Source organism: Dama dama, chromosome 33 (assembly GCF_033118175.1).
Source record: "Dama dama isolate Ldn47 chromosome 33, ASM3311817v1, whole genome shotgun sequence".
Classification (NCBI taxonomy): Eukaryota; Metazoa; Chordata; class Mammalia; order Artiodactyla; family Cervidae; genus Dama; species Dama dama.
In genome coordinates, this window is record NC_083713.1 from 9,308,521 (window position 1) to 9,450,705 (window position 142,185).

At 49.9% G+C, this 142,185-nt stretch overlaps 2 protein-coding genes across 14 annotated transcripts; both read left to right on the top strand.

The window, feature by feature from the left end:
• Nucleotides 1-344: 344 nt before the first annotated feature.
• Nucleotides 345-56,054, top strand: BIN1 (bridging integrator 1). 13 transcript variants are annotated; one of them, XM_061135760.1, is made up of 19 exons: nucleotides 345-544; nucleotides 28,663-28,743; nucleotides 35,017-35,071; nucleotides 35,295-35,389; nucleotides 36,084-36,179; nucleotides 37,051-37,158; nucleotides 37,917-38,009; nucleotides 41,518-41,603; nucleotides 41,791-41,866; nucleotides 43,254-43,336; nucleotides 46,302-46,449; nucleotides 47,622-47,750; nucleotides 50,720-50,827; nucleotides 51,321-51,344; nucleotides 52,149-52,256; nucleotides 53,038-53,106; nucleotides 53,340-53,450; nucleotides 53,654-53,755; nucleotides 55,410-56,054. In XM_061135760.1, exons 1-19 carry the CDS (start codon nucleotides 461-463, stop codon nucleotides 55,515-55,517), a joined length of 1,764 nt encoding a protein of 587 aa, XP_060991743.1. In that variant the 5' UTR covers nucleotides 345-460; the 3' UTR covers nucleotides 55,518-56,054. The 13 variants fall into 13 exon arrangements, with proteins under 13 accessions (XP_060991743.1, XP_060991748.1, XP_060991747.1 ...); XM_061135761.1 differs by lacking the exon at nucleotides 345-544 and adding an exon at nucleotides 23,342-23,456; XM_061135763.1 differs by lacking the exon at nucleotides 345-544 and adding an exon at nucleotides 23,342-23,423.
• A 67,991-nt stretch (nucleotides 56,055-124,045) lies between these two features.
• On the top strand, nucleotides 124,046-125,015 carry LOC133051241 (serine/threonine-protein kinase PAK 1-like). Its single transcript, XM_061135753.1, has one exon. The coding sequence runs from the start codon at nucleotides 124,071-124,073 to the stop codon at nucleotides 124,812-124,814; it is 744 nt and encodes a 247-aa protein (XP_060991736.1). The 5' UTR covers nucleotides 124,046-124,070; the 3' UTR covers nucleotides 124,815-125,015.
• Nucleotides 125,016-142,185: the final 17,170 nt, after the last annotated feature.

Below are 142,185 nucleotides of genomic sequence, written 5' to 3' on the forward strand. Positions count from 1 at the left end.
GGAGGGATCTATCTGGGTTGAAAGAAGGGCTCGCGGCGGCGTCGGACCCGGGGCGGTCGTACTAGTTCCCGCCCCGGGGCGGTGTCAGCGAAGTGTCCTGGGAGTCTGGCCAGCCACTGTAGCCGCGGCGACGGTGGGCGCCGCTCCCTCCCCGCCGGATGACCGGTTCTGGCCTCCGGGGAGGCCCTTTAAAAGGCGGTGTCTTGTCCGGAGGGGGCGGGCGGGGGGCGCTGACCGCCACCCGAGGCCCGGCCCCTCCTCTCTCCCTCCCCCTCCCTCCCTCCCTCCCTCCGTCCGTCCCTCCCTCGGTCCCCGCGTCGCTCGCTCGCTCGCTCGCCGGGCGCACGCTCCGCCTCCGCCAGTCGGCTCGGCGGTCTAGTGCGCGGCGTGGAGCGGGAGCCCGGGGCCGGGGCTGGGGGCTGGGAGATCCGCGCCCGCCACCGGGCAAGCCTGAGCCGCAATGGCTGAGATGGGCAGCAAGGGGGTGACGGCGGGGAAGATCGCCAGCAACGTGCAGAAGAAGCTCACTCGGGCGCAGGAGAAGGTGAGCGAGCCCGAGCCCCTGCCCCCGCGCCGCCTGGACACCTGTCCCCTGCCCCCGCGCCGGGGGCTGGTCCTCGTCCGCGGCCGGGCGCTGTCACCTCCAGACGAGGGCTGCCGAGGACCTTCGGGGGTCCACAGGCTGCGCGCCGCGGCGCTCTGGGTGTCCTCCCGCGCCCGCGTCCTCCGTCTCTTCCCCCCGGCGGGGGCAGGAGAGGGCGCAGCTGTCTCTACCCCCTCCCCCTCCCCCTCCCCCGTAGCTCCAGCCGCTTTGCATCGTCGCTGCTTCTCTGCAGCGGAGAGGCGGCCCCGGCTCTCGGGGCGCGAGGTCCCGGCTAACCCGGCCTGGAGGCCGAGGCCGGGAGGCCGGGAGGCGAGGTGGCGCTCCGAGCCCTCCCCGCGGGCGGGGCCGGCGCCAGCCGGGAGGGCGTCTGCCCCTTGTCCCCAGGGTCGCTTAGATCCGGGATTCCCGAGGCTGTCCCTCTGCTAGCGAGTGCCGGCGCGTCGGCTCCAGGCCTCCGAGCGTTTCCTGCGCCCGCCGTGCCCTCCTCTCCACCCGCCTCTCCACCTTCTGTCCCCGCGGGCTGAGGGAGCGGTCAGGTTTCCTTTCACCAGGGGTGCCCGCGGCCTGGAAGCTCCGGTCCGGCTTCCGCGGGAGGGGAGGGCTGCGGGCCCCTCGGGAAGTGCCCTCGCTCGAGAAGGGGCTTCGCATTTCCGGCGGCCGAGGTGAGGGTGGCGGCTCTGGCTTGGGGAGCCCGCGGCCGGGTGGGGAGCCAGCCGGAGCGGAGAAGGCGCGGCAGGCCGCCGCAGGAAACGCGACCCCTCGGCCGGGAGAGCCCCTGGCCGTAGGCTGGGGGATGGAGCGGGGCTTCCCGTGGCAACCTGGCGGTGCAGGAAATGCAGGGCTTGGGGGCGGGGGTCCGCGCGCCGCCGGCCTTCCATCCCCAGCCACCTCTGGTTTATTGAATCGGATCGCGCCAGTTGCTGACGCCACTTCCCCTGCCGACTCCGACTCTGAAATCTGAGATCGCAGAATCTGTGATCTTACCAGGGTGGCCCCCCTCAGCGCCCCCCGGCCGGGTCTGTCCCCTCTCTCGCCCGACGCACGGCCGGGTGGGAACCGGGAGACCGGCCGGCCTTCCCCCGCCTGGCTGTGGCTGTTTATAAACAATGACTTTTGCAGCTGAGACCTGCGGGCTCCCTAAGGATGCAGCCACGTGATCGTCGTGGGTGGGGGGCGGCGGCGGCCGCTGGAGCTTCCCCGGCGCTTCCCTCAGAGTCTGCAGCTCATTCCCGTGGTCCCGGGCTAAGGAGGTGATGGGTCGTGTGGAGGGAAGGGCCCTCAACCAGACTCCAGATCTGGCCTGCCCCAGCTGTCCTCCTCCCCTCCCCAGGGCGGGAGGAGGGATTAGAGCCCCACAGATAGCTGGCTGGAGGCTGGGACGGCTTCAGTTGCCCAGATTGGGGGTGGGGGGCAGATGCTGCTGCTCTGACTCCCTCCTTCCCACCCCCCTCCCCCCATGACTGGCTAATCCGTTTAGGTGCCTGGGTCTAAGCCTGCTTCCTGCACCTAAGGGGCTGAGGAGGATGGACGGGAAGCTGAGGGAGGCTGAGACAATTTCCTTGCCCCCATTCCAGTGATGTCCGGGCCTTCCCTTTGGTCTTGCTGTGTCCCCTTTGCCCTACTTGTCTTGTTTCTGCAGCAGCATCTTTCAGTGATTTCAGGGGGGCAGGCCTGGGCCATATCCCCTCTGGGTGTGTGGCGACATGTTTCCACTAACCCCCCTGAGCTGCCTCCCCTCCCTCATTAGCCTCTGTCCTGTGGCCTTGGGCGGTTGGCTGACAGCTGCTCAGCTGTAGATACTGGCCTTGGCCAAGGGCTGGCCCTGCCCGAGCCTGGGCCTCGTGGGACTGGACTTGCTTAGCGCTGTGGCTGTTCTCTGCCTGGTGGGCTCTGGCTGGGGACACCCTCCCCTCCAGAAGCCAGAGCAGCAGCACAGGCATCCTGGCTGAGTCTGGAAAAGTAGCCTCCCCTGTTGGTCCAGGAAGCCGGGTGCCTCGACCCCCCCACCGGTCTCTCCCCTCTGCCCTTCAGAGGCTCAGTCTGTGTGGAAGCCTGGCTGCTGCTGGCCTGGCTGCCTCCTCGGCGCCTTCTGGTGGTCTTCAGGGCCAAATCTAACTTGCATGGTCAGTGGTCTCATGGGCACCCCGCCCCCACCTTGCCTTGGTCAAATCTATGAGTAATGGGGCAATTCCAGTTGTCCCGTTGCCATGGCAGGGTATTTCCTGACCAGGGACGAACAGGAGCTTGGGTGGAGGGCCTAGGCAACATCCGCGTAGGAAGAAGGGCCCCATCTCTCCTTTTCCTCACCCTTGATTTCCCCCATCTCCTCTCAGCCCAATCCGCCAGGATTCAGAGGGGGACTTTGTGGGGGAGGAAAGCTTGCTTGCTGGCGCCTTTGGAACCAGCTATCCTTTCCCCCAGTTCAGTGAGTCCCTCAGGGGGCCTGCTGTTGCTCCTCCACCTGCCAGCCTCCAGCACTGGTCCAGGTGCTCCCTGGGGGCTGGGCAGATCCGTGTATGCACCCCACGTTCACCTGGCCCCAGCCAGTGCTGAGCGATGATTAGGAACAAACAGGGGAGTTTGGGGGCTTGGTGTGGGAGTCCTGATGCAGGCTCTGGGTGGGTGATTTGACCAGAGTGCTCCTCAGCCTTCCCTCATTCAGCAAATCCCACTAGGACTTGTGTGGAGCACCTGGGCCTGGCCGGGCCCGGGGTGCTGAGGGGAGCAGGGTGCACGTGGCTCTGGCCAGCAGGGAGCTAATTGTTGCTGTGAGGGCCTGTGGCCTCTGGCCCTGGTGTGACCACACTGGAGGGCTCCCTGGGGTCTGCCAGCCCAGCATGGCTCTGTCACAGCTGACCTCCCAGCCCCCAGCCACCCACAGGGTGCTCAGTACCCTGAGGTCATCTTCCCATCGCGCATTTGGCTTGTCGGACCCTCTATAAATGACTCTCTCCATTTTTGGGCCTCAGTAGGTGGCTGGGCAGAGTCAAGTTGGGGTGGAGCCTGGGTCAGATGACAGAGAGGATTAGGGATTGGCGGGCTGGGTCCTTGGTGGGGGGGGATGGGACAGTTGGGGAGAAGGGACAGCTGGGGTGGGGGTAGAATCTGGCCCGCTTGCCCCTGAGTTCCACTGCTCAGAAGTCCTCATGGGGCGTGTGCAAGGGAGGCCAGCCTATGCCGGAGGAGCCGGACCCATGAAGGGCGCAGGAAAGGAAGCTCCGCACCCCACCACCCCTCACTGCAGGCCCTGAGCTGCTGGGAGTGGGGAGGCCCGGCTTGGAGGCACAGGGCCCAGGGCTGTCTGTGGACCGGACAGCACTGGCGGGTCACAGCTGATTCTCCCTAGAGGGCAGGTGCAGTGGCAGTTATTTATAGGAACCCACACATGGCCATGATGGTGCCATTCTCATCTGGATGGTCAAGGTCTCCCACGCTGTAGCCACGGACCTCCTAGTAGGAGCCAGGCCTTTGCAACCAGTTCTTATGCTCAGAGTGGCCTTGAGAGGGGCCGGGCCACCCCGAAGGGCGGGGGGCAGGGAGCCCGCCCAGGTCTGAGGCTCCAGGCTGCAGTCAGTGACTCTTCCGCTCAGACCCTCCTGCGCTCCCCATCGGGGTGCCTCTCTCTCACCCCTGAGTGTCCTCTCCCGTGTCTACCCCCACGTCGGCTTTGCCTCCATCTCTCTGCCTTGATGCTCTTGTCTCTCTCCTCTGATCCTGTGTACGCTTTTCTGCACCTCTCCAGGCTCAGATCAGCTTCTCTCTGAACCCGAGTTATTTATGTAGTTGGTTCATCTTGCCAGTGCTGGAGGGAAGGCTCTCCAGCCAGGCGTCATCTCTGGGTGGAGTGTTTCTGGGGGCTCCGTGGACATTTGGCTGAGGTCCGTGGGTGTGGGGAAGTTGCAGGCATGGCCTCCAGACTTCCTGGGCCCCAACAGGCTGGGCTGGGCTGAGCCCAGGCGTGAGCTGAGGCTCTCCTCTGTCAAGGCTGTTGGTTCATGCAGGGCCCAAAGCAGACAGAGGCTGTTTTGCCCAGGTCGGCTGATGGGGCTGCCTGGGGCCCAGGGGGAGGGGGAGGGTGTTGGGGGTGGGGTGGGGGACAGCTGTGGGCCAGGGAGTGTGTGTGGACTGGGAGAGTGAGCTGCTGGTCACTGATGGAAGGTGTGGGGTATATCAGGAGGTGGCTGGGGGGTAGATTTGGGCTGGGTTTGATTGAATCTTGAACGCCGGTGGGATCTGTGAATCCCATTGCTTCTCAGAGAGACTGAGGCCTCAACTCTTCACGTCCTTCTTCTCAGATGACCCCTCTGGGTCCCCCTCTCAGCTTCCCTCTCTGGCATCACCCAGGCTCTTGCCCCTCCGCCCAGCTTGCCCCTGCCTTAGTCTGGCCTTGCCTGTACTTTTCCCCTGAGGCTCTAGAATCCCTGTGTCCTTCCCCACTGGGTCTTGGGGTGGGTATGTCAGGGACAGAGCCCAGGCATGGGCCGGGTAGGCAGGCAGCAGTGGCGGAGGGCTCCTAGCTCCTCCGAGCAGCCGGGACCTTGGGCAAGTTTCAGGACCCTCCTCAGTGTGGTTTCTTCGGTGTGAGATGGGGTAACAATGGTCCCCTTCCCACGCCTGTTGTGGAGAGGAGGGCCCTGGACAACAGTCAGCCACAGACCAAGTCTCAGTGGGTAGAGCCGCAGCATGGCCCAGAGGCCTCCCTTCCCCCGGCCCTCCTCCCGGCTCTTCTCCCTGCAGTGTCCATTACAGGCCCCTGCAGACAGCTAATCCCTGCTGGGCCCTGGATGGATCAGCCCAGGGTGATGTGTGTGCATGTGTGGGTGCCCATGTCTGTCTGTGTGTGTGCAGAGGGGCAGCATGTGATGGGGAAGGGAATCGCGCAGTTTTCCGGGTCAGGGTGGGAGTGGGCGTCTGGACTCATGTACATATAAATCCTGTGGCTCTGGGTAAGTGTCGCCCCCGTCCGCAGGCTTCCCTCTGACCATCAGGAAAATGATCACGGGGTTTACTTCTTCATTTACTTGGAAAACAAACACTGAACACCCACCGTGTACTGGGCACTGTGCAGCAGGGGGAGACAGGGCTAAACAAAGCCAAGTCCTCGCCTCCTGGAGCTGGTGCTCTCCCCTTCTCCCAGGGGGTAGGCAGTCAAGAAACGAAGCATGTGGTGGCAGGTAGATACAGGGCAGGGCAGCCTTTCCACAGTGGAATTTGATGGTTTAGAACGGTCTTTCCTGGGCACCCCAGGGCCAGTGTTCACACGGTGCAAGGGGTTGGTGGGAGTGTGTGTGCGTGCATGTGTGTGGGTGTGCGCTAAGCTGCTTCACTAGTGTCTGACTCTGTGTGACCCCATGGACTGTAGCACTAGGCTTTTCTGTTCATGGGTTTCTCCAGGCAAGAATACTGGAATGGGTTGCAATGCCCTCCTCCAGGGAATCTTCCTGACCCAGGATTTGAACCTGCGTCTCCTGCAGCTTCTGCATTGCAGGCAGATTCTTTACCGCTGAGCCACCAGGGAAGCCCCTGGTCAGGGGGGGGCTGAGCCAAAGCTTCTGGTCTCCAGGTGAGAGGGCACGTGGGGGACCAGGGCTTCCTGTTGGATGTCACCCTGGTAGGTCACCCACACGTAAGCTCCTTTTTTGGCAAGTCTCCCTTTGGGATTAAAAGTGCAAAGAAAAGGTCACTCGTGCTGAAACCACCCGGCAGGGCATTGACAATACAGGCCAGGGCAGCTTGGTGGTTGTAAGAGGGGAGATAGGAGGGGACAATAAAAGAGAAGGGGGAGGCCCCAAAGATGGCCCAGGCTGTGGAGGACCACTTAGAAAATTTTCACATCAAGCAGCAACTCAAGGTAGTAACAACTATTCAGTTTCTAGAGAGCGGGGCTTGAATCCCTCCCCACAAGCTACTACACTTGGGCAGGTTGCGCTGACCTCTCTGAGCCTCACTTTCCTCACCTGAAGTCAGTGGTGTGAACCACAGAGGATACTGTGAGATTAAATAGACCCAAGCAAAGGGCAGGGCTGGTGGTTCCTGTGCCGGGAACTGGCTTGCACCCTGGGCTTCTGGGGCCTCCCCAAAGGTGTTGCCAGCTCACAGAGAGGCCACATGGTTCTGGCCTGGGCAGCGAAGCTGGCTTAGTGCCAAGGGCTGGCAGGGGTCAGGGCTGGGGAATTGAGAAGAGAAAGACAGGCTCTTCCTGCTCTGAGGGAAGCCTTTATCAAATATTGACTTTCAAATAGCCTGATTTTCTTGCAGACCTGCTGAGTGCCAGATGCTTGGTGAGAATTCTCATCCCCACTGCAGCCTGGGATGTCATCTTGATTCCCATTTGGCAGATGAAGAGGCTGAGGCTCAGAGCAGTGGTGTCACTTGCCCATGGGCTGCTCTTGTCCACTGTCTAGGAAGTTACGTCTCCCTTGGTGACTAGGCCCTCAGGCTGGGGGAAAGCCCGGAGACATGCACTGCAACTAAGACGTGGATCTCCACCCAGGAGGCGGGGTGAGGAGTGTCAGCTGATAGATTTGGGTCCCAAGACCTTCTCCCCCATTAAATGAGGTCTGAGGCTGCTTGTCTGTCCCTGGGTCCCCACCTGGCGTCAAAGTTTATACTTTAGAATGTGCTCTTTCTGTTTGGACGTATTTGGTAGGCCTTGGGTGCTAGCGGTGGAGAATCTGCCTGCCAGACATAAGAGACACAGGTTCGATCCCTGACTCAGGAAGATCCCCTGGAGAAGGAAATGGTAACCCACTCCTGTTTTCTTGCCTGGAGAATCCCATGGACAGAGGAGCCTGACCGGCTATGGTCCATAGGGTCACAGAGTCGGACATGACTAAATTGACTTAGGACAGATGGACGAGGTGAGGGGACAGCCTGGGGTTTCGTGAGGCAAGTCTAGGGATGGGAGTTCCTGCAATGAGGACAAATGGTGGTGTGTGTCTGTGTGTTTTCCCAGATATGAAGGCTGTGTCTACTCAATATAAAGGAACACACTTTATCCTGAGATTGTATCTACTTTTGTTTATATTTTTGCAACAGTGTTTCTCTCATGAAATGATGGTACTACTGTTTCCTATGTTCTTGGGGAGGAAATAGTCTCCATGTTGATCCCTGTCCTGGCCCAGCTGAGATTTTCCTGGTGTGGAATCTAAATGTCTGGGGCCCCCTGCCCTGGGGCAGTTTGCTGCCTCCCCTGTTGCCAGGAGTCGGGGTGGGTTGGCTGTTCTCGTCCACGCTTGAAGCTCGGCAGTGGTGGCCTGGGGCAAGCCCCTGGAATATCTGCTCCACGTGGCTGGGTGCTGTCTGCTGCAGTCACTACGGTGCCCCCAGCTGGGCACACAGTAGGTGCTCCGTGCATCCGTGTGCCTGGATGCCTGGATTCTTCAGGGGGATGGAGACAGGCTGATGGCTGGCAGAGGTCCTGGAGGCCGTGGGTTCAGGGGTAGGGTGGGAGGGGTAGGGGCGATGTGGCTGGAGGATTTCACGCCTCCAGCGAGCGCAAGGGTATCAGAGCCCTGGTCTTAAGGTCAGGTGTGGGGGGGCATATGATGGCCCCAGCACAGGCCATCCCCAGGGGCCTGGGCATCAAACCCAGAACTTTTTCCCGCATTAAAGTCTCAGGGCTGCGATGGTGCTGACCTGAGTCACGGGTTGCAGGGCTTGGGCCTAGATGCTGGCCTTCTCAGGAGTGGGCTGGGGCCCTGCTGGGGAGTCCTCCTTGACTTTAGGCCAGTTGCCAAAGAGAGGTTGGCCTGGGTCATCTCTTCCGATATGAGAAAACTCTGAGGTGACCGGGGTCCCAGAGCTCACTGACCTGAGGGTCTCTGTGATTTGCTGGCCCCAAGACTCACGGCCGTGCTCAGACCCCCTCGGCCTCTTGGACCTCGCCTTCGGGCCCAGGCTGTGACCCAGGTCCCAGGGCCACCATAGATGGGGTAGGAGCGAGCCCACAGCTTGGATGGAAGGTGGGGGTTGGAGCCTGGTGATGGGGTGTGGCCTCGTGCTGTCCTTGGGCAGGGGCATGCGTGTCCCCCTATGCTGTGCCCAGGGGCGCAGACAGCAACGAATCTGCCTGCAATGCAGGAGACCCAGGTTCGATCCCTGAGTTGGGACAGTCCCCTGGAGAAGGGCGTGGCAACTCACTCAAGTATTTCTGCCTGGAGAATCCAATGGACAGAGGAGCCTGGTGGGCTACAGTCCACGGGCTGCAAAGAGTTGGACACGGCTGAGTGACTACCACATGCTGTGTGTGCCCAAGCCTGCGGTGACGGGCTGGGCCCCTGCTGCTGGCCCCGCTCAGTGGATGGGGGGCTCGGCGGGTGGGTGGCGAGTTGTAGACACCCCTGCCTGTGCAGTGTGAAGGCTGCTGCAGGGTGGGAGCTGAGCCCCGGCGGCTGAGGAGTGAGTGGGTGGCAGCCGGGCAGGCAGCAACCACCAGCCGCCGATGCAGTGCTGGGGGCGGGACTCGCCACTGTTGTCACTGCCGGCTGGGCTGGGGCTCTCAGGGCCCCTGCAAGGCCTGCCTGCCCCATCCTGGAGCCCCCAGGGCACCTTCCTGGGGATACTTATGCTGCTCCTTGCTTCAGCTCCTGGTGTGGAAGCCGCTTCTCTCCCCTTGTCATTCTCTGGTTCACGGCCTGCCCGCTGTGGGCCAGGATGTGAGGTCTGAGGGCACTCAGAGAGGAGAACCAGCCGTGCCCTCAGGGAGCGCCCAGTCCCACTCTCCGTGCCCATCGCAGCCCTGGGGAGAGGTGGGGGAAGGGCACCACAGCCTCCCATAAGGCATGGGCAGTCAGGAAAGACTGCTCGGAGGAAGTGGCCTGCCCTCCTGAGGCAGCCAGAATCCAGCTGTGCCTGGGAAGGCATGGGGGCTCCGGGGCAGGGCTGGCGTCCTGGAGTCCTCTACGTCGGGGCTGGGGTCGTGGCCTTCCCCGAAGGCTGCTCTGCATCCTGTGTTCCCTCCCGTGGCGTGCAGACCTGCCCGTCTGTGTTTCAGGGCCCCAAGGTGGCACCATGGAGGGGATGATACTGCTAAGCTTGCGGAGCTCGACAGCTGCGAGGGGCCAGTGGGTCAGCGCACCCCCGGTGCCAGGCACCCCACTGCATTCACCTTTCGAGACCAGACCAGGTGGCCAAGTGGAGGCCCCCTTGGTCCTGGATCAGAGCCGGGGTGGGTCCTCAGGGGGTGAGGGGTCATGCCCGCTGGTTGGGATCCTGGCTGTGAGTGCAGATGGCCAGGTGAGGAGTGGACGACAGTAATGTCGCATTGTGTGGATGAGGCTCAGGACGAGCGGCTGGCTGGTGAGGGGTCCGGGTTTCCACCCAGGCCTGTGCCTGTGGAGCCGGAAGGGGGCTGGAGTGAGCCGAGAGCCTCGCCAGCCCTTTTTCCAACAGCTGCTGCTGCTTTCTTTGGACCCTCGCTCAGCTCAGCCTCTCCCCGGGACTACAGCCAACGTGCTGGAGCCCTGGGCGGGCCTGGGCTCGGCAGTGGGCACTGGGGACAGACCCGGCCCCGGGAGGGCGGGGCCGGCAGAGACCCTCTAGGGGACCCCTGTTGCTCCCTCTCCGGCCCCATGTGGCCACCCCCCACCCCCCGACATTTTCTGCTCTGAGACAGAGTCACCTCTCTCAAGACATGCCCTCCAGCTTGTCAACAACTACCTTGGGACCAGACGTGGGTGATAAAGTGGACGAAGACGCTGACCTGAGTTGGGCCTCTGGGAGGTGGGCAAGAGTCGAGGAGAGAGATTGAACACGGGAAGGGGAAGAAGGAGGTTGATCCCAGTGACTACCCACCCGCTCTGGGGTCCTGGGCAAGTCATGCCTTCTCTGAGCCCACCTTTCTTCCTCTGTAAACGGGAACGGGGGTTCCTGCCCTTGGACTTGTGCTGAGAGTCCAGGAGGATGTGATATGATCAGGACCTGCTGGGGTGGACACACAGGTTCTGTTCCAGGGAGCCTCTTGGGGAGCCCCTGGGAGCCCACAAGTAGGGACTGTTCTGGCTTTTGTGTTCTGAGCTGTCTCTCTCTGCTGATGCCCAGATTCTCGAAGTTGAACTGCAGGGCGGGTTTTGTTCCCTTTTTCCCTGTAGAGTCTGGAAACGCTAAATTGGGAGGGCTGGTGTCGTCTCCCACAGGAGGGAGGCCAAAGTGTCCCCTGATCCAGAGCTTGATTGAATGGGTTAGGGCAGGAGGAGGGCAGCAGTTCCAGGTGGGCTGGGTTGAGGGGTCTCCCATCCCTCATTCATTCATTCATTTGAGGAACCAGATGTGCAGCTAAAAGAGACCTGGGTTGAAGCCTGGCTTGGCCGCCGAGCCTCAGTTGCTCATTTAGGAACTGGGAAGCATGAGATTCCCCTGGCAGAACAGAGTTCTACTGGGTCCAGCTGGGTCTGGGTGATTCTGGAAGGGAGGACAGGCAAGCATCTCTGCGGCCTTTCATTAGTTTACTCAGAACCCTCCCACCTGCCATTTTTCGTTTGTTCTTCTCCGTGACCAGTGCGATCGGCAGGACTGGATTATGGTCCCACTTGGGAGGTGAGAACACTGGAGCTCAAGGAAGCCCTGAGATTTTTTCCCCCCTTCTGTTCTCCGAGGGCCCCAGGCTGGCCTTTCCTGGGAGCTACCACCCCCATCCCTGAATGGGGGAGAAGGTGGTTGGAGGATGCTGGAAATAGACTATTGTAGTGCATATATAAATGCCGAAGTGTTTTCAAATGAAAGCCAATGTGTGGGGGCTGCCTTTGTGGGGCAAACACCTGGGGGAAGGGGTGTGTGTGTAGTTGGGGAGGAGGCTGACACAATGGAGCAGAAGGTGACCCTGAAGAAAAGCCACCTTGGAGCTTTTCACAGGGCCCCTGGTTCCCCTGTGACTCCACCATGGTGGTGGGGGAACCTGGTTTCACAGAGCAGTCACGGGGATCCCAGAAGGTGAGCCTCAGATGTGGACAGGGCTGGCCTGACACAGCGCGCCTTACGGGGCCTCAGTAGGAAGAGTCCTGGGCACAGATGCCAGTGATGTACCGGGCACACATTTGGGCAGGGTGCGTCAGTGGGCGTGGGCACCCAGGCCGGGGGAAGGAGGGGACACCTGAGGAGGAATTAAGGGTCAGGAATACAAGTTGAATCTTGATCTGAACTGAGAAACAGAATCCGCAATTAATCGGCTGCATTTGCTGAACCTGGGGCGAGATGGCAATGTTCTCCTGAAATATAATTTCAGCCAGGAGGGTGTGTGTGTGTGTGTGTGTGTGTGTGTGTCCACCATGGACAGCCAGGAGGGTGTGTGTGTGTGTGTCTGTGTGTGTGTGTGTCCACCATGGGGCAGACTGTGGGGCAGTCTGATCTGGAAGTGGGCCTGGCTGAGCTGGACTGTCACCATCTGCCCGAGTTTACCAGCCCAGGCCTCCTGGTGGAGTGGACCGTGGACCACTGCTGAGAGGGGTCAGGGCCCTTCCTGTGGGCCGGGGGTGGTGCTGCCCTGGATCTGGTGGGCCAGGTGGGGGCCGGCCTGGTGCCACAGCAGGGACGCTGGCCCGAGGTGTGAGTGCTGGGCTGCCTGGCCTGCGGGAGAGCTGAGTCAGCCCCGCGGGAAGCCCGTGGTCAGCAGCGGGACAGAAGCCGGTGCCTGCGTCCCGACTTGAGTCACTGCACTCTCGGGTCACCCTGTCCTGCTGCGTGCGCAGAGGGACCAGGGGAGGCCTCCCCACATCCTGCAGCCGGCGCAGGGCTCTTCTGAGCCAGGTGGTTGGTGAGGGGGGCTAGGGGTGTGGGGCAGCTCTCAGCGCCCTGGAGACCCAGGATCGTTGCTTCTGATCCCCTCCCCTCCCTTCTGCTGGGGACTTGGGTCACTTGCTTGACCTTCTCATTTCAATTTGCTCCTCCGTAAAACGGGGGTGAGTGCCCCCTGCTAGGCCCAAGTCTCGGATGGTGGATCCTGCACCTAAGTGCACACAGTGGGCCCTAGTGCAGCATCAGTTGGGGTGTGGGGCTTCTGTGCCCCAGGGATGGGAAAGCCTTGGCAGAGTATCTCGCAGTGTGGCAAGGTGGAAAGCCCCTGTTCAGATCCCAGCTCTGCTCCTTCCAAGGCCTTGACTTTGGGCAAGTTACTTGTCCCCTCTGAGCCTCAGTGTTCTTGTATGTGAGGGTTTAATGGGGGGCCAGGTGCCTCCATTTCACACCTTAGGACACTGAAGTTTGGGATGGGGTATAAGGCGCCTTAGCGGGCATGGGGCTCTCTGCTTGTGGGTCCTGTTAGACCTTCCTGCCCAAGTCTGGACCAGCTTTGGCCCGGCAGTGGCGGAGGTGTGCTGGCTCAGCTTGGGATCCAGATGGTGAGGCCATGGGGGAAGAGGAACGTGGGAGGGCCCGAGAGGGCCTGGCAGGGGCCAAGTGACACCGGGGACCCCTTCCCATCACACTCGGTGCCTGCCCCACCTGGCCCGACCTCCTCGTAGGCAGGAGGGGTCCCTCCCAGCTTTCAGATGCTCCATCAGTGTCCAGAGTCACACCTGGGCTGGCCAGGGACTGCCTCCTGGGACCTAGCCCTGGACACTCACCCCAAGCCACGCCCTGCTCCACTCTGCTCTGTTCTTTGGCACTTCCCTGTGATTTTGTCTTTTTTTTTAAAATTGGTAACTCTGGCACTTCAGCTTCCCCTTACTGTTGAACTGCGTTTCTTTTGGGAAAGAGGGCCCTGGGGAGGAAAGGGCCAGGTAAGTGGGAGCCCCTCGGCAGTAGGCCCAGAGGGTGAACTGGTGTTTGCTGTGATTTTGGGGGCCAGTGCTCTCTGGTGGGTGTGTGTGTGTGTGTGTGTGTGGGTGGGGGGTGGCCTCTGCTACCCCTCCCCATTCATGCTGCCTCATCTCTTCTCAGGGAGGGATGTGGTCTCACCCTGAGGACCTCTATAGATTGCAAGATAGACTCCAGGGCTGATGCTCGGCCTGTGTCCTGATAAGTCAGAGATAGGGGCCTTTTGTGTCCACCTGATCCTCACCTCCCCACTGTGAGGGTAGAGATGGGACCCTGAGTGGGGACTTGCCCAGGCTTCTGGCAGCCCCCTCATCATACTCCTGTCCACTGTGTGCTGATTTCCTGCGTCTGCTGGGCTGGGAGGACCAGGGCCTTCCCCTCAGGCCTCTCCTTGCCCACCATGTTTCTCTGCTCCACCCCAGCCCAAGAACAGTGGTGCAGGCTTAGCAGGAGAGAGCCCGGGAAAGCCCCCCTGGTCCCCTGCAGTCATTGCATCTGCCAGGGGCGGGGGCACCGCCCAGCTTCCCATCCCTTCTTGGCCTCTCTGGTTCCCTGTGCTCATCTTCACCCTTGCTTGGTCTATGCTCCCTCCCAGCCCCCTCCCAGCCTTCCTCCAGCTCCCCTGCCCCCAACCAGGGGAAAGCATTGGGATTGGCCTTGGGCTGGGAGAGGACCACCCTGTTCGGAACTGGTGAGAACTAGTGAGTCCCCACCCTTTGATCCACCAAATCTGCAAAGTGGAGCATCCTCACAGGTGCCGGGAACTTGGAATCAGCCCAGGGGCAGAGGTAGGGGAGCCCTGGGGCCGCCCCCTGGGCAGCCAAGGGCCTGGGAGTGACCACAGGACTGAGGGTGGGGAGGTGTGGGTGGGGTGCGTGACTGCACTCTCGCTTGGCAGGACTGGGTGGAACTATTTAAAGCTGACTCTGGGCATCAGCTCCTGTGAATGACACAAATAACAACAAAAACCAAAATAATAGCAATAATGTGTTGGGGGAAAAAATACCATGGGTTATGTTCTTTAGGTACTTGTTAATCATTCCAGGTTCACAGATGTGGCTATGGACGATTCCAAGTGACAAAATGAAGGAACAGCCTGGTTGCACATTAGGTCGAACAGACATAGGCAAAGGGCTGAGGGCATTTAGAGGACTGAGTGAGTTCATGTACCTGAGGTGACGTCAGGAAAGGCTGCCTGGAGGAGGTGACATGAGGGAGGTGACTTGGCCTGGCACCAGTAGGGAAGAGATTTCTTAATGAATATTGTGTGGGTGCCCGTGGTCCCTCCTGGGTCAGACTCGGCCCCAGGCTGGTGCGTGGAGGCAGGCCCTTCACCTCCTACCCGGGCTCTGGCCCATGCTCTGTTGAGCTGGGGGTGGGCTCCTGCTTCGCTGCTGCTCCACAAGGGCTGTCCCCTCACCCAGCCCAGGAAGCAGCTGATGAGGGGCTGGTGGGAGGTGGCCGGGTGAGAGGGGCGGATTCCACCCCTCTGCTGATGGCCGGCGTCCCGGCGCCTGCCTGGGGCTGAGAATAGCACCCACACTTGCATGGAGGGGACAGGTGGGCGGGCGGTGGCTCTCGGGGGGGGGGCGCGGTGCTGACATCTCTGAACAGGTGGCCTGGAGGGCTGGGCCGAGGGCAGGGCTGCGGTGTCCTCAGCCAGCCGCAGCCAGCCCCTCCTCAAGGGGCCAGCAGGTGGGCTTGTGGTGCTCCCATCCGGGGCGCCCTGTCTGGGAGCCCTCCCGGCCCCTCTGTAGAGTGGGCTGTGTCCTGGGCTCAGGGCTGGGAGGTTAGGGATCAAGGCGGCCCAGGGCCACTCATGGCGGCTGCTGCAGGGCATCAGAGGCCAGAACTTCCAGCTGCTGTTTGGGCTCAGGAGCAGGGTAATGGTGGTGGGGCTGCTGGCAGGGTCTCTGCAGAGCCGGCGGGGGGAGTCTGCCGAGGGAGGTGGGGCACGGTGGGGCAGGCTGTCTCCTATGTAAGCCTGGGTGAGTCATGGGGAGCAGGCGCTCGGGGCACCAGGCACCAGCCTGGAAAGGCATGTGTGGGCTGGGCTGGGGTGGGACGGGGGTTAGGGAGAGCGTACTGGCTTGGGTGGGCAGAATCCTAGGTCAACAGGGGTCAAGGAACGGCGGGTGCGGGGGAGGCCAGCCCCTGCTCTGTGTTAGACCTGCTAACCTACACAGCCCGAGCTCATCCTCACACTTCCTTGAGGGAGAGGTCTTGGCTCAGTTTTCCCAATGGGACTCAGGCCTCCGAAAGATGAAATTGCTTGCCCAGGGGTACACAGCCTGGGCCTGCTCCTTATGTCTCCTGCTACCCCTTCGACTCTCCCCATCAGAACGGGTCCAGAGGGCCCTCCTTTCCTCCCTTTCTCTTAGTCACCATCCAGACCAGACATGGAGCGGATCACCACCCTGAGCTGGTTGCCGGGGTGGGAACCACTGAGGGGCAGTGGGTGAGGAGGGGGAGCCTCAGGAGCCCAGTGGTGGGCCTGCGGGCTGCCTGTCCCCACGTCCTGGCTGACCCCACCTCCCTCCCCAACATCTCTGGACATCAAGCTCACAGTGACCCCCAGGCGTTCCCAACTCGGGTGATTCAGGTGCCTTTCCTCTTGTTGCTCACACCTGGGGTCGCCCTCACTCTTCTCCCTGTCACTCTATCCTTGACCCCTCCTCACCATTCCCTGTCCCGGACATAAACCACTATTGCCTCACCTGGGTCATCACAGTCACCTAAGTGGGCTCCTTGCTCCAACCTGCTCTGTAGTCTGTCCGCACATAGCAGTGTGGGACTTTAAAACTGCGAGTCAGATCACAGTTCTCCAGACTTCCTCCTCCCTGCTGGAGTCTCATAGCCCCGTGGCCCTGCCTGGCTGCCAAGGCAGTTCCTACAGTGGTTACATCCTCTGGAGCCAGGCTCACTGGCTGTGTGACCCTGTGGAGTTTTTAAGGCAGTGCCTCAGTTTCCACATCTGGAAAGTGGGGTAATAGTAGTACTTCCTTTGTGAGTTATAGAGGGGATTGCTTGAGGACTCACGCAAAGGCCTCAACTCCTGTGTTGCAGGGCATCTTCCTCCTCCGCCCACCCTCCTGTCCTCTTTCACACTCTAACCTCGCTCTTCCCACCCCAGGGCCTTTGCACGTGCTGTGCCCCCGCCTGGCGTGCTCTCTCTCCGTCATCAGGTCACAGAGGTCACTTTCCTGAGCCCCACCCTTTCTGCGCCCTGCGGTGTTTTTGTTCGAATGCCACTGGACATGCGTCCCTTGGAGCACCGAACCCTCCAGGGCAGAGACCTTGCTCTGCTCACCCAGCTGTGAGGGTCAAAACCATGGGGGATGGTGGGGGGCAAGGGGGCAGTGAGGAGGGGGCAGTGAGGAGGGGGCAGCTTGGGCCCAGCCTGAGAAGTTGGTGCAAAGTTCCTTTGTTCCCCTGGAGTGTGGGTCTGATGGGGTGAAGGCTGTAAGGGTGGGGTCTGGACGGCTGGGTGGTCCCTGAGTGCTGAAGGAGGTGGCTTTCCCCTCTGGGTGGCCCTGGCCTTTCCAGAAGCCTGCCTATCCTCATAGAGGCCTCTCTTGGAGGTTCTGGATCTGTTGACATCCAGGAATGAACTCAGCCTGATGGGTGGTCCCCGAGAGGAGGAAGCCAGTCACGACCAAGCCTGGGCCCCCTCCTGCACCCCTTTGGGGCTCTAGGGCACCCCTTTTGGCCTGATCCCCACTCCCCAGGCTCCCACGCATGGAAGGGGGCTCCTTTGCACCATTGGGTTTGGGAACCGATGGCCGTGTTCAGATTCTAGATCCTGTTTACTTACCCCGGGACCAGGGATGTTAGGCCTCAAGTTTCCTCATCTGAACACCTCCCTCTCTTAGAGAATGTTTGGCAGCCTCTTGGAATGCCTGTGGATTAGCGACTACTTCTGCTTTGTGGGTGCCACCTCACCCCACTGGCCCGGCCCAGCCCCCTCCCAGAACTCCCAACCCTTCCACACCCCCACTGTGGCCCCTGCCACCTCTGCTCCCCTGCCTCTGTTTTAGGCCGTTCCAGCCTCCCCCACCCACCGCAGCCCACCCTAGCTTCCGCTGGGGTCTGGGTGGCCCTGCTGTGGCTGCTGGCCACTGGCTTATCTGCTGAACAGGTTGGAATTTCAGGCTTCCTGGGAGGGGGAGTGGGGAGAAAGGAGAGAAGGGCAGGGTTTCTCAGCTGGAATCATCTGGAAACTTCCTACCTGGGGTCAGAGCCCTTCCCTTCCACTGGCAGTGGGTGTGCACAAGGAGACTCCCCACCCTGCCCCCAGTCCCTACCTCTCCCAGGGGCCTGGCTGGGAGGCTGGGAGAGGCTGGTTTTGACCAGACAGTTGTATTGCAAGGCATTGTTGTGGGACGGACATAGATGGCAGCCAAGTGTTTATGTACCAGTTAAGGACGTAAAAAAAGAAAACCAAACATCACTTTTTACTCTCACCAGTATTTCAAAAGGAAAGGGAAAATCACTAAAAGAGGAAGGAGATAATTTTAGAGTGACAGGTTCCCAAGAAAGGCCCTTTGGCTTCCTCAATAGGTCAGCCGTTCTTAACCAGGGGCCCACGGGAAAGGATGATGAATCTCTGTGGACTGGTGTCAGGCGACAGTGACTTCCAGAACCCGAGGACTTGTGGAAAAAAAAAAAAAAGGTTACTGTGGGGTGAGGCCTTGGAGATTCAGGGTGGTTGGGACTTGGAAACAATTTTTTTGGTTTTATATTTCATTGCAAAAATCCTTGCAAACTTTGCATTCTTATACACAGTCTTTGTTGCTTATGGCACAAAAGTGGTTTCTTCACCAGTTAAATCTTTGGAACGCAGGTGGGGCAGGAATTTTTGGAGTGGGCAGACACGCTGCCTGTCGTCCCCAGCCGGCTCTGTATCCCCATTTAAGAATCAAAAGTTGAGGGAATTCCCTGGCACGCCCGCGGTTAGCACAGTCACCCCTCTGAGGGCCTGGGTTCGATCCCTGATTAGGGAACTAAGACACCACAAACTGCGAGGTGCACCCCTGGCAAAAAAAAAAGAATCATCAGTTGGGTCTGGGCTTTGAAATCCAGCCAGCTTGGGGTCCTTGTTCTGCCGCTCTTTAGCTGAGCGATCTCTCTGAACCTGTTTTTTCATCTATGAAATAGGACCCAAAGTCACACCTTTGGATGTCCTGGTGATATGAGCCCACCTGTTAGGGAGTGTCACAGATGCTGAGCCCTCTCAAGGTGAATCTTTGGTGTGAGCTCCCTGGGGTTGTGCCTTGCGGTGTGATTTTTTTTGTGGAGCTTTGAAGGAGGGGCAGCTGCAGTCCAAGGGGAGCTTTCCCTGGCAGGTGGGTGGCTGAGAGGTAACATCCCATGGTGAGGGGTCCCCTCAAGAGTGTGAGCTGAGCTCAGAGCACTTCCCCAAGAGGAAGGCAGGATGACGGTCACCACCTTCTAGCCACCAGCCTGGGAAGCTGGAGATCCAGGGACAGGGGTGCAGAGGAATTGGGGGGGGGTCTCTCTCTTGGGTACGGCCTTGTGTGTACTGGATTAGAGAGAGGGATCTGAGTCGGAAGGTCCCCGTCTCCTCTGAGATGATCTTGCCGAGCCGGCCCTTCCCGGGCCCGGAGCCCGGCGGGTCCCCTGGGAGCCTGTGGCTCTCTGGTTCTCTCCCCAACTCCCTTCTGCATTCTGGATTCTTCCACTCAGCTTCTCGCCTGGCTCTGTGGCTTCTGGATGGTTCCTGCCACCTTCCCACTGTGCCTGGAGTCGACCGAAGGCTCATGGGCAGGAGCCGTGTCAGGGAGCATGTGTGAGTGTCTGTGCAGACAGGCCAGTGAGCACCAGCGTGTGGACATGTGTGGGTGCAGATGGGCCCACGTGGGGGGACATTCTTGCCTCCTGGGGGTGGAATGCTGTTCCTGGCTTTTGCCCCAGGCCAGCATTTTAACATTTATCTTTCTTAAAAAGTCTTTGCCCCTTTGAGAAGTCGACAGGCTGAGTCTGGCACCACAGGAGGGCTGAGGAGACTTATCGGCCAGGCCTCTTGCTGTGTCTTCTGGAAGTCGTGTGTTCTGGGCTCTGCTCCCAGGCAGAAGAAGCCTGAGCTGCTTCCCCCCACTGTCGTTCACAACTGGGCCAGGGAGGCCAGGCCCCTCAATCTAGCCCCTTTCTGCCCGGTCCCCTCTCAACGCCAGGGCACAGCGACAGCTCCCAGGCTGTGAACTGTGTTACCCTGGCTAGCAGATCAACAGTCTCGTGCGTAAGTACTGTGGCTCTGGTGGCAGAGAGGTCCATCATGTCCGTGTGAGTGAGCTCATGGGCCCTCAGAGGGAGAGGCAGAGTTTTCCTTGCTGGATGACAAGATGAAGCTGCCCCCTGGTGCAGTCACTAGCCAGGCTGCCAGCAAGAGCCGTACCCCAAGAGTGGCATTCAGTGAGAAGGACCCCAGAGTCAGGAGCCCTGGGTCCAGTCCTGGCCTGTCCACAGTCTCTTCACTCAAAAGAGGGGTGCCAAGGCCTGCTGGAGGAAGAGGCCCAGGGGCCCAGACTGCAGCTTAGTGCCCAGACGGGGTCAGCCAGGCCAGTCGCTGGGCCAGAGGCACCTCTGCATCTCCAAGGGCCAGTCAGTGGGTGGTGTGGCCTCAACCATGACACGGTGACGGACCCGGCGGGCAGCTGCTAGGGCCCTGAGTCCAGCCCACTCGCCACAGCGGACGAGATCTGAGCCACACTTGCTCAGTGACCACAAGGCTACCAGACTCTCCTGGGGTCGAGCTGTGGCCAAATTCCTTCCTTTTCTCATCTCTAAAGTAGGGGTGAGAACTTAGAGGAGGCCAGGCATAAAGATGGCAAGAAAGGACTAGGAGTAGGATGCCCAGAAGCAGTGAACACACCTCTCCTTAAAGGGAACCTGAGCTTCTTTGAGAAATAGCTGATTCTAGGCCCAGGGCAGGGACACATCCCCCTGAGCCTGGGGCATCTCGCAGTGTCAGGAAACAGGGACGTGCTCAAAGACTAGTGGAGACACGTCCTCAGGCTCCCACTGGCCAAGTTTAGGACAGTTTGAACATCAAAAAGAATAATGATAGTAATAGACTATAAAACATTGAATGCAAAATGGAGGCAAGAGTCCGTAATGATGTCCCTATAAGGACATGATCTGTATAGAGCACCAGGTAATATGGAGGAGGGTAGAAGCCCTCGATAGCAGTTAGTTCCAGCAAAGATGAGAGATGCAGAGCTTCTCAGACTTCATTTGCACACAGGGCATAAGGGGTCTTGTTAAAATGCATTGTCAAATCCAGCAGTTCCAGGACGGAGCCTGAAATTCTGCATTTCTACCAGATTACCAAAGGGCTGTGATGCCGTTGGTTCATGGACCCCACTTTGAGTAGTAGAGTATTAAATGGACATAAAGGCATCAGGTAAAAAGTTATTGACTGTAAACATTTATGCAGGGATGATGTATCGATCCTCAGATGACTAATTACCTAGAGAAAAGTCACCTTAGCAGAGGTCTGGCGAACACTGCCCAACGTGTGCATGTGGTCAAGCTCAGGGTCAGAAACAGGAGACGCCCCGAGGTGATGCTGCTGAAGGACACGTTGCCTCTGTGGTATGCTTGCCAAAACAATGTTTAACTGGACTCAGTCATAAGGAAGTGAGCAGATGAACCTAGAGTGTAGGTCATGCCCCACGGGACTGGTTTGCATGCTTAAAAAAATGTCTGTTTGGCACAGGGAACGATACTCAATATTTTGTAATAAACTCTAAGGGAAAAGAATCTGAGGAAGAATATATATATATATCTTACAACTGAATCACTTTGTACACCCGAAACTAACACAACATTGCAAATCAACTATGGTCCAATAAAAAATGTCAATACAATGAAAGAGAAACAAATATGTACCGTGAATAGGTGTGGGGAAATATTCTGGATCAAAGGAGACAGGAGACACGACAACCCAATGCAATGTGTATACTAAGTGAAGTAAGTCAGAAAGAGAAAGATAAATACCAAGTGACATCGCTTATATGGGATTTGAAATATCCCACAAATGAACCCATCTATGAAACAGACACAGACTCAGAGAACGAACTTGTGGCTTCCAAGGGTGAGGGGCGTGAGGGAGGGATCCACCGGGAGTTCGGGATTAGCAGACCAATTACTATATATAGAATAAGTAAACAATAAGATCCTACTGTACAGCGGAGGGCCATCCCTCAGTGGGTGGTGGCTTAGTGGGTAAAGAATCTGCCTGTAATGCAGGAGCCACAAAAGATGCACGTTTATCCCTGGGTTGGGAAGATTGCCTGGGGAAGGACATGGCAACTCACTCCAGTATTCTTGCCTGGAGAATCCTGTGGATGGGGTCTCACAAAGTCAGACATGACTGAAGAGACTAAGCATGCATGCATGTATAGCACAAGGAACTCTACACAATATGTCGTGATAAACCATAATGGAAAAGAATATGAAAAGGAGTGTGTGTGTGTGTGTGTGTGTGTGTACTGAATCATATATATATATATATATATATATATATATATATATATATATATATATAACTGAATCACTTTACTGTAGAGCAGAAACGAACACAACTTTGTAAATCACCTATTCTTGTTGTTCAGTAGCTCAGTCGTGTCCGACTCTTTGCAACCCCATGGACTGTCCTTCATCTGCTAGAGCTTGCTCAAGCTCCTGTGCATTGAATCGGTGATGCCATCCAACCATCTCGTCCTCTGTCATTTCCTTCTCCTCCTGCTTTCAATCTCTCCCATCATCAGAGTCTTTTGTAATGAGTCAGCTCTTCGAAACAGATCGCCAAAGTATTGGGGCTACAGCTTCAGCATCAGTCTTTCAAATGAATTTTCAAGATTGATTTCCTTTAGGACTGAATCAACTATGTTTCAGTTAAAAAAGTAGTGTGTGAACCACATTTGGATCCCAGATCAAAAAACAAATAACCCAAACATAAGGGAGATGTGGGGGACACCGAGGCATGTTTGCATATGGACATGTGTTGGATAATAGTAATAAGTTAAGAGTAAACACTGGGTGTTCTCTGGTATTACGGGGATTTAGGAGAATATTCTTATTCTTTGGAAATGTGCCAAAGTAGTTAGGGGTGAAGGACTGGGTTAAAGGGTCAAGATGTCTGCAACTCCTTTCCAGGGGTTGGGCTAACATAAACAAACGAACCAAACTATTTAAATAGAGAGAAAGAGAGAAAGTAAAGGTGGCCTCATGGTGACAATTGGTGAGCTGAGGGAAGGACAGATGGCAGTCTATCGTACTATTCTTTCAACTTCTTCTGCGGTTTATAGGGTTTATATTTCAGACTAGAAGTTGGGGAGATGGCCTAAGCAATGTGGCAGGGCCTGGTGGGCTGGGGCTCACCTCTCCCCACTCTCTCCTGCCTCTACTGAGGCCCTGCCCACTTGGCTCCTGGGTTATCGGGAAGCTGGGAGAAGTGTCGGACCGAGTGTCCATCACGGGGGCCAGGTGCCTGGGCACCACCCGGGCGGGAGGACCGTGAGGCCAGCTGTGAGCATAGCTGTCGGGCACGGCTGATACTCTGTGTGTGGGCGGGAGGGTCGAGCAGGTGGGCAGGAGTCAGGGGGACCCCTCAGATGTCAGGGGGTGAGCCAGAGACCCCGAGGCCTGGGCAGTCAGGGCGGAGTATCCTACCCTGGCACGTCTACCAGGGGAGGGGACAGCTCCCATTACCAGGTGCCCTTTGGTCCAGTTCTGATGGCCCCCTCTTGCCTCTGGAGGTGTCTCCCTCCAAGTGGATCCCAGCTGTGGGACCCGTGGGGAAGGCCAGCCTTCCACCTGCCCCCCCGTCTGTCTGTCTGTCTGTCTGTGTGCCCCTGCCCACCTGGGAGCCTCTGGGAGCCTTGAGGGCGTGCATCCTGTTGCTGTGGTCCCCTGACCGCAGGCTCTGCTCTCAGCGGGGGAGGAGGAAGTACGAGAGTGACGCCCAGCCGCCCGGGCGCAGCTCACTCTGTGACCAACCTCGACTGAGGCCGTGGCCTTGGAGTGCCGGGAGATGATGAGGAAGGTGAAGGCCCGCTGGGGTCTCGGCCACTGGGTGGTGGGTGCCAGGGGAGCTGTCTGTGTGTGTGTGAGAGAGACTGTGGACGGGGGTGCTGGGGATGCCCCGGGTGGGGGGTGGTCCTTCATCTCTACTGGTCGCTGGAAGAGCTGTTCCTTTCTGGCCCAGAGCCTGGGGACCAGGGCTTCCCTCCTGGGCCCCCCGGGCTCAGCTCTTCTCCCCAACCATGGCTTCTAGAAAGTGCTTATTCTTGCCTTGTGCCACATGCTCAGATGTGGGCATGTGTTCCCACACAGGTAGGGGCTGGCCACGCTCTGGGGGAAGGAGGGGTCCAAGAGGGCTCCTGGGGCCAGCCTGGGGGTGAGGGCCTGTGCGCGCACTCCCTGCCCTTGCTGGCCCCGCTGGGGCGGCGTGGAGAGGACGAGGTCTGCCGGGCGCCCCCGCCTCCAGCTTGATGCCCTTCTTCCAGCCTGGAGCTTGGGAAAAGCCCTGTGCCTGCTCCCTAGTGTGAGGCCCTAGGAGTCCTGGTTTGCCTGCCGTCTGTCGCACGAAGGTAGAGGCTGTGTGGGGTCTCTAAGGTGCTGTGCTGGGGGAGCAGTGAGTGATAACTCGCTCCTGTCTCCAATGACACTGGTCCGGGCTCCCTTACTGGGTTTGGTGGCCGGGTGCGCGGCACAGCTGGGTGGAGGCTGTCACCACGGGTGGCCTGGCCCCCCGGCTCACTGGCTGGCCAGGAGCAGAGGAGTGGGCCTGGGAAGACCCCGCAACCGGGGCCTCTGGACTGTGAGAGAGGCTGGGGAGGGGCACACAGGATGCTGTCCTTGGGCCCTGGCACTCAGAGGTGCTCAGCCGTGTCCTGCGGGCCTCCCGCCCTGGGGAGGGCCCGGAGGAGGAGGGGAGGGCCCCCAGCCCTGAGTCACAGCCCGAGCTCTGACAGGCTGACCTGCAGATGTTGTCAGGAGGAGGTTCATTCTGCCACCAGCTCGCCTCACTCGGCCCTGCCGGGGATCGGTCGTACCGAGGTTTTTAGCCCCTCTCGTCCCTGGCTGCACTGAGGATGTGGTGAGAGGAACAGGGCCACCGATGAGGCTTCCTGGACTGCGCTGGGCTTGGGCTGAGCAGCTCCCACCTTGCTGTGGGGGGGCTGTGACCTGTCCTCTGTCACATTGCCAGAAAGGTTCCCTTTTATCGATTACAAGGGAGACACGCGAGATTAGTGTGACATAGGGGTGTCTGGGCCCCCTCACCACGCATCTCCATAGCTTCATTCAGGGATCGGGAAGCTGGACTGCCTCCAGGCCCCCTCCTCACCTAACTCCAGCTCATTCTCCAAAACCTGGCTCAGTTGTCATGCATCCCCTGAGCCCCGGTGGCCCGCCCCTCCTGACACCCAGAGCCCACCTGCTGCTTGCAGTGGCTGGCTGAACTCCACGCAGGGTGGCCCCACGATCTGAGTGTTGCATCTGTGTCCCCCAGGCCCGCGGCCAGGGCTCCCCTCTTGGCGTGGAGAGGCCTCTGAGCGTGTGTGTGTCCCCTGGTGAGGGCACTGGTGACGGCTGGACAGAGCTGCCCTGGGGTCTCTGAGTGTGGGGACTGGTCGGGCAGGGCTCAGCAGCTGTTCGGCGGCAGGGCAGGATAGGGTGTGGTCTGGGTGCCCCGGGGGCCGGTGGGAAAGGCCTCTCCCCCAGCGTCCGGGCTGCAGCAGGAGCCTGGCTCTGGAGGGTGGGAAGCACGCAGCCATCGGTGCTGTGGGGTCTCACCGCACCAAGTTTTGTCCCGGTCCCTGTCCTGAGGGCAGCAGTGCCCAGCTTGCTTCTCCCCTATAGCCATGCTGGGAGCTGCCCTGAGGACAGGGCCCCAGGGTGTGTGCGCGCCTTCTTCTGTAAAGCGAGGCAGGTACAGTGAGGGGAGACAAGGCCGAGGCCCACACACGCGCACTGGGTGAGCCCGCGCCTCCACGCGCCGGGGCACCCTTGTCACCCCCGCATCACAGGCGGGCGCTGAGGTGTCAGAGGCGAGGTGAGCAGCTGGCTGGAGGTCACGCAGAGCCACGCTGGTCATGCCCCTCTGCGGCACGCTGCAGGGTCCAGTGGGACCCACTGGACCAGACCTCAGATTCGGGTGAATGCCAGTTCTAACCCCTGATCCTAACGGCTACCTTCATGGTGAGCTCTCTGTGTTGTCAGGCTGAGTATTCTCCGTACAGACCCTCTCATTTTACGTAACAGGAAACTGAGCGATGGGCTGCTTTGTTGGAGGTCGTGACTCTGACCTCAAAGTTCACAGCTCAGATGAGAACGTGTTGTGTGTCGACCCTGTGCTCTGCCCTGTTAGTGAGCCGGGGACGCAGGAAGGCTGGACACTGCCCTTGACCTCAGGCTGTGCAGGCCTGGTTGGGGCCAGAGGCAGACCCCCAGGCAGTGAGGAGAGCTGGTTCTAGGCCCTAAGTGGTGGAGGCGGGGGAGGAGGAGAGGACAGTCTCGCAGAGGAGGAGGAGGAGAGGTGGTGGAGGCGGGGGAGGAGGAGAGGACAGCTTCACAGAGGAGGTGTCGCCTGAGCAGGGTTTTGAAGGATGAATAGGAGTCGGCTGTGTGCACATGCCTGCCTGTGTATTTGAGTACAGAGTGTGCGTACTTGCCTTCTGTCTGGCATCGTGGGATGCCATCCATCTGGACTAGGAGGGTGGGTTCATGTCAGGCCCAGCCCTCAGCTGTGTAAAGACAGCTCTGAAAGCCCTATACTTGAGTACCTGTTAGGGGCTAGATATGGAGACGTGTTTCACATGAGCCTTAAGGTGGGTGCTAATGTTCTCTTTATTTATTGACAAGGTGCTTGAGATTCAGAGAGACAGTAAGAGTCCCTTTTCTCAGGGTCTTCTCACTGCCTGGCATGTCACCATGGCTGGCCTTTCTCGAGGCCTGAAGGTCTCACTGGTGAACCACGCAGCTGTGTGTGATGCCTGGAGCCAGGTGTGGACAGCTGGGGCCTTGGCCTGCTCGGGATCCCTGATGACAGGGAGGGACTGGCAGCTCCACTGGTCAAGTGCATCTCTGCAGGGAGAAGGAGAGGCAGTGGGTAGATAGCGTCACCTCCAGTCCTCCTGCCTGAGCGCCGGCCAGGCTCTGGTCCTGCTTCCTAGGAGCCTCTGGTTTGCTCCGGTGGACCATGCTGACTTTTGGATGGTCTTTCTTTCCCATCTGGTGGTCCATTTCTCTCCTTGGCATAGATGGGGGTGAGCCACCTGCCCGCGCTCAGTGTCAAGTGGGCCAGGTACCCCCGGAGCTCCACCCTGTTCCCATGGAGCCAGCCAGATGTGGCTGCCAAGGGGAGGGGGAGCCTGGATTGAGGGAAGTGCCCGTTTTCTTGCTCGCGGTGGTTTGGTTTTACTTTCTCCTCAGTTCAGTGTCAGCACTTGGCATCCAGTTGCCCTTGCCTGCTGGACAGTGTCCTGACAGAGTTACTGGGGGCTGCTCCCCAGTGTGCACCACTCTGTGCCACCTTTCCTCTCCATCCTCTGTGACCTCTAGTCACCTGGAGCATCTTGAAATTCCCTAGTAATGGACCTCATCTTTCTGGTCCTCCTGCTGCCAAGCTGTCCTCTCAGTCTGAGCTGCCACTTGTCCCAGGAAGTTTTCCTTGATTACACAGGCTGGATAGGATCTCCATCCTGGTCTCCCACAGTCTCATGTACTTCCCTCTGTCTTGGGACTGGACCCATGTCTGATTGATCTGCTGCCCCAGCAGAGATGCCCAGGGCACACAGCAAGTGCCTGGCAAGAGATGGCCGAATTCATTACATGATGAGAGAGAGGGTCAGAGGGCTGACTGGCCCCACTGTGGCTCCTGGGCAGGTGGGGGAGGGGGAGCAGGGCAGTGCAGGCTGTCCTAGGGTCAGTCAGGGTTCTGGAGGGTCCAGGCTCTGTTCTGAGACTGGGCATCCCTCGGTCTAGGACCCTGACCTAGTGTTCCAACCCCATCTGAGCTCATCCCTGCTGGGGGCTCACCTGCTTTTCTCCTCCACCTGCCACCCCTACCCAGAGCCACCTGTTTCCTTCTTATTCTTGTTGGGTTTTGGTCACTGTCTGCGGGCCTTCATCTCCATGTTGTTCCTTCTGCTTCCCATGGAGGTGCCTGCCCAGGCCAGTGGAGGGGAGTCCCTGCCTCCCTCTCTCCCTCCACACCCCACCCTCTCTCTGCCTAATCTGTACGCCATCTCTTATTTTCCTCTGCTCTTCCCCTATTGCCCTCACCCATCCTTGCTTCTTGAATTCTCTCTCTGTCTCCGACTGTAGAGAACTCTGGAGTTGGAGGCAGGAGGAGCTGGGAGCTGGGAGTCTGGGAGTACCTGGTGGGCCAGCCCTTCTGCTTAGGGCTTTCAGACTCCTGGTCCAGTTTCTTCTTTTTCTAGAGCTTTCTCCCTCTCCAGACTTTGGGTTTCTCTCTCTGCCTTCACCCACCCATCTCGCCACCTGTGCCTGCCACGTCCTCTCTCTGACACCGCCAAGAAGGGACAGCTGTGACTCACTGAGGGGAGGGTCAGCCTCTGAGATGTCAGGAACAGGGTGTGTGTCCGTGAGCCTGTGTGTACGTGTTCTTGGGTGCCTCTGTGTGCGTGAATGTGTGTGTGCCAGTGTGAGTGCCAGGGGTGGGAGGGCGTCTAGATACGGGCTAGAAGGAGTCTCAGCTGGAAATCTAGGCAGATTGGAAGCTGACTCCTAGTGACAGCAAGAGCCTGACCCTCCGCCAGCCCTCCCTCCCTCCTGGTCCTGGACTGATTACCTCCCTGCCCCTCCCTCTGGGGTTCGTGAGCAGTGGGCCCAGGAAATGGAGTCGTATGGGGAGGTGGGGCCACCCCTGCCGGCCCCCTGGTGTTTGGCTCACTTTTCAGTTGCCAGGTTAGGGTGTAGCAGCCAGGGCTGCAGAGTGATATCAGGTGGGAGGGGCACGCAACCCCCTCTTACTCCTGGTTTCCGCCACTACAGCAAGCCTGTCCTAAGCTCCTCCTCTTGACAGACGGGTGAGCCCTGAGAAGAGGAGGGAGAGATCTCAGTCCTGCCCTTGGGGGTCACAGCAACCACAGGCCCTCTGGTGGTCCCAGTGGCCTGGGCTCGGTGATCCTGTCCATGGACCTCCCAGAACCCCGCTGGGGTGGAGAGGGCTCTGTGGTATTGGTGACCTGCTGCTCTTGGTTTGGCCACTTTCCTTCTCAGTGTAACATTCTTCCCTTCTCCCTCTGCCTTGGAAGGTCCTCCAGAAACTGGGGAAGGCGGATGAGACGAAGGATGAGCAGTTTGAACAGTGTGTCCAGAATTTCAACAAGCAGCTGGTGAGTATGGATGGCCCTTGGCCTTGGAGAGCTTGTGAAAATGGAACTGTGGCTGCCAGGTGGAAAATGTCAAGAGCTGAATTTGTGGAGTAGAGGAGCTTGAGAAGGGGATCAGTGTGGGCTGGTGAGTCATGGAAGACTTCTTGGAGGAGGGGGCACTGACGCTGGGTATGGACTAGGGGAAGGGGAGCACTGTGGGGGTTTACTTTAGGTAAGATGTAAGGTTGGGGTGGGGTGGGAGTGGGAGCTAGTGTTAGATCATGGCCAGATTCTGGGCAGCCTTGAATGTCAAGGCAAGTGGGCTCTCTAGAAGTGTCTTGTGAGGAGAGTGGTATCTGCAAGGTTTAATATGGGGGCGGAGCAGACTGGGTTTGATTGGGCACCCTCTGAGTGTCGACTGTGCCTGGCTGAGTGGTGGGCTCCAGGCCGGGCCATTTGTAGATGGCTTGTGGATCCCTCCGACACCCCTGTAAGGCAACTGGTATCGCTGTTCCCCTTTCGTAGATGAGGCAGTTGAGGCTTAGAGAAATTGGGTAATCTGCCCAAGGCCATCCAGCTTTGGGAGTGGACAGACCCATACTTCTCTGGTTCCAAAAACTGCAAGTGAGTTAAAAGGCATCCTTAGCATTTCTTTTTATAGACCAAGGGCTGGTGACAGAAGGGCCTTAATTATGTGGACAGTCTGGGGGCAGTGGTTATATCCAAGGGAGGACGTCCTGACCCCAAAGGGCTCTAAATACCTTAACTGAGTTGTACCTGAGACATTCCCCTCTCAGATCTGCTAAGTCTAGAATAAGCCACTTTTGTGACTGTATCTGAAGACAGTAGAAGTTGGGAGTCAAATGACTCTGGTGATTCTCTCCTCCCTGGGAAAGGCCAAGGAAGCAGGGACAGAGAGCTGGGCCGTGGCTCTGTGGCTTCTGCACACCAGTCCCAGTGAGTGACAGACAGGAATGGAGGCCAGAAGAGGCCACAGGAATGGGCATGGGTGTTGGCAGTGAGGTCAGGATCTAAGCTTTGCTAGGAAAGGGGCTGGTGGGCCTAGACTGGGGGCTGGGAGGGACCAGGCCGCTTCCTACTTCAGGCCTACATTTGAGGCCTCAGAAAGCACAGAAGATACCCACCAATGCTTCTGTGACTAGAAAGGAACCCCCGGGAGAAGGGGCCTCCTTTGAAAAACTCTGGCAACCCACTGGCCTGTGGCTGGGAGCAGCTGGAAGAGGGCCAGGGAGCATGCTGGGAGAAGGCCGGGGAGCATGCTGGGAGAAGGCCGGGGAGCATGCTGGGAGAGGGCTGGGGAACATGGTGGTATAAGACTGGGGAACATGCTGGGAGAAGGCCGGGGAGCATGCTGGGAGAGGGCCGGGGGACATGGCGGTACAAGACTGGGGAGCATGCTGGTAGAAGGTTGGGGAGCATGCTGGGAGAGGGCCGGGGGACATGGTGGTATAACACTGGGGAGCATGCTGGGAGAAGGCCAGGGAGCATGCTGGGAGAAGGCCGGGGGACATGGTGGTATAAGACTGGGGAACATGCTGGGAGAAGGCCGGGGAGCATGCTGGGAGAGGGCCGGGGGACATGGCGGTACAAGACTGGGGAGCATGCTGGTAGAAGGTTGGGGAGCATGCTGGGAGAGGGCCAGGGAGCATGCTGGGAGAAGGCCGGGGGACATGGTGGTGTAAGACTGGGGAGCATGCTGGGAGAAGGCCGGGGAGCATGCTGGGAGAGTGCTGGGGGACATGGTGATACAAGACTGGGGAGCATGCTGGTAGAAGGTTGGGGAGCATGCTGGGAGAGGGCCAGGGAGCATGCTGGGAGAAGGCCAGGGAGCATGCTGGGAGAGGGCCAGGGAACATGCTGGGAGAAGGCCAGGGAGCATGCTGGGAGAGGGCTGGGGGACATGGTGGTATAAGACTGGGGAGCATGCTGGGAGAAGGCCGGGGAGCATGCTGGGAGAGTGCCGGGGGACATGGTGGTACAAGACTGGGGAACATGCTGATAGAAGGTTGGGGAGCATGCGGGGAAAAGGCTGGGGAGCATGATGGTAGGAAGACTGGGGAGCATGCTGGGAGAGGATCAGAGGGCATGCTGGGATAGGGCAAGTGTGCGTTCTGGGAGAGTGTAGGGGAGCGTGCTGGGAGAGGGCCCAAGGCCAGGTCACCCTCACCTGCCAGAGAAGCTCCACTGAGGGGCTCCTCAGAGCAGGGTTGGGCGCCCCCATGGCTGCTTGTCCCCTGAGGCCAGTAATGGGAGGTGTTTCAAAGCCGGTAGCAGAGACTGCTTGTTTGGCTCTGGGTGACCACTTGCCCCTTGGGCCTCAGTTTGCTCACCTTCAAAGTGGAGGCTTGAAGAAGAACACTGAAGTCCCCTCTGGGTCCCTGGCTCTTGGCAAGCAGTCACTGATCCTTGCCCAGAGCAGCTGGGGAGTGAGGCTAGGGCTAAAGATAGCCAGTGCTTTTGGCTCCCTGGCTGTGGATATGGGTGGTCATTTGAGCTGGTGCTCTGTCTGCCTGCAGATTGGGTGGTGTGGTCAGCTTCTCAGGGGCTGAGGGTAGAAGCAGGAGTGGGCAAATATGAGGTCTCGTTTGAGGTTCAGGGTAACCCTCCCTTAGGAGTTAGGGCAACTGGACAGTTCTGGATTTGATTGGTGGGTGGGGGTGACTGGGGCCTGGGGTTGAGGTTCAGGATTTAGAAAGGGTTACTAAGTGAGTATCACTCTTCTCAGGAAAGTGAATTCAGAAAGCTGCAGGGCTTGGGGAGCCCTGGGAAGGGCGAGGTGAAGCTTGAGCATGGGTAGCCCTGTTCTTCATCTGGGAACGTCCAGCCTAATGGGCCAGCGCTAGTCAGGGCCAGGGATGGCAGGGAGTTTGGGCTTCAAGGACATGAGTCTCCCACCCCTTCCACTGGGGGTAGATCCTACGAGAGGGGGTGAGTTGCTTTCCCGTTGCCTGCTTTCACAGGGACCCAGTTTGCATAGCCCCTCTGGGCCTACTCAACTTTAGGTCTGGCCTCCCTGGCCCTGTCCTTTCTGTGAAGCCCCGGAGGGCTCACTCACTCTCACCCGCCCAAGTGCTTTAAATCCAGCTCAAATCCTTGGGAGCCATTCTGGGTCCTCCAGATGGCCCAGCTTCTTCCTCCTAGGGGACCGCCTAGACCTGGCTCCCCAGGGCTCAGAGTTGCTATTTGTCAGTGAGATGGGGCAGGTCTGGTTCCTTCTCATTCTCCAGGGCCCACCCAGGGCTCTCCTCCAAGTGGGCATCCCCGGCTATCACGTGGCGATCCTCTGGCACTGACCACAGAGGCTCAGGAGTCCAGCTGGAGCCAGAGGGGTCTGTGCAGGGAGCACTTCCCTGCCTCCTGGCTTCCCTGGGAAGATGGGGGCTGATGTCAGGGAGTTGGGGGCCAGCCTTTGGAGGGAGGTATGGGGGGATGTGGGGTGCCTGCTGGCCAGCTTGTGGAGCCACACCTGGTGTTAGTCCTGGGCTGACAGAAGAGCAGGCTGAGGGCAGTGACTCCAGAACTTTCTCCTTCCCCCAGCTGCTCTGCAAGGCATATGTTAGAACCCAGGGACCTCCGAAGAGATGTTTCTCAGAGCCAGGGTGGAGGGTAGCCTGCTGCCAGGGCTGCCTGAGGAAGCAGCTGGCTGGGGGCCCCCGGGGGGGACGTTGACATTGGGGACCAGCTGCAGTTGGCACAGGGGAGGCAGGGCTCCAGGCGGCCCTTGCACATCTGTGCCCAGTGTGCCTGCTCACAGCGTGGCCTTGTTTGGGAAGCACAAGGGGCCCTGGTACAGCCTGAAGCCTGGGCAAGCCCAGCAACCCGCCCTGTGGGTGACCCCTTCCTCTGGGTGCCTTGCAGACAGATGCTGGGGGACAGTGGGGAGGGGAGCAAGCTGATGAGGCTTGGTGGGAAGAGAAGCTGGGTCTGGAAGATTCTGACCTCGGATGAATACAAGAGCATCGCATCATAGGTAAACTTAAATCCTCATCTCTACCACCACAGCACTTAATTGTTCAGACTGGGGAGGCTACCTCGGGAGTGGGGTAGACCCTTCCTCTTGCCCCAGTCTTGGGTCCACACATGATCCCTGATGGGCTTCCAGACAGGTTTGAGTGCTTGTGGGTTGGCCTTTGGTTTCCTACTTTAATAAGCGCACCTTGAACTTGGATGTTCAGAAGATTCCTCCATGGCCAGGGTTTTACACTCCGTGGGGACCGAAGGAGTTTTGGAGAGGGTTTCCGTGTTTAGTGTGACGCCCTGCAGCCCTCTCTGTGGTGTCTGCGGTCGCACGGCTGTGTTCATCGTAAAGAACAGGCAGCTGCCTGTGTTCCTGGCCCTGTCATGACTGATTCAGCAAACTGGGGCCCACATGCCCAGGCCATGGAAGTTCTCACCAGCTCTCCCTGTGCCAGTGTGATCCTGGCAAGTCTCGGAACCTCTCAGCTTCCTCTTCCTCAGGTGGTGACAGTCGTGTTGAGAGGCTACGTGTGGGATGTTCTGGCCCCAGTGAGGAACTATTGCCCCAGCTCTGAGGACTTCGGGGCATGATGAGAGGACTCTGGCCAGGAGGAGGGGCCCTGTTTGCAGGGGGACAGCAGAGATTTGAGGGTGCTGGGGTGGGCCCATGCCTGGGGCCCGCATTCAGGCCTGCTCTCGGCAGGGGCGTTGTTTGACCAGCAAGGGTGGAGACCACTTTTGTCTCAGGCAGGAGCTCCAGGCTGGCAGGTGGAGCTCTGTAGGGGCGCAGATCTCCTGGGACTACGGCTTGCTGCCATGGTCTGTTTAAGCCTCCCTCAGAGAGCAGGACTTCCACACAAGATGTCACTGAGGCATGGGCTGGCGGGGACTCCGGGAGGTCATCCCCAGGCTCAGCCGTTCACGGCGCTCCAGAGGCCGGCTCCCTTGTGTCTCCCTCCCCACCCATCGTGCTGCCCAGGGTAGAGCCCACCTTCCGAGGCTGCTCTTCACATGGCCACCGTGAAGCCATTTCCAGCTCCCTGCAGCCACGTCCCCGAGCACCTGCGATGGGCCAGGTGCCCTTCAGGCACTCCATGCACATTGCTTGTGGTCTCCCAGGCCACGGTCATTTGACCCACTGACAGATGAGGAGACAAGGCTCTGCGGGGTTCAGTAACTTTCTTAGGATTCCATGTCTAGTATGTAGAAGGAAATGGCAGCCCACTCCACTGTTCTTGCCTGGAGAATTCCACTGACAGAGGAGCCTGGCGGGCTACTGTCCAGGGGGTCACCCAGAGTTGGACACGACTGAAGTGCCTGAACACGCATGTGTTTAGTAAGGGACAGGTCTGGGTCTCCACAGCCCCACAGCCTGTGTGTGCTTTCTCCTGCATTCCACACGGCTTCTGGAAACCTCAGCATCTCCCTCGCGGGAGTCTCACTTTGCTTGTTGGCCTCAACCAGCTCACCCGTCCTCACACCTGGAGCTCAGCTTTCCCGCTCCTGCCTCCTGCTGATGCCAGAGGGAGTTGAGGCTGTGCGTGTGGTTTCACTTCTCTACTGGCCCTCCTGCTCCAGGGAGCCCCTGGGGCTGCCCTGCTAGCTCTGAGGGCTTCACTCCCTGGGCCACTCCCCCCTCTTCCCTTTCCCCTGCATCTTCCCTCTCAACAGGGCCAGTGTCCTGAGAGGCCTGGACATGACCCCACCCTTCTCTGCACTCCTGTCAAAGGCCTCCCCTTCTGGATCTCTCCTCTCCCCACTGGGTCGTCCTCTGTCCATCAGAGACCTCCTGTCCCTGTAAAGGCCTGCCCCAGGCCCCTCATCTCCGGTGGGATGCGCTGGGGGCCAGCTGGCCTCAGGCAGAACCCAGGCTTTCAGGACCAGGGCTGGGTGGTCCCTGTACCCCCATCATCTTCCTGTGCTTGTCGGTCCCCTGGCTCATGGTTGCCCGAGGGCAGGCTTGCCAGCCGCTGGTCCCATCATACCCACGGGCTGTGCGCCAGTGTGTCGTGCAGGGTGGAGGGTCCCTGTCTTGCTGCCTTCCTTCCAGGGCTGAGGATAGTGCCTAGGAGAGAAGCTGAATGTCCCTTCAGGAACGGGGCTCCCAAGGTGGAAGCTCAGTGTGTGTCTGTGGCCAGAGAGGCAGTAGCCGCCGCACCCCAAACCTGGAGTGTTTTCCTATCTGGTCTCCCGTAGGCCCCTGATGCTTTGCAGTGGACAGCCCATCCATGGCAGGCGTCCACAGGGTGCAGGGGGCAGGAGGCAGGTGTGGGCTGTGCTCCAGGCCCCCCCTTATCCTCGTCTCTCTCTTTGTAGACCGAGGGCACCCGCCTGCAGAAGGACCTCCGGACATACCTGGCCTCGGTCAAAGGTAAGGGGCAGACCCGGCTGGACCGGTGGGCTTCCTGGGACACAGAGAGGGGCCTTCCCCACGTGGAGCTGACAGATGCAGAGCTGGGAAGGGGAGCAGGGCTGTCTGGTATGGCCACATACCTCCTGGGCCTTCAGGGGTGGGGGCAAGGGTACTCCCTGCGCCCCGCCCCGCCGCCCTCCCTCCCCAGCCCTGCCTGCAGTGTGGCCTGTCTGCCCACCAGCCATGCATGAGGCATCCAAGAAGCTGAACGAGTGTCTGCAGGAGGTGTACGAGCCCGACTGGCCTGGCAGGGATGAAGCAAGCAAAATCGCTGAGGTGAGTGTGGGCCCAGTGGCCTTGGTCCTTCCCCTGGGGAGCCTTCTGACCTCAGCTGGCTGCCCATGGTACCCTGCACCCTCTGGGAACAGCCCTTCCGGTTCTTACATGCTGCGTGCTCTTGGGCAAGTCCCCTCCCCTCTCTGGGGGTCATTTTGCTCATCTGACACACCCTCATGCTGAGATGCATTTCCTGTGGTGTCTGGAGGCATCTCTCCTCTCTGAGTTGTAACGCCTGGCCCAGGAAGCCTCCCTCCCTGGCCCCACCAGCCATGGGCGTATCTCATCCTCAAGGTCACCTTGTGAAAAGGCAGGAGTTGTGACCCCGTTTTATAGATGAGGTTGGGCTTCCCTCATTGCTCAGTTGGCAAAGAATCTGCCTGCAATGCAGGAGACCCGGGTTTGATTCCTGGGTCGGGAAGACCCCCTGGAGAAGGGAATGCCTACCCACTCCAGTATTTTTGCCTGGAAGATCCCATGGACAGAAGAGCCCAGCAAGCTATAGTCCATGGGGTTGCAAGAGTCGCACATGACTTAGCGACTAAACCACCAACACCAACACCAGTCTGAGGTTCTGAGGTGCCGCCCAGCTGTGAAGCGACGGGGCTGGCCCCTGGGTCCCTGGGAGGGGCGAGCTGGCCCTGCCGCAGCCCAGCCCCCGCGGTGTCCACTCCTGTGCTCTCGCCTTCTGCAGAACAATGACCTGCTCTGGATGGATTACCACCAGAAGCTGGTGGACCAGGCGCTGCTGACCATGGACACGTACCTGGGCCAGTTCCCTGACATCAAGGTGAGCAGTGCCCTGGCCCTCCACCCTGCTGCGGCCTGGCAGCCTGTGTCGGGGAGCAGGAGGTGGGGGCATGCGGGCAGCCCAGGGCTGAAGGCAGGCCTCCCCTTCGCCTCCCAGTTCACCCTCTGGGGCTGCTCCCTCTGAGGCTAGCCTTCCAGTTCCCAGGCTTGGGCCTTTCTGAGCTGGAAACCCTGTCCCTGTGGGTCTCCGGGCTATGGAAAGAGACCTCGTGGAGCATGTACGTGTGTGGCCGTGTAACTGTGGAGTGACTCTAGGGCTGACGAAGTGTATGACGGGGCTGGAAGACCTGGGCGTTGTATGCCCTGTATTGGACTCTGTGTGCTTGGAAGGGAAGCTGTGTGTCATTGTGTGCATTGCCTCTCATCTGGGTGTATCTGTGTGACTGCGTGTGTTCAAAACGCCAGCTGCCTTGGCCGGGTGCAGGTGAGTTAGAACTTGTCAGTGTGTTAGGATCTCCAAGGAGGCAGCTGGGGCCCCAGGTGCCCCCGACACACAGGCAGAGTTGTCTAGAGCTCAGGTAGTGACCGCGGTGCTGGGCCGCTCCTCTGGAGGGCTCACACTCCATGCTGGCTCCCGGCCCCGCAGTGCAAATGCTCCTGAAGGAGTTTTACAGGGAGTGCGGAAGCGAGGCTGATGGGGTGGCTCAGGAGGAGAGAAGCCTTGAGGGGTGAGCTCTTTGCTGCCAGAAATGTTAACGCGAGTGTCTCAGGCATCTGTGAGACAGACTTGCTGAGCCTGGGGTCGGCGGCCATGAGCCCTCTGGGTTCATCCAGGCCCCCTTGCCCGGGCCAGCGTCTCAGCACGGGCGTCCTGCTGAAGCCTTCAGCTGCTTCCTCCTTCCGTACTCCAGTCACGCATCGCCAAGCGCGGGCGGAAGCTGGTGGACTACGACAGTGCCCGGCACCATTACGAGTCCCTTCAAACCGCCAAAAAGAAGGATGAAGCCAAAATTGCTAAGGTAAGGCTGGCGGTGGTGGCGGCTGGGGGAGAGGGCTTGCGAGTCTCTGCAGGGGGGCCAAGCCCCCAGGGAGCCTTGCTCCTGTGCTGGCTCACCACGCCCTCTGCAGGCTTGCCCCTGCGCCCCGGCGGGCAGGGGTCCTCGGCCCCCTTTGCAGAGGGATTCACAGCCGCTGACTAGTCCCGAGTCACGGGTCACAGGGCGAGTGAGTGGGAGGCCTCGTGGGCCTGATGGGTGGGGCCCCCTCCTGGCCCATCCCCCGGCCCCTCCGCCAGTCCGGAGGCCGCTTTCCAGGATGAGAGCAGGCCTGGCTTGGGTTTCACTGGCCCAGCCCCTCCTGGCCTGGTGTGCTCCGAGTGGAATTCGGTCACGGGATCCGATGTGAACCTGTCTCAGCTGGAACAAGCCGGGTCTGGGTGGGGGTGGGGGGTGTTGCACCCACATTCCCCGCCCCCCGCCCCGTGAGCGCCCCCAGGGCAGGACCTGCTTGCTGAGTCCCTCTGCCCTTGCTAACGATTCTCATATTCTGCTTTGCAGCTGGACTTCACCCACTTCTCCGCCTTCCCCGGGGCTCCCCTTAATTCTCAGCCTCAGGGGCCTTTGCCTGCTGTGGGGGGCTGGCCCTCTGGAGGGAGGCAGGGCTCCGTCACTGCCCTGGAGACGTTGGGATGTGGTGTTTAACGTCTGTCTGTTTCTCTCTCCCGGTCTCCCTCCTCTCTCTCCTCTCCTTGGCCTTGACCTCCCCTCCCCACCCCTAGCCTGTCTCGCTGCTTGAGAAAGCCGCCCCCCAGTGGTGCCAAGGCAAACTGCAGGCTCATCTCGTAGCCCAAACTAACCTGCTCCGAAATCAGGTGACACCGGCTTCTAACCTTGCACGCGCTGGCGCCTTCTGGTCTGTCATCCTGTCCTTGGCGCTGGGTGGTGCTGGGTGCCCGTCTGCCCAGCCCCACTGGGAGTGGGGGAGGGCGCGACTCTTTCCCCGGTTGGGAGGCAGGGGTGTTTTCAAATGTCTCTGCTGGGAGACCTCCTGCTTCGGAGAGCTGAGGTCAAAGGAGGATACGGATGGGGGCCGGGGCTCTGGTTAACCTGGAATGGGCCCGTCTCTGTCCTAGAGCCTGGACCTCTGGTCATCCCGGCTCCGACTGTGAAATCCTAGCCTCCAGGAGCCCAGGAAAGCCTCAGACTCTGTCCTCTGTGAGGGCTCTTGCCGGGACAGATGTGGTGTCTTTATTGCGTATTCCTTCGGACCTCATAAGAACTGTGAGGTTAACCTGCATTTACTGAGGAGACAAACCCGTCCAGAGAGGCAGAATCTCCTGCCCAGCTCCCAGAGCCGTTTAATGACTGAGTCAGGGCTCACCCACCTCAAGCCCTGGGTCATTATCCTAGCTCCCTGGACTGGGGGTCCCTGTGGGTGGTCCTGCCACAATTGGCCAGAGTCATGGTGACCCTTGGACCTACAGGCCCTGGGGTGCCCCTGGGGGACACTGAGAAGGCTCTTCCGTCTGGCTGGGATACTGAGACCTGGGGCTGAAAGGACTGGCTCTTTGCGAGTTCCACGGAGGGCAAGCATTCTGTATCACAGTGATCCCAGAGGGCTTCCTGGAGGAGGCTCTCTGTGCAAAAGTGATACTACTATCCTGGCAACACTTTGGAGTGGGCTGGGCCCTGGTCAGGACCGTGATGCAGTGCCCTGGGAGAGGGAGCCTCGTGGTTCTGACTGCAGCAGCACTTTGTGGTCCTGGGAGGGGGCAGGAGACAGGCCCCACTGAGGAGGCTGGGTTTCTATCCAGGCAGCTGCCCATGTTTTCTGGGCCACTTCTGATTTCATCATCTTCAACTCACGTGTATTGAATACCTGTGATGTGGAGAGCGCTGGGTTTAGCATGGGCTCACGGCCCAATTTCTTATTCATCCTGCTGCCTGATTTCTTTTAGGCCAGAGCTGTGGGCTGACATTAGAGGCACTGAGTAACAGCCCCACCTCTTTAGGGTCTGGGGGAGATGGCCTGGGTTAGGGTAGCCTGCAGGAGGGCTGAGTGACTGGAATGGCTTGTCCCGCCTATGGAGTTCAGGACTTCGGGCTGGAGGGGGAATAATGGAGCCACTGAGCCAGGGCCGGGATTTCTGCACAATTTTCCCTGAAATGGGTTTGGGAGGGTGCCAGGTGAACATTTTAGTCCAGTGGGATAAGCTCCTGGAAGACCGTGGGGCCAGGGGTGGTGGCCATGGCCGATTTGGGGCTCCTGGGATGGGTGTGGGTGGGGATCCAGCTGGGAGGGTCCCATCTCCCACCTTCACCCCCCACCCTGGGGGATTGGCAGGAGAGGCCAGGGCACGGGATCTCATCTCTGGATGTTGGACGGCAGATGTTTTGCCTTTTGGCCAAATTGACATTCCCATTTGGATCCAGTTTTCATCTGAGCCTCTCCTCTTTCTTCCTCACCCTGCCTCACCCTTGGCTGGGGGCTGGCAGTGAGCTGGAGTACTTGGGGCCCTGGGCTGCCTTTGCTGGCTGACTCGACTTTGGAGGGACAGCACCAGCTCCCGAGCCTGTGTTCTCCTGAGCTGGCCAGCTCCGGGTGTTCCCTGATCTGGTTCCAAGTTGCTCTCCACACGTGTCATGGTCTCCCCAGCAAGGGACAGCTATCCCCCCACCTCCTGCCATCCCTGGTATTTCTGAAAGAGCCAGAATATGAAGAATGTGACTCAAAGGAAATAAAGGATAGGCCCTGACTTCTAGGAACTCTAAAACGAAGGCACCCTGTCCTCGGCAGCATTGCTGAGCTCTGTGGACAGGGCTTGGTGTCCAGCTATGAACTGCTGTGCCATCCTCACCGTCTTGGCCATGCTTGTCCACTCGGGGAGTTAGGACCGGCATCGTGGGGACCAGAGGGGTTGATCTCCGTGGGTATGGAAGCCAGGGAGGTCAGTGTCCTGGAAGATGTGGGACTTGAACTGTCCAGTGGGCACTTGAATGGGAAGTGCACATGACAGTGTGGGGGCTCTGGCGTCTGGAAGTGTGGGAGTCACTGTTTCGGGGGTGGTAGCCCCCATCAGGCACTGGGGTTCTCAGAGAATTAAGGCAGGGATGATCTGGCTCTTGGCCTGGAGGGCACCCCAGGTCTGATCCATTCTAGGCGTGGCCAGAGGCATGCATATTTAGAAACATTTCTTTGATTTCTTATGCTCCCTTTAATTTTTAAATGAGATTTTAAAAAGTTAGATGAGATGCTCCTGCTCAGCATAGCATGTTCCAACAACCTGAAGGTGATGGAGTCAGGAGCGTGGTGGCCCCTCTCTCCTCCAGTTCCCTAGTCATCCTGGCTGGGCCAGACGCAGAAGGACTAGGACGAGACGTGGGCTGACCCTGGTGCCTGAAGCTGCGTGGACAGCCGGGTGGGCTTCAGTTGGACGGGCAGCTCTGGTGTGTTCTGCAGCAGTTTGGCGTTCAGGCCAGCTGGCCTGAGAACATGAGGCTGCTGGAGGGAAGTTTTCTCCTGGGCGAGGCCACCACGTTCCTGGGCTGTGACTCAGACCCCGAATCCAAGTCACCCCCCTGAGTCACTATTTCCTGCAGCGCTCTCCAGAATGAGCCAGCAGAGCGCTTTCTGGGGCCGGGGTCTGTGACTCACCTCCACCCTCCGCCCAGCTCCCGCCTTTCTAGGATTCTGCCATGGGGCCTGAGTGCCACCAACTGGTGTGTGTGTGTGCAGGCCTGGAGGGTGCGGGCTGGCCCTTGGAGTGGGCACAGGCAGCCTGCCTGGCAGCCCAGCCCCCTCCTGGCCTGCCCTCTCCCCTGCCTTTCTGCATGTCCCCGAGCTCCTGCCTCTGTTGGGGAAGGGTCAGAGGAGAAGGTAGGAAAGCTCCCATGGAGGTGAAGTCAGCCTGGTGGTGGAGACTGAGTAGGGGCCGGCCCTGGGAAAGGGGAAGGAAGAGTCAGAGGGGCCGGTGCAGCCAGGACCAGGGAGCTGGGCAGCCGGCAGACACTTAGCCCGAGAGGGGCTCCAGCGTGAGTGGACAGGACCCCACCTGGCTGGTCTGGGGCCTCATGGCCTTCCTGGGCCTCTGCCCCCTTGTCCCCTTGGCTGGCGCCGGTGCGTTGTGCTCTCCTCCTTCCTCAGGTCCCCCTGGGGCGCTGGACCACATGGGGCCTCTCTCCTTGGCCCTGGCTGCTTTCCCGGCCCCTGCCTGGAGCACCCCCGGGGCGCGGGGGAGGGACTCGGGGAGGTCTGCCCAGGCGTCCACGGCCCGAGCCCTGGTTCCAGTGCACTGGGGAGAGTAGGTCTCGGTGGGGGCCTGGCCTGGGCTGGCTGGGATGCAGGCCCTGCAGAGGGAAATGACCCATCCCACCCCCCAGGCCGAGGAGGAGCTCATCAAAGCCCAGAAAGTGTTTGAGGAGATGAATGTGGATCTGCAGGAGGAGCTGCCATCCCTGTGGAACAGGTGAGGGGCGGGAGGGGGCAGGCAGAGCCTCGGCCACTCTCCGGAGGCTGCAGGGCTGTGCTGCTCTGCTCCAAGCCCTCCTGGGGCTGGGGCTGGTGAGGGCGGAGGTCCAGCCGCCCGCGTGGCTCTCCTGGGCTGACCACCCTGACCTGCAATCCACCTGGCCCTTCTTACCTCTGTCCTGCAGCCGTGTGGGTTTCTATGTCAACACATTTCAGAGCATTGCGGGCCTGGAGGAAAACTTCCACAAGGAAATGAGTAAGGTAGGTAGGTCCCTTTCCTCCCCCGCATCCCACCCACCCACCCAGGGCCATGCTCCACCTGCAAGGGACAGGGTCGGAGGCACTGCGGGGCCCGGCTTCCTCTTCCCTGCTGGGGTTAGAGACACAGGTCACCGTAGCGCCCCCTCTGAGCCCCTGCCCTTGAGGAACAGGGTCAGGGCCCAGTAGGAGCTGCTGGGTGCACTGGGAGGCTGCAAGCCAGCCCCACGGGTCTCACCCTAGCCCCTGTCCTGCTCCCAGGTCTATTCTCATTGCCTGGGCAGGGCCAGCGGCCCTCAAACTGGAGACATGCTCTCAGGCAGCCTTGGCCCAGCGAGCTCAGTGTTAGAAAATGGTGGTGGTTTCCCAATTTGTAGGCTGATGATAAATAAATTACTAAAATTTTTCCAATTATAATTTTTTAAAAATATTCCTTAAGACATTAAAGCAGATTTGCCTTATCTACTGGAATCTGATGTAAGATGGGGTCTGATTAGCTTAAATTCCTATGTTGTATTATTTTCATTTTGATGAATATGGCAGTTAAACTGCAAAGCTGAGTTGTAAAAACCTCATGTTGGCAACTTCCTCCTTCCCTGTGCCATGGGTGGGCCTGACTGTCTCCAGGGCCCAGAAGAATGAAGCTGTAGGTCATGGGGGATTCCAGGCCCAGGACAGGAAAAGGGCTTTGGCCACCTTGGGGCCTGTCCTGGGGGACCACCCTGAGTGTTGTTTCCTGCGTGAGTTTTCCTTTTTTTCCTTTTCCTTCTTACTTCTCCTCCTTCCCTTCAGTATGAGACAACTTGTGAAAAATTAAAAGAAAAAAACAAACAGAGACGTGTTTTGGGAAGAAAATATTTGTAAAGTCAGGAGGAAAATTCAACTCTGGGCTTCCTAGTGGCTGGAGGAGAGGGAAATATTTTCAGTGAGCAGAAACACAAGATGCATGGGGTCAGTCCCTCATCCTGCTGGTGCTTTTGGTGAAATCTCTGTCACTTGTAACGGGGCCTGAAAGCATCTTGGCAAATGACTTCAGCAATTAGGATCAACAGTTAATTTGCAAAATTGAAAAAAAAAAAAAACCCTTGCAAAACAAAACAGTACAAGCTTTATGTGGCATTTTAGGAAGTGCCTATAAGTAGAAAGAAGAAAGAGATGGTCCCCAGAAACCGTGACTGCTAGGCAGTGCAGCCCACTTCCTCCTCCTCTTCTGTTTTCTGTTTGGGGTTGGTGTGCCGGCTCCCAGCTCCCACGGATGGCGAGAGAAGAGCTCGTTCCTGGCCCAGGCAGAGGCACAGGGCAGGGCTAGGGTGGAAGAGAAGCAGGGATGTCACTGGGAGCTGGGGCTGGTTGGCGGCCCCACCCAACCCGCTTGCTGTGTCTCCTGCAGCTCAACCAGAACCTCAATGATGTGCTCATCAGTCTGGAGAAGCAGCATGGGAGCAACACGTTCACAGTCAAGGCCCAGCCTAGGTGTGTGCCTCCCCTGAGGGCGGTGGGGGACGGAGGGACGTGTCATCTGGGGCAAGGCCTCTTCCTGCGGTCCCCTGTGGGCTTGGCCTTTCTGCCTTGGCCTCCCTGTGCTCAGGGGAGCAGGCGAAGACGCCCCTTCTCCTTGGCTGTGTTCCATCTGGGAAGGTGCGATCCCGGCAGTCTGTGGCTCCCCCAGTGCAGGCCTGGCTTCCTCCACTGGGGAGCAGCAGAAGCGGTGCCTCCACTGCTTTGCAGGCAGGCTGGGACTGAAGGATTCAGGGGATCCTCATAGCGGGGAGCCCCCTTCCGCCACTCACTGCATGGAGGTCCTTGTTCCTGCCTGGAGGAGAGCCCTGCTCCCTGAGGGGGAGCCTCGAGGGAGGGAGGGGATGTGCCTGGCCCGTGGCCCCTGGGGAAACCACAGCGAGCCTGGGATTTCCCTTCGGATCCTTCGTCTCTGTCCTTGAGGCGCCGCCGTGCGTCGCAGCATGGCGTGGCATTGCAGCTCGCTCTCCTTACCGACCGCGCAGGATGGTTGCGTCGGGTTCTCGGGGTAACTGGGGAGGAGGGAGGCAGTCAGTGTTCGGTGACTGTCACTGCCCCACTTCCCCCTGGAAACGCAGTGTGGGAGCGGCCCAAAGGCTGCCCTGCAGGAAGGGAAGGCCCCGGGGCGTTTGTTTCACAGGTCACCTTCCTGCCTGAGGTCAAGGCGGCACATGCAGGATGGTTGAAGGGGGTGGCCGGGCAGGCAGTGGGGGCCAGGCTGCCCTTGGGAAGCGGCTGGTCTGCGGGAAGAGGGTGGGCGGTGGAGGAGGCTTGTGAGCCTCCTTACTCCAGAGTGGCCCCCAGGGCAGCCCAGCGGCCTTCTCCCGGGGCCCCGTGCTGGTCCGCGGACCCGGCTCCTTCCTGGGTCCTGAGCTCCTGTGGCCAGACCCGGGCAGGGAGGGCGGCTGGTGCTATCCCACCCAAGAGCCACTCACCAGCTGTTTGAGGGAGCATCTTCTGCTGCTTGTTCTGTCAGCACCGCCTCGGGGTGCCGGGCTGGATGCCAAGGCCGTGGCTCGGACAGCAGGAGTCGGGGGCAGGCCTGGGGTCTCCTCACACCCAGGGAGTCGGGGGCGCTTAGGCCCTTAGTCTTCCTTTGGGCACAGAGGGGCTGCTGGTGAGGGAAGGGGTCAGGCCAGTCCCACATCCTCATTTCCCCCAAGTGAAGGCCTCCACGTCCCATCCGTCCCCACAGAAAGAAAGCTAAACTGTTCTCCCGGCTGCGCAGAAAGAAGAACAGGTACCAGTAGGGAGTGCTGTGCTGTGGGGGCCTCCGAGGACAGCCCCCGGACCCCCATGCATGCGCCTGGCCCAGCCGAGAGCGCCACTAACCCCTAACCCGCCTTCCTGCGTGTGGTGTGTGTGTTGGGGTGGGCAGAGGGCAGAGAGGTGTCGGTGGGAATCGGAGAGGGTGGGGAGGGTGGGCAGACTGCCTCAGCGTGTTCTTCTCGGGCTGCAGCCCGAACAGAAGTGGGGGATCAGCCAGAAGGGAGGCCTGGGAGGCTTGGGGAGAGAGTTGCTGCAGCTGCCAAATTGTAGGAACTCTGTGTGCTGTGTGCCTGTTCATACACTGGATGTATTTGTAGTCTTTAAGGAGGCAAAGACAGCCTGGGCAGGTGACAGGGCTCCTAGTTTCTGTCTGTCCTTCTGGACGTGCCCCATCCACCACGGTGTCTGCCCACCCCATGTGGCCGGGGAGCACTTAAAGTGTAGCCAGTGTGACCAAGGAGCTGCGTTTTTAATACAAACACAAAATATGGGCTTCCCTGATAGCTCAGTTGGTAAAGAATCCTCCTGCAATGCAGGAGACCCCGGTTCAACTCCTGGGTCGGGAAGATCCCCTGGAGAAGGGATAGGCTACCCACTCCAGTATTCGTGGGCTTCCCTTGTGGCTCAGCTGGTAAAGAATCTGCCTACAATGCAGAAGATTTGGATTCCATCCCTGGGTTGGGAAGATCCTCTAGAGAAGAGAAAGGCTACCCACTCCTGTATTCTGGCCTAGAGAATTCCGCGGACGGTATAGTCCATGGGGTCACAGAGTCAGGCACGGCTGAGCGACTCTCACTTTTCAAACGTAAATGTAAGCAGCCCCCGCAGGCGGGGCTGATCTTGGTCAGCACTGTTCTAGAGTCTCTCCAGGCAAGTACAACGCAGATTTTTATTTCTGCCCCTTTGTGCCCAAGTGGTGGGCTGTGCATGCCGTTTGCCCTTGTCGGTGCTGAGACTTGACGTGGCTTCTCCCTCTTTACCCTGGCTATGAGACACCCCTTTACTTATCCCCTCTGGCTGTGGCCTCTGCTGGTCACCCAGGTTCCCAGGAGGACCTGCAGGAGCAAAAGCTTGGAGCCAGCCGCTCCGGTGTGGTGGGGAGCCGGGCCCTGCTGGCGGGGAGGATCGCAGGCCGGCCCGGAGGCCCCGGGGTCAGGCCGAGGAGCAGGCTTGCCCTGAGCACGGGGGCTGCTGCGTGCTGTGTCAGATGACACTCTCTTTGCTTCTAGGATGTTTGGCCTTCTCTTGCGGTGGGCTCAGCACCCCTGCACGAGGCTGGGGATCCCGCCTGGTGATGCCTCCCAGGGACCCGCCCTGCTCCTCCCGCTGGGGTGGGGTTGTCACTGTGTCCAGGGCAGGCCCTGCTGCAGACATCTGCGTGTTCCCGGTGCTCATGCCTGTGTTGCCTCATTTCCACCTGTTCTCACGCACATTCACACATGGATGCGTTGGGACACTCACTCATGCACACATGGGTGTCATATTTTCTCAGTGAGTCTGTGGACACACGAACACCCTCAGTTTCCCAGGATCTACATGGACACACACATGTGCGCGCACACAGCCTGTCACACACACACGTTTCCTCTCTCCCTCTCGGACACCTCGGCCTCCCTCCATCGGGCTCTCTCTCCCTCATCTCTCTCTGCAGTGACAACGCACCTGCAAAAGGGAACAAGAGCCCCTCCCCGCCGCCTGATGGCTCTCCCGCCGCCACCCCCGAGATCAGAGTCAACCACGAGCCCGAGCCGGCTGGCGCAGCCACCCCCGGGGCCGCCCTCCCCAAGTCCCCGTCTCAGGTAGGTGCCTCTCTCGGCGGCCTGTCCCCTCCCTTGTTTCTTCCTGCTCTGCCGGCGTCCCGGCTCCTTCCAGTCCCCTGGCCCTGTGGGCCCAGGCTCCTCTCTGTGGTCCTGGCCCCTCCCAGGGGCATCTGTGACAGTCTGGTGCCCCAATCCTGCTGCCGCATCCCTTCTTCCCTCTCCCCGGCCTCTGGGCTGCTGAACTCTCTCCGTCTTTCTTTCCTGCGGAGACACAGGCTCCTGGGCCCTCAGCCCCCAGAGCATCCAGGTCTGCCGAGGCGGCTGCCTCTCCTTCTGCCTCACCTTCTTTCTTGCGGGGGTGGGGGGCACCCAGGACCCTAAAAGGGCCAGCGAGAGGAAGGGCTCGGTGAGGGGAGGGAGACGTCTGGGCCCTACCCCCAACCCAGTTTCTCCCAGGTTTCTGCAGCGTCCCCAGGAGCCGGAAAGGGAGAAAGGAGGAGTGGGGTCCACTGTGCAGCCCCGTCTGAGCCCTGATGGGTGCCCGGCCGCTGCTCTCCTGGTTGCAGGCCCGCTGCTCAGCTGATTAGGAGAGCGATGCTAAGAGGGTGATGAGAGCCCACACTCAGACACTTCGTCTGGGCCGCACCCGCGCCAGCCTTTCTGTGTTTTCATTCATTGTCCTCACACCGGCCTGTGAGGTGGACACTCTTATCGTCTCAACTTGATGAGTGAGGAAGCCCAGGCTTGGCGGGCAGGTGTGCTGCCTCCACGGTGACCTCCAGAGTCTGGACTGCAGCTCCTCCGGGGGTGGGGGCCGGGGGCCTGGGTGCCATTTCTCTCCTCAGCTTCCCCACCAAGGGCCGTGAGAGCCGGACCCTCCGACGTGGCCCCTGACAGCCTGGCAGGCCCATCTTTCCTTCCTCTCGGTCCTGCTCTCTCCTCGTGTCCTGTCTCTCACTCCCTTGCCCTCCGACCCACCTCTCTCTGTGCAGGGCTCCTGACCGCCGGGCCTCGGCCGCTCCCGGGGGCCCGTGTGGTCTGTGCGTCGGTGTCTTAGGGGGCAGTGACTTTCCTCGTCTGTGTTCCGCGGTTGCTGGTGGGGCCGTGGCCGGGAGGTGACTAACCGTGGCTTTGTCTCTGTCTGTCTCCCCCAACCCCCACGCTCCGCTGCGCCTTTCCACGCGGCCCCCTCACCTGCTGCCGACCCACAGCTTCGGAAAGGCCCACCAGTGCCTCCGCCTCCCAAACACACCCCGTCCAAGGAGGTCAAGCAGGAGCAGATCCTCAGCTTGTTTGACGACACGTTTGTCCCCGAGATCAGCGTGACCACCCCTTCCCAGGTCAGCCGCGGCCGCCGCGGCCCAGCACTCTCTGCCCCTTCTCTTGCCCTTCCGGGGCGTGCATGGCCTTCCCCTCCATCCCATGCCCCGTGCCTCTGCCTCAGAAGCCAGAGGCCGACTGCAGGGATTGGTTCTGAGCCTCCTTCTCGCACATCCATCCACTCCCCCGCCCATCATTCTGCATTTCTCTCTGAGCATGTGGCCTAACGGAGGGACACGGGCAAATGGTCCTCATGGAGATGGCTGACTCAGCAGTGGCCTCCTGTGTCCATTGACACTGTGGCCCAAAGGGGTGGGCGGCTCAGAGGACCTGGGCCAATCAGGGAAGACTTCCTGGAGCAGGAGAAGTTCACCAAGTGGCTGTGAGCAGGCGCAGTGTGTAGCCAGAGGTGGCAGCTCGCGTGTAGGCTGGGAGGGGTGGAAGGCGGGCTCAGGATGGGCAGGGGCTCAGTCCGTCAGATGAGGAGGCGACCGGGCCAGTGCACAGTTCGGGAGCCCTCCAAGGCACCCGGCTTCCAGAATTGCCGTCACTACATGGAGGTGGGCCGGTGGCTGGGTCACAGAGCAGGGAGGCTGCTGTACCCGCCCTCGGAGGCATGCAACGCCCGTTCCCAGATGGACGAAGGGAGGGTGGAGCAGGGAAGTCACTGTGGTGGCAGAGGAGGCGGGCTGCCCGTGGTTGGATCAGCGCACAGAGGCCGCAGCGCGCCGACCTCTCCAAGCCTGGCTTCCAGGCCTGCCTGTCCATGCTGGGCTCACCTTTTGTGCAGGCCAGCCAGTCCCGAGCTGCGCGGGGCCCCGCGTTGCGGTGCCCCCATGGGCTTGCTCTGCCAGGGGTCTGCCTCTGCACCAGCTCAGAGGCCTGGAGGGGAGGGGCAGACTGCAGGGTGTGCATGTGGCGGAAGAGGCAGTTGGGAGTACGGGACAGTGTTTCCAGCTACGAGGGGCGGTGGCGGAGAGGGCTTCATGCCCCACAGAATGACTTCGGATTGAGCTTGGAACTTTCAATATAGACGGCTGGGGGCAGGCAGGTGATGCCCCAGCTTGGGCCCAGGGAGGGACCCCCCCTGCAGAGCGCGGCTGAGGCTGGCTAAGGTGCTCCTGGGGTCTTAGGGAAACCACGACCTCCGGGCAGATTGCAGCTGGGGTGCTCGCCACCTGGAGCCCGCCTCCACTGCAGGGGCACATAAAGGCTGGTAGACGCTGCGCAGGGAATGCAGCCAGCCGCTGACCCACTGGCCTGGCTCAGGGTTCCGTCCTCTCTGGGAGGGGCTGTTCCTGCTGTACCGGCGAGGCGCTGCGGGCCTCGGCCGCAGCCGGGCGGGCTGCCCTGCCCTGCTCCCTGCGTGCCTCTCCTGCTGCCTCTCTGCCCACTCCTGGGAGCTGGGGCCCTGCCTGGTGGGGTGGGCAGTGCCCCCATGGGTTCTGTGGCCCGGGGCAGGGGTGGACTGGCCCGTCCATGACGCTGTGCTGACCAGGCTGCTCTGCTGGCCAGGGGTGAGTAGCCTGTGTCCCCACACTCAGGGGGCGGCTCCCGGCCTGCATGGGGGGAGGCTGAAGTGCTGGGAGGTGGGGCAGAGAGGACACAGCCTGCCCTCGGCCTGCTGACCCTGTCCACTCGGATTCTGAGGGGGCCTCTGGGCTTGGCTGACTGCTGAGAGGGGGTGGGCGGTAGGGCGCCCTTGGGGAGAGAAATGCTACCTGTCCCAGGCCGGAGGGCACCCAGAACTCAAGCCTCCACAGTGTCCTGGACTGATACCGTGGAGACAGTGGTGACCTGCCTCCTGGGCTCACTGGACAGGGCTTGACCTGAAGGAGAGTCTGTGGCTGGGGTGACCGTGGGGTGGGAGTGAGTTTGTTTGGTCTGGGGTCTCTGAGCTCAGCCCCTTGTGCCCTGAGCTGCGGGTTGGCAATTCCAGCCTTCAGGACCCTGGTCTTCGGCCTCCCTGGACAGGCCACAGCTCAGCTGGGAAGGCCCTCCAGGAGTGCCCGCCCAGGCTTCCAGGTCTTGGGCCCTTCTAAATGGAGGATCTCGGGTGCCTTGGGCTGGAGGGCGAGTCCCATCAGTTCTGGGTACCATCAAGGGCCTGGGGGGGAGCTGGCTGGCCTGGGCTTGTGGGGCTGGGGCCCTTTCAGCACTGCTTTAGGGGGAGCACCCTGGGCCAAGGCAGGGCAGGCAGAGTCCTCCCTGTCCCTGGGGACACCCCTTGTATGAGATGGAGATGCAGTGGAGCAAGCCATCCTCGTAGGAAGGCAGTGTGTCCACTGGACTGGGGCCAGCGGTCTGTCCTCCAGGGTGGCTCTGGGAAGACTTCTTCCGTGGTCGTCTGGCCCAGCTCACTAAGCAGCTGTCCTCACAGGGTGGACAGGGCCAGCACGCTGCGGTCTCTTGCGGGCTGTGCTGACTCCGTGCACTCAGCCCTGCTGAGTGGGAACCTCGGTGCCTGGAGAGGGCCCTGCACTGTGAACCCAGGTGCTCCTGTGTCGGGGACCCCCGTGTTTACGACGGGGCTCCTGGGCACTGTGTGCTGGCTCGGCCGGCCCTGAACTGGCTGGGGTGGGTGTCACTGAGGGACCACCTGTCCATCTGGGTCAGCCCGTGCCTGCGTAGGGCTCCTCTGAGCCAGAGGTGCTGAGTGGTCTTTTCCAGGCCGGACCATGGCCTGGGCCGCTGCTGGAAGGAACACGAGATCCGGGGAGTTCTTGGGCCTGGGCACTGGGACAGCTCCTCGGCCTATGGGATGGAGAGCGTTGGGGGCTTGGCATTGGTCTGGGGGGTGGCTGCCAGGCTGAGGGTGGAGCTGGCCCCAGGTGTGCCTTTGTGTGGGTGGGGCCGGTGCCAGGCGTGTGGGATGGGCCTGGCCCCTTGTGTCGGCGGGTGTGTCTGGGAGAGGAGCCTGCCGTGTGCACCCCGGCTGAGTGCTTGCTGCCCCTCACTAACCGCCTTCCTCTCTGCCGCTGCTGCCAAGTTTGAGGCCCCGGGGCCTTTCTCGGAGCAGGCCAGTCTGCTGGACCTGGACTTTGACCCCCTCCCGCCTGTGGCAAGCCCTGTGAAGGCGCCCACACCCTCTGGTCAGGTTGGTGTGAGCCCACCACCGCCCACGGGCCCACTGGCCTCTGGGCACCTGGGGCCTGGGTTCATGTCTGCCCACCAACCTCCTTTGGGGGTTTTGGGGTCCCTGGGCTCTCCTCCCACTCACCGCCCTTCCCCTGGAGCCCTGGTCCCAGCTCTTGTCACCTCCCTTGGTCCTGACCACGGGTCAATGAGAGACCCCTCAGGAGGTCAGCTGTGTACTCACCTGGCAACTCACACAGTCCAGCATCTGAGCACCCCATCCCTCTCCCGGCGGCAGCCCTGGATGTGGGTGCCCCCTGGCCTGTGGTCTCGGGCTCCCTGAAGGCGTCCAGGACTCGGTCCTCTGGAGGGCTCAGAGCCAACTCTGCTCTGCCTCACGCCTCCTGGGCTCCAGGGCCCCGGGGTGGGCATGGGGTGGGGTCCCTGGGGACTGAGCGCCTGCCTCTGTCTCTAACCTCTGTGCTAACTGTCCTTCTCCCCTCCGCTGCGCTAAGTCGATTCCCTGGGACCTCTGGGAGGTAAGCTGTGCTTGCTCCGTGTCCGCCCCTCAGGGCCGCACCGTGCTGTGTGCGCGGAACCCACCCTGCCTCCTGCTGCACCTGTTCGCAGGTGCGGGCGCACGCATGGCCGTGCCTCCCGCTGTTCTGCCGGGTAGAGACCCTGTGCCTCCAGCCAGGCCCTTTGGGAAGGGGCCCCTCAGTTCAGCCTCTGCAGAGTTCCCCAGGGTGCAGCCCAGTTTTCAGGGACTCTGAATGGCCCTAGATAGCAACCAGCTGGTCCCCAGGGTGGATGGGGTGTCCCTGAACTGGGCCCAGGTCTGGGGGGCAGGGGGACCTCAGGGTGGAGAGTCCTTGTCCCCGAGGGGTTTTCTGTCTGCAGAGGCCCCACAGGGCAGTCGGACTAGCGAGCTGGTGGGACCCAGGAGAGAGGAGCAGGACAGGCGGCCTGAGGCCAGACGGGTGCCGTCATCACCTGGCAGCTCAGACACAGAGACTCTGGGTGGGGGGCAGGGGGACACCCCACAGCTGGTGACGGAGCTCCTGCAGGAGCAGGAGGGGCTGGCATGAAGGTGCCAGCAGCCCAGGCCTGGGGGCTTGCGAAGCTCCGCTGGAGGAGGTCCGAGGAAGTCTGGCACCAGCGGGCAGCGCCGCTTCCCTGGCAGGGGCGTCACTGCTGCAGCACACCCACACCTCCCTGCCCTGGGGCACTCAGCTCAGCAGGCCGCTCACCACCTTCTTCTCTTGTCTCCTGCCCCGCCCGACACCTCCCCCACCGGCCCCGCCCCTCCCACCCCGTCCCCACCCCCGCTGCCCCGTCACTAGCCCACAGAGAGTCCAGCTGGCAGCCTGCCTTCTAGGGAGCCCAGCGCTGCTGAGGGCACCTTTGCTGTGGCCTGGCCCAGCCAGACGGCCGAGCCGGGGCCTGCCCAAGTAAGTGCCCTGTCAGCGCCCACACCCTCCCCTGCCTCTTGGGGGTGTGGCATGGAGGAAGAGCCCAGAGGCAGGGGCACAGGAGGGATCACGGTGGGACTGAGGGTGAGGCTAGAGCCTTTAGCCGGGAGGCCCCTGGACAGGGCTTGTCTGTCACTCGTGCTGGAGTGGCACAGATCAGGTCAGCCCCTCATCTGCTGGCCAACACCAGCCTCCTCGCTTGGGCCTCCCACGGTGGGAAGGTGTGTTGAGATGGCCTCCTGGTTTACAGTGGGCACTTTCCAGAATTCTCCTTTAATCTTCAGCCTACCCTAGACATTTCCTCCTTCTACCGATGAGGAGGTGGGGGCCAGGAGGGTTGAGTGATTGCTTCCAGAACTCAGACGTGGCTGAGTCTCAAGGCAGACCCAGGTCAGCCTGACTGCAGCCAGGCAGCCTCTGCGGTGCCCTGCCTGGGCCCTCACCTTGGGAGCCACCAGTGAGGGGCCGGTGGGGCTGAGCAGCTGGGAAGAAGGAAGCCGAGGCTCGACCAGGGTTTGGGATTAGAAGGCAGAGCCTGCGCGGGAGCCGGGGGGCCTGTGCTGGGCTTCTCAGCAGTTCGTCACTTGGGGTCCAGGGTCTGTGTGCCTGCCAGCGCCTTCTCCAGCTGCTTCCCATGCCCAGGGCCTTTCCTTCAGGGGCTCCGCGTACCGGACAGAGGCACTGGCCCTCTGCAGCCTCTCCTTGTTCTGGCCGGCACGCCCTGTTTTGTGTCTGACCCCACGTGGCATTTATGTTGCAGCCAGCAGAGGCCTCGGAGGCGGCTGGAGCCCAGGAGCCCGGGGAGACGACCGCAAGTGAAGCAGCCTCCGTAAGATGCCAGGGACCCAGGCCCTGTGATTCCTCCCCGCCGCCCGCGGCTCCCCATCCCAGTGTCTTGCTCTGTGCTGGTCCGGGTCACAGTTCCTGTCGAGGAACCTGGAGGCTCGCTGGTCCGGCATCAGGCACAGACACCCCCCTCCTCTGCCGGCGCGGCCCGCCCTCCGCCCTCCGCCCTCCGGGAGCCCCTCCCCGCGTCACTGACCTGCTCTCCTCCCCCGCCAGAGCTCTCTCCCGGCGGTGGTTGTGGAGACCTTTTCGGCAACTGTGAACGGCACGGTGGAGAGCGGCAGCGGGGCGGGCCGTCTGGACCTGCCCCCGGGGTTCATGTTCAAGGCGAGTCTGGCCTGCTGACCTGCGATCTCCTGGGGCCCTAGGCTGTGGGGGTGGCCCACACCCACCCCACGCTGCTCCCCACTTGTGAGGTGGGGTCCCAGCCCTGTTCCTGCTGCTTTCACTTGCTCCCGGCGCCCAGGGGACGGCAGGCGGGACAAAGGTCGCCGAGGGAAGGGGTGTCAGCGCTCCCCCACCCTCTGCAGGTGCAGGCCCAGCACGACTACACGGCCACCGACACGGACGAGCTGCAGCTCAAGGCTGGGGACGTGGTGCTGGTGATCCCCTTCCAGAACCCGGAGGAGCAGGTGAGCCGGCTCTGCGGGAGGCACGGCGGCCAGCAGGGGGCAGCAGAGCCCCGCCAGCCAGCCTGCGGCCGCTCCCCACCGCCGAGGGTTCCTTCCCTCCCGTCCCTGCGGCGGCAGGGCTCCCCTCGGCTCTTCAGTCTCTCCTTCCCACCTCAGTCTCTCGCTTCCTGCTTCCTCCTCTCCCCAGGCTCTGTCTGCCTTCCTCCGGGCTCTCTGCATCTCAGTTCCTTCGTCGTCATCTCCCTTCCCTGCCCCTCCGTGGTCACCCTCCTCCAGGACGGGATCCCTGGCTGCCCCTCCATGGACCTCCCACCCCCCAGCCTGCTCTGCAGCCTCCCATTGGCCCTGGCTGCCACCCCGAGGCTGGCCCTGCCCCGTCCACAAGGACCGCACACTTCCCTGCCCACAGGGAGAGACCCCTGAGTCTCCAACCCTGTCCCCACCTGGTCCTCACCCGGAAGCATCCCAGACAGACCCTTTTCCTGCTGCGGCCTTGCTTTGTTAGTGAACGTCCTCAGAGCGGGTCCCACCGATCCTGGGAGGCTCAGCCTGGGACAGAACTGCCCTCGCTAGGTTCCGGCCTGGCTGTTTAATTCAGATTGCCGTGGCCCCTCAGCAGGAGGCCTTGACGTGGGGCACTGATGGTGCCGTGGGGGTGCCCATGTGGGTATCCAGGTGGCAGCTATGGCGCAGAGCAGAGCTGGCGGGACTCCTAGGATTTTAGTCATCAACACGTCTGTGTGATTTAATTATCAGAGTGCCGAAGTGCGGGAGGAGGGCCGGGTGTGGAGTGAGGCCAACCTGGCTGGGGCGTCCTGGGCTGGCTGGAACTTGAGGCTACTAGGTACTTTTTGAGCCCACCATGGGCTGGGAGGTTTGAATAACAAGGCTTTCCTGGGCCTGGTGCTGAATCAGTTAATTCTCCTAAAGCCCCAGGTCTCCGCTGATCTCGCTGGCGGGCCAGCCCTGAGCAGGGTGGGGTTCTCAGGAGCAGAATCCTGGTCCCCCAGTACACAGCGGGAGCCATCTGTGATGGCTTATGTAGGACACACATGGGGTATAGGACAAGACAGGTAACCTTGTGGGTAGGTCCCAGGGATGGCCCAGCTGCAGGGGCAGCAATGGCCTTGGCTTCAGGCAGGGTGTGTGGTCACCGCAGGCCCAGGGGTCAGGGCTTGTCAGGGCTTGAATAGATGATCCCTGCGAGGGTCAGTATTAAAGCAAAGGTCAGATTCAACTTGGAGGGCTTGGTGGAACACCTCAGGTCACTCTAGAAGCTTTTATGTGGTCAGTGCTCTGTAGAGCTTTCTGGCATTGTTTGTAGAAGGCCAGAAGGACAGCTGATATCCTCCTTGGTGATGCACCAGCCAGTGGAGGGGACTGAGGAGCTGTTTAGAGGCGTTTGGACCAGTGCAGCAGTCAAGCTGTCTTTCTGCAGTGAGGAGGACTCACCAAACAACAAGCAGTTAAATCTGCCTCCTGAAGGGTCCTGGGGGTAGGGGGTGCCAGTGAGAGAAAAGCAGGAAGTGCTGCTTGGCAGAGGTGTCCTAAGGCGGGTCTGACAGCCTAGAAGAAATGAGCAGGCAGAAGGAGGGCCCACCCTGCAGGTGTGACTGCCCTCCTCCCTCTGCAACCCTCGCTCGCTTCCCCTTAGGATGAAGGCTGGCTCATGGGCGTGAAGGAGACTGACTGGAACCAGCACAAGGAGCTGGAGAAATGCCGGGGCGTCTTCCCCGAGAACTTCACCGAGCGAGTGCAGTGAGGGTGCGGCTGGCGGAGCTCTGGGCGCGTGAAGAACAGCACCTTCTCCCGAAAAATGTGTGTTTCTTTCTTTCTTCTTTTTTTTTTTTTTTTGTTTTTAAACTTTTGAGAAGTAAAAGGGAAATTGAGAGGAGAGACCTAAGCCAGGAGGTGTTCTCCCAAAGCTGAGGTTGTTTTCCAAAGAGCCTGGTTTCGGCGAGTCCGGCAGAGTCACCAGTGTTCCTGAAGCTGCTGTGTTCCCTAGCTGAGTTCCTGGCCGCCTCCCCCGCCCTCGCCCACTGGGTGTCACCGCCACCGCAGCTTGAGTACCGGGCCACGGGGTAGAGCCTGGGGGCCACCGAGCCACCACGCTTGCCTGAAGCTTGGGCCGTGCCACCTGGGCCAGGGTCTCCTTTCCTGGCAGCTGCCGTGGGTGGGGTCCAGTGTCTCCAGAGACTTCGGGCCCAGTCACCAGCCTGGCCTGGCCCAGCCCCGCAGATGTCTGTGTGCTGTTTGAAAATAAATCTTAGTGTTCAAAACAAAATGAAACAAACGAAAACTGACAGAAGCACTCAGAAAGTGCGTGTTTTTTTTCTTCCCCTCCATTTCCGTCTGCCATGTGGCCTTCCCTTGTGGCTCAGCTGGTAATGAATCTGCCTGCAGTGCAGGAAACCTGGGTTTGATCGCTGGGTTGGGAAGATCCTCTGGAGAAGGGAAAGGCTACCCACTCCAGCATTCTGGCCTAGAGAATTCCATGGACTGTATAGTCCATGGGGTCGCAAAGAGTTGGACACACCTGAGCAACTTTCACTTTCCGTCTGCCCTGCAGTGGAGCTGTGATTATCTGTGCTCTTGTCCTAGGACGGCCCGCCTTGCAGGCCCTGTGTCTTGGACAGCCCCCCGCCGGCGTGTGACCTCCACTTCCTTTTGAGTTCCCCTGGGCTTCAGCCCCATTCACTGACATTTTCACTGGTGGCTGGCTGGGGTGTGGAGCATGGGGACCAGGTGACAGGAAGGGCAGATAAGGGTGCCAAGGAGGCTGTTGGGTGCTGTTCTCAGTAACGTTATTTAACAGGGAGAACTCAGGAGGCAGTCCCAGGACTGCATTTCACAGATGTGGTATCAAGCTCAAGGAAGGGTGGGGCTAAACCTGGACTGTTGGCCCCCAGGCACAAGAAGGCCTGGGCGTGATGGGCAAGCGTCCCTCTCTCCCCACCTGCCTCCCTTTCCAGCATCAGGGCCTGCGCTGCATGCAGCCCGGGTCTCCAGCGCCATCGGGGTACATGGGCTGCACGCACAGTAGCGGCCTGGGTCCTTTCTGGGGGTCATGGAGTTGTGCTCTTGGGCCCGGGGGCCAGGCTGGGCTTCCAGTGGCAGGGATTTATGTCTGCATGAATCTGTTCTGTGGGAAAAGCAGGTGAAGGGGACAACTGTCGGAATCTTAGTTTTGTTTTGGGATAAAACTTGTGAGCTTTGTTTCAGGAGGCAGCATGGTCAAGCTGGAGCTCTCCCTCGTCCTGTGGCCGACAGTGTTGGCTCTGAGCCAGGACTCCTGTGAGCAAAGCAGCTATGAAATGGGGCGTGGGGAGCTCATTTCTGGTGTCCCTGTTAGAAAACTTAGCTTTTCCCTTCCTTCCTCCCTGCCTCCTCCTTTCCTCCCTCCCTCCCTCCCTTCTTTCCTTCCTTCTTTCCATGTTGACAGGTTAACTTTCTCACCCAAGGCCACACAGCTCATTGGTGGTGGAACCAAGCTTGAAGCCCAGACCTAGCAATCTCCACTGAGCTTCCAAACCTGGGGCTCCGTGCCCTGGGGTATGTGGGGGTTCTGCATCCAAGGTGCCAACATGAGAGTCTTCACTTTTATGACATGATGAGAAATTTTATTGAGTAGGAAATATTCACATTAGGTTTCTCACAAGATGAGATTCAAAGATGTGTCAGCTGGTGGGGTACCATGCCCGGAAGAGCCCTGCTCTGTCACAGGTGGGGCCTGCAGGAGGCATCTTGCGGGAGGCGGGTGGGAGCCAGCTCTGCAGAGAGAGCTCCAGGCTTAGGACCTGGTGTGGTGATCCCGCCCGAATGAGTGAGCAGCAGGTTAGAGGTCTGAGCTGCACCGAGGGTCTGGGAGCTGGTACACCTCCTGGTGTGTGTCCCAAGAGAGCTAAGAGGCAGGCAGGCCACACTTGTTGGCTTTCTCTCCCCATTCCCAAGGCTACAGATGCCCCTGGCCCATCTCAGGGCCTCCTCTAGCTGCACTTCCCTCCAGCCAGCTCCCCAGGCCTTCCACAGTGACTTGGACACCCCTTCTCTTCATTCTTGGCTGCATTTGGTAACCACGCTGGCCTTACTCCCCTTGGTTCCACTGGCCTGCAGAGCCTTGGGCCTGCCTCTGGAACTTTTAAGTATTCACACCTCTAGCCTCCCCCACCACAAACACCAGGCTCTAACTATGCAGGGACACTGTGACCGAACTTCGGGTTCCTTGGCTCAGCAAGCCTCGACTGGGTGTCTTCAGGGTCTGAGGTGGGTGGGCACTTGGGCTGCAGCTCAGGCCCTCTGAGATGCTCTTGGGGGAACTTCCTTCCCTGAAGCCCCCAGCAAATCTCCTTTGTCTCATTGGCCTGAACTGGGTCAGGTCACCAATGCTGAACCAGGGGTGGGACCTCTGGGGTGGACCACTTACTTGGCCTGGACATGGGAGTGGGGCTGGGCTAGGGGAGACAGGACGCGTGAATAAAAATCTGGATATAGCTTCCAAGAGGAGGGATGGATTTTAGGAGCTCAAACCACTGACTGCACTCTGTGATGGCTTCCCATGAGACCCAGGCAACGTGCCTAGATGGAGACTTCAGGGGTGTGTGTGTGTGTGAGAATGTGTGTGTGTGTGAGTGTGTGTGAATGTGTGTGTATGAATGTGTGTGTGTGAGAGAGAGAGAGAGAGATAGTATTTGACACTCCTGGCTTTTATTCACCGCATCCAATCTATCTCGGGCTGATCTCAATGAGGTCAGCATGTGACTGGCAAACACAACCCATGAAAGGCTGTTCTTCATATTCAAGGAGTAATGTTCACCTGACCCTCCCTGTACCCCCAGATATAGGACCTGTCCCCCCACTGGAGACAGTGCATACTATGACCTTCACCAGCCATTTGGAGGCTTGAGGCTGGGGGTCTGCACCACCTGGCTTCACATGGGAGGGGGCATCTTTGCTGGAGGTCCCTGGGAACTGAGGCACCTGAGGCGCACTTCAGACAGAAGCAGGCGGAAGTGTAGATGAGTCTGGGGGTCAGAACAGTGGGATTGGAGGGCCCTGTAGCTCAGGAGAGAGGCCAGAGTGAGGGGCAGGGGGGCGGAGATGGGCCAGGGAAGAGAAAAGGGCACGTGTGAGAGGGGAGAGCCCTGGGCGGTCCAACCATGGCATCCAGTGGATGGGGGATGAGGAGGTGTTGTGGGGATGGGATGCTGAGGAGCTGGGAAACTCCTTCTTTTAAGAAGAGTGCCCTAGTAATTAGTGACATTGAGTGTCTTTTCACGGACCCATTGGCCATCTGTCTGTCTTCTTTGGAGAAATGTCTGTTTAGGTCTTATGCCCATTTTTTTTTTGATGGGGCTATTTGTTGTTTTGATATTGAGCTGCATGAGCTGTTTGTATATTTTAGAGATTAATCCTTTGTCAGTTGCTTCATTTGCAAATATTTTCCCCCATTCTGAGGGTTGTTTTTTTGTTTTGTTTATGGTTTCCTCTGCTGTGCAGAAGCTCTTAAATTTAATTAGGTCCCTATTAGCAGGGCAGAAATAGAGACACAGATGTAGAGAGTGGGCCTGTGGACTTGGGGTGGGGGAAGAGAGGGTGAGGTGAACTGAGAGATTAGGATTGACATGTATACACTATTATCTTAAAACAGGCAGTGGGAGGCTGCAGTATAGCCCAGTTTGGTGCTCTATGATGACATAGATGAGTGGGATGCGGGGGGAAGGGAGGTGCTTGAGGGAGGGGGTATGTGTGTACATATGGCTGATTCACTTCCTTATACAGCAGAAACTAATGCAACATTGTAAAGAAATTTTACTCCAATTAAAAAAAAAAAAAAAGAACACTTGTGGCCAATGAGGCCAGAGAGGATGGAAAGAACAGGCAAGAGAGCCTGGCCTGGCCTGCCCTTGGATCCCTGGGGGTCTGGGTAGCGACCTGAGAACACAGGCGGGCCACTGCTGACTCTCCAGGCCTGGCTCTGGCTGTGTGGATGGACAAATCACCGAGGAAGGCCCTTCTCAGTATAACTGACAAGGATAACCAACAGTGAGCCCGGAAGCCGCCTTCCTGGACACCCCTGATTACAGATGAGCATCCTGACTGCTGGCAGGGAGAAGGGGGGACGAGACCTCCCTGATACCCAGCCAGCCAAGGTCAGCTCACATTGGGCAGATATGGATGCCAGGTGTTGGAATCTCAAGGTGGGCAGAGGCTCTGTCAACTCACATCCCTGTGTCTTGCCTTGTGTGATCAGGAAGGAGGCCCAGCTCCTCCCACAGGGAGGTGATAAGCCTGTGGTGGGTCAAGGTTCACACACAGAGACCATCCTAGAGCCACGGCCGTGGAATTCCTCCTTTGGAAGCCTGATGGGATGCCCCATTCTTATCTGGTGGGTCTATAGGGCAGAATGGGCTGGGAAACTTGTAGGTCATCCTTCACTGGGAGCTGGCAGACCCAACTCTGTGCTTCAGGCCAGTGTCCTTACCCAAGCTTCAGGCGCAGATGTCTGACTGCCCAACTTCCCAATGGCCATGGCATCTCTAAACTGGGCTGGTCCAACCCGGGGCAGGCTGGTCAAGCCCCAGACGCTGCGGGGTCCTTACCCGATCCTCATGCTCTTCCTCCCCAACCGAACTCAGATTTTCTTCAGGGTACCAGTCAACTCCCCTGAAGTCACTTAGCCTTCCTCACAGCTATGGGTGGCCTTTCAACATAGTTTTGGCCAACGAGATGAGGGAACGCATCTTTTCTCCCCAAAGTCAAAGCCTTCTTAAGAGAAGGGCCCTTGGGAATTCCCTGGTGGGCCAGTGGTTAGAACTTGGCAATCTTACTGGGCTCAACCCCTTGTCAGGGAACTAGGGTCCTGCAAGCCACAGGCACAGCAGGAAAAAAAAAAAAAAATTAGAGAAGGGCCCTTGCCTCTGTCCTTGCTTGGAATGAAGCAAGCCCATCACATTGCTGGGGTTTCTGTTACCAGGACAGTTCTGGTGGCTTGGTGCTCCTGTGGCTGTCACCAACTCCCCTGCAGGCCTCTTAAAGAGCTCTAATCCCTTTCCTCCCTACCCTGCCCCCCGCCCCCAGTTCAGGCCTGTTGCCTCCTCCTGCAGGAAGGTGACAGGTAGTGTCCTGGCCCACCTTGCTGCCTCTAGCTGATGCCTGAAGCAGACCAGGGCTGCCAGTGAGATTTTGCAGTAACTCATTTCTGATCAAATCGCTGTCCTGTTTAAAGTCCCTGGTAGTCTCCATTTTCCCCACAAACCCAATCCCTCACCCAGGCCCTTAGGGTCTGGTTCCTGACTATCTCTCCACCCCATCTTCTTCAGCTCCCTGCTTTGAATTTGCTGTCCCTGGAACACAGGCAAACTGCCTGGCCTCCCCGGCTGTTAACTCTGCTCTGCTCTGCTACGCCCTCATGCCCTGCAGAGATGTGCTCTCCCCCACCACTGACCCTGAGCCTGTAGCATCTGTGTGTCTCGTCCCAGGTGTTGGCTGCCTCCTCTGAGCTTCACCGCCCCCCCCAACCTGTCCGTCTGTCTGTCAGGGCCCCTGGCACGTGCACCATGTGTAGGGGCTGGAACTATCCGCTCCTCTGCCCGAAGCTTCGCCTCAAGGTCTAGGCTGGGGCGTTCAGAGTGCTGGGCTTCCCCACTCTCTGCCTGCCAAGCAACTACCACGTCTGTTTATTGCAGAAGCTACAGGTCACTGTTCAGTAAACCTGGAATAAATGAGTCATGCTCTCATCCCCCTAGCCCGGTCACCTGTTTCACTTTTGCCTGTTTTGATCTGTGGTCTTTAAAACTCCAGAGCACACTGGTGATTCTCTTGGCCACACTTCCATTGTGGCCTTGGTCACCACGACTGAGATGTCCCAGCTCTCGGCGGGCTCTGACCCTGCCACGGCTGACTTCTGTCCATGCCAGCCTGTGTCCTAACGTGAGTGATGCCTGACACCCAGGGCAATGGAAGCAAGTCCTGATCTGCTCAGAACCCTCAGGGGACCTCCCCGAGTCTGCTTAGAGACTTTGAAGCCAGCTCCTCCATATTTAAGTCAGGTTGTGATAAAATTTCTGAACCCCACCAGTCAATCCTAAAGGAAATCAACCCTGAATATTCATTGGAAGGACTGATGCTGAAGCTGAAGCTCCAGTACTTTAGCCACCTGGTATAAAGAACTGACTCACTGGAAAAGACCCTGATGCTGGGAAAGGTTGAAGGCAGAAGAAGGGGATAACAGAGGATGAGATGGTTGGATGGCATCATCCACTCAATGGACAGTAGTTTGAGTAAGCTCCGGGAGTTGGTGAAGGACAGGGAAGCCTGGCGTGCTGCAGTCCATGAGGTCACAGAAAGTCAGACCAACTTAGCAAATGACCAACAACAAAAACAAAGTCAGCTGCCTGCAGAGCCCCACTCTCCTCAGATGGTCTCCTCTGGAAAGCTGGCTTCCCCTCTTTGACACCCCCTTCATCTGCTAATCTTTCTCTATGTTGTTCACAAGGACTTCCTGAGAGCTCATGAGATCTTAAGGCAAAGATTGAATTTTAAGATGTGTGTCCATAATTTTTTCAGCCAACAATTCATCCAAGTGAACGTTTATCTTTGAAAATAGTGTGTTTTGCAGAATCGGACTCACGGATGCAGAGAACAGACTTGTGGTTTTGCCGAGGGGGAGGGGGAGGGGGAGGGGGAGGGGGAGGATGGATTGGGAGTTTGGGATTAGCAGGTGCAAGCTATAATATATAGAAAATATTAACAACTAGGTCCTGCTGTATAGCACAGGGAGCTATATTCAGTATTCTGAATAAAATTTCAGAATTCAAAATTTCTGTGATAAAACATGAAGGAAAATAATATGAAAAAGAATGTGCATATGTATAATGAACCACTGCTATGCAGCAGAAACTAACACACATTGTGGATCAACCATACTGCAACGAAAAAAAAAAAATAGTGTATTTGGTGTATGCGTCCTTATTCCAACAAAAGACTACACTTGTTCAGCGTGTTCTGGGATTTCCTCTCAGGGAGCATGTTCAGACCACAGAAACGTGAGTGGAAGTTTTCTGTGTTGGAAGATTATCCTCTTCTGTTGGGGAATTTCAGTTTTTGTGTGATAGGAAGAAAACAATTTCCATCAGAAAATTTGCCTACAGCTAGCAGTTGGAATGGATTAAGCTAAGAGAAAGCAAAAAATTCCTCTGAGTGAGGAAAAAGGTCCTTTGTTGGAAAAAGCATCTTTAGATCATGTTTGGTTTGCTTGGGTCTAACCATGGTTTCTCCCCTCACTCACAGGCTAAAAGGAAAGAGACAAAGAGGTGAATTGTTCTGCACAAGGAAGTACTTTCCCTCTGCTTGTGGGGGAGGGGGACGGGGGAGGTGGGGCCCTCTGGCGGGAATGGTGGAGAGAGAGGGGAGGAGGGGTCCGGAGGGGGACGGGCCTGAGGATGGAAGGAAGTCAGGCCCAAGAACCAGCGGCAAGAACATGCTTGGCAGCGAATCCTGCATCTGTGAGACTCTGAAAACTAGCATTCAATTTGTTTCTAATTCTGTGTGTGTGTGCTCAGTCGTGTCTGACTCTTTGCCACCCCAGTGGACTGCAGCATGCCAGGCTCCTCGGTCCATGGAATTTTCCAGGCAAGAACACTGGAATGGGTTGACAGTTCCTCCTCTAGGGGATCTTCCTGATCCTGGGATCAAACCCACATCTCCTTTGTCTCCTGCATTGGCAGGTGGGTTCTTTACCACTGAGCCACCTGGGAAGCCCTTCTAATTCTCTGTGCTGGGCTGAAAATCCTGCCTTTCATTCTGAACCTTTTGTGTATCAAGTCTGCTTTGAGGAAATCCGGGAGCAGGAGGTCCTGAGAACAGAGCTTGGAGGAAAGGGCCGTCTCCCCGCAAGTCCTCAGCCCTGTGAAGGAGAGGCAGGGTCTGAAATGTTCAAAATATGTAGGAAGGAAGAGAGGGCCATTCCACTTGGGAACAAAGGAAAGAGTGGTTCCAGAAGGGGCAGGGGCCCAGGGCATTGACAAGGCAGATGTTTGGGTTGCATTCAGGCCCCCACAAGCTGGTGCCAGGCTGTTCCCAGCCTGGCTCTGGGCTCCAAGCCTCTGGCCTTGGTGGAAGGACATTGCCTTGGGCCTCAGATTGTTTCCTGTGAAATTTAATTGGCAGGATTGTTGCATGAAATAAGAAGTGTTATAGAATATTTTTTAAGAGGTGAAATCATATATACATATATATTTGCATATCAAGCAAATAAAAAGCAACACATTTTTATGTAATCAGTTAATGTAACCAGTGAGATGCTACCAGATAGTTTCAATGGGCACTAGATTCACAGAGATTCAGTCCCTCCTGGACAAAATTCTCGTGCCCTGAGACCAGGAATCACATGTATCTCTGTCCTGTACAAGCTAACTCAATCTCCCCAGAACAGCAGCCACAGTTAGTCACAGGCATGCACCCCTTACAATCAGACAACCCCCTGGGTGACACTCATAATTCCATCAGTAATTATTTCTTTGTGCAATACAGTTTCTGGCAATTTTTTAAATGGTCTTATCTTCTCCTCCAGGACCATAATCATCACCCCCAACTCCCCTTGATCACAAAACTGTGGCCTCGTTCAGTTTGACCTGATCATTTATGTAGGTGCAGTAAGAAAGTTTGTTAATTTACAGGCCCCCTTAACTTTGTCCTGTGCCACCACCAAGGCCCTGGAATTAGCTTCTGTGGGAAGTTTTCACAATGAGTCTCAGCCTGGGTGTTTTTTCACTGAAGCACAGTTGATTTATCATGTTGTGCTAATTGTGGTTGTACAGCAAAGTGACTCAGGCATACGTTACTGCATGCCTTTTTGTATTATTCTGCCCTTGTGGTTTATCACAGGATATTGAGTATAGCTCCGCGTGCTCTACGGTAGGACCTTGTTGTTTGTCCATTCTGTATACAATCGTCTGCATCTGCTGATCCTAAGCTTCTAATTCACCCCTCCCCGTACCTCTCCCCTTGGCAACCACCAGTCTGTTCTCTGTGAGTCTGCTTCTGTTTCATAGATAAGTTTACTGCATCATACTTTAGATTCCACGTGTAAGTGGTATCATATTTGTCTTTCTCCTTCTGACTTGCTTCACTTGGTACACAAATCTCTCGCTCCATCCTTGTTGCTACAAGTTGCATTATTTCATTCTTTTCTATGACTGAGTAGTATTCTAAAACCACAGGAAACTAACCAAACTGATCACATGGATCACAGCCTTGTCTAACTCAATGAAACTATGAGCCATGCTATGTAGGGCCACCCAAGTCGGACGGGTCATGGTAGAGAGTTCTGACAAAACACGGCCCATGGTGAATGGAATGGCAAACCACTTGAGTATTCTTGCCTTGAGAACCCCATGAACAGTATGAAAAGGCAAAACAATATGACAATGATAGATGAACTCACCAGGTCAGTAGGTGCCCAATATGCTACTGGAGAAGAGCAGAGAAATAGCTCCAGAGAGAATGAAGGCGCTGAGCCAAAGCAAAAACAACATCCAGTTGTGGATGTGTCTGGTGGTGAAGGTAAAGTCCAATGCGGTAAAGAGTAATATTGCATAGGAACCTTGAATTTGGGTCCATGAATCAAGGCAAATTGAAAGTGGTTGAACAGGAGATGGCAAGAGTGAACATTGACATTTTAGGAGTCAGTGAACTAAGATGGACTGGATTGGGCAAATTTAATTCAGATGACCATTATATCTACTACTGTGGGCAAGAATCCCTTAGAGGAAATGGAGTAGCCTTCATAGTCAACAAAAGAGTCCAAAATGAAGTTCTTGGGTGCAATCTCAAAAATGACAGAATGATCTTGATTTGTTTCCAAGGCAAGCCATTCAATATCACAGAAATCCAATTCTATGCCCCAACCATGAATGCTGAAGAAGCTGAAACTGAATGGTTCTGTGATGACCTATAAGACCTTCTAGAACTAATACCCAAAAAGGATGTCCTTTTCATCACAGGGGACTGGAATGTGAAAATAGGAAGTCAAGAGATACCTGGAGTAATGGGCAAATTTGGCCTTGGAGTACAAAATGAAGCAGGGCAAAGGCTGAAGAGTTTTGCCAAGAGAACATACTGGTCATAGCAAACACCCTCTTCCAACAACACTAGAGACAATTCTACACATGGAAATCACCAGATGGTCAACACCAAAATCAGACTGATTATGTTCTTTGCAGCCGAAGATGGAGGATACTGTCAGCAAAAACAAGACTGGGAGCTGACTGTGGCTCAGATCATGAACTCCTTATTGCAAAATTCAGACTTAAATTGAAGAAAGTAGGGAAATCCACTAGACCATCCAAGTATGACCTAAATCAAATCCCTTACAATTATACAATGAAAGTGCCAAATAGATTCAAGGGATTGGATCTGATAAACAGAGTCCTTGAAGAACTATGGACAGAAGTTTGTAACATTGTACAAGAGATGGTGATCAAAACCATTCCCAAGGAAAAAAGTGCAAAAAGGCAAAATGGCTGTCTGAGGAAGTCTTACAAATAGCTGAGAAAAGAGAAGCGAAAGGCAAAGAAGAAAAGGAAAGATATTCCCATTTGAAGGCAGAGTTCCAAAGAATAGCAAGGAGAGATAAGAAAGCCTTCCTCAGTGATCAATGCAAAGAAATAGAGGAAAACAATAGAATGGGAAATCCAGAGATCTCTTTAAGAAAATTAGAGATACCAAGGGAACAGTTCATGCAAAGATGGGCACAATAAAGGACAAAAATGGTATGGGCCTAACAGAAGCAGAAAACATTAAGAAGAGGTGGCAAGAATACACAGAAGATCTTCATGACCCAGATAACCACGATGGTGTGATTACTCACTTAGAGCCAAATGTCCTGGAGTGTGAAGTCAAGTGGGCCTTAGGAAGCATCACTACAAACAAAGCTAGTGGAGGTGATGGAATTCCAGCTGAGTTATTTCAAATCCTAAAAGATGATGCTGTGAAAGTGCTGCACTCAATATGCCAGCAAATTTGGAAAACTCAGCAATGGCCACAGGACTGGAAAAGGTGAGTTTTCATTCCAATCCCAAAGAAAGGCAATGCCAAAGAATGTTCAAACTACCATACAATTGTACTCATTTCACACGCTAGCAAAGTAGTGCCCAAAATTCTCTAAACTAGGCTTCAACAGTGTATGAACTGTGAACTTCCAGATGTTCAAGCTGGATTTAGAAAAGGTAGAGGAACCAGAGATCAAATTGCCACCTGATCACAGAAAAAGCAAGAGAATTCCAGAAAAACACCTACTTCTGCCTCATTGCCTATGCTAAAAATTTTATCTATGTGGATCACAACAAACTGTGGAAAATTCTTAAAAGAGTTGGGAATACCAGACTATCTTACCTGCCTCCTGTGAAACCTGTATGCAGGTCAAGAAGCAACAGTTAGAACTGGACATGGAACAAGGAACTGGTTCCAAATTGGGAAAGGAGTACATTAGGCTGTATGTTGTTACCCTGCCTGTTTAACTTATATGCAGAGTACATCGCGAAATGCCAGGCTGTATGAAGCACTAGCTGGAATCAAGATTGCCAGGAGAAATATCAATAACCTCAGGTATACAGATGACACCACCCTTATGGCAGAAAGCAAAGAGGAACTAAAAAGCCTCTTGATGAAGGTGAAAGAGGAGAGTGAAAAAGTTGGCTTAAAGCTCAACATTCAGAAAACTAAGATCATGGCATCTGGTCCCATCACTTCCTGACAAATAGATGGAGAAACAATGGAAACAGTTACAGACTTTATTATCTTGGGCTCCAAAATCACTGCAGATGGTGACTACAACCATAAAATTAAAAGATGCTTGCTCCTTGGAAGAAAAGCTATGACTAACTTAGACAGCATATTAAAAAGCTGAGATGTTAGTTTGCCAACAAAGATTGGTATAGTCCAAGCTATGGTATAGTCCAAGCTATGGATGTGAGAGTTGGACCATAAAAAAAGCTGAGCACCGAAGAACTGATGCTCTTGAACTGTGGTGTTGGAGAAGACTCTTGAGAGTCCCTTGGATTGCAAGGAGATTAAAACAATCAATCTTAAGAAATCAACACTGAATATTCATTGGAAGGACTGATGCTGAAGCTGAAGCATACTCCAATACTTTGGCCACCTGATGTGAAGAGCCAATTCATTGGAAAAGACCCTAATGCTGGGAAAGGTTGAAGGCAGACAGAGAAGGGGATGAGGAGGATGAGATGATTGGATGGCATCACCAACTCAATGGGCATGAGTTTGAGCAGGCTCCAGGAGATGGTGAAGGACAGTGAAGCCTGGCGTGCTGCAGTCCATGGGATCGCAAAGAGTCGGACATGACTGAATGACTGAACAGCACAATAGTTTATTGCAAAGATATTAAGTATGGCTTCCTGTGGCATACAGTAGGATCTTGTTGTTTATTTTATATACAGTAGTGGGCATCTGCTAATCCCAAATGCCTAATTTATCTCCCCCAACCCCTGTCCCCTTGGGTAACCATGTTTCTTTTCTATGTCTGTGAGTTTAGTTATGTTTTCTTAATAAGTTCATTTGTATCATTTATAAGATTCCACATTTAAGTGATAGCATATGATATTTGTCTTTCTCTTTCTGATTTATTTTACTTAGTGTGATCATCTCTAATCCCATCCATATTGCTGCAAACGGCATTTTTCATTCTATTTTATGGCTGATAATATCCCATTATATATATGTACCACATCTCTTTATCCATTCATCTACTGATGGTCATTTAAGTTGCTCCTGTGTCTTGGCTATTGTGAATAGTGCTGCTATGAATACCAGGGGTGCATGCATCTATTCAGATTAGAGTTTTCTCCAGGTATATGCCCAAGAGTGGGGTTGCTGGATCATATGGTAGTTCTATTTTTTAGTTTTTTCCTTGTTTTCTGTTACAAGATGACTCAGTCTCACTTTTTACATGTTGAGTCCTAGACCTGTAATTGGTCAGTAACCCTAGTAAACGCTGTCTGGAGAGCATGACCTAGGTATAAGTGTGTTCTGTGCAGTGCCCTCCTCCAGGGGATCTTCCCAACCCAGAGATTGAACCCAGGTCTCCCGCACTGCAGGCAGACTCTTTACTGACTGAGCCACCAGAGAAGTCCAAGAATACTGGAGTGGGAAGCCTATCCCTTCTCCAGGGGCTCTTCCTGACCCAGGAATCGAATCAGGGTCTCCTACATTGCAGGCAGATTCTTGACCAGCTGAGCTACCAGGGAAGTCCCATAAGTGTGCTCACTAATAGTGTACGGGCATTTCTTCTAGACCTTTTTAGTGGATGGAGCTAGGAAACAGATACTTTTAAGAGAAAAATACTCTATGATTTCATACTGCTATTTCTGGCTTATTTTTTAATTAATTTATTTTAATTGTAGAATAAAGTCTTTACAATATTGTGATGGTTTTTGCCATACACCAACATGAATTGACCACAGGTATACAAGTGTCCCCCCCATCCTGAGGCCCCTCCCTCCTCCCTCCCCACCCTATCCCTCTGGGTTGTCCCAGAACACTTGCTTAGGGTGCCTGGGACTTTTGCCTAACTTCCTTGATTTTATACTGTATCATTTTTATGGTGAAAATTATGGTTCCTAATGAGGACAACATAATCACTTAATAAAAACATTAATACTACTGAATGCAGCCTATAGTTTCCCTTTTTATTATCCATAGAATATTTCCTTCTTGGGATGTATAGCAAAAATGCTGTGTTTTAAAGCCACTTCAAGTAACTGTTCTCTTTATGTGGTTAAGCCACTCTTCATATGCAGTCAATCTAATTCATTTTGGTTTACTTTCAAATTTTAAGAGAAATTTTCCCTTGTGACTACAATTTTAAAAATTGTATACAATATTTAAAGTTCAAAGAAAAAACTATTTAACAGGCTGCACTTACAGAAGTCTTGCTTCCATTGTTTTTGTTCAGTTTCTGATCCTTTCTGATCCTTTTCCATCCCGAGCGCGCCAGGCTTTCTTGTCTTTCACCATCTCCTGGAGCTTGCTCAAACTCATGTCCATTGAGTTGGTGATACCATCCAACCATCTCATTCTCTGTCTTCTCCTCCTCCTCCTATCCTCAATCTTTTCCACCTTCAGGGTCTTTTCCAATGAGCTGGCTCTTTTCATCAGGTGGCCAAAGCATCAGTCTTCCCAGTGAACATTCAGTGTTGATTTCCTTTAGGATTGACTCGTTTGATCTCCTTGCAGTCCAAGGGACTCTCAAGACTCTTTTCCAGCACCACAGTTTGAAAGCATCAATTCTTCAGTGCTCAGCCTTCCTTATGGTCCAATTCTTACATCTGTACATGACTACTGGAAAAAGCATAGCTTTCGCTATATGGATTTTTTTGGGCAATGTGTTATCTCTGCTTTTTAATAGGTTGTCTATGTTTGTCATACTTTTTCTTCGAAGGAGTAAGCATCTTTTAATTTTGTGGCTGAAGTCACTGTCTGCAGGGGTTTTGGAGCCCAAGCAAATAATATATTTACTTTCACTTTACTCTGTTTCTTTTTTTCCCAGATAGATAACCACTAAAAAAAAAAAAAAAATAGGATAGGTATTTCAGCTGTGTAAATAGAGCAAGAAAATAGTGCCTATAAGAGTTGTAAACGTGGATTCATTGTGAAATTCTGAGCATTTTCACTTGAGTCAGAATGATTAAAAACTGGTTTGATGATAATTATTAGTCCACTGTAAATTCTCTAAAGCAAAGTTTAGAGTCCCATAGTTTCTTCTTGTACTTGATGATTTACACAGAAAAAGAAAATCCCATATATGATACCATGACCTCATCAATACCGTTTACCATAGGTAATACAAATGGAGGCAATTAAAAAAAGTGGAGGTGACTGATTTTTGGGGAGTGAAATTCATTGCTTCCAGGTGGAGTTACGGAGGCAGACTTGGTCTTGGCCATCCTTCTTGAGGTTCACTTTCTCTGGGATAGGAAGTCTTCCCTGAAGAGCACACAGACAGAAAAACACACAAAAAAGACACTGAGTGAGGCTTCTAAAACCATATGAAAAATTTTGCTTCCCCCTGCTGCCTTTTAGGCTTCCCAGGTGGTACAGTAGTGGAGAATTCACCTGCCAATGCAGGAGACAGAGTTCAATCCCTGGGTCAGGAAGATACCCTGGAGAAGGAAATGGCAACCCACTCCAATAATTTTGCTTGGAGAGTCCCCTGGACAGATGAGCCTGGCAGGCTACAGTCCATGGGGTCCCAAACAGTTGGATGCAACTGAAGCGGCTGAGCATGCACACATGCAGAAGATACAAAATTTTATAGATGTGACTCTGGAAAATTTTATAAATGTGACTTTGGAAAGTTCCCATGTACAGTAAGTAGAATAATTTGAATATCAAAACCACGACTCTAGGATAGTGTATGATTGTACTGGACAAGTTCAGTATGAAGGTAAGTGGGCCTAGTCACATGACAATACTGTCAGCACACACTTTGTAGATAAATCACCCCCTTCTCCACCCTGCTGATTCTAAGAATTAAATTTAATTGAGCTCTTAGCTCTAACTTGTAGTTTATAGGCAAAACAGGGGGTAGAGGAACAAATTTAATGACACCACAAAGCAACAATCTGACAACTCTGAAAGGTGAGCCATCTATGTCCCAATATAGGTCAATGTAACATATAAAAAGATAACAGAGTGAGCAAGGGGAATGTTCTAGGCCAGCAGTGCCCAATAGAAATTCCTGTGATGATGGGAATGTTCTGTCATATAGATGTGACTGGACTGAGGAGCTGAGGAGCTGCATTTTTAATATTATTTCATTATTATTCTTTAATAATGAATTCTTTAATTCATTATTCTTCTTTAAATCATTATCATTATTTAATTCATTTAATTAAAAATAAAGAATTCTTTTAATAATAAATTCTTTAATAATTAATTTTCAATTAATTCAGAGAGCCACATGCAGCCAGTATTTACCATTTTGGACAGGGCAACATCTAGATTACAGGATACCTAGAAGTCATTGCGGCTGCATGTGGTGAGTGGTTCTTTTTCTTTTCTTTTTTAATTGAAGGATAATTGCTTTACAGAATTTTGTTGTTTTCTGTCAGTCCTCAGCATGAATCAGCCATAGGTAAACATACATCCCCTCCCTTCTGAACCTCCCTCCCATCTCCCTCCCATCCCACCCCTCTAGGTTGATACAGAGCCTCTGTTTGAGTTTCCTGAGCCACACAGCAAATTCCCGTTGGCTCTCTATTTTACATACGGTGATGGAAGTTTCCATGTTACTCTTTCCATACATCTCACCCTCTCCTCCCCTCTGTATAATAGGCTCTAGGTTCATCCACCTCATTAAAACTGACTCAAAGGTGTTCCTTTTTATGGCTGAATAATATTCCATTGTGTATATGTACCACAACTTCTTTATCCATCATCTGTCGATGGACATCTAAGTTGCTTCCATGTTCTAGCTATTGTAAATAGTGCTGCAATGAACAATGGGATACCTGTGTCTTTTTCAATTTTGGTTTCCTCAGGGTATATGCCTAGGAGTGGGATTGCTGGGTCATATGGTGGTTTTATTCCTAGTTTGTTAAGGAATCTCCATACCATCTTCCATAGTCACTGTATCAGTTTACATTCCCACCAACAGTGCAAGAGTGTTCCCTTTTCTCCACACCTTCTCCAGCATTTATTGTTTGTAGACTTTTTGATGATGGCCATTCTGACTGGTGTGAGGTGATAACTCATTGTAGTTTTGATTTGCATTTCTCTAATAATGAGCGACGTTGATCATCTTTTCATGTATTTGTTAGCCATCTGTATGTCTTCTTTGGAGAAAAGTCTGTTTAGGTCTTTTCCCCACTTATTGATTGGGTTTGTTTTTTTTTTCCTGGTATTGAGTTGTATGAGCTGCTTGTTTATTTTGGAAATTAATCCTTTGTCAGTTGTTTCATTTGCTGTTATTTTCTCCCATTCTGAGTGTTGTCTTTTCACCTTGCTTATAGTTTCCTCTGCTGTGCTAAAGCTTTTAAGTTTAATCAGATCCCACTTGTTTACTTTTGTTTTTATTTCCATTACTCTAAGAGGTGGGTCGTAGAGGATCTTGCTTTGATTGATGTCATTGAGCATTCTGCCTATGTTTTCCTCTAAGAATTTTATAGTTTCTGGTCTTACATTTATGCCTTTAATCCATTTTGAGTTTATCTTTGTGTATGGTGTTAGGAAGTGTAATTTCATTCTTTCACATGTAGCTGTCCAGTTTTCCCAGCACCACTTATTGAAGAGGCTGACTTTGTCCCATTGTGTATTCCTGCCTTCTTTGTAAAAAAATAAGGTACTCGTAGGTGCATGGGTTTATTTCTGGGCTTTCCATCTTGTTCAATGGAACAGTGGGTCTATATTTCTGTTTTTGTGCCAGTACCACACTGTCTTGATGACTGTAGCTTTGTAGTATAATCTGAAGTCAGGAAGGTTGATTCCTCCAGCTCCATTCTTCTTTCTTAAGACTGCTTTGGCTCTTCGGGGTCTTTTGTGTTTCCACATTAATTTTGAAATTTTTTGTTCTAGTTCTGTAAAAAATGCCATTGGTAATTTGATAGGGATCACATTGAATCTGTAGATTGCGTTTGGTAGTATAGTCATTTTCACAATATTGATTCTTCCTGCCTAGGAACAATCTGATTTCAATATTGACCATCTGGTGATGTCCATGTGTAGAGTCTTCTCCTGTGTTGTTGGAAGAGGGTGTTTGCTATGACCAGTGTGTTCTCTTGGCAAAACTTTGTTAGCCTTTGCCCTACTTCATTTTGTACTCCAAGGCCAAATTTGTCCATTACTCCCGGTGTCTCTTAACTTCCTGTTTTAGCATTCCAGTCCCCTATGATGCAAAGGACATCTTTTTTGGGTATTAGTTCTAGAAGGTCTTTTAGGTCTTCATAGAACATTCAACTTCAGCTTCTTCAGCATTACTGATCTGGGCATAGACTTGGATTGCTATGATATTGAATGGTTTGCCTTGGAAATGAACAGAGATCATTCTGTTGTTTTTGAGACTGCATCCAAGTACTGCATTTTGGACTCTTTTGTTGACCATGATGGCACTCCATTTCTTCTAAGGGATTCTTGCCCACACTAGTAGACATAATGGTCATCTGAGTTAAATTCACCCATTCCACTCCATTTTAGTTCACTGATTCCTAAAATGTCGATGTTCACTCTTGCCATCTCCTGTTCAACCACTTTCAATTTGCCTTGATTCGTGGATCCAACATTCTAGGTTCCTATGCAATATTGTTCTTTACAGCATCAGACTTTACTTCCATCATCAGTCACATCCGAAATTGGGTGTTGTTTTTGCTTTGGCACCATCTCTTCATCCTTTCTGGAGTTATTTCTCCACTGTTCTCCAGTAGCATAGTGGGCATCTACTGACCTGGGGGGTTCATCTTTCAGTGTCCTATCTCTTTGCCTTTTCATACTGTTCATGGGGTTCTCAAGGCAAGAATACTGAAGTGGTTTGCCATTCCCTTCTCCAGTGGACCACGTTTTGTCAGAACTCTCCACCATGACCCGTCCATCTTGGGTGGTCCTACATGGCATGGTTCATAGTTTCATTGAGTTAGACAAGGCTGTGGTCCATGTGATCAGTTTGATTAACTAAGATCATGGCATCTAGTCCCATCACTTCATGGCAAGTAGATGGGGAAACAATGGAAACAGTGAGAGACTTTATTTTTGGAGGCTCCAAAATCACTGCAGATGGTGACTACAGCCATGAAATTAACAGACACTTGCTCCTTGGAAGAAAAGCTACAACGCATAGGGCTTGGAGCCATCACCATAGTCTCTCTCTCCCCACAGGCCAGCGTGGGCCGCTGAACAATAGAGAGGCTGGCCCATCAAATGCCTGATGCACTGAACTACAGAGTAGGACTCCACCCAGGGTGCTCCTTTAAGTGCCTGACCTGCCAATCTACAGAGAGGACCCCAGCCAGGGGGTGCCCCTCTATGTGCCTAATGCACATGGAACAACAGAGAAGGACCCCAGGCAAGGGCCCTCTAAGGGCCTGAATGGGCATAGCTACAGAGAAAGGCTGGCCAAAGAGGCCTTCTGATTGCCAGCTACAAGAGGCTTGAAAAAAGATTCTGATAGGGCCATAACTCCTGCAGCAGAGGCAGCCCATGTCCCTTCACACTTGGGGCCACCAGAATCCCTACACACCAAGCAGCTGAGCCACCTTCACACTCAACTCTCACTGGGGCAGAGCGGCCACAGGCAAAAAAAAAAAGAAAGTCTTGCATCTGTGCACACAGGATCACTTCAGTCATGTCCAACCCTGTGAACTGTGGCCTGCCAGGCTTCTCCATCAGGGGGCTTCTCCAGGCAAGAATACTGGAGTGTATTAGCCAATACTGGTTGCCATACCCTTCTAGATCACTGTATTTCCTGCTGCCCTAGCCGCCAACTCCCCTGAGTGCTACCAAAATCCCTGCTACCCAAGCTGTTGCACCACTTCCACACCTGGCCCTCACAGGGACAGACCCAAGTCCTCCAGGGCAGCCTCAGAAGCAAACCCCAGTGGATGACCCACATGCAGAGGTGGAAATAAAACCACAATTGAAATCCAGGGGCAGCGTGGCTAAGGAAGAAGACCCACAACTTTCCCACCAGCTGTACAAGCTGCAGATTAAATCCACAGGATCAACTAGGCAGACTCTGTGTCCATGGAATCTATAAGAGGTCACTGAGAGCTCCCACAAAAGAAAACGCACTAGTTCTGACAGCTGTGACATTGGAGGAGAGAACACACAGGAGTAGGACCAGATTAGAGTCTGAGCTGCCCCCACAGCAGGTCCAGAGGCCAGCACAGTGCCGGAGGGCATCCTAGGGAGGTGAGGTAGACTGTGACTCCCAGTGAGGGAAAGGACTCTGACAGCAGTGACTCAAGAAAAACATTTATTATTCTTATGTTTGACTTGTTCTGTAGATTCGTTTGGATTGTTTTTTCTTTTCTTCCCCCCCACCCCCCCCCCCCCCAGCCCCCGTTGCAGTTGTTGATTTTATTGGCACTATGAAATCTACTTCTGAGATTTTTCTATTCTCAGTCAATTTTTTATTGTTGTTATAAACCTCTGCCTCTATGTTGGGCTTTTGCAGTTCTGTGGGGTTTTCCTTTTTCTTTCTTTTTTTAAAAAAATTTCTTCTTCCTTTTTCCCTCTTTTTTTAATTTTAATTTTTAATTTTTTTAAACCTATATTTTTTTCTACATTTATGCCTTTGTTTCCTTTTCCTACTGTTCTTTCCCCTTGCAGTTAATCTTTGATGTATATAAATCTTCTTTATCTACCTCTATTTAACTTTGCATATTTATTCTTTCTTTTTTTTCCTTTCTTTCCTTTCCTCTGAGCATATTTGTTGGTTTTGTGTTCATTGCTTTATTTCCCACTTGGCACCTTGCTTTAGTTTTGTTTTCCAGTTTGTGCTTTAGTTAGTTTTGTTCTTAACTGGTAGATATAATTTTTTTAATTTCCTTTCTTTGCTGGGTCAATCTACTCTACTCTATTTTTGTTGGCTTGTTTTGATTTTGCTTATGGGTATAATGTATATGTGTATATTCCATTATTTTAATTATTATTTGCCTGATTTTGTAACTGCCATTTGTCTGGGGTTCATCTTTGGTTTCCCACTTTTGGGTATTTATTTTAATCTTACCTAAATGGCAGCCCACTCCAGTGTTCTTGCCTTGAGAAGCCCAGGGATGGCGGAGCCTGGTGGGCTGCCGTCTATGGGGTCGCACAGAGTCGGGCACGACTGAAGCGACTTAGCAGCAGCAGCAGCAATGCCATAACAAACCACTTGTGGAATCTTCATTCCTGACCAGAGATCAAACCCTGAGCCTTTGGAGAGGAAGCACTGGCTCCAAGACCCTAGACTAACCAGAGAACTAACCCTAGGGAGTATCAAATGGTGAAAACTCACACGAAGGAAACCACTTGAATACAAGACCTAACATCACCCAACCACTAGTAGCACCCTGGGCAGGATGCCTCGTCTAAACAACAAAACTACAAACCAAATCATCAGCAGACAGGATTACCACCTCACTTAGCCTTGACCATCAGAGGAAAAACAAAGCAAAACAAAAAAACTCAGCACAAATCTCACTCTATACAAAGCTTATGCAAACCACTGGACCAACCTTAGGAGGGCAGAAACTAAAAGGAAGAAAGAATTACAGCCCTGAAGCCTGGGAAAAGAAGACCTCAAACACAATAAGTTGAAAATGAATAATGAAAAGGCAGAGAAATACTACACAAATGAATTAACAAACTAGAAACACAGAAGTTCAAATAAATGAAGAAGAAATAGGCAAACTAACTGAAAAAGAATTCAGAATAATGATAATAAAGATTATCAAAAACCTTGAAAACAGAATGGAGAAAATGCAAGAATCAATTAACAAAAACCTAGAAGAAATAAAAAATAAACATACAGAGACAAACAACACAATTACTGAAATTAAAAATACTCTACAAGGAATCAATAGCAGAAAATCTGAAGCAGAAGAATGAATCAGTAAGCTGGAAGATAAAATGGTGGAAATAACTTCTGAACAGCAGAATGAACTAAAAAGAATAAAAAGAACTAAGGATAGTCTCAGAGACCTCTGGGACAATATCAAATGCACCAACATTTGAATTATAGGGGTCCCAGAAGAAGAGAAAAAGAAAAGGTATGAGAAAATTTTTGAAGAGATTATAGTTAAAAATTTCCCCAACATGGAAAAGGAAATAGTCAAGTTCAAGAGGCACAAAGAGCCCCATTCAGGATTAACCCAAGGAGAAACACGCCAAGACACGTACTAATCAAACTAACAAAGAGCAAACACACACACACAAAAGAATATTAAAAGCAGCAAGGGAAAATCAACAAGTAATGTCCAAGGAAAACTCCATACGCTTAACAGCTGATCTTTCAGCAGAAACTGCAGGCCAGAAGGAATGGCAGGATATATTTAAAGTACTGAAAGGGAAAGATTACTGTACCCGGCAAGGATCTCATTCAAAATTGATGGAGAAATAAGAAGCTTTTCAGACAAGCGAAAGTTAAGAGAATTCAGTACCATCAAACCAGCTTTATAACAAATGTTAAAGGGACTTATGTCAAGAAATACAAGAGAAGAAAAAGATCTACAAAAATCAACCCCAAACAATTAAGAAAATGGCAATAGGAATGTATATATCAATAACTACTTTAAATATAAGTGGATTAAATGCTCCAACCAAAAGACACAGACTGGCTGAAAAACAAGACCCATATGTATACTGTCTACAAGAAACCCACTTCAGACCTAAAGACATATATAGACTGAAAGTGAGAGGATGGAAAAATATATTCCATGCAAACAGGAAATAAAAGAAAGCTGGAGTAGCAATCCTCATATCGGGCAAAATAGACCTTAAAATAAAGAATTTCGCAAGAGGTAAGAACGGATACTACATAATGATCAAGGGATCAATCCAAGAGGAAGACATACGATTGTAAATATATATGCACCCAACATAGGAGCACCTCAATACATAAGACAAACACTAACATACATAAAAGGAGAAACTGACAGTAACACAATAACAGTAGGAGACTTTAACACCCCGCTCACACCAATGGACAGATCATCAAAACAGAAAGTTAGTAAGGAAGCACAAGTCTTAAAAGATACGTTACGTGAGACGGATCTCATTGATGTCTTCAGGACTTTCCATCCAAATGCAGAAGAATACACCTTCTTCTCAAGTGCACATGGAATATTTTCCAGGATAGACCACATCTTGGGTCACAAATCAAACCTCAGTAAATTTGAGAAAATTGAAATTGTATCAGGCATCTTTTCTGACCACAATGCTGAGACTAGATACCAATTACAAGAAAAAAAAACTGCAAAAAAACACAAACACATGGAGATTAAGTGATACATTTCTAAATAACCAACCAGTTACTGAAGAACTCAAAAGGGAAATCAAAAAATTTCTAGAAACAAATGACAATGAAAACACAACTCAAAACCTATGGGATGCAGCAAAAGCAGTTCTAAGAGGAAAGCAAAGCAATGCAATCCTACCTCAAGAAACAAGAAAAACATCGAATAGGCAACCTAATTTTACACCTAAAACAACTGGAAAAAGTATTAGTAGAAGGAAATAAATCATAAAGATCAGAGTAGAAATAAGTGAAAAAGAAATGAAAGAAACTATAGTAAAGATTAACAAAACTAAAAGCTTTTTCTTTGAGAAGATAAACAAAATTGACAAACCTTTAGCCTGACTCATCAAGAAAAAAAGAGACAAGAACCAAATCAACGAAATTAGAAATGATAAAGGAGAGCTTACAGCCAACAATGCAGAAATACAAAGGATGATAAGAGACTGTTATGAACAACTATATGGCAATAAAATTGATAACCTGGACGAAATGGACAGGTTCTCAGAGTTGTTCAGTCTTCCAAGACTAAACCAGGAAGAAATAGAAATTACGAACAACCCAATTACAACCACAGAAATTGAAGCTGTGATCAAAAATCTCGCAAAAAAAAAAAAACAAACCCAGGACCAGATGGCGTCACAAGAGAATTCTATCAAACATTTAGAGAAGAGCTAATGCTTATCCTTCTAAAACTCTTTCAAAAAATTGCAGAGGAAAGAACACTTCCAAACTCATTTTATGAGGTCACTATCACCCTGAAACAAAAACAGAGAAAGACAACATAAAACAAGAAGACTACAGGCCAATATCACTGATGGACATAGATGCAAAAATCCTCAACAAAATTTTAGCAAAGAGAATTCAGCAATACATCATAAAGCTCATACACCATGATCAAGTTTGGTATAATCCAGGGATGCAAGGATTCTTCAAAATACACAAATCAGTCAATGTGATTGATTCACACTGAATTGAATCAATCCCTGAATTTTCATTGGAAGGACTGATGTTGAAGCTGAAACTCCAATAATTTGGCCACCAAATGGGAAGAACTGACTCATTTGAAAAGACCTTAATGCTGGGAAAGATTGAAGGTGGGAGGAGAAAGGGATGACAGAGGATGAGATGGTTGTATGGCATCACCCACTCAATGGACATGAGTTTGAGTAAGCTCCGGGAGTTGTTGATGGACAGGGGAGCCTGGCGTGCTGCAGTCCATGGGGTTGCAAAGAGTTGGACACGACTGAATGACTGAACTGAACTGAATTAATGTGATATATGATATTAACAAATTGAAAGATAAAAACCATACGATAATCTCAATAGATGCAGAAAAAACCTTTGACAAAATTCAGCTCCTATTTATGATTAAAACTCTTTAAAAAATGGGCATAGAAGGAACCTATGTCAACATAGTAAAGGCCAGATATGTTAAGCCTACAGCAAACATTATTCTCAATGCTGAATATATGAAAGCATTCCCCCTAAGATCAGGAACAAGACAAATGTGTCCACTTTCACCACTATTATTCAACATAGTTCTGGAAGTTCTAGCTACAGCAATCTGAGAAGAAAGAGAAATGAAGGAATCCAGATCAGAAAAGAGGAAGTAAAACTCTCACTGTTTGCAGATGACATGATACTGTATGTGGAAAACCCTAAAGATAGTATCAGAAAATTACTAGAGCTGATCAGTGAATTTAGCAAAGTTGCAGGATATGAAATCAATACACAGAAATCACTTGCATTTCTATATACTAACAATGAAAAATCAGAAAGAGAAATTAAGGAATCAATCCCATTCATCATTGCAACAAAAAGAATTAAATATCGAGGAATAAACTTACCTAAGGAGACAAAAGAACTGTACACAGAAAATTATAAGACACTAATGAAAGAAATTGAAGATGACATAAACAGATGGAGTAATAGTTTATGTTCCTGGGTCAGTTCAGTTCAGTTGCTCAGTCATGTCCGATTATTTGTGACCCCATGGACTGCAGCATGCCAGGCTACCCTGTCCATCACCAACTCCCAGAGCTTACTCAAACTCATGTCCATTGAGTCGGTGATGCCATCCAACCATCTCATTCTCTGTTGTCCCCTTCTCCTCCTGCCTTCAATCTTTCCCAGCATCAGGGTCTTTTTCAATGAGTCGGTTCTTCACATCAGGTGGCCAAATCATTGGAGTTTCAGCTTCAACATCAGTCCTTCCAATGAATATTCAGGACTGATATCCTTTAGGATGGACTGGTTTGATCTCCTTGCAGTCCAAGGGACTCTCAAGAGTCTTCTCTAACACCACGTTTCAAAAACATCAATTCTTCGGTGCTTAGCTTTCTTTATAGTCCAATTCTCACATCCATACATGACTATTGGAAAAACCATAGCTTTGACTAGACAGACCCTTGTTGGCAAAGTAATGTCTCTGCTTTAATATAAATATAAATTCCGGTTCCCAGCTGCTGCGCCTTCTAGGGGAACTGCATCCCTGTTCCCGCTGTGTATGGCTGTGGCAAAGACTGTCTGATTTTCCTTCCCTTTAGGCTGCCACAGATCAGCTGTTTCACTCTCAGCCTTAAATGTTTCTCCTCTGACTCAGACAATTGCCCAATTGTGGGGATCCGATGCCAGCTTCAGTCCCCCTACCCACCAAGGGCAGGTCCAGTCCTACTAACAGTCCTGGTTTTCCCCCTAGTTCTTTCATCCTACTGAGTTTTGTGTGGTTCTGTATGCTCTTTTCCACTGGTCAGGTACTCCTGCCTGCTCTCAGATGATGTTCTGCATGCACTTCTGTGTCTGAAGCTGTATTCCTGATGTGTACATGGAGAGAGATGTACTCCACGTCCACCTACTCCTCCGCCATCTTATTCGCCTGTCTACAAGTGGTTCTTGTTTGGATCTTTATTTCAACAAACCAACTGCAAGACATTTTAGGGAGGTATAAAAGGGAGGCATTTAAACGTGTTCTGGTTATAAGATGATATTAGGAAATTTTTGCTGATTTTCTTAGGTGTGACGATGGCTTTGTGTCTATGTAGGTAGATGTCATTTTTTTTTTTTCATTTATTTTTATTAGTTGGAGGCTAATTACTTTACAATATTGTAGTGTTTTTTGCCATACATTGACATGAATCAGCCATGGATTTACATGTGTTCCCCATCCTGATCCCCTCTCCCGCCTCCCTCCCCACCCCATCCCTCTGAGTCTTCCCAATGCACCAGCCCCGAGCACTTGTCTCATGCATCCAACCTGGGCTGGTGATCTGTTTCACCCTTGATAGTATACTTGTTCCAATGCTATTATCTCAGAACATCCCACCCTCGCCTTCTCCCACTGAGTCCCAAAGTCTGTTCTGTACATCTGTGTCTCTTTTTCTGTTTTGCATATTGGGATATCATTACCATCTTTTTAAATTCCTTATATATGTGTTAGTATACTGTATTGGTCTTTATCTTTCTGGCTTACTTCACTCTGTATAATGGGCTCCAGTTTCATCCATTTAATTAGAACTGATTCAAATGAATTCTTTTTAATGGCTGAGTAATATTCCATTGTGTATATGTACCATAGCTTCCTTATCCATTGTCTGCTGATGGGCATCTAGGTTGCTCCCATGTCCTGGCTATTATAAACAGTGCTGTGATGAACATTGGGGTGCATGTGTCTCTTTCAGATCTAATTTCCTCAGTGTGTATGCCCAGGAGTGGGATTGCTGGGTCATATGGCAGTTCTATTTCCAGTTTTTTAAGGAATTTCCACACTGTTCTCCATAGTGGCTGTACTAGTTTGCATTCCCACCAACAGTGTAAGAGGGTTCCCTTTTCTCCACACCCTCTCCAGCATTTATTGCTTGTAGACTTTTGGATAGCAGCCATCCTGACTGGCGTGTAATGGTACCTCGTTGTGGTTTTGACTTGCATTTTTCTGATAATGAGTTATGTTGAGCATCTTTTCATGTGTTTGTTAGCCAGGTAGATGTCATTTTTAAAAAAGATTCACATCAAAATGTTACAATACCTGTAACTGACCTCAAAATACCTTTGCTAAGAAAAGTAAACATAAAAAAATGTCAACCATGACTCAGTCTAGGTAATGGATACATGGAGTTTTGTTATACTATTCTGTTTACTGTTCCGTTTGAAATTTTTCATAATAAAAATTTAAAAAATCCTCAGAAGGGGTCATTATAATTGTAAACCAGGTTTTATTTGAGATAAAATGAAATAATTTTATTTTTATAATTTTTAGCTTTATTTTTCAAATTAAATTTAACTAGAAGATTTTCTTCCTAATATTTCCTCCAAATTTTAGTTTCTGTTTGACGCAAGTTCACTTTTAGGGGACTTTTCTCCTTTTGGTGTCAGTATTTTTGAGTAACAGCTTGAGTGCTCATGACTTTACAAGTAAGAATTCTAAAAAAATCCCCTTTGAAGATGAAAGTGGAAAAATTCCTTTTGAAAACAAAGCCAAAGTCCTACATTTTCGCTTCCTGGCCACTGCCAGGTGACTACAAAGGGCCGTTTCTCCAAGATTTACTCCGCTCCTGTCCCAGGTGCTGGGTCCCTGTGTGAGTTCTTTCTTTGCCAGCTGTGTCCTTGACTTCCTGCTGTCAAATGGGGGTGTTAGTGGTCTCCCAGGAGATCGCGAGGAGTGAATGAACTGATGCTGTAAACCCAAAGCAGTTGTAGGCTGGCCCCGAGAGGCCCTGGGTGAAGGCTGTACCCTGAAGGAGACATTCTGGGTGTGTACCCCGCTTCCAGAACTTCCTCAAGCTCCCAGTTTTATTGGGAGTACTTATAAAACAAACTCTACTGAAGGAATTTCAAAAGGAGATCAAGTAGGGCTGGAGGGGTCTGCACAGCTCTGAGAGGGGCTGTGGAAATAGTTACTATGGCCCAGAAAGACTGAACAGTTTGAGCAAACAGAGGGTATCTGAAGTGCTTGCTTTGGTGGGTAGATTTTTTTAAAATTAATTTTATTGAATATAGTTGATTTACAATGTGTTCATTTCTGTTGTACAGCAAAGTGACTCAGTTAGACATAGATACATTCTTTTCCATTATGGCTTATCACAGGATGCTGAATATTGTTCCCTGTGCCACACAGGAGGCCCTTGCTGTCGATCCATTCATGTGTAATAGTTTGCACCTGCTAACCCCGAAATCCCGATCCATCCCTCCTTCACCCTCTTCCCCTACTGCCAGCAGTCTATTCTCTATGTCTGTGAGTCTGTCTGTAAATTCATTTGTGTCAGGTTTTAGGTTCCATATATAAGTGATATCATATGGTATCTGTCTTTCTCCCCTCACTTACTATTATCATTTCTAGGACTGCCCACATAGCTGCAAATGGCATTATTTCATTCTTTTTGATGACTGAATAGTGTTCCATTGTGTATGCACCACATCTTCTTTATCCATTCATCTGTTAGTGGATATTTAGGTTGCTTCCTTTTCTTGTCTGGGCCTCCCTCGAGGCTCAGCTGGTAAAGAATCCGCCTGCAATGCAGGAGATCTGCGTTCAATGCCTGGGTCAGGAAGATCCTTGGAGAAGGAAATGGCTACCCACTCTAGTATTCTGGCTTGGAGAATTCCATGGACTGTATAGTCCATAGGGTCACAAAGAGTCAGACACAACTGAGTGACTTTCACTTTCGTGTCTTGACTATTGTAAATAATGCTGCTATGAACAATTAGGGTGCATGTATCTTTGAACTGTAATTTTCCCCAGATATAGGCCCAGGAGTGGGGTTGCTAGATAATACAGCAAACTCTATTTTTAGTTTCTTGAGGAACCTCCATACTGTTTTCCATAGTGGCTGCACCAATTTACATTTTGGTGGGTAACTGCTTCTTTAAATTCCAAGCAACATTACAGAATTCTTTGGGCAAAGGAATCAGCATGATTCTAGTCTCCCTCCAGCCCCACTGGAGGCCATGGCCTTGAGTGAACTTGCATCCTGGGAGCTGCTACAGGTGCAGTGACTATGTGTATGCAGATGAGTAGCCATTTCTTTTCACCTCCAGCCCAGACTTCTCTCCTGAGCTTTAAACATAAATGCGCCTACCTGATCTGCCATTATGGATTTCTCAAAGGCCCCTCAAATGGGGCCCAGCACACAAAACGCAGAGCTTGAGGCCCCCCAAACCTGCTCCTCCTTCAGTAAGGGACATCCTCATATCCAGAAGTGGGAGTCTAAAAATATCTTTACCTCCTTCTCCTTCCTGCTCCTCCCTCCCAGAGCCAATCATAACCAGGTCTGATCAGTTTCCACTCTATTGCCAGCCCTTTTGTTCCATTTCTGTCCCCTCCAGACTTCCAAAGCCATGGATCTCCTTACATCACCCCTCTGCGAACAGTTCCTCAGTAGCTGTCCATTGCTCTCGCCTTTAGGAACCATAGCTTCTATCAAGTCCTTCAAGGTCTGTTGTGGTCTGACACTTGCCCACGGCTCCTGCCTTATCTTGTCCTATTTCTGCACTGACTCTAGTTCCGCCGAGGAAAAAAGGCTTGGCCAAGACAGGAGTTAATTAGTACCAGCCTTGTAGAATACAAACTTTAGGAGAAAGAGAGCATGTCTGGTTGATAATCACAAAACTAACACTTGGAAAACAGGATGGCTGCCGTTTGTGGGAACATGGGATTCTGACAAACTAAATTGACTAACCGAGCTACCATTGCCTCCTTTTTCTGATTTGCAAAGCTCAGGAGCCATACCCATCATTGGTACCTTAGGGTGTATTTCTGGATTGACATTTGTGACAGTTCTGATCTGGTTTTGAAGTTTCTTGGCTTTAAGTTGTTCCTTGAACCTGAAGAGTAGTTGCCTGGTACAATGGACCAATGTTCAAATACTGGCTCCTCTGCTTAATAGTCCTATGAGTAGGATCATAACCTCTCTGACCCTCAGTCTCTTCCTCTATAAAACAGAGATGATTCTACTCATTCTGTTTGCCTCGAAGGGTTGCTTGAGGCTCACAGAACTCATGCAGCCATTGTGTATGGATAAGGTGACTCACATAGGTCATTGGTCCAAGCTGGACCAGATTTAAGAGTGACAGGGTATGATATATATAATTACGGAGGGACAGTAAGTCCAAATGGGACAATGCTGTGAAAACTGAGACACTTGGTGACCCTGAGCACAGAAGGCGACCTTTTTGTACACTATGCTTTTGTTCTCCCAGCTGATGACAGTGGAGAAGTGAACAAGGCTGCCATGCTCAGAATGAGTTTGTATTTAAACGTTTTCTATGTGCTTTTGGCCCCCATGGAGATCATTTCTACTCCTTAGGGCATCCAAGATAAACAGTGGGTTTGTTTTTGGAAGCTATTAAATTACTCACCAGGTCTGCCATTGCAGGGGATGAAGGTTCAATCCCTGGGTTGGAAAGATCCCCTGGTGTAGGAAATGGCAAGCCACTCCAGTATTCTTGCCTGGAAAATCCCACAGACAGAAGAGCCTGGTGGGCTACAGTCCATGGTGTTGTAAGGAGTCGGACATGACTTGGTGACTAAACAACAACAACAAATGTTCCTGTTACTGTGTCTGGCTGACTACAAGTATTACCAGTTTGAAGGGAAAGCCTTCAGATCAGGGCAAGGCTGTACCGTGGGCAAGGAGTCCTTTGCATGAGCTTCTGAAGTCATAGGCTTGGCCCCAGTCCTTCTTCTCTTCTCTTTAATCTTTGCATCTTCTCCACTTCTCTTTCTCTGTGTCTTTGTCTCTCTCTCTCTCTGATCTCCTCTCCCAAAACTGTCTTAATTGTCCATGGTTCAGGTTGATTTGTTATCATTCTTGCACAAAACATGGCAGGGAATGGCCTGGTCTAGAGCCCCCTTCATTGGAAGGTCCAAGTTAGTTTGGGGTCAGGGCTGGCACCTAGAATGAGGGAATGGGGAGTTGCCTTGGGTGCAAAATTTAAAATGGCACCCCAAAACTCAGGGAGCAAGATATGTATTATTTTAACGCAATGTTAAAAATAATAAAAAATTAACGTCAAATTTCCAAGATGAACTAAAAAAATATTGACGTTTTAAACAAAGACGATTAGTGGCAAATCATATTGGAGCTGAGGCAGAAAGAAAAATCAGTAATATTGATCCTGTCTTTAATGGAAATTTTTATATTTTGTGTATCATGGATTTTTTTGTTTGTTATTGTTTTGCATTAACTCTGTCACAGGATGAGGGGGCTCTTTAGAGCTGAAACACCACAGAGCCCCTCCCCTCTCCCCTTACTATCGGAAGTGTCTCAGTGGAAGACTGGGCTCATTTCATGCCACAAAGTACAGAAGGAAAGCAAGGCCAAGGCAGTTACCGCTGGGACTGCACAGGGGACAGGCTGGACATTGAACCTGGAGACGAGACAGGGCAGATGTGGGCAGAGGAGAGCCCAGAGCGCCTTCTGGGCTGTGGAAGAAGAAAGACTGCTGGTCGTCTGTGAAGAAACTTGGCTTTCTCACAGTGAGAGTGGAGTCTGAGGCCTCGAGGTGTGTGTTGGGTTGCCCACCCTCCCTGGGAGTGCCCACGCTCAGAGAGCCAGAGCCCCCAGGCCAGCTGGGGAGGCAGGGTCTGGGGAGACACCCGCTGCACAGCCCCCTTGTGGGCCTCCAGAGCTGTCCTCTCACTTACACTCTCTCAAGCGCTAAAACCTGGAACTTTTCCCAGGCCTGAGTCTGCCGTGGATTCCGGACAGGCCCCGCCCCAGGCCTCACTCTGCAGGGCCTCTTCACCTGGCCGTCTCTCCCTCTCGGGTGCAGAGAGCCAGAAGCTCTGCTGGCACGCTTGTTCTGTGAGTTAGAATGGGGTACCCTGAAGCGGAGGCTGAGGGGACAGCAGCCTGCACGCTGACGGATGTAAACAGAGCGATACTGGCCCCCACGGCTCGGAAAGCACTGTAAACAGGTGAGTTAGGGGGGCCCTAGAGAAAGAACAAGGCATGCTTTCCTGACATAAGAGAAGCCATTTCAGAATCCAAGCCTGGCCACAATGCTTGACCTTGAACAGATCCTAGTAATCAGCCATCTTAAGGGAACAAAGGAATGCAGGAACAGAGAAAAGGTAGTCAAACAATAACACAATGATAAAGCAGTGTCCAGGTTCCTCCTTAAGGACTAATTTTGTTGTTCAGTCGCTAAGGCATGTCCGGCTATTTGCGACCCCATGCACTGCAGCACATTAGGCTTCCTTGTCCTTCACTATCACCTGGTGTTTGCTCAAATTCATATTCATTGAGTTGATGATGCCATCCAACTGTCTTATCCTCTGTTGTCCTCCTCCCCTCAATCTTTTCCAGAATCAGATTCTTTTCCAATGAGTCAGCTCTTTGCATCAGGTGGCCAAAGTATTGGAACTTGAGCTTCAGCATCAGTCCTTCCAGTGGATATTCAGGGTTGATTTCCTTTTGGATTGACTATACATAATGATATATTTTTGTGGGGGAATCAAAGCCCCCACCCAGCTGGAGGATGGAATGATGGTGTTGACCCTCCTGACTTAAATCAACTAAAGCTTGGACTCTGTTGACCTTTGCCCCAATTCTATGCTGAATTCTTCTCTGCTCAAGCCTCACTCCCTCGTGAACATGCAAGGCCCCTTAGCTTAAAACTTCCTCAATTCTGCTGTTAGGAAGACACTGCTTTGGAAAAGATCCCCAGTGTTCTAATTTGCTGCAAGTAAAAAAAAATCCTTCCATCCTTCCTTCTCCTAATCTTTGGCTTGGTTGTACCTATTGATTTGACACCCATCAAGAGGCCAGCCCAGTTTTCAGGTAATAGCACCTTTGGGCAGAGTGTGGTCTGTACTGACCTGAGCTGGACGGTGTCCCGCAGATGGTCAGGCAAGGGTGCCAGGACATTAGGTCAGCAGGTCAAAACTCAAGCCTGGGGTGGCGCTGAACCACATGGGCCCCTGGATAGAGCAGCCTGCCGGGGCTGGGAGTCAGAATGTAGGGCCTGCCTGTCCCTGTGTCCTTCCCCTGGTCACCCCACAGGGATCGATTGTCCAGCCCTGGATGTCCACCAGAAGGGGCTGAGACCACTCCCACTGTGTTTGTGGCTCTCTCTAAAGCTGCTCCCCAGGGCTCCAGAATTCCCCTGTTGGCTCTGGGAGCCCCCCTCCCTCTGCCCAGGACTGTCTTGTCCCCAGAAAGGCCACACTGACATTCTCTGTCCATCCAGACTCTCATGGCATGGAGGTGGGGCCAGGCTTCGGGCTGCCCTGACACATTCCCAAGAATGGCGCTGCAGAGCTGCCCACAGCTGTGATGTGTGTTGTCCTGGAAACAGACTCTGCAGGGGTTTTATTGGGAGGTGACCCCAAAGGGAAGCAGGAGAGAGGGATGAGGTAAACCAAGATTGGGAAGCACACAAAGCCCATATCAGGTAGGATTTTGTGAGCAATGGGATCACTGCCAAGGATGGTCCATTGGGAGGTCAGGAGCTGAAGTATTTACTACTCTCGTCCCCCACGGGCTGGGGTGGTCCTTGGGACCATGAAGGACCTGGGCAAAGAGAGTCAGACCCACAGGCTTCTCCTGTAGGCTCAGGCCTGGTACCCACTCTGCACTTGGAGCATCCTGACTGAGGATGGACGTTGTACCTGAGCACCTTGGGGCAGGACAACGGGGCTCCCTCTCGTCTTTCTCTGACTCCACTGTAGGTCCATGGTCTGGCCTGTAGCTGGGCCCACACCAGGCCCACAGGACCTGCTTTTGATTGATTGAAGTGTGATGCAGTCCTGACACTAACCACTTGGACTTAGCACAGGCCTCACAGGCTGAGGGCACCCTCTTCCATGAGACTCCCCCTTCTTCAGACACCAACTGTGGGCTCTGGGGCTCCCAGGCCACTTGTGCTTCTGACCAAGCAGCTGCAAATTCAGGAGTTCTCATGACCACCTCAGGGTCAATAGCTCACTAGAATGGCCCACAGAAGTCAAGAAAGTACTAGATTTATCAGTAGAGTTTTGTTTTAAATGGTACAATTCAGCCAAATGAAGACACGTGTAGGGTCAGGTCTGGGAGGGCCTCACATGTGAAGCCTCTGCAACCCTGGCACATCAGTGTGTTCACCATGCAGTAAGTTTTTACTGAGATTTCATTACGTAGGCACAGCTGACTGAGTCACGGCCAAACCTGAGTCAAGGCTGAGCTTGTTGCACGTGGCCCCTTAATCACACAAGGCTCAAAGCCCACCTCTCTAACCACAGGGATGGTCTTTCCCTCAACTTGAGATATCTCAGGGCCTACATGACTAACCTTCTTAGCGTAAACTACTGGACTCAGCATGAATAACCAAAATGCTCTTACTGCTCAGGAAATTCCAAGGATGTTACTTCCCAGACACCTAAGACAATGACCAGCCAACTTCTTTATTATACCATGTGTGTCCATTCCGATGTGTTAGTGGCTGCTTCCACAGCTGTGTCAAGAAAGTTTCCGAGGCTAGGCTCAGGCTCAGTAGAGTGTTACAATGAGCGGAGGTGGTGGCCGTGCTCTATGACATCCTTGTATAGTTGGAATTATCATAAAAAGAGGTAGTTTTGTAGATGCTGGAATATTTTTTTTATCCAAAGAATCTGTTAGCACAGCCCAGCAAAAACAGTTGGAATATAGCTTTTTGTGACACAGCTAAGAAGCCCCTTTCAATGGTGGCTATAACATTAATTTCCATTTATTAAGGGCCTATTGGGTTCCAGAAACTGTACTGGGTACTTTGCTCAGTCGTGTCCGACTCTTTGCGACCCCGTGGACTGTAGCCTACCACGTTCCTCCGTCCATGGGATTCTCCAGGCAAGGATACTGGAATGGGTTGCCATTCCCTTCTCCAGGGATCTTCCCGACCCAGGGATAGAACTCGGGTCTCCCGCATTGCAGGCAGACGCTTTACTGTCTGAGCCACCCGGGAAGGCCCACTTCATATATGCTGCTGCTGCTAAGTCGCTTCAGTCGTGGCTGACTCTGTGTGACCCCATAGACGGCAGCCCCCCAGGCTCTGCCGTCCCTGGGATTCTCCAGGCAAGAACACTGGAGTGGGGTGCCATTGCCTTCTCCGACTTCATATATAGTCTCATCTAATTCTCACAACGTCCCCCAAGGCCCATGTTATTATTCTTGTTTTTCTTGACAACTAAACTGAGACTCAGAGATGTTGACTAATTGACTCAAGATCTCACAGCCTCGGTTCTGGTCACGTCACTGCTCTGCCTTACTGGCAAACTTCTGTAAGCTGCAGGCACATCACTAGGTGATGTAAGTGGAGGGTTTATGCTGTCATCCACAGTGATTTAGATATGGGGGCGGGGGGTGGGTGGGTTCTGAGCCTAATAGAAAGAAGAGCTCAGGATGAGCCCAGAGCAGAGGCCCTCCTAGAGGAAGCGGGGCATGAGGGGAACCCTGAAAGGAGAAAGATGGCTGGTGTTTGGGGAGGAAGATAGAAGGGGATGAGTATTCTGGGAGGGGTCAGGCCTGGTTGAAGGGAGACAGATAGCTTGCAGGCAGTGGTGGGACCTGGGGTGAGTGTGGGGAGGATGCGTGTGTGTGACCATCTTGGATGGCAGGGAGGGCCAGGTCAGGGGCGGCTCAGAATGTGGTGGAGAAGCTTAGAATGGAAGCACAGCTGACAGAGCAGAATAAAACTGCCCCAGTCCGTGCTAGGTTTGCCGTGCTGAGAGCAGGCACTAATAGACGGTAGAGGTGATCTCAGTCCATGCCCACGTCACAGGGCAGAAATGGAGGTTCACAGAAGGGCTGGGGCTTACCCCAGGTCACCCAGGAGGACAGGAAGGAGCCGCAACTGTGGACCAGGCTCTCTGAGCGCTGAGCTGTGGGGCGAGGGGTGTGTGAGATCCGGACAACCTATCCCGTGACTGGGGGCGGGTGCTCCCGTCACGGGAGGCCTCTGCCGGGGGGCAGTGGGGGCGGTGTGCAAGCTAAGGGGCTGGAAGACGTGGGGAAGGGTCACCAGCTTGGCCCGGGGGATGAGGAGAGAAGCCGTGTGGAGGGCTTTCACGAGGAACCCGTGGCCCCCATGCGTGAAGCGCCCTCCAGGAATTGCCTGCCCGTGTCCTCGTCCACTGGGGACACCTGTCCTCTGGGCTGTTCTTCCTGAACGGCAGGTGTGGGGGGTTGCTTTCAGCTGCCTGCCTGTTAATGGGGATGGAGGCTGAGGAGGGCTGTTGTTTACACAGGATGTTATCAGAACGAATCCTGCGTGGGAGCCCGCAGTGTGGAGGATGGGAGAAGTCAGCAGGAGAAGGCAAACCTTTGGAGGCCTCACAGGTGGGTGTGGTGGGCAACTCTGATCCCCACCCATCCTGACCCCCACCCACCAGCTGTCAATTGCAACTTTAATAATAATTCCATATGCCTCTGGAGCAATTTCTTGCAGTCTTCATGGACAACTGCTTTCCCCTCCTGTCACAGAAGGGTCATAGTTGCTAGTAGCAAAACTCCCATCTCCAGCAGTTTCCCCAGTGCAATGGGGTGACTTGTCCAGCGTCTGGCTCAGCTTGTCTTCACCGTTGTCTTGGCTTGCCTTCTGGCAAGCCTGGGAGCTCCGTTCAGGCTGGGAGCACATTTCAGCCTTCGTGTCTACACCTCACAGTGAACAGAGGAAGAGATATTATCTCATTCATTCATGCATCCAACAAATATTTACTGGGTGCCTACTGCATGCATTTTACTGTTCTCGGGGCTGGAATTAAACCAGGGAACAAAAATCAGGTGGAGGCCTTGTCCAGGCGCCCAGGTTCCAGCAGAGGGCGGTAGACAGTAACCGTAATCAGCTTCTTTCAACAGTGTTAAAAGTGATGGGAATAAGGAGAGCGAGGGACTTCCCGGTGGCTAAGACGCCACACTCCCAATGAGGGGGACCCGGGTTCCATCCCTGGGGAGCTAGATCCTGCGTGTCAAAACTAAAGACCTCCCATGCAAGGGAAGATCCCGGCACAGCAAGGAGATGACAGGGTGCACGATCCAACTGGGCAATTGGGGCAGGCCTCATTGAGGAGTTTTCTGGAGGAAGAATGTTCCAGATGGAGAGCAGCTGGTGCAGAGACATGGAGGGGGGCGTGTTCCTGGGTGTCCCAGGAGCAGTGAGGCAGCCAGGTGGCTGCAGTGGAGGGTGAGGGGCAGACAGTAAGAGCTGCTGCTGAGGCCAAGCGGTGGCCAGTTTGTAAGGACTCTGAGTGAAACCGGGTTATGGCAGGGTCTGAGCAGAGGAGTGACGCAACAGAACTTGAGTTTTGAAAGGCTCTCCTTTGCTGTCCCAGCAGCAGGGGCCCAATTAAAACGCTCTGCCGCTCACCTAGGCTTGGACCAGGGTGGTAGCAGTGGAGGTGGTGGGCATAGTCAGGTTCCAGACACGTTCTGAAGTCAAAGCCAAGAGAATTTCCCGGAAGCTCAGATGTGGGGGTGTAGGAGGAGGCGAGCAGGGGAAGCTGACTCTGGGTTTTGGTCTGATCTCTGGAGGAGATCGCTGCTGGACCTGTGAGGGATGATTTGCCCACAAGGCATCTGATGGAGATGTGGAAGAGGCAAGGGTCCAGGTGGCCTGGAGTGCTGGGAAGACATCTGGGGTGCAGACAGCTAAATTCAAGAGCTATAGGCAAACGGGTGGTCTTTGGCACCATGGCCTGAATGACAACAAACGGGTGGGTGTGGAAAGAGAAGGGCGCTGGTGTGGTATCCTTTGCCTTCACCAGAAACAGGGAGAGCAAGACTCAGCAGAAGAGATGGAGACAGAGATGGACAGCCCAGAGCTGGAGGCTGTGATACTGTGATTTACAAAAGGAAATAAATATTTAGTCTTTGTCCCCTTTTCTGGCACAGAGCTCCTAAAACCCTTGGAACTTGTCTTTGTTATGTTAATGAAGTGGATTTTGGAAAGCACCTAAGGATGCTGGTGGCCAGGTGATGAGAGAACTGGAACTTTAAGTGTCAAGTCCCCTGACGTCTAGGGAGGAGGGGTAAGGCTAGAGTTTGAATCAGTCACCGTGGCCAATAAATATAATCACCCATGCCTATGTAATGAAGCTTCCGGTAAAAATCCAAAAAGGGTTCAGAGAACATCCAGGTGGATAAACCCAGGGAGATCTGGGGAGAGTGGTGTGCTCAGAGACAGCGTGGAAGCTCAACCTCCTCCCGAAATGCTTTGAACTATGCATCTCTTCCCTCTGGCTGCTCCTGAGTTATAGCCTTTGTAATGAACCAGTGACCTAGAGAGTAGAATGTTTCTCTGTGTTCTGTGAGCCACTCTACAAATTAATCAAATCCAAGAAGGGGGCCATGGGAGCCTCCAATCTTCTAGCCGGCCAGTCAGAAGTGCAGGTAACAACCTGGACTTGTGATTGGCATCTAAAGTGAGGGAGGAGGACTGAGGCTCATCTGGGAGATCCAATGCTGTCTCCAGGTAGACGGTGTCGGAACTAACTTAAATGGTAGCACACTGAACTGGTGTCTGAGAATTGCCTGTTGGTGTGGGGGAAAGAAAACCCATGGACATTGGAATTGGTGCTACAGTCTTAGATGTTTTAGAAGCCAATGAAGAGAGGGCAAGAAGGAGGGGGATTCCCTGCTGTGTCCAGCATTGCCTAGTGGAGGGGGAGGAGGAGAGCTGAGATCAGATTTAGCCACATCAGTTATCGTGATCTTGACAGGGCAGTGAGAACAGAGTGGCTGGGACAGAAACCCCAGTGAGTGGGTTACAGAAGGATGCGAGGAGAGCCCCTGGGGACAGAGTGTGGGCGACTGAGTTTTGCTGCAAAGGGAACAAAGAAATGGGGGGTGTACTGTAGACGTGTTACTGAGCTAAGGTCTGGCTGCTCACTGCTCAAAATATCATGCTCAAGAGAGAGACAAATGTCGGTGGCATCACTGACTCAATGGACATGAATCTGAGCGAATTCCGGGCGATAGTGGAGGACACAGGAGCCTGGCTTGCTGTGGTCAATGGGGTTGCAAAGAGTCAGGTACAACTTAGCAACCGAACAACAACAACAGGAACGAAAATCTGACCGCCCCATACCCTGGTGCCACTGCCGCTTTCTGAAGTGACCTACGCTCTCTCTGCAGAGGATGCTTCTCTCTGAATAACTTCACTCCTTACCTATCACTCTGTCTCTCGCTGAATTCTTTCTGTGACGAGACATCAAGAACCTGAGCTTCATTAAGTCCTGAGGCCAGTGTGATCTCAGCTAAAAGATCATGGTTTGTGCTTGTGAACAGCCGTTTTCTGTTAGAAAACTGAATCAGGTTCAATATGGCTCCCAGCATCAGGAGTTCAATTTGAGTTCTCAACCACCCATCCAACAGTTATATCCGAGGCCTGACCTTGACATCCAGGGAGGTGGATGAGGCCCACCTCCTGGCTTCATAGTCCAGGGAGCAGAAGAATTATGACCGAAAAAAATTTTTTAGTAATTAAATATTTCTATTTTTCAATTGGCATTTTTTTTTTTTTCCAGTTTGGGATTTGAAAGATAAACTCTAGGACCATACCTGTTTGTATTATGTTCCATTCATTCACCAGCATTCAGAAAGATTCCATTTGATCATTAAAAAAAAAAAAAAAAAGCCTGTGGTTTAAGTCTCAGAATGAGGACTCAACCCAGGAGACAGCACCTCTGTCGCTGACAAGCTGCAAAGACCATGCAATGGGGAAAGAACAGTCTTTTTCTGAGGGAGGAAAGAGCTGGCCGAGCTGACTCCATCTTGAAAAAGAAGGAAACTCCATCTTGCACTTTCAGTGAGCTTTGGACCATGCGCCTGGTAGCAAAGGGGATAACATACCCATGGCCAAAATGGCCTCCTGGACTGATAAACACCAGATTCCATACCAAGATTTCGCATCACCAAGAAGAATGTAATAATCCCCTATGAGGTCAGTCACCTTCGTAATCTTTATGGCACCCGCTGGTGTGGGCTCCAGTGTATAACCAGCTGACTCTTCTGATTATGAATCATGGCTGTAACCTGATTGTATCTCCCTTTAACACTTTCCAGGCTAAGTTTAAGGAATCTGGGGAGGTGGGCTTGAGCAGTACACTTAAGGTATATAAGGTTTTCACAAAAGTTGATCGGGGTCCTTGGCTAAGAGGAGACTCTGCCTTGGGCCCGCCGGTGTAATAAACTGCACTCCACTATCTTCATTGTCCTTCTGAGTGAGTTTGTTTCCCGGAATGCGTGGCTACAACATTTCAACCAATGATGTAGAGAAAACTGGATGTTCAGATGCAAAAGAATGAAGTTGGGCCTGCTGACTGAGAAAAATGCTCAATGTGAGAATGGCGATTTAAATTTTATTTAGGGGAAAATAAGGACTGCAGCCCAGGAGACAGCACTTCAGATAGCTCTGAGAAAACTGCTCCAAAGAGGTAGAGGGTATTGACCTAAAAAACAGGCACAACCTGAAAGTAGAGAGTTGTTTTATTCAGTGGGAAATTCTTAGGACTTCAAACCTGGGAGAGAGCATCTCAAGGAGCCCTGAGAAGCTGCTCCATGGAGGCAGAGGAAGTTAGGTTATACAGAAGATTGCAACAAACGGGCAGGTAGCCTGAACATCAAAAGATTATTGTTAATCAAGGAAAGCCAGGTTTCTCAAGTTATTTAGCTCTTTTCTGTGTATAGGAAGATGGAAGCCATCTGGGTTCACTGAAATCATTTTTACATTCATCTCAGTTATCTGGGGCCAACGCCCGGCAGTTTTCACTTCCTCCCTCTGTAGGGAATGGCTGCAGGCTGATGGCTCTTAGAGAGCAGGTATACTTCTTTCTGAATTCCCTTAGGGCTTACTGGCTCACACCCGGAAGGCTGAAGTCCCTGATGACTGTTTCATCCTTGTTTCCTGATGTGGCAGGAAATACTCCATTTCACAGGGGGATGGTCAACATACATGTGATTTTGGTGAAGGAGAAGTACTTATCTTTGCCAAAATTTTCTGCTAGTCCCAAGGAGCTGCTGTCACCATGAAGGGATTAAGCAATTTTCTAGATACAAGGACATATAAGGATTGGGCTAAGTCACTTCAGTTTCTTTGTGACCCCATGGATTGTAGCCCACCAGGCTCCTCTGTCCATGGGATTTTCCAGGTAAAAATACTGGAGTGAGTTGCCATTTCCTCCTCCAGGGGAACCTTCCCAACCCAGGGATCGAATCCACATCTCTTAGTTCTCCTGCATTGGCTGTCAGGTTCTTTACCACTAGAGCCGCCTGGGAAGCCGCGATATAAGGACTAGGTTCATAAAAATCTTTACCTGAAAATACCTATCTGAAGACCTGTTCCCAGAGCACCTCATTCATGGTCTCCACCCTGAACTCCCTTCAGGGGGAGATGAGGATCAGCAGCTGCAGCAGTACATAATTGAATCCTTGTAGAGGTAGAAGGCAAGTGCCCATGGCAAGTGACAATTTGTAGTTGACAGACCCTGACCTAACAACATAAACAAGAATTAAGTTAGCAAGCACAGGTAGGAAGGTAAGGGTTGAAACTATAAAACTCTGAGAAGGCAGGACAGAAGAGTCATTGAATTTGGCAGTGCGACACCAAAGGCAGCAAAAGAAAGACAAAATGAATCTATTCAAAATTAGAAACTTTTGTGCATCAGAGGACCCTGAACAGAGCAGAAAGGCAGCCTGCAGAATGGCAGAAATGCTTCTAATCATATATCCAAGAAGGGGTTAATATACAGAATATAGAGGGAAGGTCTATTAAAACAACTCAACAATAAACAAGACAAATGATCCGAGTACAAAACGGACAAAGAACTTCAACAGAGGTTTTCCCAAGGTAGATATGCAAATGGTTACAACAGGGTGTATCTCAACATAATTATGCTATGTGAGAAAAATCAGAGAAAAAAGTATATAATACATATGTCAGTCCATTTATGTAAGCTTTTAAGAAATGCAAACATCTGTACTGGCACAATGCAGTCCAGTGGCTTCCTGAAGATGGAGGAGTATGGAAAGAAGACAGCAATTACAAAGGGGCACATTGAAACTTTTAGGAGTGATGGGTATATTCATTATCCTGATTTTGGTTTCACAGGTGTATGTGCTATGTGCTTAGGTGCTCAGTCATGTCTGACTCTTTGCAATCCCAGGGACCATAGCCCTCCAGTCTCCTCTGTCCATGGGGATTCTCTAGGCAAGAATACTGGAGTGGATTGCCATGCCCTCCTCAGGGGATCTTCCCAACCCAGGGATCAAACCCAGGTCTCCTGCATTGCAGGCAGATTCTTTACCATCCAAGCCAACCAGGCTATGTCAAAATTTACTAACTCGAAAAATTTAAATATGTGCAGTTTATTATATGTCAATTATACTTTGAGGAAGCTTTAATAAAAATTTTAAAAGAAAATGACTCCTGTGGGATAAAAGAAAAAAAAAAAACAACAGTTTTTTTTCCCTCCCTAGAGAGGTTCAGTTCAGTTCAGTCACTCAGTCGTGTCTGACTCTTTGTGACCCCTTGGACTGCAGCATGCCAGGCCTCCCTGTCCATCACCAATTCCTGGAGCTTGCTCAAACTCACGTCTATCGAGTCAGTGATGCCATCCAACCATCTCATCCTCTGTCATCCCCTTCTCCTCCTGCCTTCAATCTTTCCCAGCATTAGGGTCTTTTCCAATGAGTCAGTTCTTCACTTCAGATGGCCAAATTATTAGAGTTTCAGCTTCAGCATCATCCTTCTAATGAATATTCAGGACTGATTTCCTTTAGGATTGACTGGTTTGATCTCCTTGCACTCCAAGGGACTCTCAAGAGTCTTCTCCAACACCACAGTTCAAAAGCATCAATTCTTTGGTGCTCAGCTTTCTTCATAGTCCAACTCTCACATCCATACATGACCACTGGAAAAACCATATTTTTGATTAGATGAACCCTTGTTGGCAAAGTAATGTCTCTGCTTTTTAATATGCTATCTAGGTTGGTCATAGTTTTTCTCCCAAAAAGCAAGCATCTTCTAATTTCATGGCTGCAGTCACCACCTGTAGTGATTTTGGAACCCAAGAAAATAAAGTCTCTCACTGTTTTCATTGTTTCCCCATTTATTTGCCATGAAGTGATGGGACCAGATGACATGATCTTGAGTTTCAAGCCAACTTTTTCACTCTCCTCTTTCACTTTCATCAAGAGGCTCTTTAGTTCTTCTTTGCTTTCTGCCATAAGGGTGGTGTCATCTGCATATCTGAGGTTATTGATATTTCTCCTGGCAATCTTGATTCCAGTTTGTGCTTCATCCAGCCCAGCATTTCTCATGATGTATTCTGCATATAAGTTAAATAAGCACTGTGACAATATACAGACTTGACGTACTCCTTTCCCAATTTGGAACCAGTCTGTTGTTCCATGTCCAGTTCTTACTGCTACTTCTTGAGCTGTATACAGATTTCTCAGGAGGAAGGTAAGGTGGTCTGGTATTCCCATCTCTTTAAGAATTTTCCACAGTTTGGTGTGATCCACACAGTCAAAGGCTTTGGCGTAGTCAATAAAGCAGAAGTAGATGTTTTTCTGGAACTCTTGCTTTTTCTATGATCCAGTGGATGTTGGCAGTTAGATCCCTGGTTCCTCTGCCTTTTGTAAACCCACCTTGAACATTTGGAAGTTCATGGTTCACATACTGTTGAAGCCTGGCTTGGAGAATTTTGAGCATTACTTTACTAGTGTGTGAGATGAGTGCCATTGTGCAGTAGTTTGAACATTCTTTGGCATTGCCTTTCTTTGGGATTGGAATGAAAACTGACATTTTCCAGTCCTGTGGCCACTGCTGAGCTTTCCAAATTTGCTGGCAAATCGAATGTAACACTTTGACAGCATCATCTTTTAGGATTTGAAACAGTTCAACTGGAATTCCATCACCCCCACTAGCTTTGTTGGTAGTGATGCTTCCTAAGGGCCACTTGACTTTGCATTCTAGGATGTCTGGCTCTAGGTGAGTGATCACACCATCATGATTATCTGGGTCATGAAGATCTTTTTTGTACATTTCTTCTGCATATTCTTGCCACCTCTTCTTAATATCTTCTGCTTCTGTTAGGTCCATACAATTTCTGTCCTTTATTGAGCCCATCTTTGCATGAAATGTTCCCTTGGCATCTCTAATTTTCTTGAAGAGATCTCTAGTCTTTCCCATTCTATTGTTTTCCTCTATTTCTTTGCACTGATCACTGAGGAAGGCTTTCTTATCTCTCCTTGCTGTTCTTTGGATCTCTGCATTCAAATGGGTATATCTTTCCTTTTCTTCTTTGCCTTTCACTTCTCTTCTTTTCTCAGCTATTTGTAAGGCCTCCTCAGACAACCATTCTGCCTTTTTGCATTTCTTCTTCTTGGGGATGGTCTTGATCACTGCCTCCTCTACAATGTCAGAAACCTCCATCCATAGTTCTTCAGGCACTCTGTCTATCAGATCTAACCCCTTGAATCTGTTTGTCTATTGAATCCGGAGAGGTATTTATTTATTCATTTGGCTGTACCTGGTCTAGTTGCGGCATGTGGAATTTTCAGTTGTGGCATGTGGGATCTAGTTCTTTTACTGGGGACCGAACCTGGCTCCCCCGCATTAGGAGCATGGGGACTTAACCTCTGGACCACCAGGGAACTTTACTGAGCTTGTATTCTACAGTTTTGTTAAATTTAGTTATTGGTTTTAATAGTTTTTGTAAATTCTCTAAGAGTTCATATGTACACAATTATGTCTCCTGTGAAAAAAGACAGTGTAATATCTTTCTAATCTTTATGGCCTTATTCATTTATTTTTCCTGCCCCTTGCCCTAGATAGAATTTCCATTATTATGCTGAAGTGAAGTGGTAAGTGAGCATTCTTGCCTTGCTCTTGATCTTAGGAGAAAGTATTCAGTCTTATACCTTAAAATATGATGTTAACTGTAGATTTTCTGTAGATTCCCTCTATGAGGCTGCTATTCCTGATTTTTTTTTTTTTTTTAAATGCACAAGTAGTTATTGCATTTTGTCAAATTTTTTTTCTCCGTCGATTGATATGATTGTATGATTATCCTCCTCTTTTCTTCTGTGAATGCAGTGATTTGTTTTCTTAATATTCCTGGGAAAAACTTCACTTGTTCATTGTCCTTAAAATATGTTGGTGGGTTCAGCTAGCTTTATAAATGAGCTGAAAAATATATTCATCTCCTCTATTTTCTGAAATCGTTTGTGTAAAGATTTGATAGAATCCACCAGGGAAGCCATCTAGTCCTGGAGCTTTCTTTTTAGGAAGGTTTTAAATTATAAAATATGAAATAAAAAAAAGGACATAAGTATATTCAAGTTTTCTATTTCTTCTTGGTTAATTATGATTTGAATCTTCTCAGGAATTTGCTATTTAATCTAAGTTGTTGAATTTATTGCCATGGAGTTTTTCATAACTTTATTATCTTTTCTATGTCTGTAGCACCTATAGTTGTATCTCCTTGATGTTTTATCTTCTTTCCTCTTTTTGTTTTGGTTAATCTAGCTAGGGGCTTACTGACTTTCAAAATCTTTTAAAGGAATAAACTTTTAGTTTTATTTATTTTCTCTGTTGTTTGCTTTCTGTTTCTATTGGTTTCACTTTTACATTTATTCATTTGTTGTTTTTTTTTCAGTATCATTGACATAAAGTGAAAGTGAAAGCTGCTTAGTCATATCCAACTCTTTGCAACCCCATGGTCTATACTGTCCATGAAATTCTCCAGGCCAGAACACTGGAGTGGGTAGCTGTTCCCTTCTCCAGGGAATCTTCCCAACCCAGGGATCAAACCCAGGTCTCCCGCATTGCAGGCAGATTCTTTACCAGCTGAGCCACTAGGGAAGCCCAGGAATAGTGGAGTGGGTAGCCTATCCCTTCTGCAGCCGATCTTCCTGACCCAGGAATCGAACCAGGGTCTCCTGCATTGCAGGTGGATTTTTTACCAGCTGGGCTACCAGGGAAATGTTGTGTGAGTTTTAGGTGTATGATGCAATGACTCGATACTTGTGTATATTGCACAGTGATTTCCATAAAGAGTCTAGCTGACACCCGTCACCATTGTTGTTGCTTAGTCACTGTCATGTCTGGCTCTTTTGCAACCACATGGACTGTAGCCCGCCAGGCTCCTTTGTCCATGGGTTTTTCCAGGCAAGAATACTGGAGTGGGTTGCCATTTTCTTCTCCAGGGGGTCTTACAGATGCAGGAATCAAAGCTGAGTCTCCCGCATTGCAGGCAGATTCTTCACCATCTGAGCCACCAGGGAAGCCCATCAATCATTGTAGCTCAGCTAAAATCCTAAATAATTGTAGACTCAAAATGCTATGCCATTTATTTAATTGTTCAGCTCTACCCATTTCTTTTCCATCTTGCAAGTTACGGGCTCCTGGCCTGCTTTTCTTTCCCTCCTTCTTCTGCTAACTAAAGAAGTCCTAGTGAAAGTGAAAGTGGTAGTCACTCAGTCAAGTCTGACTCTGCGGCTGCATGGGCTGTAGCACGCCATGCTCCTCTGTCCGTGGTACACTCCAGGCAAGAATACTGGAGTGGGTAGCCACTCCCTTCTCCAGGGGATCTTTCTGACCGAGGGATCGAACCCCTGCCTCTTGCATTGCAGACAGGTCCTTGACCATCTGAGCTATAGAATGACAGGATCTTATGAAATATTGGCAAAAAAAAAAACTCAACAAAGTGAGAAGGAAAGGTTGCCTCCTTCACAAAAGCTGCAAAAAAGTATCATTAAGTGGGATGAATTGGGAGATTAGGGTTGACGTACATATACTGCCATGCGTAAAGTAGATAGCCAGTGGGGACATGCTGGAAAGCAAAAGAGGCTCAGCTTGTTACTGAAAGGGGGGTCTGACCACTCACCACTCAAAAGCCATTAAAGAGGAGAGGTTGCCAGAAAGGAAAGTTTGCTTTATTTTGGATGCTGTCCACCAGGAGGGAGGGCAGATGTTGGGCAAAGACTGACTTGCCAGCCTCTGGGAAGATTGGTAGTGATAACTGCACTAAACGTCGTGACCGCACCAAATGCCATTAGGTTGTGCATTTTAAAATGACAAATTGTATGTTATATATGTTTTCCACAATAAGAAACAAATACATACAAATAAAATAGAATAAAATCTTCCCTCAAAGGATGAAGATGGATAGTACTCACTGTATCAAATAAGATGTGCCATCGGAGTTGAGGGGAATTCTAAAAGATACACCCAAAAATGTTTTAAGCAGTCACAGTAAATATTTGGGAAAATGTCAGGTTGCAATGTTGAAAGCCAGCTCTCACTTAGATATATCCTCTGGCTCGAGAAAAACTAAAGCAAAAGCAAACAAAGCTAAAATCACTGTAAGTCTTCCCACAAACAGCTAAAGCACTGCATATACAATCATGATTGACACATTCACAGTCAGGCGGATCAGAGTCCCAAGAGGCCTTTTCAGCACACAGGGCTTCCTGGGCAGCAGTCCACAACCGTTTTCACATGTATCTCCACAGGAAGGCTTGGGGTGGGATTCATGACTCACCCCTACCCTGATCCCCTGCGGCCAAGCCCCCAGGGCAAATATGGGTCCCTCCTAAGAGGAAACGTAAGAATGAAATCTTACATTGTCATTAATTTAGTGCCTATCAGTCTCTGAAGGGAAGGAAGTGAAAGTCGCTCAGTCGTGTCCGACTCTTTGTGACCCCATGGACCATGGAATTCTCCAGACCAGAATACTGGAGTGGGGAGCCTATCCCTTCTCCAGGGGATCTTCCCAACCCAGGGATGGAAGCCAGGTCTCCCGCATTGCAGGCAGATTCTTTGCCAGCTGAGCCACAAGGAAAGCCCCTACCAGTGTCTACGTGACTGATAAAATCAAGGTAGTCTCACTTTACTCCTTCAGAGAACTCAGAGATAGTTACAGCTGTGACCTCAATTGTTGCCCTTTTCTATTCTCCTGCCTGCTGTCTAGAAATCAAATCACCTCCTGAAAATTCATCATATCCCATCAGGTGTAGATTAAAAGCTTTGTGTCTGAAAGCTTCCACTGCAAAACTGGAGAAGGTTGTGCTGGCTTTAGAATGAGACAAAACGGTGTCTGCCATGCTTTCTGAAGACGGGCTGCTCTCCGTGTGGGCGCTCCTCTGAAGTTCTGTGTCACCCACACTACCCATTAAATGTTCCCAGCAGTCACATATCTGATCTGGAGGAAATGTAGCTGGTGCTGTGTTTATTCCTGCTACCCCCTGTCTTGAAGCAAAATGCCAGTGCTTCAGGCAATCCGGAGTGGTACACATCAGCTGGGAAGAAGTCTTTGTTTAGAGAATTTATCACAGAATGAATTTCTGAAGACCAATTATTAAGAAAATGGAAGCACTGTTTATAAGATGTACCATTGGTGCAAGTAGATGTTTCTAATAATGAATTTCTGATGCGTTCATGAGTAGCATCATTTCTATTATGGTCTCCGATACATATTTATAAATGATACACACTGATTATTCCACTTTGGATGCCCACCAATCGTGTGCATTCATAAAACAGATTTCTGTGCTGTTAAGGAGACACAATATAGGCTGAGGATTTGATACAGTGCTAATAAAATTAAAAAAATTTAAAAACCTGCCAAATGGGTAAGATGTTTGCCCTATATTAGTGACTATCATTTTGATGTGAAACCCACTTTAATGAATACCTGACAAGGAAACCTTTTAAAGGCATGATTATCTTTGACATGAACATATTCAGCTACTGTTTATACAATGAAATCTTAACTAGTTGGTGAAAATGGCACAATATTACGACGAGTACAGGTGAGTATAGAAAACACTACATAAAGAACATGCAAAGGCTGCCTGGAGAGTTAATGATTCATTCTTTTATCCTAGCTTGTGCTTCAGTAACGACTTGCTCTGAGAAAAGCTTATGTTTATGGCGTTGTGGGTGCTGTCTGTACATTTGAATTATACCCAGGGCCTCATCAATGCTATGTATAAATTACAGAAATTACCAAAGCAAGAAACCTTTATGTTTGCACATTGTTTTCAGATACAAGGCAAGATGATTACAATTTGTGACCCAGTAGCTGTATTTCATGTCTTAAACTTGAAAAATAAGGTAAAAAATGGAAAGTACTCGAGAATGAAGGTAATGATACTTAAAAATGATGACTTCATTGCATTTTTTCACTTTTACATGATGTTAAAGCAAAAGTAGATTGTTTTATTACACTGTGCTCTGATTATATTCAGAGAGGAGAAATAAAAAACTATAAATGGTTGTAAAATGTGGGCCATTGTGACAGGTTAAATTATTATTAGACTAAAGGAAAGAAGGTTAGGTTTTGAATTTGTGAGTCCACAACTAAAGAAAAGATATGTAAACAGGCAATCTAATCTCTTCATTGTTCTTCATTTCCATGGAAGACAGCAGTTAAACATTAAATTGGTTAAATAATGTTCTCAGCAGTGTGACTAAAAATGAGAGTGAAAGTCGCTCAGTTGTGTCCAACTCTTTGAGACCCCTTGGACAGCAGCCTTCCAGGCTCCTATGTCCAGGAATTCTTCAGGCAAGAAAACTGGAGTAGTAGCCTTTCCCTCCTCCAGGGGATCTTCCCAACCCAGGGATCAAGCTTAGGTCTCCCACATTGCAGGTGGATTCTTTACCAACTGAGCCACCAGCCACCCATAATGAAAGAAAATATAAAATACTTCTCCTCGGTGACTTTGAACAAAGAGGCCATGCACCGTAGGTAAAAATTTCCCTGGTGGCTGAGGTTGAATGATCATATTTCTTGCCGATTGTACAGTTCTATGGAAATCTATTCTCTAACACAACGTGTTGTCCTCAGTTCAGTTCAGTCACTCAGTCATGTCTGACTCTTTGCGACCCCATGGACTGCAGCATGCCAGGCCTCCCTGTCCATCACCAACTCCTGGAGCTCATTCAAACTCATGTCCATCGAGTCGGTGATGCCATCCAACCATCTCATCTTCTGTCGTCCCCTTCTTCTCCTGCCTTCAATCTTCCCCAGTATTAGGGTCTTTTCCAATGAGTCAGCTCTTCACATTGGGTGGCCAAAGTATTGGAGTTTCAGCTTCAGCATCAGTCCTTCCACTGAATATTCAGGACTGATTTCCTCAAGGATGGACTGGTTTAATCTCCTTGCAGTATGAAAAGGCAAAGAGATAGGACACTGAAAGATGAACTTCCCCAGGTCAGTAGGTGCCCAATATGCTACTGGATATCAGTGGAGAAATAACTCCAGAAAGAATGAAGTGATGGAGTCAAAGCAAAAACAACACCCAGTTGTGGATGAGAGTGGTGATGGAAGTAAAATTTGATGCTGTAAAGGAACCTGGAATGTTAGGTCCATGAATCAAAGCAAACTGGAAGTGGTCAAACAGGAGATGGCAAGAGTGAACATTGACATTTTAGGAATCAGTGAACTAAAATGGACTGGAATGGGTGAATTTAACTCAGATGACCAATGTACCTACTTCTGTGGGCAAGATTCCCTTAGAGGAAATGGAGTAGCCATCATAGTCAACCAGAGTCTGAAATGCAGTACTTGGATGCAATCTCAAAAATAACAGAATGATCTCTGTTCATTTCCAAGGCAAACCATTCAATATCACAGTAATCCAAATCTATGCCCCAATGAGTAATGCTGGAGAAGCTAAAGTTGAATGGTTCAATGAAGACCTACAAGACCTTCTGGGACTAACACCCAAGAATGTTGTCCTTTTCATTATAGGGGACTGGAATGCAAAAGCAGGAAGTCAAGAGACATCTGGAGTAATGGGCACATTTGGCCTTGGAGTACAAAATGAAGCAGGTCAAAGGTTAACAGTTTTGCCAAGAGAACATTGTCCTAGGCAGGTGGAAATGTCTTTGTGTTGAGTGTAAATTAAATGTTTCTGGCATTGAACATCACTAATTTAGGAAGTTCTCACTGGTCATTAGCGAAATCCAGGTAAGGATTGTGCATTCTCATGTCTCCTAGTTAATCGTAGAGGAGGGCATCAGAGAGAAGTTGGGAAATGTTAGCAAAAGGATTGGAAAATAGATAAGGACATTAAAAAAAACTATTTTAGGGCAATGATTTTCAATATTGGTTGCAATTACAAACATTTGGAGAAGATAAAAAAAAAAATATCGATGACTGAGTCCTGCTGGCTTGGGGTAGGACACTGGCCTAGATCTTTTTGCAGCCACGTGTGAGAATCACCATTTAGGAATTTTTGTTGTTATTGTTGTTCAGTTGCTCAGTTGTGTCCGACTCTTTGTGACTCCATGGAGTTGATTCCTTTAGGATTGACTAGTTTGATCTCCTTGCAGTCCGAGGGACTCTCAAGAGTCTTCTCCAACACCACAGTTTGAAAGCATCAATTCTTCGGTGCTCAGCCTTCTTTATGATCCAGCTCTCACATTAGGACTTTTAAGGATATTCGAAGCTCATAAAATTAAGCAAACTATGGTAAAGAAAAAAAGAAAATCTCTATACCAACTATTGTTTCGGAGTATTTGTTAAACATAAAATACAAATAAGTACTCTCTACTGCCTTTCTAGCCATGGACCCATGAGTGGTATGATTTAGTAGAGGCTTATGATGTGGTAGTAAGAAGAGCAATGGCTCGGAACAGGTACAGCCTGGCCCTGGCTCCTGTTGGTGCGGTGTGTGACACTGGGCAAGTGACTTTTTTCCCTCGGGGCTTTAACTGCCTCCTTCGTAAAGTAAGGGAACTACATGGCCTTCAGATCTCTTCTGGTTTCCTGATTCTCTAACAATATGTGATGATTGGGCAGCTTTTTGTAGGAATCTGTGCTTAAAACATATTTTCCATTTGAAAGTTACAGCAACAGCCTTATAATAAAGAGGTATTTTACTAATTCTATTTCAGTATATTTCTAATAACCAACTTTTTAAATTGAGGTATGGTTGACCTCAATATTATTTTAGTTTCAGGTGTACAACAGAGTGGTTCAAAGTTTTTATAGATTATGCTCCATTTAAAGTTATTATAAAATATTAGCTATGTTCTCTGTGCGGTACAGTGAATCCTTGTTCTTACTGACTTTATATATTGTAGTTTGTACCTCTTTCCCCTACACTTGTCTTGCCACTTCTTTCTCACCACTGGTAAGCACTAGTTTGTTCTCTATATCTGTGAGTCTGTTTCTGTTTTGTTATATTCGTTCATTTGTTTTATTTTTTAGATTCCACATACAAGTGGTGACATACAGGTGACACACAAGTGGTGGGATTTGTCCCTCTCTGTCTAAGTTATTTCACTAGACATAATACCCTCCAGGTCCATTCATGTTGTTGCAAATGGCAAAATTTCATTCTTTTTATGGCTAAGTAGTATTTCATTCCATTTTGTGTGTGTGTGTGCGTGTATCACATCTTCTTCATTCAGTCATCTGTTGATGGATACTTAGGTTGCTTTCATATCTTGGTCATTGTAAATAATGCTGTTATGAACACAGGGGTACATGTATCTTTTAAATTGTTTTTGTTTTCTTTGGGTATATACTCAGGAATGGAATTGCTGGATCATATGGTAATTCTATTTTTAGTCTTTTAAGGAACTTCGGTACTGTTTTCCATATTAACTGCACCAATTTGGATTCCTACTAACAGGGTACAAGGGCTTGCTTTTCTCCACATCCTCGCCAACATTTGTTATTTGTGGTCTTTTAGATATTCTGACAAGTGTAAGGTGATATATCATTGTGATTTTGATTTGCGTTTCTCTAGTGATCAGCAATGTTGAGCATCTTTTCACACGTGTATTGGTCATCTGTATGTCTTCTCTGGAAAAATTTTCATTTAGATATAATGCCCATCTATATAGGATTGTTTGGGGTTTTTGATATTGAGTTGTACGAGCTGTTGTATATTTTGGATATTAACCTCTTACTGGTCATCATTTGCCAACATTTTCTCCCATTCAGTCTTTTCATTTTGTCAGTGGTTTCCTTTGCTGAGCAAAAGCTTTTGCATTTAATTAGGTCCCACTTGTTTATTTTGCTTTGTTTACTTTGCCTCAGGAAACAGATCTAGAAAATATTGCTATGATTTATGTCAAAGAGTGTTCTGCCTGTGTTTTCTTCTATGAGTTTTTCAGTTTCTGGTTTCAAAACCAGTTTTAAATGACTGTTGACCTAAGTCATCTCATCAAGCTGAAAAAAATATTGTGACAGACTTTATGCATGTGTAACTCAGCAGATATCTTTGAACACCTACTATGTTCCAAACACTATTCTAGAAATTGTGATGATGTAAAGATTTAAGGGAAAAAACCCACAGTCCTTATTATCAGTAAGTCGATGGTTTTGTAGAAAAGGCAAAGTGAATTTGAAGAATGCAATTCAAACTTTTTAACCTTTAAAAAGCACATGCTTTTCTATCAATATTTCCCCCAAACAATAACAATAGCCCTCAGAGGGAACTGTGGGAAATCTATTCTTTTCCCAGATTTCCTTCCCTAATAAGTTCTGTGACTCTCCAAAGAGCACTTTCATGTTCCATTGTCTGTCTAGATTATCTCTGACCAACTGACTAGACATCCTGATCTACACGCTACAGCGCCATACTCCACAGCTTATTTTTGATGTCCTATAAATGCCTTTCAGGGCTGCTGCTCTTCGCTGCTCACACTAGATACATGCACACAGTTCGTCCTTAATTCCCTAGAGCACAGCCAAGTCTACTGAAATACTCAACCCTTCACTGACGGGTTAGGGATAATTCAAGCACAACATGGAAAGTGCCTTATAATTCAGCTACCACTAAAAGTGACTCTCTGCTCTTAGCATCTTCCATTGATATTAAATATTGCATATAAAACATATAAAGTTGATATTGTATGTCAGAGTGTTCCATGTGGCAGCTCACCCCAGGCATTTATGCACACTGCAGTTTGTACACTTCCCTCTCCTTTGTCTACAACTGGGAAGAGATCTGCCAGTCCATGCCCAAGCCTGCCTCATCACTTACCCCAGGGTGATTGACAGTGGAAACACCCAGTTCCTTCACCCTCACTGAACAAGTTCTCTTTAGCCTTAGGGCAACAGACAAGACAATGCAATGGTTTAAAAGACACACTTCAAAGTCTGGGTTATTCAATTTAAAAAAACCCCATGGTTTCAGCCATAAGGCCATTTCAGATCTTTACTCCAACGTGATATTAAGTGAAAGCCTGATATGGACTGTTCTAAATCAATCCGTGAAAAAGTTCTTATATAAAAGATATACATATCTCCTGGGTCAGGGGTGAGTTGGGTTTCAGGGTCAAGATTGAATACATAGTTAGAAAAAAAAATTATTATCTGTCTCTTCAAGGACATGTTTATGCTAAAGACAACAAAATGTACAGCCGTCCATGGCTCATTTCACATCTCTGTCTGAAGTACTAGCTTTCAGATTAAAGATTAATTAAATTAATTAATTAACATTTTTCTCCAAGAACAATAGGTGGTTATTCTGTTTATGAAACTATTCTAGTGATTTTCCTGAAGCAAAAGAGTTGACTTCAAAGGTGAATGAATGTTTCCACTACTAATACATTTTAAATGATCTTTCCAATTTAGAAAAAACCAAACTTGATTTCACTTAATACCCTATTAAAAGGGTAAGAAAGACCTCTGTTTAGACTGGAGACAGTGGGAATAAGGACAGAGGAACCATCCAGGGCAGGGAATGACTGAAGAGCGTGCTGAAGTTTGGGTAGGAGCCAACGAGCTGAGGCAGGGAGGTCAGGGGAGCGTGATTCAGACACAAGGAGCAGCATTTGTGAAATCTTAGAGACCAGAGAGGAGGGTGCCTTCAAGAGGGGATGACATTTTGGGTGGGAGGTCATGGAGGGGATGACATTTTGGGTGGGCATTTGCACCTATATTGTGACTGTCAAAGTACCAAGTCATTAAACTTTGATTTCTGAAAATACTTAGGTAATTTGTAAAACAGACGCTCCCACTTCCTCTCTTTTTTAAAAAAATAATTTTATTTGTTTATTTTATTTCTGGCTGTGCTGGGCCTTTGTTGCTGCGAGGACCTTTCTCTGGTTGTGAGGGCTATTCTCTAGTTGTGGTGCACAAGCTTTTCATTGCAGCAGCTTCTCTTATGGCGGAGCGCGGGCTCTAGAGAGCACAGGCTTCAGCAGTTGCAGCTCGAGAGGTCCGTGGTTGTAGCTCCTGGGCTCTGGAGCATAGGCTAATAGTTGTGTCACATGGCTTGGTTGCTCCACAGCATGTGGAGCATGGATCAGGGGTTGAACCTGTGTCTCCTGCATTGACAGGAGGATTCTTTACCAGTGAGTCACCAGGGAAGCCCCTCACCCCCTCTCTTATTCTCAAAGAGGGGAGGAGGCTCCAGTGAGAGATGGTTAAATAGAAGCTACAATCAATTGTTGCAGATTCTATCAAAGACTATGTAGTTTGTAAACTATGTCCAAATGGATATAAAAAATCTTATTCCTTAAGGTTTATCATAGAAGCTTCTTTGTACCTAATACTGGACATGTAGGTATTCTATATGCTTTGAAGGAATGAATGAATGCATCATTATGGGGAAGTTATGATGGATTTTAATACAATTTCTTAAATAACTGTCCCATTTCTAATCCTTCCATCCCCAAAGTAGAGATTCAACTACCTTAACTAGATAACCTCACAATGTCTCATTTTAGCATCATAACGACTGCTTGAAGTATATAGCGATTTTCATTTTATAGATGCAGAAACCTAAGCACGTGATCCAAGGTCACAGATTAGAAATTTTTTAAAAAGTGGGTTTTGAAACCAGCTCTATTGGTTCTAGTTCATTCATTCAATTACCATCCACTGAAGTATGTCCACAATTTTTTTCTGTTGAAACCTTAATCAAAACAATCCACTGTTGAAACACTAAGGCCACATAAGGACAAGTACTTAGAAATAGATGCTATTGTTGACTAAAATGATTTTGTGAACTACATGAAAAGTTTCCAGTATCTGTTATAAATGAACAGTTTGGAGGGATTCTGGATGAGCAACTGTATTCTATGCCAAACTGCTCTACTCTGAGATATAAAGAAAGATTGATTGCCTTGTGACCTCAACCTCTGAAAAGGTTATGATGCCTCTGCCTCCCCTCAACCTCTCATACCTGTTTCAAAAAACTTTTAAGTCTGATTTATAAACTCGGTGTAATATAGTTCATTAAGTCTACTTCTCTCTCCTAATGATTGCTTATCTGCTGTTTTAACTTTTTGTGGTACCCTAAGCACATACCTAAATTTGCTTAATCCAGTCTGGAATACCAGATGCATTTGTACTTTTTTTTTTCAGGCATTATGCCCTACTTGTATTGTTGTTGTTTAGTCACTAAGTCATGTCTGACTCTTTTTTGACCCCATGGACTATAGCCTGCCAGGCTCCTCTGTCCATGAGATTCTCCAGGCAAGAATATAGGAGCAGGTTGCCCTCTCCTTCTCCAAGGGATCTTCCCAACCCAGGGATCGAACCATGTCTCCTGCATTGGCAGGCAGGTTCTTTACCACTGAGTCCACAGGGAAGCCCTGCTTTATACTTGTTGATTAATTTGCAAACCAGGGATCAGTTGATAAGCTAATCTACTGGATAAAGGCTATAATTCTATTCTCAAATGGAGAGGAAATTATGATCTCCTAGGCTTCAAAGAGAGTAATATTGATAGAAGCTACAGAAGCTTCCTTGTTCCTGCTCCAGGTCAGTGAAATGGTTGATATGGTATGATATATAACTCACTGAGCCACTAGTGTACCATAGAAGTCTTGCTCAAAAATTATGGCCTGTGTATTTTGGTATAAGAAATTTTGACACTTTTGAAGATAAAATATCTGAAAAGGTTCTTGCTGCCCCAGTGAACTAGAAATTAACATTTTTGAAATAATGTCCTTGCTATTTTGAAACCTGAGCTTCTTTGGAAGATGAAAGGAACAAAAGTATACACCAAACTGAGAAGGCATCGAAAGACCAAAAAAACGAGGCAGGCGGCTCCATACAATCAATGGATCAAGTTTGTTACAGGGTAACTTACTCACAAAGGCTTCCCTGGTTCAACAGTGAAGAATCCATCTGCCAATGCAGGAGACACGGGTTCGATCCCTGGAGAAGGAAATGGCTACCGACTCCAGTATTCTTGCCTGGAAAATCCCACGGGCAGAGGAGTCTGGCAGTCTACAGTCTACGGGGTTGCAAAACAGACAGGACTTGGTAACTTAAAAAACAATAACTTACAAGGTGGGATTTGGATCGGGTGGACAACGATCTGGAAGCATTTGCAGCTGCACTCCTCACCCCTGAGGGGCCGCTGGATAATTTTATAGTTAACCTAGGGTGTAGAAGTAGGTGCTTGGAGGCCGGACATGCATTCCTAAGTCAAGGTTTATGAATGCGCCACTAGTCTCATGGGTACCAGGAATATGTTAACAAAGGTTTTCATCATTGTTTTGGAACTAATAGATCATAGAGACCACCTGGTCCTAATGATTATTAAACAATATCTGTTTACTGCCAAGCCCTTGTCTACAGAGGAGTGATTTCCCACACAGTACGGTCCTGGGTAGGAAGAACAGGAGAAACTGTAAAGACTCAAGGTTGTGTCAGTTATACTAGCAGCCATACAAGCCTTCATTAATTATTTTTAAATCAGTGGTGGGAACTGTATAATCTCATAATTGTAACCTACCAATAAAGCTCTCTAGTTCTAAAGGAAACATATTACAAGCAATTTGAAATATATAATTAATTAGCAATTAACTAGAAAAGCTGTTAGACAACTAATACTCTGTTGTATATCTAAAGATATAGATAATACTCTATTGGATAGATCTTGAGTTATAAATTAAGCCTTGTGTTAAATTTCTTTTCTTTCTTGAGGGGAAGGGGAAACTAGACCACAAAAATATATTTAAATATCCAAATCATTATATTGTGGAGGCAAAGAATCCAGACACTTTCCTGACATTGTACAGTGCAAAATTTAGTTTGAAATATCCTGAACTCTTTGGATATCCCGACTCTGTCATTTTCTGCTTATGTGACCTTGGTAAGTCACTTCGCTAAACCTCAGTTTCTCTCTCTGTAAAACAGAGTACCTACTAAAAGTATCTACTTCCTGGGCTCTTTCTAAGGGCAAAATAAGAAAAGCAGTCAACTGCATAGCATACTACTAGAATTTTAGGACATTGGATTGTATACATCCAATAACATAAATACTATTAGAATTATTATATTAAAAGCATTTTACAGTTCATAGCACTAGCTGTTTTAATCAGAACCATTTATCAAAATTGAGAGTCAGGTAAAATCTGTCTCCCTCCACAGTATCAAAGGCAATGGCCTCCCTCCACAGATGCCCCACGTCACATTTCACTCATTCTTAAAGACTAACGTCTGACATCTATAGTCAGAAATGACTATGGCTAGCTAGAAATGCTTGAGCCTGTGTCTTTCCCGCTAGATACTAGATTATAAACTCTGGAGGGTAGGGATCATATATTTTGAATTGAATTTTATTTTCATTCATTTATTTATTTTGGCAGTGCCATGTGGCATGTGGGATCTTAGTTCCCCAATCAGGAATCGAGCTTATGCCCCTACAGTGGAAACTCTTGAGTCCAAATCACTGGACAACTGGAAAGTCCTGAGCTGAATCTTAACCACATCCCCAGCTGTGATTACACTGCCTGCATATAGTTATATGATTGGCAAAGATACAGTTTCATTCAACAGTCCACCCCTTCAGTCTTGAGTTGTGCAATGGAATAACTGGGAGAGACCGTTTACCTGACCTGTCTGAAGTTGGGGGTCCAGCCCCCTAGGATGAATGCTAACAGTGGTCCTTCATGGAGCTGCAAGGGCTACAAGGTGAGAACCTTTGAGGGGTGGGAAGAGGCCCAAGGGGTCTCCAGGAGGAGAGGAGGAGCTGAAACTCTGGATGTTAGCATGTTGGTGCCCTGTGTCTTCCTAGGCACTAGCCACCAGACTTCACTTTGCCCCCAGAGTTTAGTGACATAAAAAATTACTTTATTACACTCTCAGATTCTGTGAATCAGGAATTTGGAAAGGGCGTGAGGGACATTCTAAATACAAAAGGGCATTCTCTGCACTACAGTGTATGGCCTCTCAGCTAGGAAGACTTCGGTGATGAGAAGCGACTTTGGTAGCTGGAATCTAAAACAGCTGGGGCTGAAGGAGCTCTCTCTGTGATCACTCACTCACCTGTCTGGCACCTGGGCTGGGACAACTGATGGCTGGGCTCAGCTATGACTATCATCCAGAACACCTACACATGGCCTTTTAACATGGTTTGGGATTTTTACAGCATGGGGACTAGATTCTGAGAGAGAAAGCCCCAAAATGGATAAGAAACAGGTGGAAATTTCATGGCATTTCTCATGGCCTCAGAAATCATAAAACACCATTCTATTAGCAATAGCGAGCCATGAGGTCAGCCCCAAATTCAAGGAAACAAGATTTAGAGTCTCCTTATTGACGGGGACAGGGACAAGGTTACTCTGTAGGAGGGCGAGGGGTGGAAAAGATTGTTGGGACCATCTTTGAAAAATATTATCTGTCAGTAACCATTTCTTCTTATTGATGTCTCCCCCAGAGGCTTCCCACACACTAAGTTTCAATTCTAAAGTTCTAAAGTAGCAAAACAAACCAAAATTGGATGGAAAATTGTATATGTAGTCATTTGGGTGAGGCAGTCATGAGGGTTCTCTCATGACTGAGGTGACTGATGTACCTGGTGGCGGCCACTCTGACTGCCCTGGAGCTCTTCCTTGCTCTTTTCCAAATCGCGCAGCCAGCTGTGTGTTATGGACTGAATTGTACTTCCCCCGGGAGAAGGAAAAGGCAACCCACTCCAGTATTCTTGTCAAGAGAATCCCGTGGACAGAGGAGCCTGGTGGGCTACTGTCCATAGGGTCGCACAGAGTCAGACACAACTGAAGCGATTTAGCAATGCATGCATACATGCATTGGAGAAGGAAATGATAACCCACTCCAATATTCTTGCCTGGAGATTCCCAGGGACAGAGGAGCCTGGTGGGCTGCCGTCTAATGGGGTCGCACAGAGTCGAACACAACTGAAGTGACTTAGCAGCAGCAGCAGTACCTCCCCCCATTCATATGTGACGGTATTGGGCACGTGTACATGCTCAGTTGTGTCCGACTCTTTGCGCCCCATGGATGATAGCCCGCTAGTCTCCTCTGTCCGTGGAATTTTTCAGACTTTGGAGTGGGTTACCATTTCCTTTTCCAGGGGGTCTTCCCAACCCAGGGTTCAAACCCATGTCCCTGTGTCTTCTGCATTGGTAGGCAGATTCTTTACTACTGCGCCACCTGACTCTATTGGGAGATAAGGCCTTTAAGAAGGTAGTGAAGGTTAAATGAAGTAATAAGAGCGGGTTCTAGTCCAAAGAAGCGAGAGCAGGGGGCACCATGAGAGGACACAGCGAGATGGCCATCCGCCAGTCAAGGACAGAGGCCTCAGGAGAATCCAAACTGGCCAACTACTTGGTCTTGGACTTCCAGCCACCAGATCAGTGAGGAAATACGCTTTTGTTGTTTAAGCCACCAGTCATAGTGTTTTTCTGTGGCAGCTCTAGGTGACTAGCAGTGGATGATTCTGACCTCTCAGAGGGTTTGGTCTTCATGCTGCCGTTCCTCTGTCCTCTCGTCTGGGCTCTTTAGGTTCTTCCCACGTATTAACATGTTTCTGTGCCATTGCTCGTGCTGCTCCTTCTGTCTCGAAAGTTCTTTCATCTTTGGGCCTATTAATTCATCTTTCAAGGCTCAGCTTAGATGCCACGTTCTTTGTGTTTTACTTAACCATAATCACTCTGCCTCTGTGCACATACTTTGATTTTGTCATTTTCAATATTGAGTAATAATTAGCCATCTCCGAGCCTCTCCCCTTTGCTACAGAATGTTTGCAGGGAAGGACTGCATTCTGGTTCCCCCAGTTTCTGATATAGAGCCTGACATTAGTAGGTGCTCAATATATGTTTGCTGATTTAATACATTGTACTAGAAACATCATACATGATACTGGAATGAGAAGAGGGTGTCAGAAGATGACATGGCTGGATGGCAATCATCACTGCAATGGACATGAACTTGGGGCAAACTCCGGGAGATGGTGAGGGACAGGGAGGCCTGGCGTGCTGCAGTCCATGGGGTCGCAAAAGAGTCTCGGACATGACTGGGCAACTGAACAACAGCTAGAAACCCATAAAATTCAGACCAGGATGACGCCTTACTGTTGATCTAATCAGATTCACATTTCACAAGTGAAAAAAATGCAGCCTGAAAAGACAGATATTCTAAAGGAAATTACCATCACACTTCAAGTAGGAATCCTGAAAGGTAATAATTTGAGGGGATGACTGAACAATGAAAAGGCATGAACTCATAGAGCTGAGAATGGGAGTGTGTTCCAGACATCAGGTGGGGGCATCCAGGAGGGTTTGGAGACAGGTGGATGCCCAAGCCGATGCATGCGTATTAAAAAATACGTTACTGTGACTTGAAAGCTCTGTTCACCAATCTTTAAAACAAACCTATACATTAAATTTTATTATTCTTCTTATTTTTATCTCCAAATTTTTCCTGCCTAGTTTTTGAAGAATAGATTTCTAGAGACCCAAGCTATACATTTATTTAAACATATGTTCCTTTAATTCTGAGTAAAGCATTGAGAAATTGTGCTGCATGTATATCCTGGTAAATTCAGATAAGTTAAAATAATAACAGCACATTCTTTTCTTATCTCAGTAGTCCCCCCAATCAAACCTTGAGTTAGAGCAAAGATATTAAGCATCACCTTACAGTTGATTTTTCCTGACAAAATTCCAATGATAGGTGAGGGGTCTTTGGTCCCTCATTCATCCTCTCTTAGAAATCCATAGAGGGAAAATGCTAACAGTTATGAGAATGTGATTACTCATTTGTCTCCTAAAACACATCAACAATTTAGACACACAAAAATAATATGTGAAAAAAATGCATTTGCCCTCTGTTTTTTGAATGGTCTTTGTTTCTAAAGAGAGAAACAAAACAAAGAAAAGACACAAAAGTATAAAATTCCCTGTTTTCACTATGGAGAAAATGACATTTTTAATACATAAACATCACAAGGGGCTGTCGTGAGAGTTCAGTCGGATGATCCATTAACAAGCTTAGTTCAATTCCTGATACTTCCTGAGTGCTCACAAAACTGTAAAATGTTCTCTGCAAACACTGGCAAAAGGTCCGCATGTCAGCATCACTCCCCAGGTGTGTGGACTTGAGACAATTACTTACCTTTATGACCCTCAGTTTTCTTCTCTGTTAACTGGGGAAGATGATGCCTTTTTGTGGGGTGGTTGTGAAGATTTGGTGAAATGATGAAAAGGGCACAGTGGCAGGCACTTCACAAAGGTAGGTTTCCTTTTGTCTAGTGGATAAAGTTGAGTTCTACTCTTAACTTTTTAAAAAAATTAATCCCCTAATGACTTTGAACAAGACATATCAGTCCTTTGGAGCTCATTTTTTTAACTTAAAATGGAGAGTTGTACCAAATATTTTAACTGAAACATGCATGCTAAGTTGCATCAGTCATGTCCAAATCTGTGCCCTAATGGAATGTAGCCTGCCAGGCTCCTCCATTCATGGGATTCTCTAGGCAAGAATACTAGAGTGGGTGGCCATGCCCTCCTCTAGGGCATCTTCCTGACCCAGGGATTGAACCTGCATCTCTAGTGTCGCCTAGCATTGGCAGGTGGGTTCTTTACCGCTAGTGCCACCTGGGAAGCCCTGAACTTCTTACCAAAAGGAGACCCCCTCAGTGGGGTCATTGGTTGATTATTTGAACTGGGCTTCCTCTTTTCTCCCATTGCTTGTTGGAGTCGCTGTAAGATCTGCATTAGGAATCATTGTTAGCTGACGACGAGTGACTCGTCTGTAGATATGGAGAAATTTATATACTTGCATGGATACCTCCATAAAATACTGAGCTTGTTTTAAGTCAATAACACATAAAGATGAAAGGTTTGTTTGTGTCTTCATACAACTGGTATGAGCACATTTCTGTTCGTTGGTCAGAGCTCAGGTGCCTTCAAGTATCCAATCCTAAAACCTCCAACTTCTAACACTTTGTTGGAGCCTTTGGGTCAGCATTTATGCCTAAGAAAAATGGAGATTTGAGAGTCAATTTGAAAGGACTTAACTGCAACATTAAAAAAAAAATCAATGAAAGCAGAATGTTGAAAGCAGGGATGTCAAAGCTGTAGGCGACGGTTTAAATTGCCCAAGCCTAGGATTTCCTGTGTCTCTGCCAAGGCAGAAACTCACAAAAAAAATGACTCATTTTCTCCTTCATATGTTGGAGTGAGGGTGATAAATGTCCAGTTTCTCAAATCTTACTTTCACCTAAAGTAGGCAAGAATTAATGGATAGCTAATTCCATGATATGTTAAGCACAAGTTGTCTTCAGTGACAGGAAGAAAATTCCTTAAGAATTGTTGTTTTCTAGCATATAAAGGGAACATAATATAGAATGAAGAAAAAAGCTTTGGAAAAGCAAGAATGCCCCTCTAAAAAGAGCACTGAAGTGAAAAGGAAGCAGCAGTGGGAAAGGATGGGGGCGGAAGATGATTCAGCCAGAGGGGGCAGGGTGAGTACTGTGGGCTGGCCTGCCGAGGTGTGAAGTAGGCAGGCGGCTATGACTAGCATTGAATGGAAGATAATTAAGAGCAAGTTGGTACCAGTAACTGCCAGGGAAGGAAAGAGAATATGTCTGGAAAAAGCAGCTCTTTAATTCTTTGCTGAATTAAAACACCTACCCGTTTGAGCCTTGAGAATTTCATTTTGAAATGAAAAAAAAAAAAAAAAAAAATTTCCTGTAAACAGAATGCAGATTGTGAAATTATGCATGCTTGCTCCTAAGTTTTAAAATGGCATAACTGTGCTGGACACTCTCGGAAATAAACATGTATGTTAAAATATCAGTCATTTTTTCAAAGGAAACAAGCCATTCATCACACAAGTTATCAAGTTTCAGTTAGGGATCAGATACACATATGTATTTCTGCATCTTTTTCAAAAGAAAGGACTGCAAAGGCACAGCTTCCATTGTTCTTTAAATAGCTTTCTGTATTGAAGAGCATTATAATTAAACTGCAACAAGTGTCACTTCAGAGAAGCGTCTAAATTATGGGTCTGAGTGGGGGTGAGAGATGCTATTCGATTGCTTGACAATCAAAACCAGAAGCTGTTCAGATACGCACAACCCAGACTTACTGTAATTATATCAGATGGAGAAGTGGGAGGAATAGGTATAGCCTTGAATTCAATCATCACTTGTTTATCTCTCCTTCAAAAAAAAAAAAACATTTAAAAGAAGAACTGTTCATAAATACTCAGAATGCATACTCACAAATCGTTTTGTAAAAGAAAAGACACATTAGCAAGTAATCAGTCCTTTCAGTGCCTCCCAGAAATAGGCTGCAAAAACATGGCCACGGATATCCTCAAAGCACTCTCAAAATTTAGAAACTAGTACATTTAACTCCCCAACAAGTACTCTATTTCAAATATAATGTCAGAAGGGACATTCATAAGGGCTCTGGAGTCTACTTGTCACCCTGTTTTGCGCTCCATTTTGCCCAGCTCTTAGCTCTCCTGAAACTCCCTTTTCTCTTAAAATGGGAAGGGATGGATACAAGACACTCTGAGGACACTGCTCAGACATTTTAGAACCTCTTTTGCCTTTTAAAAATGTCCAGAATTTGCCTCTTGGAAGGAAGCTGTGAATTTAATACAAACTGTGTGACATTCCTGTTAAGTAGTACATACAACAGCAAACGTTAAACCCTTTACTGGGAAATGTAGAAGCCTGTCAGGCTGAAAATGAAGACATAGCATGTTTTTCATGATCCTTTCCCAAGTGAAAAACTAGGACTGTAAATGTTACACATAATAACTACATATGTAAACAAAATGATCCCATGTCCTTTGGACTGATCCTTCTTTTAACATTTAGCTAAAAATGGCTCTTGTTTCCTTATCCCATCAAAGGGAAAGTCCACTATCCTAAAACCCCCAGATTTCTGGGGATTCTCCTCTTGGGCATTTTTCATTCCAGATTCTCATTACTGGCTTTGTGTACCGATTGACAATTTTCATAGATAAAGTGAGTGAAATGTAGGATACATTCAAGGACAATTTAGGAATTGGATTGAATGATTTCTCTCTAAAGAGGGAGATTTCTAGATGGGTTCACACAACAGTAGATGGTCCCATAGAGTGAACGTTTAGATGCCAGTCACAGGAAGATGCTTTCATCTCTGTAAGGGGAAGATATATCTGTGGGACAAAGATGGCTCAAGCTATTCTCTAGGGATTAGGAATGCAGTAAATCTTGCATCTCTGGAGTTATTCAAGTTTTCACTAGCTACATCAACTTGAGGTCAACTCTCAGAAGCAGATCCTGAGATGAAGATTCAAATAAAGTAGCTTATCTGGCAGGTGATGTCAGGAAAGACTGTAGGAGATGGGGAAGTAGAACAGGAAAGGATGTTGGTTATAAAAGATAGACTGTCACACAAGAGTCCACTGTCGTAAAGGGAACTCTAATCTCACTTGGAAATTCCGGCGGCCCATGTAAAGTACTAACTTTAGTTAATCCCCCAGCAAGCTGTGGTAGCTGGAATACTTACACATAAATTCCCATCAGTGGTTGTTGAAAGGGTGTCAGTCTCTTGCCACTTCCTGCCTGCCTGGTGGGAGGAGGGCAAAGCCAGCGCTCGGGCTTCAAGGAATCTTATAGCAATTAAATGCCATGCTGGCAATTGAAAGCCAGACTGGCACCTACGGAGCTGGTAAGAGTGAAAGGGTGTAGGTCAGGGACTCAGGAGTATCTAGCATACTAGGCAAAAACTTGGGAAGGCTATTATAGAAGAGATCGCAATGTGACCACCCAAGGACTAAAGCAAGCCAAAATATATACACTTAAAGTTATTTCAGTGTTGGTTTTTCAAATTGACTGTGAACGACCATGGGTACTACCAAACTCTCTCCGATTTGCCTCAGGCAAGTTGTCAGTGTCCCCTGGCTAGTTTCACACATTTACATCATTCATCTGCTCTTGGAGTTTGCCACCCCTGGAGGAAATTCAAATCTAAAATGATAGGCAGGTGTGGATAATCTTGAAAGTCATTGCCAAATGTGAAAATCTAGGATGCCCTAAAAGCTTTTTCAGCAATGAGTGTATATGTGTACGTGTTAAGTCGCTTTCGTCGTGTCAGACCGTGGACTGTAGCCTGCTGGGCTCCTCTGCCCATGGGATTCTCCAGGCAAGAATACTAGGGTGGGTTTCTAGGCCCTCCTCCAGGGGATCTTCCCAACCCAGGGAACGAACTTATGTCTCTTATGTCTCCTGCATTGATGGACAGGTTCTTTACAACTAGCACCACCTGGGAAGCCCAATTTAAGTATATGCTACCTTTTAAATTATTTTGCAAGGTCCTCAAGGGCAGTAGCATAGGCCTATAAATGCTCTTGATGATTAAAATGCAATTATGCATTTCTAAATGCTAATAAACAGAGATATTCATGTATAAATTCACTATACCACTATTAGTGTTTGCACAATAGAAATGTAACTTGAGCCATCACATCAGAATAGATTACAAAGAGACGCTGCTTTTGACTCAGCAGGTTTGATTTAAGGTCTACAGTTATACTCCGGTGAATTTGTTAAGACAGGCATGAACACTGATCCTCACCCACTTAGCCTTGGGAAAGATGACCTTGGCAGACAACAGTTTTTAAAAATTGGCCTTGTGTTATGTTAAGTGCAAGAAGCCTGACACACAAGACTATATATACTGTATGAGTCCATTTACATGCATTCTGGAAAAGGCAAAATTATAGGGATAGAAATGGTCAGTAGCTTCCCAGCGGTGGGGGTGTTGACAGCAAAGGGGCAGGGGGCTCCTTTGTGGGGGTGACAGAAGGGTCCTTTGTCTTTCTCGTGGTTTAGTTAGTACTACTATATGTCATGGGCTCCCTAGTGGTTCAGACGGTAAAGCGTCTGCCCGCAATGCGGGAGACCCGGGTTCGATCCCCGTGTTGGTAAGATCCCCTGGAGAAGGAAATGGCAACCCACTCCAGTACTCTTGCCTAGAAAACTCCATGGATGGAGGACCCTGGTGGGCTACAGTCCATGGGGTCACAAAGAGTCAGAAACGACTGAGCAACTTCACTCACTATATGTCATGGTCTGGGCGCTGGTTGGAAAAGAATTTCCAGACATGAGACAGAATGAGAGGGAAATAACGTTTATTAGAGTGGGAGATGCTGTTAGAAGAGCAGGCCAGCTCAAGGGAGATCCGATGCTGGACAGGGGTCCTTAGTCCACTTTTATACCCAGGGTACAAGGAGTGGGATGGGGTCTTGCGGGTCATTTGCTGATTGGATGAGGCACATATACTGGGTGGGTAGCTGGGGAGAACAAGGCAAATATCCTCTATGGGCTAGGAGGGGAGACAGGTTACACTGCTCAGGAGGACCTGAAATCCATTAATATTTACAACATAGGGGAGGGAAGGATGATAAGGGTCTGGTTTTTCTGTTCCTGCATTCCAAGACCCTCCTGGGTTTTATCTGCTCTTTCGTCCTTGAGTCACCACACTATACAGATTTGTCAAATCTCATCATCAAATTGTACACCAAAAAAGGGTGAATTTTACTGTATCCCACATTTGAAAAGATTGGGAAAAAACCTCCTAGGCCTCAGGTAATCTCCCTACCTGATACTACAAGGGAAGCTTCCCTAGCTTCCTGGGGAGACCAGGGGAGGCTGGGTAGGATGTCCTCTGAAGTAAGAAGGACATGTGGTCTCTTCTTCTCTAGCATTTGAAACCCCTTTGCCCCTGAAATAGGAAAAAACAGGTCAGTGGATAAAATGAGATTGGTTTCATTGTTGCCTTCAACTTCCTGCGACTGTCTCTGCCTTCAGTTCAGTTCAGTCCAGTTCAGTCCCTCAGTCGTGTCCAACTCTTTGCGACCCCATAAATCGCAGCACGCCAGGCCTCCCTGTCCATCACCAACTCCCGGAGTTTACTCACACTCATGCCCATCGAGTCGATGATGCCATCCAGCCATCTCATCCTCTGTCGTCCCCTTCTCCTCCTGCCCTCAGTCCCTCCCAGCATCGGGGTCTTTTCCAATGAGTCAACTCTTCGCATGAGGTGGCCAAAGTATTGCAGTTTCAGCTGCAACATCAGTCCTTCCAATGAACACCCAGGGTGAACACTGAGAAGCAGAAGAAGAAGCCTAAGATGTCCGATGAGGAGATCTTGGAGAAATTACGGAGCATAGTGAGTGTGGGCAATCCTAAGAAGAAATACACACGGTTTGAGAAGATTGGACAAGGCGCTTCGGGCACTGTGTACACGGCCATGGATGTAGCCACAGGACAGGAGGTGGCCATTAAGCAGATGAACCTTCAGCAGCAGCCGAAGAAAGAGCTGATTATTAATGAGATCCTGGTCATGAGGGAAAACAAGAATCCAAATATTGTGAACTACTTGGACAGTTACCTTGTGGGAGATGAGCTATGGGTTGTCATGGAATATTTGGCTGGAGGTTCTTTGACAGACGTGGTAACGGAAACTTGCATGGACGAAGGTCAGATGGCAGCTGTGTGCCGTGAGTGCCTGCAAGCTTTGGAGTTTCTGCATTCGAACCAAGTTATTCATAGAGACATCAAGAGTGACAACATCCTGTTGGGAATGGATGGCTCTGTCAAGCTAACTGATTTTGGATTTTGTGCTCAGATCACCCCAGAGCAGAGCAAATGGAGCACCATAGTGGGAACACCATACTGGATGGCACCAGAGGTTGTGACCCGGAAAGCCTATGGGCCTAAGGTTGACATTTGGTCCCTCGGCATCATGGCTATTGAAATGATTGAAGGGGAGCCCCCATACCTCAGTGAAAACCCTCTGAGAGCCTTGTACCTCATTGCCACCAATGGGACGCCAGAGCTTCAGAATCCGGAGAAGCTGTCAGCTATCTTCTGAGACTTTCTGAACCGCTGTCTTGAGATGGATGTGCAGAAGAGAGGTTCAGCTAAAGAACTGTTGCAGCATCTATTTCTGAAGATTGCCAAGCCTCTCTCCAGCCTCACCCCACTGATTGCTGCAGCAAAGGAGGCAACCAAGAACAATCACTAAAACCACATCACCCCAGCCTCATCGTGCCAAGCCTTCTGTGAAATAAATGCTCATTTCGGAAATTCCAACCCCTGAGGCTCTTCCTTGCCTTCTCCTCCCATTTCCCGATCTAGTGCTTTCAAGACTGATCCTTGAAAACCATGTGTCCAGCATTGAAGAGAACTGCAACTGACTAATTGGATGATGGCCATTTTAAAATAAGGAATTTGCTCCCAATCTGTGGATGTGAGGGTGATTTATGATCAAGGGCTTACATAAATAAATCCTTGGACTCCTATTTCTCCCCCCACCCACACCAATCAGTTCTTGACTATATAAATTTTTGACTTTATAACATTAAAAAAATAAATAAAAGTTTGCCAGTGAATAAATAATATACTCATGCTGGTTTTGGAAGTCTGCTTTATCAGTTGGAAATGATTTCAACTACAAATAAAAGAAAAGCTTTCTAACTCGTATTGGCTTATATAAATAGACATTTCTTTTTCTGGTATAGAAATTTTCTTGGAGAAAAGCAACTGCTGATTGTGGCTTAGAGATGCAAGAGGTCAGGGCTCTGTGATTCACTCGGCCTTTCCTTTATGATCACAAGATGGTTTTCGTAAGTGCCCAGCTTTTGAGATTAAGTGGAAAGGGGTTGTATTAGTTTTCTATTGCTTTATAACAACTAGCTGCAAACATTGCAAGTTAACACAAATTGATCCTGCAGCTCCTACGTGTCAGGAGTCTGGTCACGGTTCATTGAATTCTCTGCTTGAGAAGTCAGCCTGCTGTCAAGGTGTCAGCTGGGACTGCGCATCGTCTGAACCCTAGGGTCCCTTTCAAGCTCGCCAGCTGGTAGAACTCAACGGCTTCCCAGAATTCCCTTTAGTAGAGTTCTGCTTCCATCTCGTTGGTTAGAACTACATCATACGGTCACTTCTAGCTGTAAGAAAGGCTGCCAAGAGGATGTCTAGCTCTTCCAACTTCTATACAGAAGGCAGGGAAAGGAAAAAGGCTGGGAATGGGTAGAATCAGTCTATCAGTAGATGAAACCACCCCGTCAAATCCCCTAGAAAACTTAGTTATAGACTGTTACATCTAGAGAACTAGAATCTTCAGAAGCTTAAGATCATTCAGTACAACTTTCTGTTTTCTAGATAGGGAAGCTGAGGTCCCCAGGACTCATATGACTTTCTTAAAGTTATGCATTATTTCCTTTAAAGCCGCAAACAGAATTTAGTAACCCTAGCATATTCAGCTTCTTCAGGAATTTAGTTTATCAAATCTCCAGGGGAAAAACGTACACAAATTAGCTGATGATAGAGTAATCTCTCTTGAAGTTGATCACGGAGCCACTTTCCTATCACATAAAACTGGTTTTCCACCATCATTCTGATCATGATTTGTGGAGCAACTAGCTTGGGCAGGAGGGATGGCTGATAAAGCAGGGGTGAAGGGGGCAAATCTGACAAATTCAGAGAAAGAAGCCACACTCTTGGCCCGGGAATTCAGGGAAAACATCAAAGAGGACTGGCATTTGAGATAGGCCTTAAAGGACAGACACAGTATAGTGTGAGGAGATTGGAGGAGGGAATTCCAGGAAGAGGGAAGCACAGAGACAGCAACAACTGTGTTAAGCTACAAAATGTGCAAGAAGAGCTTCCCTGGGGGCTCAGTGGTAGAGAATCCACATGCAATGCAGGAGATGGGAGTTTGATCCCTGGGTCAAGAACATCCCCTGGAAAAGGAAATGGCAACCCACTCCAATATCCTTGCCTGGTAAATCCCATGGACAGAGGAGCCTGGTGGGATATAGTCCATGGGGTCACAAAGGAGTCAGATGTGACTGAGCAACTAAACAACAACACCATTATAAAATGTGCAAAGAGAAAAGATTTCAACTCCGTTTGAACAGGCTGGCTTCAGAGAGATCTCATAGAGGCTGACTTATTAGTCTAGGAAAGACATAATGCTGGCTTGGACCTGGAGGGTGATAATGTGAATGAAAAGCGGGATGGAAGGAAACTTGTGTACAGTGATTAGGCAGCACTTCTCACTGAGTCTGTGAGTTCAATGCAGAAAGTGGGTCTTGTCAATGCCCGGCGCCCACACATACTAGGCGCTCAGTGCTTCCAGTTGAATTTATGAATGATTTGGGAGAGAAGATAAAGGAAAGGATGGTATCAAGGATCATTTGACCTTGGTTTGGAGATTGGGAGGAGATGCAGACTTGAAAAGAGGTTGTGGAATTGAGTTTTAGACATGTTGAGCTCCAGGTGCCTCCTGAAACCCAGGGGTGACATCTAGGGAGGCACCCAAGAAGCAGATGTGCCCGGATGTGTGTATTTGTAGTTTGCAGTTCTGTGTGCAGAAGGTGGTGGAGGCCTTTGGTGGAATGCCTCCATTGAAGAGGGGAGAGAACAAGCCAGAACAAGAGAATGAATAGCCATGGGACTGACTGGAGGAAAAAGACTGTGGCTCCAAGAAGATGAAGGATAAGGGTGTTTAAAGATGGGAGCCAACGGTTTCTGAAAAAGACGTTTTCAGAGAGGATGAAGGGAGAAACAGCAAGAACTTTAGGAATGAGTAGGAAGGAAAAGAGGACAGCTCACATAACACACTTTTAAGTTTGATAAGAGGAAAATCAGAAATTTAAACACTATTTATTGCATGCCTCAAAGATCAGATCCAACTAGGATAAATTCTGAAAAGCTACATGGCAAGGAAATCATCTGACTGTAAGAGTCAAGGGAAGGTGGTTTGGTTTATTTGCATTTTAGCATTTTAGAATGAGAGTGATTTAGACAGAGCTTCTGTCTGGGGGAATTTGTCAGAAGGAAAGGGGAGGGTGAATATAAAGAGGTCCTGCTAAGAGAGGAGTCATAGCTTCTGGAGGGTGTTGCAGGCTGATTCAGAGAGGGGGCATTCATTGTCTTTTGAAGCAATAAGAAAAGAGCTGAGAGAGGGAAAGAAGGCTTTCTCTATTGCCCACTGAATCTCAGTGGACAATAGAGTGGGCAAGAGTTAGCTCCCTGAATCTCAGTCTCCTCATCTGTAAAGCCAAGTCTTTGGCCTATGTGGATACACAGTATGACAAATACCTTCATTTTTTGCTCCAGATGCTTTATTTGAGATTCTCTCCCCTTCCTCACTGCCCTCAACCAGTCAACTGCCAATAACAGTGATGACAGCAATCACAGCCAGACACTATTTATTGCATGCCTCAAAGATCAGATCCAACTAGGATAAATTCTGAACAGCTACGTGGTGAAGAAATCATTTGTAACTTGGAGGATGACATGCATATGTATACATGTATTTAAAATATGGTAGTATGTATCACCTAAAGTGTTACAGGCAATGCAGTACAATGTTTATTCTATTGTTTTTTTCTATTTTTTTTCTGGATTCAATCAATTCTCATTTTATTTCTTCTTAGGTTGTTTTTTTTTTTTTTTTCCTGGTCCATTTCTCTACTTAGCTTTTAAATTTGTTATTCAAAGTGTTGACGATATATAACTCAGTTTAGACAGTAGTGTTACTTAGTAGTGTTAGAGAATTTTCTTCTACTTTGCCATTATTGGGAGAAGAAATTTTATCAGTTGAATGGTTCTGGATTCTTTTCCTGTTTTAGTAATTTTGCCTAGATGGAGACAGGGCTGGAGAGGTAGGGGTTCAGGATTCCTAGATCAAGAGCGCCCCCTTCTGTCAGTGTAGCCAAGTATGGCTTTGGAGGAAGAGAAGGTCTGGCGGATTTCAAAGTTCCCCCTAAGTTCCCCCCAACCCCAGTCCCCCCTCCCCCACCTGATTTTCAGAAGAACCCTCTGAACCCCTTTCCTTTGGACATTTTTCACTCAGAAGCTTTATCCTTCCAAGACTGCCTCCTCACACCCTGCACACACAGTTAAGTGCCTTCCATGTAGTAAGTGCTCCACTTAGATGCAGACTTTCTCTTTCTGGTAGTTTTAAATCAACCCTAAGTTCACCATCATGGTTCTCCCCAAACGTTGTTTACCTGAAAAGCTTCATGAACAATGTGGGAGGCAGCTTTCTTGGATTTAATATTTATTCTTCTATTTACAGTTAATTTGAAATTTGGAATTCTGTTTTCTAGTTCTGGTGAAGACATGGGTTTTATGTAGTTTTACTTGATTTCTTGCTCTGTGTGTGTGTTTTACAGGGGAGGGCAGTATGTTGGGGGATTTAGATTTATGCCGCCACCATTATCTTGACTACCTAGAATTCCTCCGTAATGTTTACTGTAAGTCTCTCTAATTTGGCAACGAGAAACATAGAAGTCCACTTACTCAAATTATCTCATTCGGCTTTTTAAGCTCCTATATGAGTTAAGAATTGAATTGGGCTGCTAGTGAAGAGACCGAGAAAACAGTGGTTTAGTCTGATCAGGGGTTTTTCTTGTGAAACAAGAGGTAGGTGGTAGTGGGCTGTGGCTGGGCAGCACGGCGATGTCAGTGTTGATATCTCTGTGACATCTTAACCTTTCCCTCATGGTTGCCATAGTTATGAGGGCTGCTACACCTTCATCATTACATCTAGAATCCAGCTGGGAAAAGGCAGAATGAGAAGGGCAAAAGGCATTTGTCGGCTATCAATTCCATTTTAAAGATCTTTCCTGAAAGCCCCATGCAAAATCATTTGCTTATGCCTGATTGTCCAGAGCTGGGCTAATGACAACCTCTAGCTGCAAAGGAGAGTGAGAAATGCAGGGTGGTGGGTTTTGTTTTTTTTCTTCCTGTTTTTTGTTTTGTTTTTCCTAAGTACATTCATGCCCACAACAAAACTGGAGGAGTTAGGAGAGTGAGGGGATACTGAGTAGGCAGGTAGCAATCCTCTTATTCAGCCTGCCAAATTCCAGAGTCAGAGAGTTGCTGATCTCTCACCATTGACTCAGAGATGATTCCTAGGCAGATGGTTACTGACCACCTTTGGGAGGCCCCGGGAGAAGCCTAGATCAGGAGAAAGGAGAGAAGGATCCAGGGACTGACCAGCTGTGGAACAGAGCCCGAATAAGGCAGCACTGAACCTCTGTCCCGGGCTGACTGACCCCTACTTCAGGAGAGAGCAAAAAAAAAAAAAAAAAAACCGTGAGTTAAGGAATGTCTCAGTTTGTAAGCAAGGACACAATTCTTTTTTTCTCCACTCATTCTCTTAATGGAAGTAATTCTATAATGAAACAAGTTCTTTAGGCAGTAAATTATAGCAAAGGGTCATCTGCTGTGAGTGAGGAAAGATCTGATAGGCTAAATTTATTTCCAAAATGACACTCAGCCATCTCATCTAACACAGACACACAGACACACACACACTCCTAGAAACTTCCGTTTATGATGCCCTCATAGATACATATCTCCAGATAATCCATTTTAATAACCTTATTTGCTAAAGTATATACACTTCTGTGTTCATATTGGATACTTTTGTAAGTATACTAAACCTTTGTATAATCCTATGATTCATTTGAATCCTAAATGAACCCTAAGATTCATTTAAAAGTATAAGAAATCAGATTCTGAAAAAATTCCCATACCCACATAAAAAGCATCCAAGTTTATAGACACATTCACTTATTCCAGCAGACAGAATCTTGGCATATAATGACTACATTTTGATCCACAGAAAACTCTTAGGTGATGTGAACTGCTGGTTCTACTACTGGCTAAGTGCTGTTGGGAACAATTCACTTACCCAGTCTGAGCATCGTTTTTGTTGTTGTTTGGTCACTAAGTTGACTCTCTTGCAATGCCATGGACTATAGCTTGCTACACCTATCTGTCCATGGAATTTCCCAGGCAAGAACACTGGCTGCCATTTCCTTCTCCAGGGGATCTTCCTGACCCAGGGATCAAACCTGCATCTCCTGTATTGGCAAGTGGATTCCTTACCACTGAACCACTAGGGAAGCCCCTGAGCATCCTTACTTCATCCTTAGAAGAAAAGAATTGGTAGGAGTGTTTCCTCAAAGTTCTAAGATCCTAAGATTTTAGAGATTCTTTTATTCAATTAGCATTTGTTCAGTGTCTGCTATGTGCTAAGCACTATTCTATGCACTATGGACACATTATAGTCTAGTAATTACAGTGGAGGATTTCAAGTCAATTAAAAGGAGAGGGTAAAAAAAAAATACCTAGGAATAAATTTAACCAAAAAGATGAAAGACTTGTACGTTGAAACCTACAAAACATTGTTGAAAGAACTTAAAGTCCTAAATAAGTGAAAAAGCATCCCACGTTCGTGGGGAGTAAAACTTACCATTGTGAGGATGGTAATCATACCCAAAGGTATCTACAGATTCAACACAATCTCTAGCAAAACTCTAACATCCCTTTTTGCAGAACTGGAAAAGCCAATCTTAAATTTCATGTAGAATTGCAAGAGGCCCTGAATAGACAAAGTAATCTTAAAAAGAAAAACAGAGAGCCCACATTTCCTGATTTCAAATTACTACAAGCCCATAGTAATCAAAACAGTGTGGTTCATGCAAATCAACAAAACAAGATTGATAGTTCACAAATAAACATAAACACTATGATCAGTATTTGGCAAGGGTGTTATGCTATGCTTTGTCGCTCAGTCGTGTCTGACTCTTGGAGACCCTGTGGACTGTAGCCCACCAGGCTTCTCTGTCCATGGGATTCTCCAGGCAAGAACGCTGGAGTGGTTTGCCTCCTCCAGGGGATCTTCCCAACCTAGGAATTGAACCCGCGTCTCTTTCGTCTCCAGCATTGGCAGGTGGGCTCTTTACCACTAACACCACCTGGGAAGCATTTGACAAGAGTACCAAGTCCATTTAACGGGAAAAGAGCAGTCTCTTCTACAAATCGTTCTGGTAGAGGTGGGCCACTACCTCACACAATATACAACAATTAACCCAAAATGAGTCACTGACCTAAATATAAGAGCTGAAATGATAAATATCTTGGGAGAAGACATAGTAGAAAATCTTCATGGCCTTGGATTTGGCAATAAATTTTTAGATATAACACCAAAAGCATGAACAACAAAAGAAAAAATAGATAAATTGGATTTCATCAAAACTTTTGAGAAACTTTTGTGCCTCAAAGGATATCATCAGCAAAGTGAGAAGTCAAACTACAGACTGGGAGAATGTATTTGCAAATCATAGATCTGATAAAGAATTGATGTCCAGAGTATGTAAAGAATTCCTCCAACGCAACAACAACGAACAAACAACCCACTTAAAAACAGGGCAAGGACTTGAACAGACATTTCTCTAAAGATAGGTGGTGCTAGTGGTAAAGAACCCGCCTGCCAGTGCAGGAGACAGAGGTGCAGGTTCGATCCCTGGGGTCGGGAAGATCCCCTGGAGGAGGGCATGGGGACCCACTCCAGTATTCTTGCCTGCAGAATCCCATGGACAGAAGAACCTGGTGGACTATGGTCCATAAGGTCCCAAAGAGTTGGACATGACTGAAGCGACTTAGCAGTAGAAGCAACAGGCACATTAAAAGATGCTTAGCATCACTAATCATTAGAGAAATGCAAGTCAAAATTACAGTTAGTTACCACTTCAAGCCTATTAGCATGGTTATTATTTTTTAAAAAAGAAGGAAACAACAAATGTTGGCAAGGATGTAGAGAAATTGGAACCCTCATCCACTGTTGATGGTACTGTGAAGCCACTGTGGAAACAATCTGGAGGTTCCTCAAAAAGCTAGACTAAAAATCACCGTATGCCTCAGCAATTCATCTTGTAGGTATATACCCAAAAGGAGTAAAAACAGGAACTTCAACAGGTCCTCGTATGCATATGCTAATTTCAGCATCATTCACAATAATTAAAAGGTAGAAACAATCCAAGTGTCCATAATGAATAAACAGAAATAAAATGTGGTATATCCATGTAACAGAAGTTCTGATACATGCTCCAACAAGGATGAGCCTTGAAAACATTAGGCAAAATCTTAGAGATAGAAAGTAGATTAGAAGGTCCCAGGGGTTGAGAGAAGGGGAACCGGGAGTGACTGGTTACATTTTGCTTTTGAGTGATGAAAAATCTGGGAACTAGACCGTGGTGACTCTGTGCCCAACATTGTGAATGTAGTTAATGCCACCGAATCATGTACTTAAAATTGGTTAAAATGGTGAATTTTTTGTTACATATATTTTACCACAGTAAAAATAAAGTTAAAAAAATCCAAGAGGATAGCACTGCTAGATACAGAAATGTGGAAGCAAATGATCATACTTTACAGGAAGCTGCTGACTGGGCCTTAAGACACACATACAGCTGTATACAGATGTGGACTTACACACACATAAACACAACACAGGTACCTAAGCACAAATACCCAGAGAACACAGGAGTTTGTACCTCTTGGCACGTACGAATCTACAGACACACAACTTGCACTCTGTATACACTGACGGTTGATTGAAACCACCATCAGGATTTAAGCATCTGCTGATGGCTGAGATGCACACCTGTGATTATGTTATTGACAGTACAGTCACACAGGTGAACAGAGAACCTGTTCAACTAAAGAAAGTCACGTTCTAGAGGTGAAAGGGAGCAAAAGCCGACACACACAGAAAGACATTCCAGAGTTCCCTGGTGCATGTGTGACCGTGAAAGCGTTCAAGGGCATGTAAATGGGTTCACTGCTTGGTAGGGGGGAGAAGCAGGGTAGTCAAGTGTCGGAGGCTAAGTGTTACACAGAAGGCAGGATGGCTGGTACGTGTGAGTGGGAATTAGGAAAACATCACATAGCTTCTTTGTTAAAGAGATTTAACACAGTATACTTGAGTAGCCCAATTTTACTTTTTATTTCTTACTATCTGATGCCTGGGTAGCAGAGAACAAGCCATACACTTAGTCACCTTTATAATTGCGTGAGTCACTTCCACGGGTCCCAACAGTGTTTCAGGATAGTTCTCAGGTGAAGTAAGTGAGCTGCTTTATATTCTTCCCACCCAGTACAGTGAACCCTCCTCACCCATTGTCTGAGTTCAGCAGTGGAAAAGCGCCATGACCACTTGGAGACTGAGGAGGGATGACCTGGCCTGACTGAGGTCTTTTGAACGAGGCTCCGGCTGAGGAGGCCAGAGGCTGGGAACAGTGTTCTCAGTCTCTCAGTCATGACTGACTCCTTGCGACCCCACGGACTGTGGCCCGCCAGGCTCCTCTGTATGTGGGATTTCTCCAGCAAGAACACTTGAGTGGGTTGCCATCTCCTCCTCCAGGAGGGAACGGTGAGTCAGGAGCAAATGGTCGGCAGTTATAGCTGGTGCTCAATGGGAGCAGCCGATGAGGCAAGACGGACAAGGCCTCCAGAGTAGCATTGAGGTATGAGGGTAAGTGTTCCTTCCAGAACACACCTTTTATGCTGGTTCATGTCCCTTGTGGTAGCAAAAGCTGTACCTTAGCAAGAGAGTTATTCACGGCCGTTCTTAGCTGGATCCTTTCAGGAAATCATGAAAGAGGCAAAGGGTTCTGCTAAAGTCTGTTTCCCTTGCCTTTTCACCTCAGCACTGGCACTTTATTTCCTTACCCCTCAAGGGCTAATTCCCTTCTTACCATTGTTCAGTTGCTAAGTTCTGTTCAACTTTTGTGACCTCAGAGACTGTGGCAAGCCAGTTTCCTCTGTCCTCCATTATCTCCCGGAATTTGCTCAAACTCATGTCCATTGAGTCAATGATGCCATCCAACCATCTCATCCTCTGTCGTCCCCTTCTCCTCCTGCCCTCAATCTTTCCCAGCATCAAGGTCTTTTCTAATGAGTCGGCTCTTCGCATCAGGTGGCCAAAGTATTGGAGTTTCAGCTTCAGGATCAGTCTTTCCAATGAATATTCACAGTTGATTTTTTTTTAGGATTGACTGGTTTGATCTCCTTGCTGTTCAAGGGACTCTCAAAAGTCTTCTCCAGCCTCTTAAAATCCTGAATGATTATGAAAATTAGCATCTTATCCTTCTCTGTTAGGAAAGAGAATTCTTCATTTACTGCTAATCAATATAGGACAGAAATGGTATGGACCTAACTGAAGCAGAAGATATTAAGAAGAGGTGGCAAGAATATGCAGAAGAACTGTACAAAAAAGATATTCATGACCCAGATAACCACAATGGTGTGATCACTCACCTAGAGCCAGACATCCTGGAAGGCAAAGTCAAGTGGCCCTTAGGAAGCATCACTACCAACAAAGCTAGTGATGGAATTCCAGTTGAGCTGTTTCAAATCCTAAAAGATGATGCTGTCAAAGTGTTACATTCAATATGCCAGCAAATTTGGAAAGCTCAGCAGTGGCCACAGGACTGGAAAAGGTCAGTTTTCATTCCAGTCCCAAAGAAAGGCAATGCCAAAGAATGCTCAAACTACTGCACAATGGCACTCATCTCACACACTAGTAAAGTAATGCTCAAAATTCTCCAAGCGAGGCTTCAGTAGTATGTAAACCGAGAACTTCCAGATGTTCAAGCTGGATTTAGAAAAGGCAGAGGAACCAGGAAACAAATTGCCAACATCTGTTGGATCATTGAGAAAGCAAGAGAGTTCCAGAAAAACATCTATTTCTGCTTTATTGATTACACCAAAGTCATTGACTGTGTGAATCACAACAAACTGCGGAAAATTCTTCAAGAGATGGAAATACCAGACCACCTTACCTGCCTCCTGAGAAATCTGTATACAGGTCAAGAAGCAGGTCAAGAACTGGACATGGAACAACAGACTGGTTCCAAGTCGTGAAAGGAGTATGTCAAGTCTGTATATTGTCACCCTGCTTATTTAACTTATATGCAGAGTACATCATGCAAAATGCCAGGCTGGATGAAGCACAAGCCGGGATCAAGATTGCCGGGAGAAATATCAATAACCTCAGATATGCGGATAACACCACCCTTATGGCAGAAAGTGAAGAACTTAAGAACCTCTTGATGAAAGTGAAAGAGGAGACTGAAAAAGCTGATTTAAAACTCAACATTCAGAAAACTAAGATCATGGCATCCAGGCCCATCACTTCATGGCAAATAAGTGGGGAAACAATGGAAACAGTGAAAGACTTTATTTTGGGGGGCTCCAAACTCACTGCAGATGGTGACTACAGTCATGAAATTAAAAGATGCTTGCTTCTTGGAAGATAAACTATGACAACCTAGACAGCATGCTGAAAAGCAAAGACATTACTTTGCCAACAAAGGTCCGTCTATTCAAGGCTATGGTTTTTCCAGTGGCCGTGTATGGATGTGAGAGGTGGACTATAAAGAAAGCTGAGTGTTGAAGAATTGATGCTTTTGAACTGTGGTGTTGGAGAAGACTCTTGAGAGTCCCTTGGACTGCAAGGAGATTTAACCACCTAAAGGAAATTATCCCTGAATATTCATTGGAAGGACTGATGCTGAAGCTGAAACTCCAATACTTTGGCCATCTGATGCGAAGAGCTGACTCAATGGAAAAGACCCTGATGCTGGGAAAGATTGAAGGAACGAGGAGAAGGGGACGACAGAGGATGAGATGGTTGGATGGCATCACTGACTCGATGGACATGAGTTTGAGCAAGCTCCAGGAATTGATGATGGACAGGAAAGCCTGGTGTGCTGCAGTCCATGGGGTCGAAAAGATTTGTACACGATTGAGCAACTGAACTGGACTGAATCAATAAAATCAGAATGAATTACATATGATTATCAGTAGTTCTTCTTTTTCAACCTGCTTCCAAATACCAAAATAATGGCCTAGGCTAATATAAGCTAATTATAAATCAACAAACAAAGTGTTTGGTGTTTTCTTTTTTTTTCCGCAGTTTCATAATTTTCAGAAGAGAGTATACTGATTGAATAAAAGTTAGTCTTTAATAGAAAAACAAGATTGCTTTGACTTTTAAGTGTAGATGTTATCTTTTTAAAAAGCACACCTCTTTGAATTTTGAAATGAATATAGCTGCTATAATTTTAACAGATAGTAATAAAATTTGAATTGTGTGTTTATATGTACAAATCAGTGGTAGAGATGTATGATTTTGCTAAGTGAAGTTCATAAAATCACTATTCTCAATACTGAAAGTAGTTAAAAATGTTTTCCTCTTTGGGCTATTATAAATTCATATTGCATTATTTGAACTGTAAAGGATGTTGATTCTTGGGTAAAACTATTACATTCTGGCTCTTCACTTTGAATTCAACTGTGGTAGAATTTCTTTGAAGATGATTTAATGTTTATAAGCATGCATGCATGGATAACTTCAAAATGAATAGTGAACTTGAAAAGCCAAACCTCTCCTGACAGTGGATTGATTTATTCTGGAAGAAATTAAGAGAAATATCAGAAGTATGTGCTCTCTTTTAGGTGTAACACAAACTCGAGGCAAATATTCTTGACTTGTGCCATCTGAGAAATGATTCTTAGTATCTGTGCATGTGATTTACATATAACTCACATGCCTACACAAAATATCCCAAGCCAGCTGCCTCTGCAGGTTTCCTACTCAGAGGAAAGAAAGCAGACCATTGTCGGAGTGAGGGAGGTAAGGAATGAAGAGCAGCAGCTATGCATGGACTCCACAGTTAGCTCAAGCCAGGCACTGAGACAAGGGCCTACCAAGAACTTGGCTCCCCCACCCCACCCACCCACCCATCCCCACCACGATGGCTGGGGCTTCTTCAAGGTGCTCAGGCAGGGGGGCTGTCGGGAAGACAGAGCCAGTGTGGATAACCAGGTGGCGTTTTGTTTTTTCTTTGCGATGTCTATGGATTAAAACTCTTGAGTTGTTTTAAACATCAGGGGTTTTCTTTTTTTTGCTTTAAAATAAAAAATAAATTTCTTTTTTTAATAAAAATATCACTTTATCTAAGGAAAATTATATATATATAAAACCTTCTATGTCTAGAATATTCCCATTTTATTTGATATATATATATATATATTGTGTGTGTGTGTATATATATATATATATATATTTGTTGTCGCTGTGGTTTTAAGTCACTAAGTTGTGTCCAACTCTTTTCAGCTCCATGAACTCTAGCCCATCAGACTCCTCTGTCCATGGGATTTCCCAGGTAAGAATACTGTAGTGGGTTGCCATTTCCTTCTCTGGGGATCTTCCTGACCCAGGAATTGAACCTGCATCTTCTGCATTGGCAGGCGGGTTCTTTACCACTGAGCCACCAGGGAAGCCAAAAATAAAAGTGAGAATATTCTAAACATAGAGATTTATAAACAGGTATTTTAAACTTAAGGGCTTTCCTGGTGGCTGGGTTGGGAAGATCCCTTGGAGGGGGAATTGGCAATCCACTCCAGTATTCTTGCCTGGAGAATTCCATGGACAGAGGAACCTGATGGGCTACACTGCAGGGGTCACAAAGAGTTGGACGCGACAGATTGATTTTACTTTCAATTTTCATTTTAACTTAATGTATAAGGAACATTGTTCATCATTACTGAAGACATCTGTGGCATCATTCATGATATTTTATTAGAATTACCATTATTAATTTACCTTCAGTTGCTGGAGGTATGAAGTGTCATGAAAGTATTCCTCTTATTAACAATGTGTGTGTTAGTCAAGTTGTGTCCGACTCGATTACTCATTGTGATCCCACGGGCTATATAGCCCACCAGGCTCCTCTGTCCATCGATTTCTCCAGGCAAGAATACTGGAATGGGTTGTCAATTCCTTTTCCAGAGGATTTTCCTGACCCAGGGATCAAACCCTGGTCTCCTGCATTGCAGGCAGATTCTTTATTGTCTGAGCTACCCAGGAAGCCCCATAAATATACTGTACATGCATTTATTTATATTAGCTGTTTATTTTCCCAGGATAAAATTCTAGAAATAGAATCACTGGAAGGCCACTCATCAAACACCTACACAGAACTGTCACATATGCAATAATAAATTCTGTTGTCTTAACCAGGGAAATTATAGGAAAAGTATAAAATTCAGAAACACAAAAGAAAAAAATTTTCTGGAATTCCAAAGATCAGAGATAACTAATTGTTACAGAAATTAGTCCACCCTTACAAATCCAAGCTTTCAGTCAACCCAAATTGGAATTAATGGCTAAAAAGGAGGGTTTGGTAATGGTTTTCTCTTTCACAATCATCTTCTTCCTTCTTGAATACCTGTTATAGAAAATAAAATGCTATTATGTATACAGTAATTATCTTATATATATACAAAACTGTTTATGTGTACAATATATTCTTCTTTACCTTCTTCTCACTCTCAAATATTCATGTCAAAGAAAGCAGAAAATTGACATAAGTAGATATCACTTACTTGATTTTGGAAATGTCAGCCTGTGTCAAAAATGCACACTTAGGTTTAAGTGTGAGACAGTTCAGGTGAGAGACAGTTTTAGCTAATCATTTCATCCAGTCCCCAAATTCCTCAGCTCCTTTGAAGTTTGGAAAACCACATGATTAGCTATGGCCAATGAAATGTGAGCAGAAGCCACATGCAGTCCTGGGCAGAGGCAGTGGAAAGCCCACTGAGAATCTCTTCTCTCTCCCTGCTACAGGGCCCAAGGAGCTGTTGCAGCCACAAGATGGCAGAAATTCCATCATCCTGGTCTTCGAATGAGATGGCCTTCCCATCTGCAATGGGTATGTAACAAGAGCAAGAATTAAATCTTTCTTGGGTTAAGCCACTGGGATTTCAGATTAATTGGGTAACTGCAACATTAGCCTATCCTGTTCTGACTTACAGGAGGCTCACACATTCTGCGTATCTGTTCACCCTCTGCATTAAATGTTCCATACCTCATGGAGACTCAAAGCCACCACTCATCATTCTCAGACTGCTTACATGGAATTTGACTTCCTAGCTCAGCTCTAAGGGTAAAGAATCAGGACGTTATAGCAGAGACAGGTGAGTGCTCCCTTCTTGTGAGTGCAGGAGTGATATTAATGCAAATAGGAGGCAGATATAGTTTTGGATGCTTCCAGGCCTGAAGTAACTTATGAAATAAATGTATATTATGCTTCCAATATGTGAGAAACAATAATGGTTTATAGACAGATTGCCCTGCTAGGCAAGTACATTGTATCACTTGTTCTCCATCAATTAATCATGAAAAGTGATGTATGGCAAGGAGTAGAGAAGTGAGTCAACAAAGAAGGAGTAGGAGATGAAGTACAGACCCTTTATACTCCTTTGGTATCTAATGGCTTTCAGTGAATTCTCCGAAACTGATTGAATGCTGCTTTTCTCTTCTATCTGGATTTTTTAATAATGATCATGCATAATTTTTATAATTAGGAAAAGGTTTTTGTTTTGAAAAAAAGTCACTGTTGATGAATGAAGAATTAGTCATTGTTTCCTCCATTGACCTGGCACAAACAGTGCCTATGAGCTAGTGCCTGGAAGGCAGATGCAGGTTGTCGTTCTACAAGCAAGCGCAGCAGGGAGGCACGTCACAGAGGCTCTGATACGGGAGCTGTGTACTGAGTGACCGCCTGTGCCTGTTCATCCATCATCTCTGTCATTCCGGGATCATTCCCTTTAGTCTCCAGTGATATTCTTTGTAGCTTTTGTGAGTTCTGGACTTGCCCATAGATTCACACTTGCCAGGGTCTAGAAATGTCATCATGGAATTGCCCAAAACAGTGAACATCTGTGAATTTTTTGTTAAATAAAGTCTCTGTGCATAGCCTTCACTTCACCATTATCATTATTCTCCAGGAAAACCAGGCAAGAACTTACATTGCCTCTTCCCTGTCTTTTTACATCTTTGTATCTCCTATTTATTTAATGCAGATAAGTATATCAGAAACCATCTTGTCACAGCAGTAAATAAATAAAATCCTTCTTTAGCTCCTATTTCTGTGGCAAGTAATTTGCTATCATTTCTTGGTCTGTGAACAGCTGAAGGTCACTTTCTAGATAAGAAATGCAGCCCAATTATCTCAATTTTTCTATTTTTAAGTGATTTTGACTACTAGCAATGTAAGTTAGGGTTCATTTGTGATAATTACCATATTTCAAGTAAGTGGTAAATGAAAATCGTCTGGTATTGTGTAGGGAGGGAGTAATTTAAAGTCTTTGTGGGACGCAATTGGTATTTTAAATAAGCCTGTCTGTAGACATCATGTGTCTAAAACTATTTTAAAGGACTCTGTGGAGCTGTATGCTTTTAAATTTATCTTACTATTATAGTCATTTTACTAGCTAGGGAACTGCAGCCATCTATCCCTGGCTGTCTCTTTCTGACACCCACAGATGTATCCACCCACATGCTCACCCACTCAAACCTACACTCTGACTCACATTCAAAACGATTGTCAAAAAATCCCCACTCCTTGTCTAACTAAAGTGTTCCTTTCAAACACATGCTACTTGTTTGATCTATTTCCATGTATCTGTGAGTCAGCTGAGTCTTGTCTGATCTACCAGTAGACTAGAACCTACATGTATGTTTTTTCATATGGATTTGGCAAACCTGATACATAATCTAGCTTACTGAAATCATAAAAGCACAGTGAACTTTTTTTTTTGCTAACAATACTTCTGACACCAAATCTGTGGGTGTTTTCCTCACACTAACCGATTTGCCAACTCTCCAGATATCATCGAGGTGCCCGACAATTTAGTTCTGACAGTAGCTACCAGTCAATGCAGACCCAACAGGTTAAGGACTCATACCCACAAGACTACCCCCACTTTAGACAGCTGTCTCACGTCCCAGGGCACCTGTACTTCTGACTGACAGGCTGTAAATTGAGCGTTCCCATTACCTCCCCCTTCAGGTTTCATAATTTGTTTGAACAGCTCACAGAAATCACAAATAGTTTACTTGCTATTACCAGTTTATGACAAAGGATACAACTCAGGAACAACCAACTGGAAGAAATGCACTAGACAAGGTGTAGGATTGTGGTAGGGGAATGATGTCACAGAGCTCTCTGGGAATACCACCCTTCCAACACCTCGATGTGTTCACTAATTAGGAAGCTCTCTGAACTTTATCATTTAGGGAATTTAATGGTGGCTCCATACATGGTTATGATGGATTAAATCATGCCTACCAAGAGTCACCTTATTAACATACACAACACAGGTATGATTGAAAGGAGTTGTTATTGATTTCTTGGATACAAAACAAAGTTGTTTTTTTTTTTTCACTTTAATACATCTTTATTTATTTATTCCTTCTCTGATATACTTCCTTTTGTTATGTAGACAGAGTTTTTGACCCATAAACAAGACAAAATTCTAAAAAAGTGCTGCTGCTAAGTTCAGTGGGCTCAGCTAGTAAAGAATCC

Bases quoted from the DNA above. Each gene is read 5' to 3' on its own strand.
- BIN1 (XM_061135760.1), top strand. From the start codon at position 461: ATGGCTGAGATGGGCAGCAAGGGGGTGACGGCGGGGAAGATCGCCAGC. The intron at 37,159-37,916 runs GTAAGGCTGGCG...CCCCACCCCTAG, and splicing joins ATGAAGCCAAAATTGCTAAG to CCTGTCTCGCTGCTTGAGAA. The intron at 41,604-41,790 runs GTGAGGGGCGGG...TCTGTCCTGCAG, and splicing joins CTGCCATCCCTGTGGAACAG to CCGTGTGGGTTTCTATGTCA.
- LOC133051241 (XM_061135753.1), top strand. From the start codon at position 124,071: ATGTCCGATGAGGAGATCTTGGAGAAATTACGGAGCATAGTGAGTGTG.